This window comes from Microtus pennsylvanicus, chromosome 16 (assembly GCF_037038515.1).
Source record: "Microtus pennsylvanicus isolate mMicPen1 chromosome 16, mMicPen1.hap1, whole genome shotgun sequence".
Lineage (NCBI taxonomy): Eukaryota > Metazoa > Chordata > Mammalia > Rodentia > Cricetidae > Microtus > Microtus pennsylvanicus.
Window position 1 is genome coordinate 33,285,133 of NC_134594.1, and position 144,179 is coordinate 33,429,311.

A 144,179-nucleotide genomic window follows, 5' to 3' on the forward strand; every position below is an offset into this window, starting at 1 on the left:
TTTGTCCCCTATAAAATTAATTATGCTGAAAACTGGGCAAAATCCTTCAGGGAGTAACTCACTGAAGAAGGCCTCCCACTATCCTTTTTATGAAAGCATCCCGAAATCTGACTAACTAAAGGAAGACATTAGGCAACCTGTCTTAGGAACTGCTTGGCAGCATCTATGGACCAAACACATAAATCTCCCAACAATTCAGTTTCTGGGTAAGTTCCCCACAGGAAAGTTTCCATATTCATGTATGATGTACCCAGCATTAACAAACTGGAAAGTGTTCAACTATCTCAGCTCCCAAATGAAATATAAGCTGCAGGAGACTCACAAATGAACAGACTGAGATAGTGAGGATGGATCTCTGCTGCATAACTAGTCCCTCCAAATGAGGCATTCCCTACCAGCCGGAAGAGGGAGTCTCGGTGGACTTAAGAACCTAATGAACACTACCAGTATCCAGAAGCTAAATTACTATGTAAAAATCAAGAAACCTGAAAAGGTTTGAGTCTCACAATGCCCTTCTTAAAGGTTGTACAAGCTATAAACAATTTTTGGTGGACAGGAGACTTTGCAGTGGATATGCTCTAAGTTGGGCAGGGAGTCCAAGGACATAGTTGCTGTAAGATGTCGCCCATGCTGGGTGGACATTTCAATTGAGTGGGCTTGGAATCAATTACCCACTTATAAGAAACCAGTCACTCACTCATGATCTTGTCAAGTGACCTCAGCGAACTCCTTGGTTCACCAAACCAAACTTCTGTTGGGTCTTTTCTTCAGTGTGTCACTGTCCAAAGTAAAAAGGTGTTTGTTCATGTTTTCTGGGGAAAAGCAGGCAACATGATCTGATTTTTAAAAAAAAAAATGCCTCTGGGCAGTGGTGGCACATGCCTTTATTCCCAGCACTTAGGAAGAGGAGGCAGAGGCTGGCAGATCTCTGCGAGTTCAAGGCCAGCCTGGTTTACAAGAGCTACAGTATCCAAAGCTACAGAGAAACCCTGTCTCCAAACACAAAACAAAACAAAATTAAGGCAGATGAAGGAGAGAAGGGATAGAGGAGGAGGGAGGGAGAGAATGAGCATTTATTGCATTATTCATCTAGTTATATGAAGTATAAAACTGAGCAAAACCAATTCACACAATTCATAGTTAACATAATGACTACCCTTAAGATGAGAAAGAATGCCAAGGAGATCTCTGAGAGACGGGCAATACCCTGATTCCTGGTGTGATTATGGATATCATGAGTATCATTCATAACTTTGTGAAAATTATTGAACATATGAAACTAGGATTTATTTTTATGAACATATGTTGCAAGAGGTGAGCTTTTTGCTGTGCCTCTTCTTTACGTTTTTTTTTAAGTTCAGTGCCCTGTTTTATTCCTCCAGATAAGGCCTCATTTGGCTTTTTGTTCATATATACATTTTTACATGAGCTACAGGTGGGATGCAGCCCGTCAATTCCCGTATTATCTTTCTCCAGCTGTCATTCTCAATCTCTCCACCCAGGCTTTTGTAGTATGTCTTCAACTCCAAATCATTGGTTCATGAGGAGTAGCTGAATGCCCCTGCAGTTCTGAATGGTGCTCCTTTGCTGTTCTAGCATACTCTGGATCTTCACAGAGCCGTGCAGATGTGCTTGCGCTCTGTGCAGATGTGTGGTGACTCTGAGTTGATAGCTTTTGTCTAGCTCACTTCCTGCTAAGTAAGCCCTGGCGGACGTGCACGCCTCTGGTACACTGGTAGATAATCCCTAACTGACATGTCTGCTCCTTGGACACTGGTAGGAAATGAATTGTATTTCTTACTCTCAGAATGTCTGCTGTATTTTCCCTGAGCTAACCATATATTTTTATATTAATGTACCTACAAACCACAGGAAGATGAGAGGAAGTGAAGAGTATAGAGTGAATTTCTTAGGTTTTAGTTCATCTTTTCTCATACTGTCTCTGGGTGGAGAAAGAAACCTTTCGAACTCCTGCCATATTCTGTTTTCTGTTGCTTTTGTATTGTCTTAGTGATATATATATATATATGTATATATATATATTTACATATAATATAATGCATTATTATATGTTATTACATTATATTTTATTTATATGTTAGTATATATAACGTATTTTTTGTTTTTGTTTTTTTTTTGGTTTTTATCTGTATTTTCTTGATTCACATTATTAGGGAAAAATGAAAAACCCCTTATTGGTACCTATGACATATCTCAGCATTTTACCAATACTGAATGTAGCTTCCTAGTAAAATGCTCATTTTCTGAACTCCAGTAGGAAGTGGTCAAGGCACTGTCCCTCAGAGGCACTGGTTACAGAAGCTTTCATGGTTGATTAATTTTAAATCCTTGCAGAGTAAGTAATTTACCTCCTCTTACATGCTTCCAGATCGTAGAAAAATAAGTATCTCTCTCAAGTGTATACTGGAAGATGCTTACTACTAGACAAATTTGGCTTGAATATCATTTAAAATAGAAGATGAATATATCCCTCTACCCATCCATATAAAGAGAGAATTTTGTCAAAACCAATTATTGTCAACTTTATAGATTTGTAAACTTTTTGTTTCTCAGAGTACTTTTATATGATTAAATACAATCGCTCTTTCACAGCTGACAAAGCTTAGGCATAGAGAGGGTACTTAATATCTACAAAGTCCAATGAGGAGGAGACCATGGGACCCAGGTACCAGTACTACCTTATTTATAACTGAGACAAACCACCCTCCGGGGTCATTTACTTACATGTCTAATTCAAAAGCCTAAGTAAGAAGAGAGGAAAAAAAATACCACAACCAAAAATTAGATTAATACCTTAAAGTTACTTATCCAATCTTTAAATTTGAGGTAAATTTTTTTAAAAATTAAAAATGCAACAGAAAACTGTTTATAACATCTTATAAGAAATATACAGAGCAAATGGATGATGATTAACAAGAAGTATAAACAAATACAGATAAATTGCAAAGAAACAATGTGGGAATTCAGTATAAGTAGAAGCAAATGCGTTTTGTTGGCCAAGCAATGAGTTCCAGAATCTAGATGTAAACTTTTAACCCTTTATTCTTCTGAGCAGAAAGTATAAGTGTCAAGGGTAGCCACAGCTTTACTTGGTGCTCAGATTAAGGTTGATAGTCTAGGTTCTCAGTTACTGACTTGGCTTGTTCATCTACTACCAGCTTTTTAGAGGCTTGGAGACAAGACCCCAATCTTATAAACTTATAGCAATATGTGTTTTGTGTGTGTGTGTGTGTGTGTGTGTGCGCGCGCGCGCATGTATGAATTCACAAATACCAGACAATTTCATTGATCTGCAAATATCCTTCCTCTGGATTTGCTGAAAGCTCCAACCTCATTATTAAGGATCTTCTTCTTCATTTGGATGCTTCCTTAATGTATGGAGTGAGATATTTATTGCTAAAATGGCTTGTTTACATTCATTGGCTTCTCCCCCTCCCCGTTTACAGGTACTTAAGGCAAGTGCATTGGCCTCTTTGGTCCTTAGCTCTTTCATTCATAATATTATGAGGCTATTCAGATAATCAAGAGTTTTTTCCACATCTGACAATCCGTTATTCTCATACCTTCTGAAGAAGCAATGCCTCTGATGGGTTGAGACAAAAACTGAGATGAAAAATGCATATGATAGTTGTAATGATGGGTATTGGAATGAAATTTCGGGAGGTGCTCCTATCCAGGCTGCTGTAGCGCAGTGCATGGAATGTCAGGTGCCTGAAACAAGAAAGATCTGTTCTGACCATTCTAGAGAATTTCCGGAGCCCAGAGTGTCAGCATGGTTACATTTTAGGGGAGGGCAAAGACTCCTTTTCTCATGGGAACTCTAATCTCATTCTGGGGTCCCACATTCATGGCTTCATCTAAACACAATGACCTCCCAAACACACCATCTTCTAATACCATGTTGTTAGTATTAGAGTCTCAACATACAGATTTTGGAGAGGGCACACAACACAGCATAGGATTAAGCACAACTTCCAAATTCCTCCCAACTTTCTCTATGGCCCCTTAAGGTTTCTCAGGCTGCTAAAGTCTCTGAGCTCTTGTGGCCATTTTGGTTTGGCTTTTAATTTATTATTTCACATTTACTTATTATGTATATATGTATATTTATATGAGCACACACATGCTAGAGTACACATGTGGAGGTCAGACATCTACTTGTGACAGTCAGTTCCCTCCTTCCACCATGTGGATTCTGGGGCTTGAAATCATGTTATAGGCTTGGCAGCAAGCATCTTTAACCACTGAGCTATATTAGACCATTAAAGATTATTTTTTAGGTAACATATGTATAAAAGGTTTGCCAAATTAAAAACAGTCTATGCCAATAAAAGAATTACAAAGCCTCCTTTATCCCTGTGCGTTCGGCAATAAGGACCCATGAAGGAGGTCTCGTGTTATATAAATATGTCTTTGTTACTGATTTATGGGAATAAAAATCGACTTCATATGGGACTTATATATTTCAACTTATTAGAGAAATTTTAGAATTCTAACAATTTTCTTACAGCATATTTTATCTTTTACTAGGAACAAATCGCGCTATTTGCAAGTAATATACGTTTTCTCTTTTCCAAGTTGTATAGAAATTTTGCTACTGCCTTATTGACCTAGCTAGGAGCTCTTGATTAGCACGGCACAGAAATAGTTCTAGCTAGCAATCTCATCTACTAACTCTTTTAATGTGCTTAGTTAAATAGCTTATTTAATTAATGAACTTTAAATTTTTATTATTTTACATTTGTGTGTGTGTGTGTGTGTGTGTGTGTGTGTGTATGGTGGGGGGGGTGTTCTAGTAATTTGCCATGGCACACACGTGGAGATCAGAACACAGCTTGAAGGATTCAGCTCTCTCCTTCTACTGTGTTAGTCTGGAGACAAAAGCTGGGTCCGTGACTGGCATCAGCCTTGCCGAGCAATCTCACCGGCCTGTGAGTCTTTGACTGATAGAGTCAACATTTATTTTTATAAGACACCATTTAATATTACCTTTGAAATAGGTCTGTTGGTAACACATTCTTTTAGGTGTATCTTTGTTCTTGAAACACTCCCAGTTCTCAAGGGATCGGGTCCAGGAATTCAAGGATGATAGGCAGCTACCCCACTACTGGTCTCCACTACTGACCTCACCCACCATACACACTCGGCCCAGAAACATTGATGTTTCTTTCCATTGCCCTTAGGCATGCATTCCTTATAAGAATTTAACTATCAATCATTATTCTTAGATCTTAGAACTTAAGATTGTTATTTCTCATTGTACGCAAGCCAAAGCAATCCTTTATGAAGGAAAATAATTATTTTATAGATAACTTTCTGTACCCAATCACAAACGTAAATAGATACATAAAGAGGAAAGAAGTCAGAAACAAGAGGAAACACAAAGAGCACAGGGAGCGGCCTCTCCAGCACATCCTGCATCTTCCCCTACTCCTAAGTCAGAGATTTTCTCCTACTCTGTCTTTCGACATGGTTACTAAGTTGTATAGAGACGGAATGGGGTTCTGGATATGGCCTCTACCTCACTCTCTCCTCTTTATGGGACTCTTGGGATAAGTATTTAGACAGGCTGGGTGCTGGACTCACTGTTGAAAAACCTTTGCCTGCCCTTCGGACCCTCAGCATTTCATTTTAGCTTCCTGCTTTTCCTGAAAGTCTGTTCTTGTTCAACATGGACTCACTGTTAGCTGTGTATCAATATTTTCAGGCCTTTATTTAATATTTTAATAATGTAGTCAGCATAATTTTTAAAAATCATTTTCTGATCATTCCATCACTTATTGCTTGCTACTTGGTCTGCTTCTATTTTCTTTAATTTCTTTAAAGTTTTGTTTCTGATCTTTTTTTTTTTCCTGTTCAAAGCCCTGGCTGTTTTTGAATAAATGCTAGAAAGTATATGTAAAAATTCTGAAATAGTTCCAAGCCTGATATAATTATATTCCTCCATAGAAAATTTATGTTTTCTCTTGCTAGTATTAGAAGAGTGCTATCTCAGATGATTTTAGCTCAATTTTAGTGATACGTATCTGTTTTCTGTCCTGGATTTGTTTGTTGTTTGTTGCTGTTGGTGGTTTTTTTGGGGGGGAGGGTTGGTTTATCAACTTGATACAAGCTGTGGTTATCTAGAACCTCACTTGAGAAAATGGAATCATCATATTGGTCTGTAAGCAAGCCTATGAAGCAATTTTTTTAAACTCATGATTAATATGGAAAGGTGCAGCCCACCCTGAGAAGGAGGTCCTGAATTGTACTCATAGCAGCCTGAGCAAGCTCTATAGGGCAATCCAATAAGCATCATTTATCCATGGTCTCTGCTTAGTTTCTACCTCCAGCTGCTGTAGAAACCTAAGATAAAATCTAACCTGCAATTCAGTTTCTAGCAGTTAATTTAAGTGTTTTTTTAAGTTGTTGCAAAAAAAAAAATTTCCGCCTCCTCCCCGTTTCCCATTTCCCTCCTCCTCCTCGCACACATCGCTCCCTCCCCCCATTCCCCTACCCCTCTCCCCCTACCCCCCCCCCACTCCATTCCCCCTCCCTCTCGAGAATGAAGAGCAGTCCAGATTCCCTGCCCTGCGGGAAGTCCAAGGTCCTCCCACTTTTATCCAGGACCAAAAAGGTGAGCATCCAAACAGGCTAGGCTCCCACAAAGCCAGTTCATGTAATAGGATCGAAACCTAGTCCCATTGTCCTTGGCTTCTCATCAGCCTTCATTGTCCGCCACGTTCAGAAAGTCCGGTTTCCTCCCATGCTTATTCAGTCCCAGTCCCGCTGGCCTCGGTGAGCTCCCAATAGATCAGCTCCACTGTCACAGTGGGTGGGTGCACCCCTCGTGGTCCTGACTTCCTTGCTCATGTTCTCCCTCCTTCTGCTCCTCATTTGGATCTTAAGAGCTCAGTCCAGTGAGCAGAGAAATATATATCCTAATTAAGGGAGCCATCTTAGGGTTGGCAAGAGACTTGACTCTATAGGGGCTCGCAGGTGTCCAGGGAGATGTCCTCAGCTAGTACCTTGAGCAACTGAGGAGGGGGAACCTGAAATGACTCTATCCTATAGCCACACTGATGAATATCTTGCATATCAGCTTAGAACCTTCATTTGGCGATGGATCGAGATAGAGACAGAGACCCAAATTGGAGCACCGGGCTGAGCTTTTAAGTGTGTTTTTTAACCTTAAAGTGTAGCCCTTTCATCACAAAGGAAAGGCTGGCCCAACCTCCCTTTTGAGGGACTCGCAGCCCCCTGCAACCTCTCCAGCCCCTGCCTCTCTCTCTTTTTTAGCTCCGGAAAGCCGTCAAATGTGCTGCTAAATTTCAGTCTTTCGGACATCTCTTCAAGAATCGGTAGATGTCCCTAAAGAAAAAAACATGCTCAAAGAAGAGTTGTAATCGCCTGGTTTCCCTGCCCTGGTTTTTTGACCCCCTTGCTTTCTGTCATCTCATGCTCACACATATGCTTTGCTCTTCACAGTGGGAGTTTAGTTCTGACTTACGTAGTCTGTCATTATTGATAAACAACTCTCTTTCATCCAGGCTTCTAAGTTCTCTTGGTTGTCGCTATTGTTGACTGCAAGCTCCCCAACATATGTGGTAGGAACTTAATCCAAAGCAACCGTGTTGAGAAGTGGGTCGCGATGTCGCCACTCTTATGAAAGAATTAATGCTGATTATAAAAAGGTTCAAAGTGAAAGTCTGATCTCGGTATTATACACTGCATGAGTGTGTGTGAGTGTGGTTTCTTGCCCTTCTGCCCTTGGAGTGTACCTTAAGAAGACACTTGCCCCTTCAGCCTCAGGCTGCCAGTCTCTCTAACACATTCTCTCATTGTTTATGAATCATCAAGTCTATGACATTCTATTATAGCAATACAAAGTAACCTAAAACAATCATCAACCTATATGTATTTTAAATTTTTCTCAATCATGAGATAGCTGAGTAAGTTACTGACAAAATTGTCAGAGGAAGGTAATTTGTATATTTTTTATTAAAAGAGGTCAAAGCATTTCAAATTGCACTTCTAGCTCTGCAAGGTATAAATCAGACAGAAATGCTTATTTTTTAAATCAGATTAAGGTAATCTTTTTTCCTTATATAACCGATTTTGTTATGCAAATCAATCTTAGCAAATGTTACACCATTTCCCATGTTTCAGGGGATGCAATTATATGTTCAGGCTAAAGAAGCCAAATAAGAAAATAATCTTTACCAGAAAGTTGTTTAGAATCAGATCATGATGACTTTTCCATTTTTGAGAAAGTGAGAAGGTGGTGGCTAACGTACAGCCTCTCTCAACAGTTTCTAATCAAGCACTGGAGTGTGTAAGCTCTCTAACCCGTTATATCCCCGCCATACCATTATAACACAATACCTTTCGAAGGGTGAGAAGGATTTATAAACAACAGAGACATATTCCTCACAGTATGAAGACTCCAAAGTTCATGGTTAAGTTGTTGACAAAATTTGTGTCTGGTGGAGGTCTGCCTTTCATGGATAACACAGTCCATGATCTCACAGAGTACAAACAGGCTTGCCCCCATTGTCTTTATAAAGGAACTAATCCTATTCATAAGGCCAGGCCTTTCATGATCTAATCACGTTGCACAAGCCTCACCTCTTAAGACTACAGTGTGTGCAATCTGGCTCAAATATGAGTGTTGGGAGAAATGCCAACACCGTTTTCCTAGCATTTTAGTTTCATAACGTGCAAAGGGAGAATAATACTTAGAAATATTGTATGTGTAAAGAAAGTATTACTCAGAAATTTTTAGAACTGTAGTCATTATATAGTAAATATTATCACAACAACAACAAAAACATCTCAGCATTAACCACTATGCTAGGCAGGGACTTTCTCCATAGCCCTTAATATCCTGGAACTCACTATGTGTATCAGGGTGGTCTTGAACTCACAGAGATCTGTCTACCACTGCTTCTTGAGTCCTGGGATTGAAGGCATGTACCAGCATGCCCATCTTAAGCTACAAATTCTTAACCTTAGCTCTATTGATGTAAGACTGAACAACTCATTTTTAAAGGAATTTAATTGTACAAGTGTTAGGGTTTTTTTTTTTGCTGTGAAGAGACACCATGACCACAGCAACTCCTAGAAAGAAAAACATACAGTTTCAGAGGTTTAATCCATTATCTTCATGTCAGGAAGCACAGCAGCATGCAAGCAGACAAGGTGCTGGAGAAGTACCATAGAGTTCTACATCTTGGTTGGCAGGCAGCAGGAAGAGATAGTTAGCTATTAGGGCTGGCTTGAGTTTTTGAAACCTCAAAGCCCACCCCCAGTGACACACTTCCTCCAAGAAGGCCACATTTCCTCCAATAAGGTCATACCTCTTAATACTACCACTTCCTATGAGCCTACGGGGACTATTTTCATTTTCATCTCCACAATTAGTAAAATGTGCAAAGGCCTCTTTGCTAGATTCCAGCAGTATCTTCTTAGTGTTGCAACCAAAAATACTCCCAGGATAATCAAACATTGCCAAGGGTTACCAAAGAAGGAAAGCTGCCAATGAGAACCTCCACACTCTACCCCCAAGTAGGTATAGTCACCACACCCACGTGAGAATAATGCTAAAATCAGATTTTTGAAAGCTAAGCTAATATATTGAGATTTTTCATTCTCTCTCCTATCTACTTCAGCAAACAATTTATCTCTATCCAAGTTTTTCCTCCATATGACTACATCAATATAAACATGTGAGCATGCATGCACATGCGCACATACACACTCACACACACACTCACACACACACACCAAATATGTGGTATATTTGGTGGTTTGTTTTGTTTTTGTATTTGAAAGGATCATACATGAATTAAGTGAAAACTTTATTTATAGCCCAAGGAAAAGAGATAATAAAAATTACCACTTAGGCCATGGGAGCATAAAACTGACCATCCATAACCTCTTACAGTGAAGTTCAAACTTACTAATGACTTCACTCCAATCAGTGCCTGGACAGAAATACAACAGAGCCAAAAGTACTCTTTTTTCTTAATTTATTTATTTATTAAGGATTTCTGCCTCCTCCCTGCCACCGCCTCCCATTTCCCTCCCCCTCCCCCAATCAAGTCACCCTCCCTCATCTGCTCGAAGAGCAATCAGAGTTCCCTGACCTGTGGGAAGCCCAAGGATCGCCCACCTCTATCCAGGTCTCATAAGGTGAGCATCCAAACTGCCTAGGCTCCCCCAAAGCCAGTACGTGCAGTAGGATCAAAAACCCACTGCGATTGTTCTTGAGTTCCCATTCTTCCTCATTGTCGGCTATGTTCAGCTAGTCCAAATTTATCCCATGCTTTTTCAGACCCCCGCCCACTGGCCTTGGTGAGTTCCAGATAGAACATCCCCATTGTCTCAGTGTGTGGGTGCAATATTAACCTTCATCAGGCAATGAAAGGAGACAGAGACAGAGACCCACATTGGAGCACCGGACAGAAATCTCAAGGTCCAAATCAGGAGCAGAAGGAGACAAAAGTACTCTTAAACCTTCCTTAGAAAGCTGCTACACTGGAAATCTGCAAAAGACCTCTCAGTGACTAAAACACATCCAGTATTATTTCCCCAAACATCCTATAGTAGAATAGATAGCGCCAGATAATGTGTCTCGCTCATATTTAAGGAATTTACTTGGTCGAAATATTCGTCACTGCAACAGCACAAGTTGCTGGCTACAAGCGACACAAATCTAGTATCTTACCGTTGAGGCTAGTTTTTGATAGGGAACGCCCCTTTTGAGATCCATGCTAGACTTTCTTGACTCTTACAGCTAGCTTATGGTCCTTGTCGGAGACCCTTGGCTTCCCCCCTGGCATGTAGGTGCCTCACTCCGACTGTCTCTGTTGTGTCATGGCCACTTTCTCCCTCCGTGACAGTGTGCCCATGCATCTTAGAAGAATGACAGTCACACTGCCTAAAGGAAACCAACTCCAGTGCAATCTCTTCTTAGCCAATTATATCTACAACAATGCTCATTCAAAGCATCCTTCATGGGATTCCAGGAATAAGACTTTAGGGGGACACAACTCAACAGAAGTTATACTATTTGACAATTCACTTAAATATAAGTCTTGTTTGGGAAGTGCCTGTTGTTTCAAAATCACGAGTTTGGGGCATCACAACCCATGCAAATTCATAGCACCTGTTTCACACGCTTGTGTTCGCTCTTCAAAGGTAAGTCCTGTGTCTTAGTCTTCTATGACAATAGGTAGCACCTGCATGGGCTTAATAAATCTTTGAAAATTGATATGAATTAATTCAACTTCATCTAGATCCTCAGGACAAATTGATATCTAGCCCCTTAAACTCTAAATAAAGAAAAATGAAATAGGGTATAGTCACGCAAAGTTTTTAACAATGACAACAGAAAAATGAGGTTCATGGAATTTTGTTTTTTTAACCTGTGACTGCATAACAACAACAGAAGTGGCACCTCAGAAGCTCATCAGAGCCAGACAGTAAGTTTTATATTGATGATATAAGCAAAATTTACCTTCTGAGGATAGCTAGGCCCTAACAGAGCAGGCAATACTGAAGGACACCGCTTAGCAAAAGAAGCATTCCAGAGTTGGCCTTGGTGATGCATGCCTTTAATCCAAGTACTCTAGAGGCAGAGGAAGGCAGATCTCCATGAGTGGAAGGCCAGTCTGGGCTACAAAGCAACATCCGGGCCAACCAGAGCTCCACGGTGAGACCTTTATTCGTGCTCACAGTGTATTTTGCTATAGAAATTATTTCTGGCTATTGTTATAACTACTGGAAAGGTAATTATAAATCAACTAAGATTAATTGAAATACAAAAGTAGAGCATTTGTATATTTTTGAAATTTGCATAACAAATTTAACTTTCACAACATATTTTCCTTTTAAAATGCTTCTTGTAGAGACGTTTCACAGACAAGACATGTGAAAACAGGCCCATGAAAAGATTTTCAACCTTATTGGTCATTAAGGAAATGTCAATTAAGATAGAATGGTATTGCAACACATCTGTTGTCATGCTAAATTTGAAAGACTAGCCATACCAGGTGTGAGGAATTTGAGGCAGACTCTGCTGCTGAGATCTCAGAATGCTACAAGCTCTTCTGAGCAGAGCTTGACAGTGTGTTAAGAAGGGGATTATCCTGCAATATTACCTAGCCATTGCATTCCTAGCGATATTACTTGGAAGAAATGAAAGCATGCACTCATGTAAGAACTTGAACATGACTTTTGAATTCTCATAGCAGCTTTATTTGTAATGGCTCCCGAACTAAAAAAAAATAATAGGCATCCATCAATATAAATAGAAAATAGTACGCAGAAATGATAGAGTAACTTTTCAACAATGAAAGGCATGAAATGTTTCTACTCCAGAGATGAACACTAACTTAATTATACTGACTGAAAAAATGCAGTTTTAGAAAAGCACATTGGATAACCATATCTATAGAAAACTCTAGAAAATACAGACTAATATATACGCATATAAAAGTAGGGAAGGCCAGGAATATAGGATCATTAAGAGACCCATGAAGACTGGCAGAAGATGATACTGTCTTGATTGTGATGGTTCTTTCCTGGGTTGATAGACCTGCAAAGCTTGTCAAATTGTACACATGAATATGTGAAGTTCTATAATAATATATAAGCTACCGAAAACAAAATCATTCCTCCTGAAGCTTGGATATTGTAGCTTGGTCTGAGAGAATAGCATTGATATTATGACTTAATTACATTTCCTTTGAAGTACCCATTCTAGCTTTCCCTGTTGTAACAGGCCTCATTTAGATAGCATGAGCTTTTCTGAATTTTGTTTAGCAAAAAAAGACATTTGAGAATTCAGAATTTTATAGCAGTAGGGAGCTATTTTTAATGTTTTCTTTGTGTCTAGTTGTGTTTACAGGGAGAGTGGCTTCTGTGGGGAGCCAGCTTGTGTCTGTGTATCCCATGTGGGGGCCAGAGGTTGATGTCAGGCTTCTTCCTCAACTACTCATCTTATTTTGAGACAAAGTCTCCAACTGAACCTAGAGTTTGGTATTTCAGTCTGCCTGGCTGCCAAATCCCTGGGGTCTTCCTGAGTCCACTCTCAATACTGTGTGTGTTGATTAGTTTTGTCAATTTGACACAAACTAGATTTACCTGGGGAGAGGAAGGCCCTGTTGAGGAGTTGCCTCCATTAGACTGACATTTCTTTGAGGGTGTTTTCTTGATTAGTGACTGATGTGGTGTCCACCTCACTTTGGATTGTAACTTTCTGTCTTAGTTTGCTGTGATGGAGCGTTCTGGCCAAGAGCACCATGGGAAAGTTATTTAGTCTGGCGTATACTTCCAGCACTGTCTAACAGAGAGGGAATTTAGAGGAAGGACAGAAGCAGAGGCCATGGAGGAAGGCTGTTTAATGACTTGCTTCCTATCTCACTCAGTTGGCTTTCTCATCCAACCCAGGATAACCCGCCCAAGTGTGGCACCACCCACAATGGGATGTGTGCTCCCACATCAATCATTCATCAAGAAAATGCATGCAAGAGTTACCTACAGGCCAATCTGAAGAAGGAAATGCCTTTTGTTGAAGTCTCCTTTCCCAGATGAGTCTCGTTTGTGTCAGGATGACAAAAGCAAACCAACACCAAGATTTAGAGATGCATGTGCCCAGCATGTATGGGATCTGAACTCAGATTCTTAAGCTTGTATGCTGAGTACTTTATCCAATCAGCCATTCCCCCAGACCTTATTTTGAATTTTTTTTTAACATTTGAGCATGTAACAGTATAAGCAAAGTCTGTGTTTTTGTTTCTTGGCCACCCAGGCTGGAATAATCACAGAAAAACTATATGAATTGCAACACTGGGCAAGAGCTCAAGCTTTTTCCTAGCTAGCTCTTATATCTTAAATTAACCATTTCTATTTTTGTGAGTCTTCAAAGTTTTTAAGACTCCCTTCCAGGGCTCAGTTAAAGGTGCTAGGAACTAAAGAGAGGTCGAAACCTGAGGGTAAAGATCTGAGGGGTAAGAAATTTGCTCACAACAGGAATGTCTGTCTATGTTTATTTTTCTCTCTTCAATCCATCATTGCTCATTGTTCCACCCCTTACTTGTTTTTCTTGTTCTACATTGTTCTTAGTTCTACATTGTTCTAACTTTGTCACAAATGTTACCAGCCATATATATCCCTAAAACCAGCAATTCCCCAACCCTATTAGGTACCAGGGCTGGAATTCTTCTGCCCCACAGAAAATCAGATCAGAGTTTTCACACACACACACACACACACACACAAAGAGAGAGAGAGAGAGAGAGAGAGAAACAGAGAGAGAGAAACAGAGAGAGAGAAAGAGAGACAGAGAGAGAGAGAGAGAGAGAGAGAGAGAGAGAGAGAGAGAGAGAGAGAGAGATCTATGAGAGTGGCTAGTATACCTCAAGTAAACTCCGTAATGGAGAAAGTTAGTTAAGAAAGGAATTAAATCATCAGGGAATTCTTGGCGGGGGGGGGGGGGGGCGTGCACTACATCATTAGGTGATAGATGAAAGAGCTAAAAGGTTTATTTTCAGTAAAATTATGAATAGGGCACAGATTTTATTTTAAATCATTGCTTCACTTCTTTTCTCCCAGTATGCATAGAGGCTGCGAGGTAACTAGGAAACGTCGGGGAAGCTGATGGCTATTGATCAGATAGCACACACACCAGACACCATAGTTTCTACAGGCCCAGGTTTGGATTTAGACTTACTGCTCTAAGCAAAGAAGAGACCCAGGCCTCTAAATTATCAGTTCCAGGCTACGCTGCTATCAACCCTTCTGATCGAGGGTGTTGTGGAGTAAAACCAGAGCAGCTGCTTGGGCAGGGAGTAATCAATGTCCTTGGAGATCTTTGAATATCTTCTTTGCCTGAACCCTAAACTCTGATGAAATACCTGCTGATAAAGATAATTGCAGAAAGGCAGATCTCTGTGCTTACCTAGGAGAGAGGAACAAGGCCTGGCCATGGGAAACTGTTATGAACAATGGTAACAAATACAGGACAGAAAGGGAGTTAGCTACAGTGAAAATCTACAGCAAAGGACAGCCACTCATTTACAAAGCCCTGCCTTTACTTGTGAAAAAATGGCTGGGCAATTACTGTATAATGTTGTGGCTTGTAACATCTATTATTTTATAGTTTACCATGAGGCTTGTGGTTTGTTACCTCACGTCTTGCTTCTTCAGCAGCTACATGGCGTCTCCCTGACTCTGTCTTCTTTCTCCTGCATTCAATTTAGTTTTCCTATCTAGTTATATTCCATCCTGCCATAGACCAAAATAGCTTCTTTATTAACCAATGGTCATAAAACACATCCACAGAGCCGGGCAGTAGTGGCGCACGCCTTTAATCCCAGCACTCGGGAGGCAGGGGCAGGCGGATCTCTGGGAGTTCGAGGCCAGCCTGGTCTACAAGAGCTAGTTCCAGGACAGGCACCAAAGCTATAGAGAAACCCTGTCTCGAAAAATCAAAAAAAAAAAATCCACAGCATACGGAGGGGAATCCCACATCATCAAAAAAATGTAAGTTTCTACAAATTGGTACATTCTGAGATATACAACTAGAAAGTCGACATAAACAGCAAAATGAGATGAATTTAAAATCAAATAATGTCTTCGTAATTATAATGTTTGAAACCCTTATACAATTTTCTTGGAAAATAAGAAAATGGAGTCTGAGATTGCTAATGTAGGCTTTTAGGACCACACAAGTAAAAGGATTTAAGAGGCCCATGAAGGTAAAAATTTAGTCAGAAACATATTTTACTGAAAGTACGAAATTGTCAAGATCACTTGGGTGTTCCCTTCTTAGACAAACTGAGACAATGTTGAGAACAGGCATACAAGCTCATAGAAGCATGGGCATATGAAAGTTTTTCCCAATAGAAGGAAGGTAAGACACTCGATGAACCATTGGTATAGGTTTGAGTCCAACGCTGACATAAAACAATGAGAATTGTTTTATGTCACAATTTGGAAGAAAAGGTAGAAAGAGCAGGGATGTTTTACTTAAGTAGGAAACAGATGCAAAAGAAGAAAGGAAGAATCCACGACAGCACAATATTGTGGAAACAGAGAACTGAAAGACTGAGAAAATGTGTGGATTATATATTAAGAAGGCAAGCAGGGCAATGAAGGGAGGAAGTGAAGAATGGTTTCAGAAGGACAGGTGAGGGAACTAGGTGGTGTTGACAGTGAACAGCTAAGTCTATTGAGTCCCAGAAGGAGGGGAACACAAACAACACATTTGAAGGGTGATGATCACCCGTGGCAGCCGGAGTGAAAACCTGATCCTTCTATTGTCCCCAAAGGTAAGGCCCATCATTTCCTGCTAGACCATAGTGATATCACGGGAGATAACATGAACTTTCTGGAAAGTATTTTGTCTTCACTTTTATTAACAACTGTTTCAATAAGTTATTGGAGAAAATAAAAGGTTCCTCAGCTGAAGGAAGCCCACTGAGTTTTAGAAGAGGCTCCATTACCGTAGGCTGTATTAATTCCCTGGCGCTCCATCAGCTTAACCAGCAGGTGATTGGGCCTAACTTTTATCTTTGTGACACCAGTCAAGCCAGAAGAACAACTTCACTGAAAGTCACCTCTCTACCCAGGACCTGAAGCAACAGAAAATGGGCATAACCAGGAGGCCTGGGAAAGATGGTTTTTCTCTTAGGAATGTATCTTCTGCCTTGACTAAGAACCAGTAGAAAGAGAGTTGGGCCATAGGGATGGTCAACTCCTCTGTAATTGTACTGTAATAGGACAAAAGCAAGGGAGAGCAAAACATTTCATATTTTTGGTACAGACTCTCAATTATACACAATTATGTACAAGTCAAACGGTTCCTGTTAACACTTGTAAATTTTTTTTTCTGGCTTACCTGGTTTGAAAAGTTATATTAGTGTGTACTGGATAAGTCTGTGAGATAGCATCTCTAGATCTGAAAAGACTTTGCATTATAAAACATTTTATCACAGTGAAAGATTTACTCTTCTTAGGACTTTGTGTTCTGTTATTTAGATATCATATAAATATAGCCAACCCTCTGTACCCTCAGATCCTACGTCCATAAATTCAATCAGCAATCACAAAGTCAAAAATGGTTTAACAATAAGAAACAATAAAAATTAGAAGTGCATTACCTAAGTGGGGTTTACACTGTAGCAGGTATCATCAATCACTGATAGATGATTTATGCTACACAAAAGGATTGTATGGGTTACATGCCAATACACCACTTTCTACAGGGACTTGAGCATTTCTGAATTTGGTATCTGAGGTGGGGGTGGGATCCTGGAACCAATTCCCATGGATTTCAAAGGACAGGTGTATGTAGAAAGACATGTGTACTCGCATGTAGGTCAGGTTAATTTCAAAGAATGTTCTCTTCACTTAGACTTGATAGAGATAATAGCAGTGATCTAAACTGGTACAAATGTTCACTGCAGGAAGGAGTCCTGGATAGATTTCAGATGACGAGGTTAAAGATGGGCCCAGAAGGATCAGTAGGTTATAATGCAGAGATAAATAAAGCATGATGCATGAGTCTACAATCCAGATATACCTTTTCACTTGGCCCTTCTCCTGGAAATGCTACGGACCCAAGAGACTCTAGGAATTGATTGCATATAGAATGCAATTATTCTAAGGCAAAGAGCAAATCCTCCAACTCCAGAATTCCTAAGAAGTCGTGTTTCATTTTGTTGATTGTACCGATTATACTTTTTGGGATGAACAGGGGCAAGACCTTCCAAGTGTCTGTATCCAAAGGGTCCACTGAGAGTGAATGAGATGCAGGTGGGCCTTGGTATGCAGTGGCGGGATCCCGAGGCTCGAGATCAGCCTTCCTGCTAAGCTAGAATTGGTTCCAGGTTTGTAATTGCCAAGTGTCTACAGAAATGCGCTAAGATACCAACTTCCACCCGCTTCCCTGTTCATTGCCAGTGAAGGTACTGGAACACATGATCCAACTGAGACGTGGAACCATCCTAGAGACATGAGACAATGTATCACCGGACAACCAGCGGAGCTGAGTTGTCCTCATGTGAGGGGAAGTGCAGCCTGTCCTGTGAGGGACTTTCCTGCCTGACAATGTCAGAGCACATGAAAAGTTTAGCCAGAGAACAGGCACCAGAAAGCCCATGTTTTGAAATGTAATTTTCAGTCGCCTGGCGACAGTCAATTTGAAAATTGCTCAGTGAGCAACTGTTTTTAAAATAGCCATTTGGTGACAATCGTTTTTGTCCTTGCACAGTACGTGAGGCTGTAATGCCAACCAGCCTGATTTCTCCCCCTCATCCTGTTAATCATTACATCCTGGCAGGTAAGGAACACCTAGATGTTTGCTAAGATTATCAGAACAAACCTCTCATTGTCGTTCTGTCAGATGACAGAAACACAATGTCGCTCACTCTAAGTCAGATATCTTAGCCACACCTCATGGCCACCTCCCAATTCCCTGTTTCAGAGAAGTGGCAGAACTAACCGCATGCTCACAACATGAGGAGTTAAACCAGATTCTCTTTCCCTCTTTGCCTTCTACTTAAATACATAAAATAAATAAATAAAATCACTAAGTCCTCCCTCAAAAATATTTCTACAGCTTGCCTTACATCTTTTATTTATGTTTAAAAAATCTTTCATAAGTCTTACTATACTAGCTTTCTATCTTATCCTTGTGTTTTCCCACTTCCATCCACTGTACCAGTCCTCGCCATAGGCATTTAGGTGAATATCTCTCATTTATTTGCTGCTTTGCACAAGATTTCACTGTGACTTTCAATTGCACGCAATAAAATGCAAGCACTTGCTTCATATCCTTGCTCCCTCATTGTGCTGAGCTGCACTCTCCTCTCAAGAGATGGTTCCTATCTCTTCTTCCTTCTGGCATCCTTCACATTCCAGCAATACCTTCCTTGAGGAGTTTACCGGAAGGCAGAAGGCCTTTCTATTGTGCTCTCTATAAGATTCAAAACACAGAATGTTCACTATGTTTTCTGCTGGAGAGATCTGGCAGAGCCTGCCTGTTCTCAGGTCAAAGAAATGTGTTCTAAGACTAGGGTGTGTGTGTGTGTGTGTGTGTGTGTGTGTGTGTGTGTGTGTGTGTGTGTGTGTGTGTGTTGCGGGGGTGGCTCAGTCTGTAGCACGCTAGCCTAGCATTAAGGGGCCTCTGTTTGAAACTCAGCACCACACAAACAGGGCAGGTTGTGCAATCCTGACATCTCAAAACTTTGGAGGTAGAGGAAAAGGGTCAGAACTTCAAGGTCATCATCATTTAGTACACAGTAAGTTCGAGACCATCCTGGGGTATATAAAACCCTGTCTCAGAAAGCATGTGTCATAGGATGAGACTTCCTGATGAAGATGTTAACCTAGCAAATATTTTAAGTGATTTTTTTCATAGCACTCAATTAGAAAGTTACTATTTTCTATTGTTTATGCTTGTTTGCCCTTCTCCGACCCTGGAAACCATGGTGTTTTTAATTGTGCAGTCATTGTATCTTCCTTTGCAATTATATCATCAAATATAGACTTTGCTTATGTTTTCACTCAGCAGCAATTTTCTCAGAATTTCCCACATACCAATGTGTTTGGCTACCACTGGTATTTCACATTCTATGTAGTATTCTATTGTAGGTGTATATACAATATTTTGTCACTTCTACCATAAATAAAAGCTTGTATTCACTTGTTAAAAAGTTACTACAAACACTGTTGCTATGAAATCTTGAAATTATTTCCCCAGAGCTTGTGTGTATCGTAAGGTAAAATGATGGACTCATCAATCACATGCTTTCTAGATAAGGTAAATGTTCCCCAACATGCTTTGCTGAAATGTAACTTTTGATTATTTGATCATGGTTCTAGTCTTGGGGATTGAACCTTGGACCTTCTCCTCCTAAGCAGGGGCCCTACCACTGAGCCCCAGTCCCAGGTCTTCTTACATTTACTTCTAATACTGTCAGCACTTTTTATGAATATAAAGTTTTGGAAGCTGGAGATGGCTTAGCTGTTACAAGCACTGCTTGCTCTTCCAAACGTCTGGGTTTGATTTCCACCATATACAATACAGCTGGCAACTGTCTGGAACTTGAGGACCAGAAGATCTCATATATCTTCTTCTGGCCTCTTCAGGTATCGCATATATACAGGCAGACAAAACATGTAAAATAATAAATAAATTTTATATATATATCACATATGTTTATTGCATTAAATTCAGTAATTTGTATAGAGCTAAATCTTTTTTTTTAATCTTTTCTTTTTAATGATGTAGAATGTAACAATTCTTTTCTACCAAGAGGTCAGAGATTATTTGAGGAGGTTCAAATCTTGATTTCCAAGAAATAATTTATTAACAAAAATTTGCCAGATTGTCAGAAACGATAAGCCTCATTTTCTTAACAACAAGTTGCTATTTAGCATCAATTCTTATATATATATTTGGGTTCATTAAACAGTGCTCTCAAGTGGAAACCTCAGAAAGAGCTTCCAAAGTAAATGTCCCTTCTGATCTCCTGTGTCTTCCTGTCTCTTAATCCACATCGTTCTCTATGGTCAGCCATGAAAACCAGAAGTCCTTTCATTCCAGCCCATTCTGGAAAGGCCTTGCCCCAGATCTTGGAGTGTGGGGAGGAATGTGGAAACTGCTGGCCAGAGACTCTGCACGGACAGGCCGGCTAGCTTTCTGCTCTTAGTCTGTGTCATTACACACTGACTTGTATGTTGGATCGGTTTCCTCAAAACTTCCTATGCTTTGCAAAAACCGAGCATAAAAATATGGTAGTCGTGTGGCTGAGATGGCTCAGCCAATAAGGACGCTTGCTACCAAGCCTGAACAGTTGACTTCAGTCCTCAGGACCCACATAGTCTAAGGAGAGAACTGACTCCCACAAGTTGCCTACTGACAACAATGCACCCACTTTGTGTATGCCCACGCATGCACCCCAAAACATTAAATTTTGAAAATGGATAGGTCACCTTGAGTCTTCGTATTTCTGTACATTCTCAGGCATCCCATGTGTTGTTCGCTGTGACAGTCTGCTTGATTGTGTCTACTTTTGTTGTGGGTGTCTGCCATGACCCCCTTGAATGGGTAATGAAGGGACAACAGGCTTTCTTGTAGTATCTGTCTATTATTTGAATTCTTACTATGTTTTATTAACCCATTCATTTTCCCTGAACCAATAAAGTATTGCTAACTGGTAAATTAAATAATTACTACTACTAATAATGTTTTGAAATAAAACCTTACCGTCACGTAAAGGTTTTCTAACCTTTTCGTTAGGATTTCTCTAGCTATAATTTTCTCTTTGTTCTTCCAACCTTTTCATAATCTTCCTGTTATATTTCTGAGACAATTTTATTGAGCATGTGACTGATACATAATTTAGTTTTTAGATCAATTTGAGGAAAATTTGCATTTTTATTGCATTGAAGTCTTTCGTATTAAATATTCTGTTTCAACTGCCTGGCTTGTCTTTCAATTACATGGTCATCAGTACCTTTCTCAGAAGACTTTCAGCTTGCCAGAAAGTATCCACATTTATGTTTATATCACGACATACAAAGATATTTTTATGATTTTGTCATTATTTAGCTTTGTTACTCTTCTCCCTTCCTTCCTCTGTCCTCTTTTTCTTTTCTCTTTTCTGAGGTACTACCTAGATCCTCTCGCAGAATTCTTAATTATTAATTGCATTTCTAGAGATTTTAGAGTCATTTTTATAAACTAAGGCATTTCACTTGCCTTTTTAGGGTCTATTCTTTTTTCTTAGCATACAATACAAATAATTTTCATTATGGCAGTTTCCAAAAAAGTTTTCTTTTTTACAGTTTCTTTTATCTTTTCATCTTCTCTCCCTCCTGTAGTTTTTTTTCTTACTCTTTGCACACCCCCCAAATAAATACACAGCGACTTATAAATGCCGAACCTTAGCTTGGCTTGTTTCTAGCCAGCTTTTCTAAGTTAAATGAACCTATTTCTCTTTAACTATGTTTTGCCTCTGGACTTTTTACCTTTCTTTATTCTATCTCTTTCTTTCCCTCTTACTCTGTGGCTGGCTGTGTGGCTGGGTGCCTGGCCCCCCATGCCCTCCTCTTTCTCCTTTTCTCTCTCTTCGCTCTCCAGCATAGATTTCTCCTACTTTTTCTCTCTGCCTGCCAGCCCTATCTATCCTTTCTCTGCCCAGCTATTGCCCATTCAGATCTTTATTCGACCAATCAGCTGTCTTAGGCATGCAAAGTAACACAGTTTTGTAGAGTTAAACAAATACAACTTCATGTGCATCATTAAACGAATATTTCGCCGCATAAACTAATGTAACAAACCTTAAACTAATATTGCACAATCCCATCCCATCCTTGTCTCCATCCATACCCTATGCTGCCTCTTTTCCCCTTTCATATCACATGGCCCTTTTGTCCCCACTCACCTTCGTCAGCATCTTTTGTCCCCCTCTCCTATCTTCTCTCATAGCCTATGTCCACTCTGATATCCCCTCTTTAAAATGGTAGAGAACACCTGAATTTTGTCTTTCTGGGTCTAGGTCACTTCATATAATACTGTCAAGAACCTCGCCTTTCCCTGCAAATTTCATTTTTTCCTTTGTAGCTGAGTAAAATTCTTGATGTATATATGTGACATTTTCATTATGTGTTGTTTTGTTGATGAGTGGTAAGATGCTTTTTTCTTTCACGCTGTTGTGAATCATGCGGATATAAACATAGCTATGCATGCATCTATGTGGTAAGATATATGTACGGGGAATGGTAGAACTTGATCATGTGGTAGCTCTATTTTCAAATTTTAGAGTAAATAATGGATATGCTATTTACAACGCTTTCAGAATATTGCCATTTGTTTTGTTTATATTTTGTTTGTCTGTTTTTATTGTTATTATTCTATTTTTGATACAGGGTCTCACTATATAACCCTAGCTGGCCTGGAACTCACTATATAGACCAATCTGGCCCCAAACTCAAAGAGATCTTCTTACCTCTGCCTACCAAGTTTTGGGATTATCGTTTATTTTCTTGGCTATAGCCATTCTGACTGGGAGAAAATGAAATCTCAAAGTTGTTTTAATTTTCATCCTCCTCATAGTTAAGGACGGTGGACACTTTTACAAGTGTCATTAGCCATTTGTGTTTCTTCTGAGAACTGTCCATTTCATTAACCTATTTATTGATTGGCAGCTTTCCTTTATAATATTTAATTTATTTTCATTCTTTATATGTTGTAGACATGAACTTCTTCTCTGGGGTATAACTGGCAAACATTTGCCCCCATTCTGTAGGCTGCTTAGACACTCTGCTAATGAAATGGGGGGGGCTGTTTTGTCCTTCGGTGTACAGAATCATTTTAATTTTATATAGCCCTGTTTATTAGCTCATTGAACTATTTTCTGTCCTGTTCAGAAAGTCTTGCTCATACCAATAACTTAAGTATATTCCCTATGTTTTCCTCTAGCACCTTCAACATTTCAGATTTTAAATTAAAGAGTAAGATTTATCATCCATTTTGAATGGTTTTTGTGTAAAGTTGGAAATGATTTCATTATTCTGCCAAAAAATTCCATTTTTACTAGTACCATTTATTGAACAGGCTTACCTCCAACCCAAGTGTATATTTTTGGCAAAAATTAGGTGGTTATAGCTATGCGTACTTACCCTAAGCCCTCTAGCACATCCTATTGGTCTACATAGCCATCTGTTTTATGGCAGTTCCGTGTTGTCCTGCTCACTCTAATTCTATAGTATAATTTGAGATCAGGAACTGTGGTACTTCAGCAATATTCTTTATGCTTATGAGTACTTTGGTTATTCTTGTCCTTTTGTATCTCCATATAAATTATTGGATTCCTCTCCCTGCCCACTCCAGTCCTATGAAGAATGTCATTGGAATTTTGGTGGAGCTTGCCTCGAATGTATAGCTACCCTTAGTTAATCTAGTCATTTTCTCAATATTAGTTCTGCCAGTCTAGGAGCATGGCAGTTCTCTTCATCACCAGCATTATTTTTAATTCATATTTTCACTGTCTTAAAACGTTCACTGTAATGGCCTCTTACTTCCTTTAGTGGGTTTATTTCTAAGTATTTTATTATGGAGGTGCTAGTGTGACTAGGACATAGTCCCTAAATTTCCCAAGCAAGTGTATTATTGGCATGCCAAACTACTGATTTTTTAGATGCTTGCATAGCATTCTAAACTTTACTGAAAGTATTTATAACATCTAAGACATGTCTGGTAAAGTCTGTAGGACAAGAGACCCTGTAGTATAAGAATTATTCCATTTGAGAATAGGGAATACTTCTTCTTTTCCTATTTTTATCTCTTTCTCTTCTATTATTTTCCCTGTTAGACACCAGGCATTATGTTGAATAAAAATGGGTAGGTAGGAGGTACCCTTTTTGCATTATAGATTTTGGATAAAATATTTTCAGTTTCCCCCATTTAATATAAGGGTTGATATAGGTATGTTTTACATGTATATTCTTTTATTATTTGTAATTTCTCTAGAACTTTTATTATGAACTTTGTCAAACGCTTCTTCCTCATATATCAAGACAACCAACTCCTGTCCATAAGGTTGTTTATATATTGGATCACCTTTATTGATTTATGTATGTTGAATCCACATTTGCATCCATGGGACTTGGCATGGAACCTATTATATCATAATGTATGATCTTCTTACTTTGCTCTTGAACTCTGTCGCAAGTACTTTGTTGTCAATATGTCTTTATCTGGTTTTGTTATCAAGACAAGATTGGCTTCACAGGCTGAATTTGCTTACTCTATTTCTCTTCCTGTTCTGTGGAAAAGATGGGAAGTGTTAGCATTTCCTCCTCCTTGAGCGATTGGTAGAGAGCATGTAGGAAGGGGAGCAGATGAAGAGGAAACCCCGAGGCAGACAAAGGCACATGAGCTGTGGAAGGGGTTATAAAGCTCATTGCTTTTCTAGTTTTAACAATGCTTGTTTGTTTTTTGTCATTTTCTGTGGTGGACAAGTGCATTGAAATGTAGTTGAGTTAAAAGTGGAAAATCCCAACTGAATCTCCATGGCTTCTAATGGTCACTCTAACCCCTTTGCTGCTCACTGCAGTGTATGAAGTTTGGGTCTGGGAAAGGGCTTGCTTCGGGAGCTGGGTAAATCTAGCTACAAAATGGTTTTTTCCAAGTCAGTTACAATAAAGTTATTTTTATAAAAAAAAATTGTTTGATAGAATTCAGTAGTGACTCCATCTGGTCCTGGGTTTTTCTTTGTGGGGAAACTTTTAATTACTGCTTCAATCTCATTGCCCACTACAGGCCTATTTAAATTATTTATATCTTCTGGATTTAATTTAGGTAAGTCATATGTGTTCAGAAATTTATTCATTTGTCTTCTTCATACTAGTCTCTAATGACCATCTGGATTTCATTGGACTCTGTTGTTACTTATGTATTTGGATCTTTTCTCTCTTTATATTCCTGTCTTCTATTCTTAATATCTAATTTTCCAAGTTTATTTATTTACCATGCCATGCATTAAATGGGGAGTACTGATAAAACTAGGCTGGTTTCTATCCCAGCTCCTCATCTTCTTTTCTAATTTCTTAAGTTAAAGACGCATTTAAACCAATTTCAGCCTTTTCCATTAAAGTAAAGGCAGTAAAGATGTTAATACTTTTTGAGATGCCTCACTTGACATATATATTGAAATATAGTTGTTTTATGACAACTTGACGTAAGCTGGAGTCATCTGAGAAGAGGGAGTCTCAGTTGAGAAAATGCCTCCATAAGATCAGGCTGTAGGCAGGACTGTGAAAGGTTTTTTTAATTAGTGACTGATGAGGGCATGCCACAATAGTGGGTGGGGCCACCCCTGAGATAGTGGTCCTGGGTTTTATAAGAAGGCAGACTGAGGAAGTCATGAGGAGCAAGTCAGTAAGCAGCACCCCTCCATGGCCTTGCATTAGCTCCTGCCTCCAGGTTCCTGCCCTGCTTGTGTTCCTGTCCTGACTCCTTTCAATAATGGATTATGATGTGGAAGTGTAAGCCAAAGAAACTCTTTCCTTTGGGGACTCTCTCATGCTATATAACAACTTTGCCTCCTCTGGGTCGCCTTTTCAAGGACCTATCTAAAAATCTAAATGTCTCAAAAAAAATAAAACTGACCTTTCTAAGTCTACATGTAGTTTTGATTTATCTGGTTTTTGTCATTTAAAATCCAATAATATATTATGTATAATGGAAGCCTTAGAAACTCATCGAAGTATCATAGTGTGCCGTAAACATATGATCGATATTTATAAATATTCCTTGGATACTTGAGGAAATGGTCTATATATTTCCACAGGAGAGTCTTTTAATAGTGTTTTTTAAAAAGATATTCTGTACATCTACTACCCTATGAACCTGGTTCATAAAATATTGAGAAAAGTACATTGAAAATATCTATTACCATCATGATTTATTAATGTCTCTGTTCAGTTCTTATGTAATTGTAAAAAATACCTACTTAAAAGGTGTACTGCTGGATATACCCTAGAACTGTGCAATGCTGCTGAAATAAATACCTTTGGGTAAGGATACATTTTGGTTTATTTTTATCTCATTAGAATATCCAAACCAACAATCCTTAGTTATATATATACATATACATATACATATACATATATATATATCCATTCCTGTCATTTTGCATTCAGTCATACTACAGCCTTATTTTAAAGTATATCTTCTTTTAATTTATCTTGTTTTGTTTTTGAACTGGGCTTTTATTGTATAATCCTGGCTAGTTTGGAATTATGTAGATCAGGTTAGCCTTGAGCTCATAGCGATCTGCTTGCCTCTGCCTCCAAAGTACTGAGATTAAAGGTATGAATCATAACTCCTCACAAGGCATATCTTTTAAAAATAAAGCCAGTTAAATTTATTTTAGTCTAGTCCTTGTCTTCCAACTGGAAATGCTTCCAATTACAGTTTCTGCAGTGGATGTGTTTATTTTTACCACTTTTCTTTGTACTTTTCATGTGTTCTTCTCTAATACTAAATCTTTTCTCGCTGTGTTCTTTAAGGTTGGCTTTTCTTTAATTTTATTTTTTCACTTCTGCAAGACATAGCTTTCTTTATGCAGTCATTTTTACCCTTTTCATGCTACATTAATAATCTCTATGGATATAAATATCAAAGTCTAAAATTAGCATCATTCTCTTCCATTCCAACAACATAAGGACTTTAGAGTCCTGTGTTTCAAAACCCATCCCTTTCCTGTCTTGCAGCTGTCCTTTTTGACAGTCATACTTTTTATAGGTAACTTGAAAATGCTTAGACTGACTAACCTCTTTTCTTTTCTCAGCTTTACTCTTCCTTCTCATGGAACAGATCTTTCATCAGCTATTGTTTTGCTTCAGAACGAGCTCACTCAAAGCATTTCCCACAGGAAAAGTCCAGGGGTGTCAATTCAGTCTTTAGTTCCAACAGTCCAGCTGAGAGCAGTGTATTGCAAACTCTTAACTCAGGAGTATTCAGTCCAATACTCAGCCACCTACGGTCTGACCTGGTCATAAAATGCCTCTGAAAAGTTTGTTGTAAAGTACAGTTTTGAAGACACCCTACACTTTGGCAATCATTTAACAAGATTTACATTCTCTGGAAATGTTGAAAAAGTCCGGGACTCACCGCTTAATTCTGTGTCCAGTGGGGGTGAGGCAGGCAACAGAATGAGGATTTGTTGGTAGTTCACCTTTTCATGGAGGATGCTGCTTCTTCTATCCAGCTTTACACAGGAATGCTTATTGTGGGTTGTCACCTTGCTTCTGATGATGCTCTGGACGAGGTCCTGCATAAACCAAAGTCCACGTCATTTAGGTTTACCAAGCCTTTCCAGCCCTTACCTTTCTGAGTTCTGGCTTCCCTTGTTCTTTCAGCTTCTAAAGCTTCCCTTCACTTTCTCATTAGCTCAGTGGTGCCGTTAGAGCATCTTCAAATATTGCTTATGAAACATTTATGCTACAGAGAGGGTTGGTTTCAAGATTTTATACTTCATGTGCCAACTCTGATACACCACACTCCTGATAATTTACAGAAGGCCTCAGGATCAATGCTTTGTCCCTGACTCTGATAATCCACCAAGCTGAGGATCTGGGACATTTCCATCAGCCTTTGGTTTCTGTTTACTTGCTTGAAGCACCTGAGGGCTCCTTTTAGACCCTTAAAAGAGAAATGATTCCAAATTTGCATAACCTCCTCTAGGAAAAGATTTAGCAGTCTTAATAAAATCTTTAAGTTTTTAATGAACTTTAAGAAAATTAGGACTTGTATTAGACTAGGTATCAGCCATACTACTGCATGTAAGCTACAAGTCAAAACCTTACAACTTCTGGGATTTTACTGTCCTTTGACTTGCGTTCTAACTAAATCTATTCTTTTTCTAGCAAAATGTTCTTACCAACAGCGACTATTTGAAGTGATTCCCCCATAGAAATTTCTTTTTCTTGTAACAAAACTGAAATAAAACTATGATATTGTTCTTAACTAGTATGAAAAGTTTTCATTCATGACTCTCTAAGAAAAAAATCAATTGCCTTTCAATTTTCATTTCAAAGCTTATAGCTGCAATAAATAAGCATAACATAGTTCTACTGTCGTGTAAACATTCTCCAATGCTAAGGGTGTTGCTCAATGGCCATTGGAATACTTAGCAAGTTAAAACCCCAGGTTCAAGCACCTCCCATAAGTAAGAGGTTTTCCTGAATCTTGTGGATATACAAGATAACCTTACAAGAGAATATTGTGCTTAACACTTTAATGCAGATTGAAAAGCAGAATCTAACTAGAAATGTTCAAAACTAGGTTATGACCAAGCCTATGAGCTTAACTTTTGTTTCTAGTTGAAACATGATATTTTTTGTAATATTCTAGCCAAACTTCCTTCTCCGCCAAAAATTCATCATTATGCTAATCAGAAATGCATTAAACTTTTAATGTTCATGGATCCATATGAAGAAATTGAGAACTAGTACACTTATTCACTCTCTTTACACACACATATATATATACAAATAGATATATAGAGATAGATGATATATATTTATATACACTCTTCAAATATGTGTATGCACATATTTCCTAACTTGTTTGAATTAAATGTTATGTAAAATTTAGATTTTTTTTTATTTTTTCGAGACAGGGTTTCTTCGTAGCTTTTTTGGTTCCTGTCCTGAAACTAGCTCTTGTAGACCAGGCTGGCCTCGAACTCCCAGAGATCCGCCTGCCTCTGCCTCCCGAGTGCTGGGATTAAAGGCGTGTGCCACCACCGCCCGGCCAAATTTAGATGTTTTGATAATTTAACTGAAATATAATAAAAGCTAAGCACAAGGGTGTTAGAAAAATCTAGATTTCTTCCCACATAACTTTGAGTAAGTCTCACTTCTATGCATCGATCCTCTGCAAAACTAAACAATCCATTTCAAGATGTCCTGGGTTCAAATTCCACTTGAGATGCTTCCCAGTGTGTTAGCCAAGCTGCTGATGCTTATCTCTAGAAATCACACATCAGTGTCAGCTGAGCCGTGAGGACTGAGTTGTGTAACACCCTCAGTCCAAGAGTGATGCTGGAAGACTTCTGTTTAAAGGTCATGCACTGAACCTACCCACATCAATTAATTACTGAAAGACCAGTTCACTTTTTCCTTGAGATGCCTTTTTATGGTATTCCACTTACTATTTCATTAACATGTTCTTAATTTTAGCTTTTTTTTTCCACCATGAAAAAAAAAGCATAAAGTTGGTTAGGGCAAAAGGAGTAAGACATTTTGAAATTAAAAAGATCATTTCAAGTTCAGAAAAAACCCACTTGTGTTTTGGTATGATCACACCTACAGTGCGTGTGTGTTGTTTAAAACTTGTGATTCCAACGTGGCTGCGGAGGCGAGGAATCAGTCTTCCAACTAATAATTGGCGTTGAATAACTAGATTGAAATCTTGGAAAAAGGAGGAGAGAGAGAGAGAGAGAGAGAGAGAGAGAGAGAGAGAGAGAGAGAGAGAGAGAGAGAGAGAGTTTAGCCTCTCTGAGCTGTTTGGTTATAATAACTACTACAGAGAGAGAGAGAGAGAGAGAGAGAGAGAGAGAGAGAGTTTAGCCTCTCTGAGCTGTTTGGTTATAATAACTACTACAGAGAGAGAGAGAGAGAGAGAGAGAGAGAGAGAGAGAGAGAGAGAGAGAGAGAGAGAGTTTAGCCTCTCTGAGCTGTTTGGTTATAATAACTACTACATAGACAGTTTCCATAAATACTTGTTTCTGCGCAAAGTCATTCTTTGATAAATACCCTTCAAAAGAACCTCAACGTCTTAAGTAAAAGAGAAGCACAGAGAGAGAGAATGAGAGACCAAGACACAAATACACACACACACACACACACACACAGAGAGAGAGAGAGAGAGAGACAGAGAGAGAGAGAGAGACAGAGAGACAGAGAGAGACAGAGAGACAGAGAGACAGAGAGAGACAGAGACACAGAGAGAGAGAGACAGAGAGAGAGAAGGGAAGGAAGAGAGAAAATACAATGAAAAGGAAAAAGGAATGAAGAAAGCAGAGAGAAAAAGAGAAGAAGGGAAACATGGAAAGAGCAAGAGAGTGTGAGAGAAAAGCATTGTGGTCTCGGTCGGTTAGAGAATGAGAGTCTGCAGCAGCACTACAGAAACCCAGAGAGACAGCGTATTGTTGTCTTGAAAGCCACAAAGCTAAACAATTCCAAGAATGTCTGGCAAAGACCTTTTGGGAAGGGCAAGGTGGGGGAATGACTGGGAGGGGGAGCCCCCTCCGCTCCTTTACACTGTGTGATAGGATTTGGGAGACCTGGCGGAAACCTTCAGGTCACCCAAGGAACTGCTCTCGCGGCTAGTCCTGTGCGGCGAGGCGGGGGGTGAGCGCGAGGCGCGCGGGGCGCGGAGATGTGCAAGTGGCGAAGCTGGACCGAGTGCAGGCGAAAGCTGCAGAGCGGCCACAGTGAGGGGTGAGTCTCGGGGTGAGGGTCCGAGGGATGCGGGCTTCCCTGGTGCCCTCCCGCCCCGAACCCTAGCGGGGCCTGGAACCTCCCGTGACTCCGGCCTCCGCTCCTCTGAGCGCGCGGCGCTCGGGCGCACCCTGGGGACGCACCGAGTGGTGGGTGCTCTCCCGGGCTGGGGGCCAGTCTGCCCGCCGCCGCCCCGGCCGGCGCGCTCATTGGTCGGGATGTGTCTGCTCAGCAGCCTCCAACTTCTCCCCAATCCCACTGGTGAGTCACCGGGGAGCGAGCGACCGGGCACCGGGGTCCCCGCGGTGTCGGCTGCCGGTGGGACGGGCAACAGGAGGACGGAGCGGGCGGGGGCCGAGACGCGCGGAGCAGGGACAGAGGCCGAGGTCCCGCGCGGAGCCGCCGCGGGCGGAGGAGGCGTGTCCTGGGCGGGAGCCGCCACTGGGACCTGAGAATGTGGGGAGGGGAAGGGACCGAGAGGGTGACCTGGAGGAGGGCCCTGCGAGTGATGTCAGGTCACCTCCAGGTTCATTTTCATAGGTCCCTGCAGCCTCCGCTTGGGAGTTATGTTTGGTGACTGAGAGCAGCGCTACCAAATTGCACCGGGGTTGATTTGGGGGCTGGGAATTGGCCATTCCGCTGTACAGACACTGATTTTTTTAAAAGCAAGGTTTGTTTTCGTTTTAGTTTCTATCGGATTCTCTCCTCGATTAACTCACTTTTCTAGTTTTTCATTTTCTTAACCTAAATGTCTTTTCAGGATCCCATCTCTTCACCGTGCTTTGAACCTTGGCTTCCTATTATATAATTCATGCTTAAATCTCCCGGAGGGTTGGCTGGTTCGGGGTGGGGGGGCTGGGGTGTTCTTTCGTAGATGGAAGTTTTTAAAGACCCTTACGTTTCCCGATCTATTTATAGCCTTTAAAATTAAGAGTAACTGTAACCGGGTATTCCTCTGAGCCTCTCGGCCAAGTCTATTCCTTGTCCATAAGCGGTTCACATGGCTCTTATTAAACTGAAAACTAGTAACTGACTTGCAGCGTCAGCGTTGGGAAGCTGCTGTTGGCGGTAGATGGGCCATGAGGGAATGTAGTTACACTCCCTTGGATTTTTTTCCCCCTTTCGTTCAAGCTCTCAAAATGTTTGGTTGTATTTTGGACTCAATGTTGTGTGCCTTCGGTTGTGCGACTACACTGTACACGAGAGCATTGTAGATGGGACTTTTCATAACTCTTCTTGGAGGCTGGGGAAACACCTACTAGTTAATGTCCTAGGGAACATGCTTGCTTCTGAGTACTACTTTCTTGTTCAGCGTCCACGGGCACCGTCTAAATATGAAACCGGCTTCTTCTTCCTCTGCCTCAGTATCAATTAATGCAGACTGGAATTCCAAAGCACCACCGCAGGGACTAGCAAGCATAAGTATTGTAATTGGTATCATAATTCCGGTCAGCTATGTTTCATGATTTGATGGTCTGCTGATGCTTTGAAATGCATCTCATACTCAAGCAAAAATAATGTCGTATTCTTTAGCTGATGCTGCCACGCTGACATTTATGGGGCTTCTGTTGAGTCCAAACTCCAGATTCGGTTTTGTTACTGTCTGTGTTGGTACTTGCTTTTTTTCTTTAAGTGCTTTAATGTAATTCCAGTTCCGGTGAAATATTTTAGGAACCTAAGTAGGCTTTTGCATTTTCTTAATTGAAAGCCTTGACTTTGTACTGTGTTTTGTGTCCTGGTCTCCTTCCTCCCTATCACCATTTCTTTTAAAGGTGTTTGGGTGTGGTGAGGTTGGCTCTTTCGATAACTGAAGATTTGTGTTGTGTTCCACCTTGAGGTATTCTGGCCCAGATTTTCCTTCAAAAGGATAATGAATCATCAAGAATTAACTGGTAATGAATGACAAAGTTAGTTAGGAGGTTCAAGCTGCAGCATTTCTGCTTTTGACCAATGTTGGAAAGTACTACTAAGAGACAAAAAGGACCACTCTGAAGAATTTGCAAAATATTGACATCAACCTCTCTGGTTGATGAAGAAAGAGATTTGATTTAAAGGTGGTTTTCCCATGATGCAGGTAAAAGAACTACATAGCTAGTTTACATGGCACTATTAACTTCCCAGTAACTATCCCTGCAACCATAGGTCCCTAACTCTAAAGAACACAGCTACCTTTCCCTCCTGCTCAGTGTGATATTACAGGGACCCAGGGAACAGTAACCCAGGACTGAGAAAAAAAATTGCCCGCCTACTTGCTTTTCCGCTCCAGGAAGCTTGGTGGCGCCAGAGAGCACGTTGACTGTAACCGAGTGCCTGAAGGGCTCTGAGCTGACTTGTACAGACTCTCTGGCTCTGGTTGAGGCTTCTAGAAAGAACAAAAACAAAAATAAACAACACCAAAGACAACAGAAAGGCAAAACAAATAAATAAAAATAACTCCGCTCTTTATGGCAACAAGCATTTAAGGGCAGTGGGGACGTGTTTAAAAGACACCCACAAGCAGATGTGATTAATATTCAAATGTTTTAGGGGTTCCGGGGGAAACTTCTCTTTATGTTTACTTCTCTGTTAAGAGTCAAAGTATGAAATCTGTACCTGTCTTTTCTTTGACCAGCCACCACTACCATGAAAACAGCGATACGATCAATGCAATACTATATCCTCACCCCAGGAGCCTGTAGGCTAAGCTAACATGAGTTACATAACCGTTAAATAAGACATTTCAACATGCAGGTACATTACATTCCTCTTTTATTGAACAGACCAGATTTTCATTGTCCAGCAAAGCATTTTTATTTAATAGTCCTTGCTTGTAACATCGTGTAATCAGGAGAACAAACTGCTCAAGACTTTGCATCCAGTCCCCCAATGCCCACGTGTGGTTTATTACTGATGAGTCAATACAAACCCCTGCTTGCCTGCGGAGTCCTCCCAAGGACACTTCAGATTTTGTCATTTTCGACTTGTGTCACTCTGCCTTGCCTGCCTCAGGTTCTACAAAATGCATCCCTGAGGATTTGTATCTATTCAAGTCAAGTCTGTACTGATGAGAAAAAGTCTCGGAGCAATTATTTCATCTAAGAGCCGAATTTTATGGTCAATTTGTATTGAGTCATGAACAGCTAACCTGTTGTTTAAAGCGGTCTTTCCTGAGGTCGTGCAGGAAGGTTGACACTATTGGGAGCTTTGCTCTGCAGTGTTTTGTTTTGTTTTTTTGTTTTTGTTTTTTTTTTTAAGAACCACCAGGCCTCTATAGAAACCATGGAATCTAATACTTGGCCTTATATACCCTTAACTTTTCACCATGAATTTCTCTAACCATGTCTAAAGCAGCTGTTCCTTTAAATGGTACAGTTACGTTAGAAACAGTGGCCAAATGTTTATGCAGGATATTGGTGAGCTCTGTTGGCTTGAGCAAGTTAGCTGACTTCTCTGCCTCCCAGCTTCCCAGGGTGAACTGGAGCACTGACATCCCCTCTGTAGAGATTAGCAAAGGAAATGGATGAGACACGAAGAACTGTACCAAGCACCGAGAGAGAACTCCAGAAACCCCACCTATAGTTAGAAGTGTTGATACTTTTAACCTAATTACAAGTGAGCTATATAGTTAACAAGTGATAGCCTGACCTGCAAAGGAGAATTTGTTTAATCATGTTAGTTTTTTTTCTCTTTCGGTTGCACAAAGAAAAAAAATACTGATAAGGTGATTGGCTTTCATCCTGAAATACAAGCCTCTTTTTGTCCATTGAGTGAGAATTTTCAGAATGCTGTCTAGCCAGCTAATAGATACCCTTATCTGCAGCCGAAGTAATTTTTGAACTTTAAAAACACAAGCTGTTCTCAAAGTAAAATAAAGTACCCCAAGTGTTTATTCCTTTTGTTTTTTAAGCTGTGTTTGCATTTTATATTTCTGCTTAGTCAAAACCTCAAGGAATTAGTCATTCGTTTTTGTTTTCTTTAACTTATGAAAGAAACCACTGGAGCAAGATATGGAGTTAACCTTTGACAGGCTAAAGTTCACAAGGATGAGTTTAAAACTTTCTTAGTTATGGTACAGCAATTGTTTGCTCACAAACCTCAGAAGTAATGTAAGTATTTAATCAACTCTCTTTCTGCAATCTTCAGTTATAGATACATATGTATATTCTTTTTTTTAAAAAAACATGTGAACATGTACGTGTGTGTGTGTGTGTGTGTGTGTGTGTGTGTGTGTGGTTGGGCCTGAGAACAATCAAACTCACATGTATGTATATTCTTTACATTTGTTGCTTTCAGCTTTACTATTTTGACTTTCAACAAAGGTTTTCTTTCTAATTTAAAACAAGTTGACCTTTTACTTTTCTTTAACCACATTAACTATATACATACATAGATATATACATATGCTTTTTTATATCTACTTATGTGCTTTTATATATGTATATTTTACAGATTTTAGGTGATGGGAAGATCAGAAAGTCAGATGGATATAACTGATATCAATACTCCAAAGCCAAAGAAGAAACAGCGATGGACTCCACTGGAGATCAGCCTCTCTGTCCTTGTCTTGCTCCTGACTATCATAGCTGTGACCATGATCGCCCTCTATGCAACCTATGATGGTGAGGGTCCCCCCCACACACACACAGAAACGAATGCAAAAGGGAATAAAGCCTTCCTCATACGCATTTACCATTTACCTGGATGATTCACAGATTCACCTTGAAGATGCAGCCTTCGTGTATCAAACAACGAACTTAGAATACAGTACAGTGTCCTTGTGTGTGAGCTGAGTTATTAATTGCCAAGCACATTCAGTATTTTCATGAGTATGAGACCTGTACAATTTTATTTGATTAAAATGTATAGTATTTTATGTCAAACATTAGTAATAGCCATGGGTCAATTTCTATTGTCATTGAAATTCTAAAAGGCTCCGTAGGAGTCTAAGAAGTCTAATTTGAGTCTTGGAAGTTTTTCCACAATGGGGATTAGTAAAGATTGGCTCTTTAATGGAAAACATGATTACAGAATGATAAATGAAGTGTTCAGCTATTTTAATTTAATATTCCCTGAGTTTAGTTGGTGAATGGGGTATAATAGCACACCTTTTCTTTGTAGCCATCTTTAAATTTAGCATTTCCTTTTTGGTCTTCTGTTAGTTTTTGCCTAGTAAAAATAGAATATAATATTTAATGGTCCATTTATTTAATCGGCAGAATTTTTTACTAACAAAAGGTAAATATAAACTATAAAATTTTATTACCAATATTTATACATCTACTCTCCTCTTTCTAGACGGAATTTGTAAATCATCAGACTGCATAAAATCAGGTAAGAAACTGTTTTTTTCATCTAGTAGCTGGCCGTTAATATGTAACACGTAAAAGCAAATACTAACGGAGATGTCTACTTTTGCTCTGCTCGTACGCATGCTCATTAAACGTAACTCAGCAAACACCAGCACGCCTTTAAATAGCTAAAAAACATGGAGAAAACCATTAGTATTCTGAGATGATGACAAATTATGTTTTATGGAGCTTACTAGGTAGTTAGAGAAAGAGAAGAGCCCCTGAATGGTGAGCTTGTGAGTAAGTTCAAGACATTAGAAGGGTATGAAGAGGAAAGAATGGCAGGTTGTTCGTGAGAAGATTAAGAAAAGAATGACATGGACACACACACACACACACACACACACAGAGAGAGAGAGAGGGGGGGGGGAAGTGAAGATGTGAGAAGGGCCTTGGAGTGAGATAGGATTTGGGAGCAAAAAAAAGTATAGAAGAGAAAAGTATAAACAAGAAGAAAGAAAAAAAGAACAAATCATGTGGGCTAGGGATGCAACCTGGTGGTAGAGCATCTGACATGGACAGCCTTGGTCTTAAGCTATAACCTTAAAAAATGGAAAGAAAGGAAAAATAGTGTTCTTGGAAAGCAGTAAAAAAGCAACTTGATAGATAGGAGCACTTCACGCAAAGCTTTGGAAACCTATCGGTAGGCTTCATGGTGATAAAGGAGAAATACGACCTTCCCTGAATGGTCGAGTGGTTGGGCTACAGCTGAGGGATGATTTTGAGTGGGTTGGGTGAGAAACCATCATGTGAGAGGGGAGAGCAAGCGGAAGCTGCCCCAATAAGGCCGGCATGAGCTGCAGAGCTTGGCCTGGGGTGAAACCCAGTGGGGCTGAGCCAGCAGTGAGTGAATCGGTTGAGGCAACTGAATGAGATGAGGGATATGATGAGCCGAAGTGGTACCGTGTTGTAAAATCCAAAGGACCCCGGAGTTTTTGAGGATGACACCATCCTGGTGCCCACCAGCACAGAAGCAAAAAGGGGAAATTTGAGCTGCGTGTTCTAAGCCAGGCCTAACCTCCAGCTGGGGTGGCAGAAATGGGGCCTGAGGAGCAGGTGTTTGGTTTGGAGCCTCTCCGTTTATAGGTAACAGTAGAAACCTTGGAACTCTCCAAGTTTACAAAAGAAGAAAAGAAGGGGGCAAAGACTGGATTTAAGAAGACATTTGTAATAAGAGGAGAAGGAAAATAAAAGAGGGAGAACAGAAACACGTGCAGCTATTTAAGTTACAATCAGCCCTGTGTTGTCAGAAAAGAAAGGTTCTTGACCCTTCTGCAAGAAGGAAGATGCCTCTGGGTGCAGCACCCTGAGATCTGCTCTTTAACCTTTGGCAGTTGGCTATATTCCTATCTGATTTTCTGTTATTCTTTAAACCGTGTACGATAATGATAGGAAATTACCTTGGAGTTCCAGGCTGTGCTCTAAAGGGCTGAGTGCGTGCCCTTCGGCTATCTGCGTTGCTTTTTAAATAGATATTTTGTTCTAGGCCTCCACTGTGATAGTCGTGCACTCGCCATCACGATGTTTGACACAGGAAGCTTAAGAAAGACCTGGCTGTAGATTGGATTATAGCCATTTGCTGTTCAACTCAACAGCGTGCACTTTACTGTCCAGTGGTTTTAATCTGAAACAAAAATGTCTTTATTCCCCAGGGAAATGACTCTACAGACACACTGCTTGAGAGACGCCTAGGGTCACTGCAGTAAAGTTAACATGAGCTGCAGTTGCTAAAGTTACCATTCCCTCCTTCTCCGGTCCCCCTCTTCTCTCTCTCTCCCTCCTCCCTCCTTCCTTCCCTCTCTTCCTCCATCTCTCTCTCTCTCTCTTAGAAATCATGTCTGTCACCACTGAAAAGACAAGTCTCTTTAGACTTTAGAAGTGGTTGCAAATAAAAAAAAACACTACAGAAAATATTTGTCTGAGGAAAGTAACACAGAAGAATGATGAGGGTAGAATAGGCAAAGAGAAGAAATATGGGGAAAATATGTTGAAAAAGTAGCATATCCTAATTGCGGTTCTATAGCCACTTTAAATGACTGGGAAGATTCCAACCCAAGCACAGAAATTCTCGAGAACTGGAGAAGTAGCTGTGATGCTTACTTTAATTGAAAGTGGGTTCCAACTTTCTCTCCGTGGACAGGAACTTCCTGGCAAGTGTCCTTTAAGGAAAAGAAGGGGCACCACACTGAGGCAAAAACTGCAGTCTATGGGTCTTATATATTTTGGGTCTGAGCATCTGTGATTTTATAATATATATAAAGTAATATTTGCAATGCATTCTTTAATTTGCTTCTATATGAGTTCATGGTGTTGGCCAGACCTCAATAAAATAAACAGCATGCAACAAGTAACAAGTAGAGGCAAAGCTGGGAACTGTAGTATAAAAGTATGTCACTTATCATTTGTGAGACATTTAGCAGGGTCAGAAAGTTAGAGACACAGAGCTTGTATGTGGTTCTTTAGACTTATGTAATTTTAAATTCTGAAACAGACTTTTTTTTTGCACTGTAACCTTCCTAACTCAAAAGATTTCCCCAAATCGTATGCTTCAAATCAAAGTGTCTGAACCTCATCATTGCTGACATTTTTGGGATGGGTAACTCTTCACAGAGGATGCTGGCATTATAAAATGCTTAGCAGCAGCCCCAGTTTCTAGCTACTAGCTTAGAAGCAAGTAGGTTATACCATCCCATTGCAGCAACCAAAAAATGTCTTTGTATGTTATCAAATGTCCTTTAAAGGGAGCATCACTTTGATAGGCTAGCATTGCTTTAAAGAACCTGAGGTACCAGGATTTTCATCTTGTAAGGCAAAATAATGCCCTCCAATGGTGCCCATACCTTATTCCTTAGATATTCCTTATGCATCGCTTTATATGCTCACAGAGACTTTAAAAAAGCAAAGTGGTGTGTGTGTGTGTGTGTGTGTGTGTGTGTGTGTGTGTACTAGGCAGTTTGAAGTGAAAGATGACCCAGTATGATTTGGTTGCTATTGTGCATTTACAAGCATCAGTACCACCACGAAAGCAGCAGAAGCAGAGACCTCAGTGGTACAACCATAATATGCTCCCACTGGAAACTGTAAAGCAGAGTGAGGGGTTGTCCCCAGAGCATACTGGAGAACCTTAACTCCTCAGGTCCTTTATAGAGTTTTGATGTCTAGAGCTCTAAGACAGTAAATCTGAGCTGTTACTATTTTATCTCCTTCTTACAGGCTAACATACTTGGCTAGACTCCAATCTGGGCATTGTTTTTGGAGGTCGCTAGTTTGTTTCCCAATCACCCTGACTCAAAATAATCACACAGAAACTATATTGTTTGCAACACTGTTTGGCCAATAGCTTAAGCATATCGCTGGCTAACTCTATCCATCAGTGCAGTGCAGAAGAGAGAACTGTTCTCTTGTACAGGTTTATACTGCTCAGTTGCTAAGGAACCTTGAGCAAAAGGTCTGGGGAGCAGGAAGACCCAGATAAAACACAAGGGAAGATAGGCTACGATCTGGACCATTCTTTTACTTCATTTCTGTACTTACCATGCAAATGTTGATGAGTATTTAATTACCTCCACTAAGAAGGGGGATGTTCTATCCACTTGAAATATTTAACACAGTGAGATAATGAATAATTCACATTCTGATTTAATTATCATTTTTGTATAACTTGACCTATAACCCTGAAGCAAAATGAATCTTCTAGTGTGTGGTCACTTCTATAATTGCCAGATGGTAATAATGCCCCAGATAAAGTATCTTAGCACCAACGGCTTTCTAGCAGCAACAGGGCATCTCTATTCACTGAAGACTTTCGTCTCTGTCCTCTGCCCATTAACACAGTGAAGACTCTATGAAGAGAAATGGAAGAAGTTTATTAATACCAGAAGGGCAGGCTGACTCTTAGGGTTTTCAAGTCCTGGACCAATCTTTAAGGGCAGATGAAGCTGTTTTATTATGAGTTTGAAAAAATTCTGCAGGCACTAAGAGCACCAAAGGAGGGTATCTTGGAGAAAAAAAAAAGCAAGCCTTTACTGATTTCAATGTAGCATGCAGAAACTTTCAGAGATTTCCTTGATCTAGTACTGAAGGCAATTTTGAGGTTATGCTTCCTTAAAATGTGTCCAGTCAAAACTAGCACCTACCAATTAAATCCTTTCCAAGAAAGGGAGCAAATATTTCCCCTCTCCTCTCCTCCCCCTCTTACACACACACACACACACACACACACACACACACACACACACACACACTTATCTTCTGTGGGAAAAGTCAAACACTAGTGTTCCATAACTGTGTATGTGTAACCAAGGGATGGAAAGTGTAGGTAAGTTAAATTAATCATTTAGTGTGTGAGGGGGAGTGGTGCCCGGTAGGCTTCTTTAGACTTCAAATGTAGGTTTCAAAGCTATAAAAATTGTGTATTTGTACAGTCGCTGAATGGAAACTGTAGTCAATAATATTATGAGAGTCCAGAGAGTCCTGGTTTATAAACACTGATAAAGAGTGAAGAGAGAGACACGGACAGATTCGAGTGCCGTGTAAGGATGGGTCCTGCTTTGTCTTACTCAGCAAAAAGTAGTCTGGTGCTCGTTACCAACCATTGTGTCTGGTGTGCAACTCAAGGTCATCAAATTAGTGCATTATTTGAGAGAAGTTGAAAATATAACATTAAAAAGAATCATAAGAAGAAAACTGCCCAACTCCTTAGGTCCTATAAATTGTCATTCTTTAAGACCATTTAGCAAAGGAGAAGGGAGGAGGTGCTGGTATTTTGATTCTGTTCTTATACTGATTGAAATCGGGAATCTCATAGTCTCTCTCTTTTAAAATGTCTTTTAAAACATCTTTCGCCACACCTGCTAACATTCTCCAGAAAGAGAATAAATGCTTTCTCCAAATGTGAGAGAAATGCACATTTAAGGACTTATTTATTGTGAGAATCGGGCTCACTGCAAAAGATAAGCTAGAAAATACAGTTTAGCGACTCTTACTGCTTGGCTACCTATGTGCAAAACAGTGATGCTTTGATCAATGATGGAGCACCTACACAGCATAAACATGTGTACATGCTATAACATTACATTGCTTTGTAACATCATAGCCATCTTAGTTTGTGTGGATATGCCGTTTGGTGTCTTCAAAATCATCTAAAGATGTGTCCCTTGGAATGAGTTCATTGTTCAGTGTCTGACTACACTAGGTTTGTGCTGATGAGAAGTCTCTGGAAACCCAACCAGGGAGTTAAAATTATTTCAGGATCAGGTACTGGAGGCGTGGTTGCCATCTCCTGAGATCTGATTTATGGATATATGTGACCATCTGTTCCAGTGATCTGATGCACATTAGATTAGTAGGTCTACATAGAGCAGCCAGTCTCCAGTGATCCAGCCACCAAGGATTGTCCTCTGGAGACAGGACCTTGCTAATACATGATGCAAAAGGCCCATTTTCAACTTCATGGCTCGAAGTACGTCAGATTGGTTTTAACCTGTAATTATAGGCTTCTTTGTATTAACTGGTTTCTTTAGTATTTTTCCCATCCCTAACTTTTCTTTCTCATCAAACAAATAGGAATTTATTTCACACATCTCTGAAATGCTACTGCCATAGTTTCTGCCAATTCAATACAAACCCAGATGTTTATAAGAGGAAGGACTCCTAACTGAGGAACTTCCTCCATCAGATTAGCCTGTAAGCATGACTCTGGGGTATTTTCTTGATTGCTGAGTGCTGTAGCAGGGCCAAACCCACTGTGGGCAGGTGGGCCTGAAACCTAACTGAGGAAGGCCAGGGAAACAAGCCAGAAAACAGCACTCTCTACTTGGAGCTCCTACCCTGGCTGGCCTCAATGATGGGCTGTAACTTGTAAGTCAATAATCCCTTTCTTCCCCAAGTTAGTTTTGGCCATGGCGTCTTATTGCAGCGACGGAAATCAAACCAGGACTCCCGCTTTGATTACGAGTTGATGCATAGTTTAGGATCAACACCAATTAAAAATCAGATGAAAAGAATCAATTCCGGGAAGAGATATGTGCAGGAGACGTTGACTTTTTCATTTTAAAAGAGATGGGAGTGTCATGAATAATTAAGGCACATTCATCTGAAAGCTTCCTGCCTTCTTTCTCCACTAAGAAACTTCTAGCAGCAGAGAGCTGGCATGTAAGTTTTGGCCACATCCTGTGTTATTGTGTGCGATCTTAATTAAGTCATTTTAGGCTTGCTGTATTTCATTTCCCTTATCTACAAGACTGAAATTGAAAAAGGCATCCTGTTACAGTGAGAAAGCAAAGACAAACGACAGCCCACTCCATACTGCTCATCTTCCTCAGGGAGAAGCACCGTGGCTATATGCTCAGGTGTATCTCCTTTAATATCTTATTTCAGAAAAATTACAAATGTGGCATTTAAATATTTTTATTGAAAAGCATACACAACAACAAACGCACAAAAAAAACAGAGAAAAACAAGAGAGGCTGATTTTAGATGCTCTAAGATTAAAACCATCCTCTCTTGCCATTGTTTTTTTTTTTTTTATTGTCATGCTCTATCTTACACAGGGAGTGACAGTTTTGGCTTTCGCTAGGTTAAAAATGAGCTCAACCAGAAATGGACAGTTAAATCTACTTCCCGTAAAAGAAAAAAAAAAGCAAAACCTCCCGATAGCCACAGCCTCATTCAACAACCTAGCTACTCTATGCTTGTCCGTCTAACCCTCAAAGCTAGCTCTTCCCTCACCTCTGATTATATTCAATGCAGAAGACAGAGGTGGGAGGAAGTGACCATATTCTTTCTTCAGAGTAGGTGCTTGGACAAGGCACACCACTTCCAAAAATGCTCATTCCCAGGCCATACCCTGTTGAATTCGCAGTTGGGATGTTAGCAAATTCCTAGGGTGCTTGTCTGTGCAGAGAAGTCCAAAAAATGAAAAAAAAATCATTATTTCCAACTGTGGCAGCTTAGTGGAATATTTTGAGAAGCCTTTAAAACATGCTAAGATAGCCATACACACACACACACACACACTCCGGTTTACTATTCTCTAAGTGAGGAGGGAAAGCAACTGAAGTTTGTACATGGATGTTAGTGTGCACAGAAATCGCCTAGACATTTGCATTTTTCCAAGAAAGGGATATCATAATAAGGTGGAGGCAAAGATTTACTCAGAGGAGGGAATAACTTTTCAATGAGCAAGAACTTGGGAAGACCAGCGAACTCAAAGTCTATCTGGAGGGCTATCTCACAGAAGAGAATGAGGGAGAACTTGATGCGACCAAGGCACTGAGAGGATCCATTTAGATCCATTTAGATTTTTGGGTATGTGTAGTAATGGGGCGATATGGAGTCAAACGGGGAAGTGTTGAATGTTGGTATTGGCTAGGGAGGCGAGCATCAGCTGTATCATGTAGTCCGTGTTAAAGTACTGGGGACTCCTGTCTGCCGCAATGGAAAATCAGAGAATTGTAAGTTTTAAATGATGCATGCCACGTGATCCGGGTTGCTGAGGGATCGCGGTATATTTTGTTCTAGCAAAAGACTGGCTAAGGGCAGGAGCTAAGCCTCCTACACTTATCCGGATGAGGATCATGGTTGCCTAGTTATGAGGTTCCAATATTCGAGGTGCATACGGTTGGGTATGTTTGTTGAACGTTTTGTAGAATTCATTACATAGAGTGCTTAGACAAACAAGCAGTACAAAAGAACTAAAGAAGAAAATCATGCAAGCTTTAGACTTGGAAAACTGGTAGGTTAAAAAAAAATGATAGGTAAAGCCATCCACCGAGCCAGGAAGAGCTAATTAAGAGGTGGGACAGATTATAGGCAGGCATTCACCTTGGGGCCATTTAAATTTGAGGTGCTTGTAATTGGTAGTAGAGTTCAAGGAAGCTGGGGCTGAAGAGAAAGTCATCAGCCCATGTCAATACGGTTGAGATTCCCAGAGGAGGGTAGAGAAGAGACCCGGAATGGCATGGTATAAAGTAACACATTTGGAAATGAAAAGAAAAAAAAACCCAAAAAACAAAACTCTTTCAAAAGAGACTGGGAATCGAATAATCAAAAAGATTGACAGACAGCCATCCAAATGAGAGGTCACCCAAGCACGTGAAAAAGCAGATGTCAGAGTTAGAGTGACCATTGGGATTGAACAGAGCTGAGCGCCAGCATGAGATAACACTAAAGCAGAGGGCACAGGACGGGGATTCTGGTGGAAGATGGAGAGATGATCTCCATTGTCTAGTAAAAGATTATGGGGAATGCGGCCAGCAGTTCTCTTAGACAGAGGGCTTGCTCTGCCTTCCTCTGTTCCTGGGCATTGGAATCAGCCATGGTTTGAACGACTGCACCCGCGGAACTCGAAGCGCAGGAGACCGAGCGGTCACTGCGTCACAGTGTTGCACGCAAAGAGGACAAATCTACTCCCAGAAGGGCGGGTGTAGTGGACGTAAAGAGTAGGACCCTGGAAAAGGCCAACAGCCGCATCGCGGTGCTGTGAAAATACACTGATGTAGAATAAAGGTGATAATCAGGAGTGTTCCGAAAATCAAGAACTCCTTAGCCGCATCGAGACAGTTGTTCACACGTCCCCGATGCCAGGTGCAAAGGCAGGTGTGGAAGAGCTGACTGCAGAGAGGGCGCCAAAGCCTTTAATGAGCAGAAATGACTGTCTCGGGACGTGGGATGACAGACAAGTAGGCGAGGCTGGGATGATTGGATGGCGGAAGCCTCAATAAGTGCCGGGGAGAAGCGCGGATCCCGATTTGGCACCGTGATAACAGAAGGCTGGTTTGACCTGTTGACGATGAATACTGTCTCACAGAGAGCGCACGGGAGAGAGGACTACAGGGAAAGCCATTTTGCTGGAGCCAGAGAGCTAGAAGGCGCCTTCTGGGAGCAGGCTTAGGACTTCATACCCTCACACTTTCTTGGAAAAACCCACTTCCAAAATGCTTTTCTGGTTGTATTTTCTGTCCCAAGCCAAGCCCCTCTTCCATTTAGTGGTGAGTTTGTGGGAGACACCTTTCTGAAGGGAGAGAAGCGTCGCTGATTATGACTAAGGGGTGAGGACGTTCGCGCCACATGATCCGTTCATACAGATTAGGGGTTTGGGTCACACGCTGCCACAGGTGATGATGTCACTCAAAAGCATAAACAACATGTCCAGGGGCGATCTGGCAGGCCTCCTGACTGACATATTGTTATGGGACTCTGGGATAGTAGACTTATTAAGGATTCGTTTAAATTTATCTTTCTGTACTCTACACAAAAACTCAAAATTAATTGGAAAGTTATTAAAGTGTTTGCTTAAACATTTCTCGAAGGTGTGATCTTTCTTCAGAATTTCAAAAACAAGTGTTGCAGTTCAGAAGTGGGGTTGCCCTCCTCTCCCCGCCCCCATTCCTCAACCCTGGAGCCTGTTTACAGTATCTTAGCTGTGAGGCTAATGAAGGGCTAAGAGTCACAGTGCCAGCTAGCTGATCAGGAAGCCCAGCTGAAAGGAACTATCAGGTAACTACTAGCAAACACCACCGTTTCCTTCTTCTTTGAGGCTGAATAAAACCCCATTGTGTTTCTTTATCCAGTCCTCTGTTGATGGAAACCTAGGCTGATTCTGTATGGGCTATTGCGAATGGCCCTGCAGCCAGCGCGGGTGTGCAGGTATCAAGACCGAGTGCTGAGTGAGATTCCTCAGGACGCATTTCCAGGGCTGGCATAGCTGTGCCGGGTGGTACTTCTTTTTCGGTATTTGAGGAGCATGCATGATCATTGCCGCTGAGCCTGTGCTGATGTACATCCCACCAGTACTGGATAAGAATTCTCTTTCTTCTACATCTTCGCCAGCATCTGTTGCCATTCGTTTCCTTAATAATAGCCGTCCTGAAGGGAGGAGACGGGATCTCAATGTGCTTTTGAACTGGATCTCCTTGATGGCTATGATATAAGGTTTTTATATGTTTATTGGCCATTTGTACTTTACTTTGTGAGAGCTGTCTGTCTCTTCTATATATCCACTATTTATTAGATTGTTTAATTTTGTTGTCATTTTGTTGAGTTCTTTATATCTTAAGATGTCAATCTCTGTCAAATGTGTATTTGGCAAGGCTTTTCCTCTGTGTTATAAATTGTCTCCACTCAATTGTTTCCTTTGTCAGACAGACGTTTTCTTGATACCATGTAAATCCCATCTGTAGCTTCTTGGAATTCTTTCTTGAGCTACTAAAGTTCTTTCTAGAAAGCCATTGCCTGTGCCTTATTATAGTGTTTTCCCCTAACACCTTGAGAGTTGCAAAAAGGAAGAGAAAGGTGCAGGACAGAGGAGATTATATCCCTAGGTTGCTTTCATTCCCTAGGTCCCATGTGCCGCTGTCAGCAAAGCCTGCACTTGGGTGTCTTGGTCCCTGGCACCTCTAAGCACTTGCTGTCGTTTGTCCACTTTCCAAGGAGATGGTGAGTGTCACTCCTCAGACCAGATTCTCACTGTGTAGAACATCACACAGTTCTCACTGAAAAAACTGCCCTCTGGTTAGAGCAAAAGGAATTCTTACAGATTTCTCAAATTGCCCAAAACGTATACTCAGACTGATGATCAAGTCATTACTTACAAACATTTTCCCTGTTATGGGAGGCTGCTCGTTCATTCCCAGCTGCCCAGACTCGACATAACCACACAGAAACTGTAGTAATTAAATCACTGCTTGGCCTATTAGCTTATGCATATTTCTAGCTAACTCTTACATCTTAAATTAACCCATTTCTATTATTTTATATTTTACCATGAGACTTGTGGCCTACAGGCAAGCCTTTAGCTGATGGCTCGTGTCTTTTTCCTCTGGTAGCTACATGGCTTCTCCCTGACTCTACTGTCTTTCTCCCAGAATTCAGTTTAGTTTTCCTGCCTAGCTCTATTCGGTTTAGCCACTGGCTGAAACAGCTTCTTTATTCATTAACCAATAAAAGCAACACATGTACAAAAGGACTTCCCACATCATTTTCCCCAAGATCTGTTAAGTCCTTTGACTTAATTTTCTGGCATAATGAACTTATTTAGATTAAATTTGGATGCTTTTGGTACCTTTGCTATTCTGAAGCTAAATGAGCTCATTATTCCAAAAACACATGTATAGAGCAAGTAACAATTCTGTTAATTGAAATCCAAGTATCAAAATAGCAACAATATGTGTGACTGAGAGATTTATTTTAGTCATATTTCATTGACGCTAATAATGTAATATACACATAGTCGTGAACACAACTGTAAATTTCTGGAAACAGTGTAAATAATATTCCAGAACAAGGCTCTGATAATGTGCTGAAAAGAAATGACACAAGCTAAATCTTGAAAGCCAGTTTAATAAATTTATCCATTTTCAAAATAACTGTTGTCAAACTTGGAATACTACACACCAGCTAGGGTAATGACACAAAGACATCGAAGAGAAATGGAAAGTTGACATTGTGGCAGTATTCCATCTGGGACCTAAGGGCAGGCTCAGCCTCCCTGTAGCCTGGTACTCACTGGGACCAGGGTCAGTGACTCCGTGGCTCCATGTCCAGTCAGCCCTATACTAGTTGATCTGCCTTTGACCTCTGCTCCCATCCTTGCTCCCAGCCTGGTCCCTTGAGGGCTTCACTCCCTCCTCATTTCCCAGTTCTGGCCAGTGAGTTTCTGCTGCTTCTCTGTCCTGAGCCACTGAGTCTACCCGCTCCTCACCGCATCTTTTCCAGGGTTAAGGAGCTGCTGGTCCTCACTTCTTCCGGCTGCTCTCTGCTCACTCCTAGGCCTGCTTTTTCCTGTTGCTCTCCGTGCAGAGCTTCCTCCACCACTGATCACTTCCAATCTGTCTAAAACAGTATTCCGTGTCACCGGATGGGTCTGATGCAATCTCTCTGAGCCCCATTTATATAAATGGCAAACATTTAACATGGAGAAGTGTTTCTTCATGGGGAGGAACAGTTTCTCTGTACTCCAGCACAGAAAGCCAAGGTCTTGCCAGTCCCTCAGCTAACTGCCAGTCCATCTACAAATTTTAAAATCTTGAAGAAGCCAGGCGATGGTGGCGCACGCCTTTAATTTCAGCACTCGGGAGGCAGAGGCAGGCGGATCTCTGTGAGTTCGAGACCAGCCTGGTCTACAGAGCGAGTTCCAGGACAGGCTCCAAAGCCACAGAGAAACCCTGTCTCGAAAAACCAAAAAAAAAAAAAGAAGAAGAAGAAGAAGAAGAAGAAGAAGAAGAAGAAGAAGAAGAAGAAGAAGAAGAAGAAGAAGAAGAAGAAGAAAAGAAGAATAAAATCTTGAAGAAGGGGAGGAATCAATTTTGCCTTATTTAATAAATAAAAATCTAATTATGTTTAAAAGTTTTCAGATAGTGTCTCTTCAACTAAATGAGCATGTAAAAGTCGTTTTCTATTTGACATTGCTTTATGCATGTGTGGATTTTAGTTTACAAACAAGTGGGGACCATTTGCTATAAGTTAATTGAGAACAAAAGATCTTTTTGGAGTATACACCATGGACTAGTTTTTATTGCACAGGGTTGTGGGACTCACACCTTTGCTCTAGGCGTTCTTACAATTATCAATGCTTTTACATTATTTGGGTCACCTTGAAATACATTTTGAGTTACTTCTTAGATATCATAAATACCATACCAGGCAAGACTTTCTTCAGTCCCAAAGTACCCTACATACTTCTCCCAGAGGTACCAGCTGTACAAACTGTGGTTTGTGTCTTACTAAAACAAATGTAAATTTCATGATTTTGACCTTATTCATCATCATGTTTCCAACAACTAACAAGATCCATACCATACAGTTAATAGAATATACAAATGTGTTCTCTGGTGCTTTAGCTTGACGTCCCAAGCCATTGGACTACACTGGTTGATTCTTCAGGACTCTGGTACACAAAGCCAGGCAGTGAAGAGGTGTTCTCGGTCTCCTATTGGCCTGTTTGTGGAAGTCGGGTTTCTTAGTTCTGCACTAGCTGTGAAGGCTCCAAGGTTTAGCCCATCAGTGGCCAATGCATCTCCTTTGCAAGTAGATGTCTTTCCTCCCTATTATTTCATATGCCTTGTTAATTCTCCCTCCTCAGCTAGACTTGGGTCAATGAAGAATCAATTTCCATGTATTCATGCGTGTCTCTATTCCCCAGTTTTCCAGTCGTGGGGAGAGTTCTCAGCTAACCTTCTACTTGGAGAAGACCTGCCAGTTTCTGGGATCAGGGTCTCAACCAGCCTAGGTTTCCCTCCTCAGCGCTAGGTTGCTCTGCCCATGATTCTCAAGGTTATTTCTGCTCTCTTTTAACTAAGCCCTGAGTTCTGATTTGGGCCACCCTATGTAGTTAAGCTGGCTGCTTTCAACAACCACAGTCCTCTTTCTCTGTCTGCCTCACTCACAAAATGCCAATTCCAGTTCCTCGTTCATATACATCAACCCTTGTTTCCGAGAGCACATTGAAAACATCTAGCCTTAGGTGTCATATAAAGTAGGGATTTTCATGTCACTTGAGTGCTGGCTCAATTAGAGAATTACAAAAAAACAAAAACAAAAACCTTCATAGCTAGATGACAGTGTATTAGAGGAATTCACTTCACAGGCAGTTTGAAGGAAATAGTCTTAATTAAGATGGAAGCGTGCTGTCCTCTGAGCTTGAAGATTGTGACTGTGTCCCCGCCAAGGTTCACTCAGTGCCAACTAGTATTGGGTCAATGGTGGCACTCAAAACTTTTGCTGAAATAAAGTGAAAAGTTTCAGAGTCTGTCCATTATTCCTGAGGAGGAAACCTTTTGGAGAAGGCAAATCATTTAGCATAATCCCCTGGGTTTTCTATAATAGAAAAAGTCTATTTACTTACTAAAAATATGATTGTGTGGAGCTAAACAGTCTTCTGTCACCGGAGTTCTTGGGCTATTAATAGATACGGCGGTTTAATAGCGCTCACTAGGGAAAAGCCCTTTTACCATTTGACAGCATTCCAGAAGCGTCCTGACCTGGCTTGACCTCTTTTTGTACCGCCCCCTAGCAAAAAACTGACGCAAGGGCACACCGCCTTGAGCTCCTCTCAGTCATTGCATGTCATGGAAGTCTGTTGGTCTTCCTTGACCAACACGTGATTCAAAATTACCTGTTTAAACACGAGGAACATCCGTGGGCCTAGGAGCTTGGGTAACACCCCACGTGTTACCAAGGCAACAGTGCAGCCTTTTCATGACCTTTCACGGCTTCAGCTCTTTAAAAAAAGGAACATTATTATTCATTATCGCTACAAGCAACAGCAAACTTGATAACTTATTTTAAGGGGTATATTGTTTAAATCACAGTATTGCCCTTAATAGTATTACCAGCTGTCTTTGAGCACTGAGAATGCCAATTCCACCTGAAGAAGAAAGAGCTGTTTTTAACCTCACCGGTGGCATTGGAGTTAACTGTTGCACCATTGCACCGGTTTCCTTTATTATCAGCACATGTTTTTGGTTGTGAATTTTGAAGGAATCTCTAGGGGGAAATCACTGCTATCCCTCACTTGGCTGCGAGCCCATTCATTGACATGGACTATGAGATAAGCCTGAAGAATCTCACTTATTTGGGGACAACCTACTATAGACTACACTTGCAGAATGGTTAAAATAAAAGATTCTGAAATCGAGGGCCAAGTGAGGCGAAGAGCTACATCTAATGACACGCATATTAGGAGAAATTAAGCTCGCTTGAGTGTCTAAGAAGACAGGGCTTGCTAGGTAGCATAGTTGGGATTTGCTTCCTCTCTTTCTGAGGCTTTTGAGATTCTTTCATGTTATCTGGACTTGGGGCAGAATGGTGGCATATGAAAAACATCAGGTTCAAGTTAGACTAACAATCCATCTAAATTCATCTTAGTAGCCCTCCTTGGGCATATAGTCCTTCTGTGCATGGCTACTTTAAATATCCAATATTTAATTGCAATTAATATTTAACATTAATATGCAATATCCACTATTTGAGTATCGACTGTGGGTCCTGGGTGTGTCTGGTCCACTTTCCCATTTACCAGTGGTGTGATCTGACCTACAACGAATTTATCCAGAATGTTTATAAGTCAAAATGACAGCAAGATATATATACCATAAAAATTTAAGTGAAAACAAACTTCAAAGTATTTACAAATGTGCTTAGCATGAAATTAAGTGCTTGGTGAATGTTGACTTCTGTTTCTATTATGTTGATTACATTTCAATGCCTTTAAAGTCCCTCTAATTTCTGTCTATAAGTCTGACGGTGAATGGAGCCCAGGTTTGCTATATATAAGCTCGTTCCTGTGTGCATGTTCATGTAAGCATGTTTATGTGTTCATATCGTAGTGATATGACCAGTCTTCGCTATCAACTTCACTGCGTTTAGTCATCAGGGAGGTTGAGGCGCACCTCTGGGTATATGTTGCCAGGCGTTTCCAGTGAGGAGAAACTAAAGTAGACTTGCCTAGAATGTGGACTGCTCCATCACATGGGATAGGCTCCTAGATAAAATAAAAAGGTGGAGAAAGAAGGAAGTCAGAATGCCCATCCCCTTCTCTTGGCTTCTGCTGCACCATGGTACACGCTGAGCATCTCCGCCATGCCTTCCACACTGGACTGAGCCCTCGAAAACAGAATCGAAACAAGTCCTATCCCTTCAGTAATTTCTGTCTGGTATTTTGGTCACAGCAATGAATAAGCATCCTATGCACTGGGTGTGAATTAGGCAGTGTGGGCAGAGTAGTTCTAACTTACGACCATTTATTTGATTTACTTTTTTTCTCTTTCCTTGAGGGTGATATAAAAGGATTAAGCATCCTTTGGAAATTATACTTTGAAGTTTGGTCTTTTCTCGGTTAGTGTAGTCTGAATGGCACAGTGAGTTCGCAGTCAGGCATATGATTGTGGTTCTGAGGTCTTAAGTTTGAGTGTTCCTCAGGTATGCTGTTGAGTAGGATGAGCGTATTTAATGTGTTTGCTACTTAATTATATTTTCCACCTCTGATGAGTTTATCAGGATGCACTCCCATTGTAAGTCGGGGAGCCTCTGTATGTGAAATATAGCTACAAACTAATTACTCTGCAAGCCAGGGCACCAAAAATAGACCTGTTTATTGAGAGCCCAGATGTACAGAGTTGTTCTGCTGTGTACAAAGGCTTTCCACGGATCTCCCATGGAGTTGGAAGAGTTGTGTAGCCAGAGTCGGTCTTTCTCGAGTCTTGTGCATCCCAGGCTGTCCTTGAACTTGCTGTGCAACTAATGATGAACTTGAACATCTAGTCCTCATGTTTTGCCTGTGTGTTCTGAGATTACGGGCCTGGAGCAACACACTGGTGCTGGGGATTGAACCCAGGACCTTGGGCATGGTTGGTAAGCACTATACCCACGAATCCACACCATCTCCAACCCCAGTGATGACTTTTCTCACTGCTGACTAATGAAGTCTTAGCTTTAGAGAGTGCTTGGCCTAGAAAGTAAGCATAGGAGAGTTTGAGTTAAGTGATAAAGAAGCAGCACACAGATTAATTTAGTCCACCACACCCCATCTTTCTTCAGTCAAGGCAACACAAGAGAGATTTGGGGGCAGGGATTTTCTTCATTAAAAGTGGAGTGGATTGTGAAGGAATCCAGAATGTTTGTAATAAAAGCTGCTTGGTTTTTATTAACAGTACAGTCGTTTTCTTTTCTGGAATGGTACCCTAGACTCTCGTTTGCATATTGCTGCCTTTGAAAGGTGATCACTTCACATTTCCCTGTGTTCCCTGTGTTCTTTCTAAGGGTTACAGCTATGCCTTTACATTAGTCGAGGGCCAATGACAGAGGGAGGAAGAAGAGGAATGGAGTTGCCAATGTCTTCGGAATGTTGTCAAAGGATATTTTTTTTTTAATTTGCTGAAGATGCCTGAGAGTAACATCAGGCTTAGTGTCTGTTAATATAGGCCATATTTATAACCAAAGGTCTAGTCATAAATGAGCGGCCTAAGGTCTTTACAGGAAGCATCTGCTGCTGGCTGTCCTCACATGTCTCTGACCTCGTTTGGATACTTTTATTCAGTTATTTATGATACTAAAGTCAAAATGTTGTTTGGAACCAGCTATCAGAAGGCTTAGAGCAATTAGGAAAGAACAGACTGAACATTTTTTTTTATTTATTTATTTATTTTTTTTGCTCCTGTGCATTTCCCTAAATCCGTCTTCAATACAGAACAGGAATAGTCAGTGAAAAAAATTGGGGTGCTATAAACAGATACCTGATCTGCTTAATCTAATTCACAATGACAGAAAGATTTTTATTTATTTATTTCATGTGCATTGGTGTTTGTTTATGCAAGTACCATACATGCTATGTCTGTGTGGGGGTGCTGAATCCGCTGGAATTAGAGTTAAAGACAGTTGTGAGCTGCCATATGGGTGTTGGGAATTGAACCAGGGTTCTCTGGAAGAGCAGCCTGTGCTCTTAACCGCTGAACCATCTCTCCAGCCATGACAGAATGTCTTTTAAATGTAATAATGACCATGACAGAATGTTTTTAAATGTAATAGTGATTGAGAAATAAGTGTTGGGGATTCTAATATTTGTTTGTTTTTGTTTCGCTCCTTTTGTTGATTTTCACAGATGTTTCCCAAATTATAAATAACCTCACTATTTGTGGACCCTGTGTTTGATAATTTGCCTTGGCACTAAAATTTACTTTCGACACCCAAATCAACAGCCCAGACTCTTTTGCAGAGTTTCCTGGACATGTGGAAAAGAAAATATCATTTGACTGTCCATTCACGTGTGTATTCACTGAGCCAAACAAATAGACTAAGCTAAGGTTAATTTGTGTGGGCTGTTAGTGCCATGTCAGAGGTCAATAGTATATAGTCAGTGAGGTCCTTAAACAGAAACACAGAGCAAGTTTAGTGGGTTGATGCATTGCCAGAGGCTTGGCTATTTCCTCAAAGTCCTATGATTCACCATACACAAATTTAATATTGGCTTTATACATCAGAAAGCCCATCAATAACAAGAATCACCCATATTTTCTTTGAAATTACCAAGAATTTATTCTTCATTCTTTTGGGAAGCATTGATGACCTGCTAAGTAGGAATCAGGTTTGAAAAATGAAGTCTATGAGGAAGTCCTGCAGTGCCGTGCACTGTGTTCATTTGCTGCTAGGGCACTGGACTGACCTCAGGCTTCCTCTGCCTCTCTGACACTTGCCTCGGGAGCATGTGACAAATGTGGGGGGTTGCTTTTAAAGTTAGTATACATACAAGACAGAAAACTGGCATCTAGGAAATGTTCTCACATAAACATTAAAATATGTATTCTTTGTAGTGCCCCAGATCCTATGTTTAATCGATGCACTATTGGTATTGTTGGACAGCAGGAATGAGGAGATCATGAGACATGGAACTATTGGCACCCATAGGTAGACTAGTGATTGCCCCCTGCTTTTGTATGATATTGGAGTTACAGCCCTGATCTTCACACATACTAGGCAAACACTTGGCCATTGAGCTATATCCCTGCTTGGAACTCAGAACGAGGAGAGATAATGGAGGGCAGGAAAAAGGCATTTTCTTGCTGTACCTTTTGAACACCCAGACAAAAATGTATCATTGGTAGGGTCTGGTCAGGAGGGGGGGGTGGAGACTTAAGTCGGTGGAGTAAGTGTGGGAGGCCGGTGGAAGAGGATTTGGGCATGAGACCGGGGTGAGGTTCCTGGGAACTCAGCAGAAGTTACCGCTCAATGTGTGTTGCTGTATATGAATCGTTTTGCCCTTGCCTAGGAAATATCTGCGTTGAGAAATACAAGACATCTTTAGTTTCTGACATTCGATCTTCTGGCCCCTGTTTCTCTGTTTCTTGCTTATTTTATCTGCTGCATATTAGAGCTAGCAAAGAAACCTTAAAATTCTGGATTCATGCCCAAAATTGATGCAATTGATGGAGAACAGATCCTACACATAAGTGTTTCAAAGTCTTTTTGTCAGGCTTGGAAAGTACTGCTCCCCAAACTCTCTCCTGAGATTTTGGGGTCTCCTTAATCCAGTGTGCTTTAAATATTGGTCAGACATTTCTCTGCTCCAGTGTGTCCCATCGGCCCACATCCCATTTCTGCTTGCCCCCGAGCTGCTTCCATTAAATGCTTCCTCCATCCCCCTGCCCCAGTCCCTGATGCTCTGCCCTGCCTTTCTCCTCCAAGGAGGGAATCTGCGCCTGCAGAGCAGCATGGAAAGCGAAGAGGAGGGCAGAACAAGGACGAACGAAAACATAGATGGGATGCAGTAGAAGAGAAGCACATGGGCGGGGGGTGGCTCTGCTAGTCACGTGACCCTTCCTTCTGGGCCATCCCATGCTGAAAACCTGTCTACAGAACTCATGTACACCAAGAAACAAGTGCGATGCTTCTCACATCCACTAACTTCCACTCTCGTGAAAGCTACTTGATCATGTGCAACTCAACAGCAGCAGAGCTTTGGAATTCAAAGCAGGTCTCTCTGACTTAAAGACCGAAATGTTTCCCCAGCTTATGTTCCATCTCCCCGTCATCCCCACACAATACACCTCGGTAATGAATACGGTAATTAATGACTTCCCCAGATGCTAGCTGAGCTTGTTTTTAAATTCCCAGAGTCAAATAAGTTGGGGAATGTTATGAGAAGATTAGTTAGGGAAAAAAAAAATGGTGCACCATTTATCAGCCCGGAACATTCAGAACTGTCGTTCATAAGAAATAAGCTCATTATTAATGGAAGATTACTTTGCTTGTCTTTATGTGACTATTTTAAAAATTAACTTTCTTCTTTATAGCAAGGGTAATGAATGCATATTCATCTAATACAAATTGGGAAATAAAGATAAGCAAATAATACAAAGTTGAACACACACACACACTCCCTCCCCATGGCTATAATTATAATATGTACCTCAGCATCTATCCTTCTAGACTTTTTAGGCTTTTTTACATAGGGCGTTTTATGTTGTAGCATTTTTTTCTTTGCTTTACACCTGCTGAACAACATTCCATATCAATACATTTGCCTTTTTATGATTACTTGTTGCAATAAATAATCTTGTTTGACTTTAAAACACACTTGTTTATCCAGAAGTCAGAAACTGATGCTTAATGGATCATCTGAAGAGCATGGGGTTGGCTGTGTGCAGACATCCAGAAATTCAAAACACAGTCCAAAGTAGAGAGACAATTACAACCAGTTCACAGCCGTGTGTGTTTCCTGGGGTCCTTCTACCCACATGTCTACTGCTGACTTCAAAGAAAAGTCAGCACAGTGGAGGTCCAGAGGATAAGGTGCAAAATGAGAATCAGCCCATGATAAGGGATTAAAAGAGGGTTCATCAAAGACTCAGCTTTAAAGTGCTGGCCTGTGACTTGCCTTGGCCTATGGCCCCCAAATATTCATCAGAACAGAACTTTCTTTGAAGTGGTGGCAAGCACTGACACTCAGTGCGATCTCTGGTCAGTGGGATTTACCAAGAGGCACTGGAAGTAGCTAGGAAAACTGCTGATTCTGATTCTCTGCTCTCTGCTTGTCTCTGAATGCTGTTTCTCTGGGCTAGTACAGATGCTAGGATCTGGCAAGAAAAGCTGGCCTGAGAACGAATACTAATCCATTTCCTTTATGGTAGGGGAGTATGGGAAGCTCACATACACTCAAGGGACTGATTTTTATCCTCATGAGCACAGAATTTCAACCAGTACCGTTATTTCTATTCAAAGCATTTGATGGGGCGGGGTGTGTGTTATTCCAATAAGGTCCACCTACTATTCCCACTGTTCACTGTGCCAGCTCAGGGCTTCCTTATGACTTTACAGTAGACTGTGCAGTACGACAGTGTTCACATAAACCACCCGCTTACCTGGAGAGAGAATGAATGAATGAATGAATGGACTTGTTCCCCAAATGCCAGTGGCTTTTACAACATCTACCTTTAATTTTTCAAGCAGAAAAGCTCCAAAAAAATGTACAGAGTGTAGTTCTAGAAGGTCTTTAGTTAGTGTGTTCAGGCTCCACGTTTGTGGGATTTCACTTTACATGATAATCTTAATGGGGGGAGGAGTTGATTTCAGTTTTCTTCTGGTATCATATCTCTGTTTCCTTCAAAGTTCAAGGAAAATATTTTCTTTTCTTCCGTTTTTAGGTTTTCTTTCTCTTCTCTCTCTCTCTCTCTCTCTCTCTCTCTCTCTCTCTCTCTCCCTCACTCCCTCCCTTCTTCCCTCCCTTCCTTCCTTCCTTCTTTCTTGTTTTGTTTTGAGATAGTTTCTCTAGATAGCCCTGGCTGTCCTAGAACTTACTCTGTAGACCAGGCAGGTTTTAAACTCACAGAGTTCCACCTGCCTCTGCCTCTGGGGTGCTGGTAGGTTTTCTTATGTTGGCCTATTGTGCTAAGACTAGGATTCTTCCTGCCAGGTCTGGAGCAAGCAGGATTTGACCCTGTGAGACCTGAGGAATGAGTGCTGAAGTTTAGATTGGGGAGAAATCGAACTTGTTTCCATGTGATGAATAGGATATGAGCTGACATGGGCATTGTGGGGATGCTTTTTGGCAAGGTGGAGGATTTAAGCTGGGTTTTAAAAGTGTCTGTAGTTTCCTGGGGAGCAAAAAACGCAGAAGGTGGGGGCTGGGACAACCAGGTCAAAGCTCCAGAAGCAGAAAACTGAGCTGTTTCACAGCAGAAGCTGATTTGACCGGGGCAGGTGTCTCATGTGAGGAGGAAGTAAAGCCAGCAACTTCTTAGCTGCACCGGGTTAAAATATGCTGTGGAATCCCTGGGGTGCTTCTTATTTTACTTTTAATTTTGTTTTGTTTTTGTTTGTTTGGGTTTGATGTTTGTTTATTGTTTGTTTTAAGGAATGTAAAGGACTACATTGGAACTTTAGCTGGAAAGAACCTTCCTGAAATATTGTGAAACCATTAATCTGCTTGGAGAACATAGGGTAAACTAGGGTGGATGGGGCCTGGGGCCAAGGCTTGGGAAAGAGCATGGCCTGACATAAAATAAAGAGTTGGATTGGAACAGATAGAGTGGACTTTGGAGGCAGTAAAAGAGGAACTGAGCTGACTCAGGGGAGGAGAAGGGACTTAGATCAGACTTATAACTGCACCAATTAATAGATGGGCATACAACAAGATTAATACCTTCGGCAAATTGGGGAGGCGTATAGAGAAAGTATTCACAATGAAAAGTACAAAGGGGCTTCATCTGTACACCAAAGGCCGTGAACTCAGCGGGGTCTAGAGAGAGGCATCTTCCTTAGAGCTCAGAGTCACAAAATGTTAGTGAAGAAGTGGCACACGAATGGTAGGAATTGGAAAGACAAGAGAAGGAATCCAAGACGCATTGTGAGGAAGTCAGAAGCAAGGACTCAGGGCTAAGGAGCACGGGAGCATCTCAGAACCCACAGTGGGCCTGTCTCGTGGAAACAGAGATGAATAAAGAATATGAAAGTAGATAGGATCATGGGAAGAGGAAGCCTTCAAGACCAAGTCAAAGACTCTGTCATTTAACCTGGGAAATGGCACACCACTGACATTGTTGAGCAATGTTGTGGCCAGTGCTAAAGGATCTCTAGGGAGTTTAATCCGAAAGATAAGATGAATACGTAAAGGAAAGCTGGAGGGATGAACTGATCAACAGAAGATGAAGGTGTAGATGGGGGTTGATATTGAGAATGAAAAAAGAGGCATCGAAAACAAGCTAAGGAATTAAAATTAACAAAAGGGTGGAAGAAATACAAAGTCTTAACAAAGAACTCAATTTTGAGAGCCTGTACTAACAATGCGCTATATACCATAGCATGGAAGTTGAGAGATGACTGATTTGGGGTTAACTCTGAAGAGGTTTAAGACTTAGGCTTAAGGTGTTCGACAAGCAAACACATTCAAAAGGTCCTTAAAATTAGGGGCTTGAAACTCAGCTGCAAAACTTACCATACCAAGCTGGAAAAAAGAAACCCCACACAGTTCAGCAATTGTTTGAAGTTTTGAATTAATTAATTAATTAATTCAGAAAGTGAAGCGCTTTCAGAAGCTCACTTGAGCATATATACGCTGCTGATACCAATGAATTCTCAATTGCTCCTTTGTGTTCACCGTGAAACAGTTGAACTTCTCGTGAGAAAGAAACCCTGAATGATTGTAGGGAGTGGGTCTGCTCTCCTCCAAGTGGGTATGAGCTCTGTGCCTTATTCTAATCTTCAGAATGTAATAGTTCATATCTTACCAGTTACAGTTCCTAAAAGTACATGTAAATACTCAGGTTTGTGATTTTGCAATTTTCAAAGATGGAAGAGTGAACCTCAGAAAAATCTTGCCAACTTTCAACCAATTTTATGACAGATTCTCCATAAAAAATGCAAATTGGGCCTGAATTTTTATTGCAGAATTTTGCAAGTGGGATCTGAGAGATAGCTCAGTGGATAAAGGCTCCTGCCACCAAATGTGGCCATTTGAATTTGATCCCAGAACCCACACAGATGAAGGAGAGAACCAACTTCCACACGTTGTCCTCTGACTGTACATCCATGCTGCGGCACATGCGTACACACTCATAAAAAAATTAAAATAGAATAAAAATCAAAGAACTGTGATCAAGACAGAAAGACGAGTGTTAGGTTTCAGATCCTTATTGAGCCGCTAAAAATTCATTAGCAGTCGGTCCTGCATCCTCTGGAGTTTCAGAGATAATTTGAAAGACACAACACCCTTGTGTTTCAGACAGCAAGTAAAAGTTACCAGCTTGCAGAATGACACCATGTTAACTACGGGCTAAGATGGCAATAACAAAGTAGTCCTGTAATTCTTTCTCCTTGAAGTAGTAAACAGCAGGAAGTTCAGTTACCGAGAGCCAGGTGCAAGGACACAGAGAAGGGAAAGGTGAGGACTTAGGATGGAGGCCTTGAGTCACTCAGAGGCAAATGAAGATACTATGATAGTAAAGGGACAGGAGGCTACAGACATGTACTAGTCATGATGCCATCAGATGAACTATTCTATAAAGACAAGCAAGGAGCCTCTCTGTGCAGTGATGTGAAGAAGAAAGAGCCTTCCTTTCTCTGCCCAGCCTAGTTAAGCGACGCATCTTTCATTTCACCCGGTCCTTTCTCTGGTCTTGCAGCTGCTCGACTGATCCAGAACATGGACGCCTCCGCTGAGCCGTGTACAGACTTCTTCAAGTACGCCTGCGGAGGCTGGTTGAAACGCAACGTCATACCCGAGACCAGTTCCCGATACAGTAATTTTGACATTTTAAGAGATGAGCTAGAAGTCGTTTTGAAAGGTTAGTGTTGATTGTGTCTGAGAATTGAATTTTTTTCCTCTGACAGCCATTTTTTTATAAGACGTACTTGTCGGCCATGACAGGAAATATTGCAAAAGATTAGAGTTGATGTTTCCTCCAGGATTTGCAGACCTCCATCGCATCACTCTGAGGGTAGTAGACACCAAAACGGATGTGATGACATCTCTTAACGTTCTCTGCTTTAATTTTAGATACACGAGTTCTAAAACTCTTCAACCCTAGTGATGGTATCTTCGTGACATTTTATAGAAGGGAAATGTTTCATAGTTGCTACTGAACCATGTCCACTGACTCCCCGACTGCGTTAAGGTTACCGAAGATATTACCAGGCTTTGTCTACTCTGAAACATAGAGAATGTTTAAACACATCTCTACCATCTCCATCCACCTCATTATCTTCTTAGTAGCTTAGTAGGAAAAATGGGAGTTTTCTATGATTTAATATCTAAGCAGGGAGAACAATTCATTTGGATCATGCTTTGCACATTCACACAAAAATAATTATTTTTCTAATCATCAAGAGGATTAGTGACACTACGTACCAAATTGCTTGGTACTATTGTTTTGTTTTTATTTTACAATTCAAGAAAAGTAACTGGTACCTGAAGCTGAGAAACCACACACACACACACACACACACACACACACACTCACAGCCCTCTCAAAAAGACATACACATAACTTGCTAGAGGAGCAAACCCCACTTCTGTTCTATGAAGTATGGCTTGGTTTTTTGTCAGGATTTGGGAGTGGGGAGAGAGAAATCGTTTATTTTTTAATTAGACCTACGTTGAAAAAATTTTCATAGCAGCCAAAACTCAGCAATTCATTTGATGCTTTTTACTAAATGCCTGATTTCAGATGTCCTTGAAGAACCCAAAACAGAAGACATAGTAGCAGTTCAGAAGGCAAAAACCTTGTACAGGTCTTGTATGAACGAGTGTAAGTGTTCTTTACTTCAAATACGCCCAGATTGCTAACAAGCTATGAGCAGAATACGCATAACCCCACTCTGAACTGACTTTCCTTGTTCCTAAAAGCTGCTATTGATAACAGAGGCGGACAGCCTTTACTCAAACTGTTGCCAGATATATACGGGTGGCCAGTAGCGTCAGAAAACTGGGACCAGACTTACGGTAAGACAGGTTCCCTCTTTCTGAAATTAATAGTTTCCACATGACAGCCCTGCTCGTGAAACCCAGCTTCAGAAAACGTGCTTCGCCTTCTGTTCCTTTAGGTACTTCTTGGACTGCTGAGAAAGCTATTGCACAACTGAATTCTAAATATGGGAAAAAAGTCCTCATTAATTTTTTCGTTGGCACTGACGATAAGAATTCTACCCACCATATAATTCATGTAAGTGTGTGTGTGTCCGGCAGCCAAAGCTCTCTCTATGTTGTAATGACATTCCTATGCGCGTTGTTTTCATTGGTGTTTGAGGAATGCCAATTCTCCCTTTCACTGCATGAACTAGGGGGTAATAAATCCATGCCGTGGCTCTCAGCCCTGGGGCTCCATGTTCAAAGGGTCTTTAGTGATATGCTTTGGACACTCACCTCTCACACAGTTGTCTCTATTTTAGAGGGCTCCCTAGGGCCCTCTTATTATGAAAGTGACTCCCAGTTCCTTTGTACGTTTCATGCTTTGGTTTACATAAAGTAATGTAGGACTGGAAACCAAAAATTCTTCTTTGATTTAAAATAAAAAGCCCTGACGGGGATTTTGAACGCAGTTTTGGTTTCTCACTAAAGAACTACTCACTTTTCATCTCAGGTGAGGTTAAAAAAAAAAACATCCTTTTAAGGGCCTTCATGTGGAGATGCAGGGCAGTTCTTCCTACACATTCCTTGTGTGTATGTTTCCTTCAGATTGCGTTGGGCTCCTCAAACCAGCAGAGATTCCCACCTCCATCTGTCAGTAACTCTCATTTACCAATGCATCCATTCCGTCACACACCGCATAGGAAGCAGCCTTGCTAATCTGTCACTGTGGCCACCTGCCCTTCACGCCAGCGCCCAAGGTGAATCAGAAACACAAGAGTGGCAGAGCTTTCTCTCACATGCCCAGCTACTGTCCGCACCTGCTAAAATCCGTCTGAGCCCAGACCTCTGGGGACGTCTTAGAGGGCCGCTTCTCCCTGCCTCTTTGGTTGACAATCTCAAAATTTTCTGGCGAGACTGACGTTGGCAAATGGGTTGTAGAGTGATTGTAGCAGTTTTACACGCCTCTACTACCACACACTCAAGTAAGACACAGCTTACTTCTCCCAGTTAAAACGTACCCCAGTTAAGGGTGGTGCAGACAAATATGCTCCCCAAGGGACCATATTAGAATGTCCAGAAACTGGGAAGTCCTGTCATTGTGGAATCTGGTAGCTCCCTGGGCCAGGATCCTCATAGTCTTTGGTTTGCTTTTACTTTCTGCTCTGAATTTAAAATCATTCCTAGGATATTTTTAATTCAAGTTTTTTTTTTTGGTTTGTTTTTGTTTTTTAGTTTTCACTCACATATACACAATGAAATCCCTCGGATTGCGTTCCTGCCCATGCACTTACCACTTGCAAGGAGTGTAAAATCCTTTCCCTAGCTGTTTATTTACTCCATTTCTGACTCTTACACTTACAGACAGCAGGGAGAGTGGGCCTAGTTGTCGTTTATCCAAATGTTTTACTGGCTGAATAATTTGTTTTTCTTTGATGTATATTTTTTTATAGTTCGACCAGCCTCGACTTGGCCTCCCTTCCAGAGACTACTACGAGTGTACTGAAATATATAAAGAGGTAAATCAAAGCAGAGAGAGAAAGGAATCAGCCACAGACTGCAGAGCCATCTGTGCAAAGCTTTTATAGTGAAAAGAACGAGAGCCCAATTGAAAACTCCCTACATTCTCTGCTGGGGAAATACCAAAGCCGCACAGTGCTGGAGCTCCTTTGATAGAAGGAACGTGCCCCCTAGACCAATGGAAGTCAATAAGGAAGCTTGGAATTCCTCACGTGAATTTTGATTCTTAGTGTTTAAGTTACATGATAAATTTTTAAAATTCAGTTTTCAATGTTTCCATTCACGTCTAAAATGGATCATTTAAAGAAAAGCAAAAAGTGTTAGATTAACCATAGTCAGTAAGGACGAGGGATGGATTGGTACAGGGGAAGGTACCCTCCCAGGACCTTTCCAGAGAGCTAGGCAGCTAGGAGCCTCTACTCTCTTTCCCATAGCATCGAAGCAATGGACGTTACATCCCACACAGCTGTTAACCTGGATTGTGTTCTTACTAGCTCACAAGCTTTCCTGCCTTAGGCTATTGTGAACGTGTACTTTTTTACTGATGCAAGGAGCCCCAGTAGACAAAACCAGAAATGATGAGTGTGATTAGCTATCAGAAGGAAGATGTTTGTTCTTTAGGCCCTTTTCTCATAACTCTTTGGAAACACAGAAGAGAATTATGGTTGCTCTTCATGATTCTCAAGAGTCACATTGTCGTTGTATGACTGACCCCACTTCTTGGTTAAAATTATTCGCTAAATGTGGTTGTGTCTTGCATTCATCAAATAACATGGAGTAAGCTGTTTGAGTGGAGACACAACACTGAAATCAAGAAAGTCCATACAGGATAGTATCTAAGGTCATAATTAATAACAGATATGTAAATGGCTGTAGAATGTCTGAGTGATCTAGTTTCTGTGTGGGCTGCAGCTGTTGGCTTTAGGAAGGGTCCAACTATTTCCTGTTGCAGAATTAAAAGTGAGAGAAGAACGTCAGCTCATTTCTTATCAATTTCAGCCCAAGCTGTTGTATTTACAATTGTACTCTTATAAACTCTGTTTTTCCCAATCCTTAGTTTTTAATTTATAGTTTAACATTTCTGATATCAAAATAGACCTAATAGTCAAGGTGGTGAATTTCTTCCTTTTTCCCTCTGATAAGATTTTATGAAGATGATAGAATTTTTGCGAATTTCATCTGCAGTGGTAGTTCATAATGTCAGACGGGTGACAAACTAGCCGTTTGGGGTTTGCATCTGATACAGAGGCATTTTTACTTCAGCTGCAAGGCTTATTTTATTTTAAATTTTGAATTGTTGTCCATCCGTTACAGCATTGGGGCCTTCACCTGGTGGCACACGTTTCTGGCTGCGTCTGTAGAATTAGAAAGTCTAGGTTTGTGTTTTCCAAAGGTTGTGCATCCAGAGGTCTTCACCTGGTGGCACACGTTTCTGGCTGCGTCTGTAGAATTAGAAATTCTAGGTTTGTGTTTTCCAAAGGTTGTGCATCCAGAGGTCTTCCAGTCACTCCATGGCGATGGAGCATCATTTTCTGCACCTGCGTAGCCATCATCTAGATAACTCATTGATTGACACTGACTTGCTTTTCTCTTTAGGCAAGTAACTTGGTACTAGATTGGGTTTTGTCTGAGCTAAAGTGAAAAAGATACTCAAAATTATAATACTGAAGTAAAAGACGGTATTTCTTTTTTTAAAAAAAATTAAATTTCATTTTGCATTTCAACCCTTGGTTCTCCCTCCCATCCCTCCTCCACTCTTCCCAAAGGGTAAGGCCTCTCATGGGGAGTCAACAAAGCCAGGTCCCTCCCCTCCCCTCTGCATTAAAGCTGAGACCATAGTTCTATTTCCTTTTCCGATCTCAAAGCGAGCAGTCCAAGTGAAGTAGAACACATGGGACTCCCTGTGACCTCAGCGGCCTTTAATTTTATACTTCTAATATCAGCCTCCTCTGGAATTTACATTAGTCTGCCTGGTCGGAATTGGCTCATTGTGCCTTATGCATGTTTAAGGCCAAAGGGGAATAAAAAAGAAGGGAAGTGCTGGACAATTCTTCTCATTTTTTAACTAGTAGGTTTCTTTGGATCTGAGTAAGGATTTACTCTGTGGTACAGGCTGATGAGGCTGTTCTGTTGCTCCCACTAAGTAGAAAGGAGGTTAGCGAGTATCACATGAATTTACTCCTGTTTTTGATGCTATTGTGAATTGGATTATTTTTCATTTTTACGTCAAGTAATTCAATTTTTGTTTGCATAAGTGCTACTAATCTTTGTGCATATGTTTCATTTAGCTCTTCTCAGTTCTAACTCTATTTTTGGTGGCATCTTCAGCATTTTCTGCGTAGAGATCACGCCATTGGCAAACAGTTTATTCCACTGCTTCCTTTCCTATACAGACACCATTTATTTTTTGTGCTCGCCTTATGCTCTGTCTGGTACTTTTGGTACTATCTTGAACAGACATGCTTGTCAGGCTTCTCACCTTGGAGGGAAAGTGTTCAGCTTTTCACCAGTAAATCTCATGTTAGCCATGGACTTGTCCTTGTGGCCTTGACTATGCTAAAATATATCTCTTTTGAATTTAGGCTTTTGAAAGCTTTTTTTAAATGAATTATGTTGAGTCATACCATCATTAAGATGACCATGTGGTTTTGTATTTCATTTGGTTAACGTAGTGTGTAACATCTATTGTTTATTATTGAATGATACTTGCATATAATTTTATCTTAATCATAGACAAAAGTCTTTTTATATTCTTTCAAATGCTTATCATAAACTCATCAGCATTTTACTGAGGATTCTACTCTGGTCATCATCATGGATATTTGTCCACTGATATTTGTTTCTTTTATCATTGTTACTTTGCCTGACTTTGGGATCAGAGTTGGACTCATAAAATTGTTTGTAACTTTTCTACACTTTTCAGTTTTTGGAAGATTTGAAAAATGTTGATACTAGCTCTCCTTTAAATGTTTAGCAACGTATCAGTGAAGCTATCAAAAGTAACTTTCTTTTCTCAGCATCATTTTTTCTTGAGTATTCTAAAATTTCAGATAGAATAATAATATGGATAAGAAAATTTGGCTTTTATCAGATGGTTTTTTTGTTGCGGGAGGTCCTTCTCCTCCTCCAGCCTATAGCCGCTGAGATACCAGCCCATTGGTGCGTGGTCTCTCTCCCTTTAAAAAGCGGCTACTTCCCTTCTCGCTCTCTTCGCTTCCTGCTCCATTTCAGGCGACTAGACTCCTTCCTGATTGCGCAGAGGGCTGTTGTCTGGGATGGTTATCTGAAAGTTTTTTCCCCTTTAAATAAATATCACCCTATTAATCATAATTCCAAACTGGTGTGGCATTGTTTGCCACTTACGCCTTCAGTTTTTAGTCATTTTCTCTCTGGAATTGGAGGGGAGTTCCAGTCTCCAGAACATAATGGTGAGAGAAAAGAAGACTGATTAACTCGGGCCCATTTGGTCCTCTGGGAAGAGAATGCACTAAGATATTAGGCAGAAATACATCCAACAAGAGTAGATATGCAAAATGAGCAGAAAAGAATTTATCAATGCATGTATCTTCATGAATGGTATTTTGATGATACTTATTGGATTTAAGTTCCATGAACCCAATATGACTTTGCATTCTAATTTTTTTTTTCATTTTTTGAGACAGGGTTTCTCTGTAGCTTTGGAGCTTATCCTGGACCTAGCTCTTGTAGACCATGCTGGTCTTGAACTAATAGAGATCTGCCTGCCTCTGCCTCCTGAGTGCTGGGATTAAAGGTGTGCGCCACCGCCACCCAGCTGACTTTGCATTTTAAAGACTATGCATATCATCAGTTCCCAGATGACTTAATTTCCATCAGTCTGAGAATGATTTTGTTGTACTTTAGTGGCCACTATAGCCTAGACATACCATTTAGGAATACTATAAGGTCAGTTTAATCATAAAATTTGTAATTGTTCTCTTCATTAGCTTTTTGACAATGAGGGTACATATTGAATCTCAAGAAATTGCCAGTAGGAGAACTTCTCAGGAAGGAATGCGTGTACAGCATGTCTTCTTTTAATGACACTGTTCTCAAAGTCAGCTTAGCAAGGAGTCTATAACGCTAGAGTTCCCCTTTGGCAAGAGAATTTATGGCTCCTCTGATGATCTGAGGAGATAGTTAATGATACACTCTTCTCCAAAAGACAGAAGTAATGAGGGACAAAGCAAAAGTGTAAATATCTATTCTGAGAAAACAATGTGAAGGGTATGCCCATAAGTGCTAATCATTCCCAATAATGGAATTCCAGCCAACCATCTCACATGAGAAAGCCCTCTTATATAAAGAAAAATCATCTTAGCTTTTTTTCAGAAATGTCCCTTCTTAAGAAAGCCCCCACAGCTCTGTGCTGGGGGTGAATTAAGGTTGGACTCAAGGCTGCTTTTTATCTACTTTTTTACTTCATTAAGGCTAATTACTTTCTCCTTCTTTGTAAAGAAACCTGTAGACTGGAAACCTAAAATATCTGCCTATGATTGTAGATATTCTTATGTTCTGTGCAAATGTTCATCTGACAAGGCAAAATAGGCGAGGGTAGTAGTCCCATAACTATACTCTACACACCTATGACAGAAGTCAGTTCTCACATTCCACTCTCAAAGAAAAGCCGTCATGATTATTTTACATTTTTATTTAATTATCAACAAAATACTTCACTGAACCACGTATTTAGGGATAAAATAAAATGAGGAAGTCTACTAATAAGAAGTTGAATCTGAGGAGGGACAGAAGTGGGAAATGCTAAGCTATGTGTTGTAGTGATGCAAGGCACGGTTAGAGAGAGAAAGCCAAGAGCTATGCATTGCCTTAGAACTCTTCTAAAACTGGTGGGCTCATAAAACAGGGAGGCATTTTAGGGATGAGGATAAAAAGCTTGAAATATGGCAAGAGTCCATCAAAGCCAGAATGAAATGACGCAAGGCCTGTGTATCTAAATCAGAGAGAAAAAAGACAGATTCCTCCCTTTCCCCAAATTTAATAAACTCCAGGAAAAAGGGAAAACTGAGATTTGTCATCGTAGAGATGAGCATGCTCAAGCAAACTGAGATTAAATGTAGAGATTTTGCTTTCTGGTTTACCCAAAGTGTAAGCTAATAATGAATACTGCTGTGGTCTGGAGATGTTCTGATCAAGCAGAAATGAGTGAAACCTTCTAAATACACTTATATTTTAACTTCAATATTTTCATTTAATAAATATCCATTGAATTTATATCATTATAACAACTCTTGTAGGCAGTGGGAATTTGGAGACATTATTTTTGCTGTCATTGAATTTAAGTCATGCAGGAATAAAAGAGACAGAAGTGAAAAGGACATAATGGGAGGACATACTGTAAGTTGAGGAAATATTAAGATGAAAATAAAATGGTGATGTCCTAACGAATTAGTGAGTAGATGAGCAACTTTGATTTCATTCACCTGGGCTTTGAAAATGATCTCTCTGGCTGGAGTGAGTAGACCATACTGTAATGTAGAAGGGCTCATTTGGTCATTTATGCAGAAGAGGGTGATAGACTTGATGAGGGCAAGTGGATCTAAGATAAGTTGCAAGATGACCCACTTGTCATAGACTAAATGTGTACTTTAAGCTTCTGAGCTAATATATATATATATATATATATATATATATATATATATATATATAGCCAGTAGTTTCTCTGTGTACTAGCGTTGGCATTCATATGGCACAAGGAAAACTGTTGGCCTCATTTTCTTCTTTCTGGGTACCCAGAAAAAGACAACCCTGGTATATCATTTAACAAAATATAATGGGCCATTTTATTTTCAGCTTGGTAAATTTGAGAAGAGGATTTTTAGAGATTGAAAGCAGTTTGCGAAAACTCTGGTTCCCTGCATTGACAATAAACCTTTGAAAATCTTGTACAAACCTCGAGGTTCTTTCTGATAACCTACTAATGGCCCCAGTCTCCTTCCTGGGCCGAGGGACATCCTCCTGGGTCCTGTATTCTTCAAGTTCTGTTGTAGACTTGTTTTTAGGTTCAGCTATGTCTCATCCCTGGTTCCCAGGAGCAGGTATGCAATTCTCCATTCAAAAGCCCTCTGTGGAGAGGAAATTTTTGTGCTAGCAGTTGTATGTTGTTTATAGGAAGTTTCTGAGCCTCTTAGATGGGAGGCATCTTTCTTACTTGGTGTCCTTGGTACACTTTGGGTATTCAGTCAGTAAGCTTCCTGAGTATCGCTTAAATATCCCCAGCATTAATGGCTAACTTAAACATAGTTCTGTGACTTCTCAATTACTTCCTGGTCTACATTTTGTAGATTTTCCTCTGAGGAAGGAAAAGTCAGATAAGAGCTGAGTGTCACAAAAAAAAAAAATATCTAGACATAAAACTCTTGATCTCATGGGTTACCACCAGGGTACCCGGACATCAGCCAATCTGACTGGAGAGCTTTCTTCTCTTTTGTGGCTATTGATGCCATTCATTAGCAATGATATTCAAGACTAAAGTACAGTAGTAAAATGGCCTTACATTGCTGTTGTGTTCCTCTTTAGCAATTCCAATAAATATGAGCTTTTCTCCCAGGCTGGGGGGAGCTAGCGTAGAAACACCATTATCTGCTACTGTAAAATGGAAATCATTTTTATTAAAGCAATAATCCATGATGATAGGATTAGTAAATAATATTTTTGTTAATGTGTGGTTTAAAAGCCTACAAAATTGCCCCTATATGGATGGATTTTATACAGCCTTTTCAAAGCAATTGTTCTTCAGAACTACTGTTGTTGGTGTTAGAATTTATAATCCGCTTTTCTAACAAAGGGCTATTAGATGTTTTCAGGTTATTCTCCACTGAAATGATCCCTGATTTACGGTCTCTTCAGGACACAACTGTTAAAAAATAAGAGCTCATTCTTGTCCTGCATTGTTAACTAAATCTTCTCTAAATCACAAGAAAGGAAAAATAATTTTCACTTTCAAAAATATCTCAGTTCCTCCAAATCTGCATACTTGATGTCATTTGGCATGTTACATGCTTAAAAATGAGAAAAAGTTAAGACCTTCGGTTTAGACTGATAATTCACAAAATCTTAGCAGTGGAAATAGTTTATTGCTTCTGCTTATCTGAGATAAAATTCAAAGATATTGAGCTTATGGAAGAAATGTGGCATCGAATCTATGGTATCTTATATCACAACTTCACAGTAAAATGGGGAAAATAAGAACCTTTGGTTGTTTGTTGAAGAAAGCCCTTAGAGCAGTCTCAAAAAATAGCTTTGCCCAAGATATCAAGATGTCCTGATCATACTATATGAAAAAATACTTTCATTCATTCATATATATATATATATATATATATATATATATATATATATATATATATATATATATGTCAACCTGAGGGGAAAGATTTACTAAGGGAAAAGAAGTAATTGTGTAATTACTTAACAAATGCTTTACAACTGTATTTTTATAAAAGCAAATAACTGTATTGAAAATAACATAGTCTCCATAGACAAATGACCATAAATTAAACCATTCCAAATGATATTTTATTGCTCTGCCTCTGCTCTAATTAAAGGAGCTGTACACGTCATTTCTTTCAGCACTTAGAAACTATTTACATTTTATTGTGCTTTTTCTGCTACCAAAAATTAATGTTTTAAAAACCCTTCTATGCCATGATGAATATCAGAAAGCTCCCCCAACAACTTACTACTTATTTCTTGCAGGCTTGCACAGCCTATGTGGATTTTATGATTTCTGTGGCCAGACTGATTCGTCAGGAAGAAGGATTGTCGATTGACGAAAACCAGCTCTCTTTGGAAATGAATAGAGTTATGGACTTGGAAAAAGAAATTGCCAATGTAAAACGCATTATTTTTCCAGGATTCTGAATAACATCAACCACTTTTTGTTTCATTCCCTCCTCTCTATGCTATTTTAAAGTTAAAAGTCTCGCTCTTTAAGTCAGTGATAAAAATGCATAGGCCAGTAATGGATCATTGACTTCAGGAGAACCTTTGAAACTATAGAATTTCCTGAATCCAAAAAACTCGCTAACTTTGACAAATAGCAAACAGGCTGCGCTTCATCGCCTACCTATATAAAAAGCAGTTGCATCAAAATCTTACACTCAGACTGTGAGATGCTCTCATGACCCAGGAAGGCACATGCAGTATTTTTTTTTTAAAAAAAAGTTTTACTTTGTTATTCTGAAATACAAAGTGTCTTCAAAGATCATCTCTGTCCTTCTGCTAAGAACGTGGTTAGAAGACAGAGTGAGGCCACTGATTTCAGCCGCTGAGATAGCAGAGTTTGGGGAATATAGAAAAACGTTAGCAACAGAGTCAAGGGGGTTTCTGTATTTCCTCTGCTACCAAGCAAGCCCTTGGAGACTGGCACTCTGCTCTGAGTCTTCAGAGGGGCCATGAAGGCATGAGCAAGTGAACTCTGGCCCTAGGCAATAAACAGTGATTGAACCTGGTCTCCGTTCCTAAACAGTACAAGCAAAACCCTGTTCCCTTAGGTTCCCCCATCCGCTCACGATTGCCATCTGGCCTCATCAGAATCTTGAAGACTGAAGATAAGCAGAGAGTGATTTTAGACTTGCTAGGGCAACATGAAACCCCCACCCCTACCCCAACCCTCAACCAGATGCAGACTGCTTGGAGGAGCAACGCAGTGGAGGATAGTTTGATGGGCCACACATGGTGCTCAGAGGGAAACTGACTTGCTAGAATTTCTTGTCCTGGGATTTTATCCCTCCTCTGTTTCAGACCATGTACCCTTGGGCAGCATTGGCTCTGTGGTCGTTACTCCATGATGCCTCCGATGTAGTTGCCAGTGTCCTAGACCTCCCCCTGCCTTAGGCTCTGAGGTTGGCCTAGGGTCATAGTCATCTTTGGGTCACTCATGGGTATCTAACAGCGTACATACTGCCTCGTATGAAGACGTTCAGTACTGATTGTCTTCATCGATGAGTGGATACGTTACCCAAAGGGGACATTGTCACACTCATTCTGCACCTTCCTTTTTTGTGTCTTCCCACCAATCATCCCAAGCGCTAACTTGCTGTCATAACTTAATCTTTAGGCTCAGGGAACAAAATACAGAACACTAATTGGTCAGGAGGAAGGGTGGTCACGACAGTAGAAGAGTGGCCTTTCTTCTTGACCAACTTGTGACCCACCTGCCATGCTCTAAGAGTTTGCTGTGCCAACTGCCATAAATTGTTGTAAAAACGTTTGCATTTCCCCTCCCTGGGGCTTAATTTTAATTAGAATACTGGATTATAAACTGAGAGTAGAAGCCAGTCTTTGGGAGATAAATTGGAGATGACTATATCCAAAGAAAGATATAAAATATGCAATAGCAACGGACCTAACTGAATAGACCATTAGCCACAAATATTAATGAGGGGCTTGGACAGTTAGCAAAGTGTAAAAAGATTTTTGAAAAATTTTAAGTTTGATGCTCTGGGTAAATACCATTAATTATTACTGAATGTACATAAAATGATAAATTTTGAAGAAAGATCAAATTATCTCATACCTACTCTACGCTCTATTTTTCAACATATATATTTTTCTAAGATAACAATCAAATATTAAATCCCTAGGCTACAACTAAACCTGAAGACCGAAATGACCCAATGTTGCTTTATAACAAAATGACTCTGGCTGAGCTCCAAAGAAATTTTTCTCTAGAGATTAACGGGAAGGTAAGTAGAAAGTTTTCTAGTTTTGTGTGCCCTTTTCCTATACCGTTTCCTGAGATCATAGAATTGCATTTTATTTACTGAATTAAATTAGCTTCAAAATGAATTTCAATGACATTCACTATTAAACTTCATGAAAAGTCCCAGGGCAGGGGTACTTTGAAAGTGCTATTTCTGTATGTAAGTAGAATGGGATTCAAAGGCAAAATTCCTTTTAAGGGAAGTGTGCAATATTTTAGACACTGTATCAGAAAAGGGTTAGGAGAAGGTTCGGGTCTTTATGAGAGCCCATTACGTTATCAATAGATGTAGGCTGTCTAGCAAGAAGTCATGAAATTTCTCTTCAGTTCTTAAGACAGCATGATTTACTCATAAAACATCCCATGTTCTCATCCAGGCCACTTATGAAAGTATTCAAAACAATAATTACAAATAGAATCAGGTTGTAAGGAAATCTGTCTCCGTATCCACTAATAAACATGACTCTCTTGGTTTTGTTCAGTTAGTCTCTAACAGTTTCCTTTGTGCCTTTTCCTTGTGTAGTAATTGGGCCACGTGGCTGGGACATGAAGCCACATTTATGGAACTATGTCAAAACCCCCACAGCCAGAATTCTCTTTGTATTAATTCTGTAATACTGATTCTAGTTACTGTGTTAGTGAGTTAGTCATTTCTCACATACATTTCTTGATACAATGTGTAAAATAAATGTGTTTTGGAAAACTGGTCTTAAGCACAAAAGGAAAGCAAGTTTTTAACATAACACTTCCTGCACAGTAAGGGACTTGTGTGTGTGTGTGTGTGTGTGTGTGTGTGTGTATGAATCTAAGATACTGAGATCTTAGGTACTCAACTCCCATGTAAGGAATAATAGGCAAGATTTAGTCTTTTAAAACTTTCAGCTTAGCTACTGAAGTTGGAAACCTGCACACCTAAATATAGAACTAAGATGAAGAGGTCTGCACATGCTCCTTCAGCTCCTTGGCATCTCTGCCATAGCCACATCCTGTCCGGGACTGAGACTCTGCTCAGGTGCATGGCTGTGTTTGAATGAACTATTTATTACTATCCATTGTTAAAAGATGGTCTGTATATACTTGCATGCTCAGAAACTAAAGGAAGCTTTATTTTTAAAATTGTACTTTTCTTTTTAAAAATTATTTTTTCAGTCGAGAGGCAGAGGCAGGTGGATTTCTATGAGTTCGAGGTCAACCTGGTCTACAAAAGCTAGTTCCAGGACAGTTAGAACTGTTACACAGAGAAACCTTGTCTCAAAAAAAAAATTATTTCCTAGAGAAGAGATGACAATGAGCCTAATTTTTAATTATGTGCTCGGTATACATAACAGATTTGTTTTGCTCTTAAATAGTTGATTTAATTCTGCTATCTAAATAATCATATTGGAGAACTAATATTTATTCAAAAGCTGACTCAAACAATTGACCAAAAAAAATCTCAAACACAAACTGGCTATTCTATTAAGTATTTTATGATGCAGCTGATCCCCTTTAGTCTGCGCCCTTCTAACCATAATTCTTGGAGCCAAGAAGGGAAAACCATAATTACTGAATCTTTTATGCCTGCTTTTTTCCCCAGCCATTCAGCTGGTCAAATTTCACAAATGAAATCATGTCAACTGTGAATATTAATATTCAAAATGAGGAAGAAGTGATTGTTTATGCTCCAGAATATTTAACCAAACTTAAGCCTATTCTTACCAAATATTCTCCCAGGTAGGTATGTCAGAGTGTCCCATCCTCAAAGTTTACATTTTATATAAGTCTTTAGAAGCTTTGCAGCCTCATCTTTTCTGTTGCTGGGTGGTGGGTTTTTTTTTTTTTTATACAGAGATCTACAGAATTTAATGTCCTGGAGGTTCATAATGGATCTTGTAAGAAGCCTCAGCCGAAACTACAAGGAGTCCAGAAATGCTTTCCGCAAGGTGAAGACAAAATCTCTCTTTTCTTAAGCCCTAAAGAGATGCATGGTTGTAAATGCTTCCTGTGTACACTGTGCTGGTCCTTCCCAAGAACCCGAACACCCAGATTTGGTTGTTTTGTAGATGTGTAGGGAGAGGTCACTGCTCTGGGCTCTGCCATCCTACGCTGGTCTGCTACGGTATCATGAGCTCATAGCCCTGTAAGGAGTTACCTGTAGTTGTACAAAAGAATACTGTATTGATTTGTTGTTGCCGATGTGTTAAAGTCTGTCTCAGAGGAAATCAGTTTCTCAATTGACTTGATTTTCAGGGGCTCATGGCACACTGGGCATATATAAAGACAGACTTCTTTGTCATTGCATTCCTTAGGAAGAACACTAGCCTGAAACTAGAACCTAAGCTTTTTCTTAGTCTGCATATACATTATCTACACAGTCATTCAGTCCTGATATTAAGAGAGAGGTCAGTAGGAACTAAAGAAGGAAAACTCTAACATACTGGTTGTTGTCCTGGCAAAAGAATAACTGCTTGAAAGTTGATAAATAAATTGATAACTTTGTATACAGGGCTGAGAAGGGACTCAATTGCAAGAATGCTTGAGCATGGCTTTCTAAAAAGACAATAAATATCCAAAACAGCAAGCGTGGTCACTCACACCTGTAATCCCAGCACACAAGAAACGGAGTGAGCCAGAAGGCCAGCATCATTCACGCCAGTGTGAGGCTAGTCTGGACTGATTACATGAGACTTGGTCTTAAATCGATAAATACAAATAAGTAGAGACTGCAAAAAAAGAACGTTATTTCAGTAAATTGCCAATCCCCTTATTGGTACTAAAACTTGGGTATACACAGTTTTCCTAACGTACCTGAAATTCAGCTAAAACATTAAAAGGAGAAATGCGTTTTCTTGTGTATAAGATTTCCTCTCTCCGGCTTTATCGAACATTTCTTCACGTTTATGTTTGTATAGTGGCACAAGGTTGTATTTTCTCTCCCAAAGCTTCCCTGAACGTTATTAACTCGTAATAGCTAAAAGTTCTACTGGGACACGCCTCTGAAAAGAGAACTTGTTTGCCAAGGCCTTTTTTTTTTTAAGTAAACAATCCAGCCGGATTACATTTTATCGTAGCTTAGGGAGAGCTACTCTGAAGAGAAGCATTGAGTACAGCAAGAACTTAAAGCAGACAGGAAGACTAGCCTTGCAGACTGCCTGCTTTTACTGCTCACCATCCCCGACTCCTAGTCAGAGGCCGTTTTCCTTCTCTCTTTTCTAGGCCCTTTATGGCACTACATCAGAAACAGCGACATGGAGACGGTGCGCTAACTATGTCAATGGGAATATGGAGAACGCTGTAGGGAGGCTTTACGTGGAAGCAGCATTTGCTGGAGAGAGCAAACATGTGGTAATGTTCTAACACAGCTCATGGGCATCTGAATAGCATCCTGGCGGTTCGTTTGTTTGATTAACAGTTACAGTTGTTCGCATCTTAGCTCAATTTTTTGTTAATTAGGCAATGAATCTGGGTGTGATAGTATAGCATTGTTCTCAAGAGAGTTAGCCTTCCACCCCTTAATATCTGGTTCTGTCTCTGCCTTCATATTGTCTAATTGAAAGCGCTGATGTGTTTTCTGGAAGCAGTGCTGTTAGTATTCACAGTCATGTATTAGACTTATAAGGTCTTCTATTGCCCAATTGACCATTTCCTTAAACACCAACAAAGTAAACTACAGTTTACTTGAAGTATGAGAAGCATATTCTGTTTTCTAATAGCTCCTGAAATTAAGACAATGGTAATGACATAGTAATATAGTTTATTGAAATGCTACTTCTTGCTTAATTGGACCACTTATGACAGTGACAGCTAATATTCTAACCTTCTAAAAGGGAAGCAAGAACTGGGACATTCTGAAGGTAATTTTAGCTTCGTGTATATAGAAGAACCTCTTTTATTGGGAAAATTCAATAATAGCAGTATTGCTTTAAAGTATAATAGTCCCATATGCTCACCTACATCCATTTGTTTGGGAATCACAATTCATCTGTAAATTTGTATGTGTGAACATACACCTGTGTCCTTAAAGGCAGCGTGTAGCTCTGTTTGAAAACTGTAATGAAGAATGAACTCCTGGGCTGTTTTCTACATTCGACTATTACCAGGCTAATATTTGTTTTGCTTTGAGGTTGAAGATCTGATTGCACAAATCCGGGAAGTTTTTATTCAGACTTTAGATGACCTCACCTGGATGGATGCTGAAACAAAAAAGAAAGCTGAAGAAAAGGTAAGGACAAGTCAGGGCCTTTAAAGAAAATCTACTTACAGGGGGGAAAAAAAACAAAATTTGCACAAAAGCTATAAGCCTAGGAGGAGGGCAATAGCTCCATTGGTAAACACTTGCCTTATAAGCATGAGGATCTGAGGACCTAAAACCCATGTTAAAAACCAAAAGTAGGTGTAGTGGCGTACATCTGAAGTCCCAGTGCCGGGAAGATGGAAGATGGGCATATCCCTAGCTCACTAGCTGGCCAGCCTTCTCGGTGAGTTCCAGGACCATCAGAGACTGTCTCAGAGAGGGTCGGCGAAGCAATAAACAGAAATAAGTAATGGGGCAGTTAAAATAAATGCACTTAAATAATAATACTGTAAAATTAGTAATGAACAGTGGACCAATACAAGGTAGGTAACAAAGAAACCCACTTCCCAGTCATGCAAATAATGCCATTCCTTTAACTTGAAGATCTGCACTGGCTTTGGGGAAGTAAGGGAACAAAGACTGAAGGAGCCAATATTCAGGAGTGTATTAGCACAATGCCTGTGGAGCCCTTATCTGTTTTCTCAGCTGAATCAATGAAGTGGAAAGATAACTATATCCTGCAAGATTGGGAGCACTAAATGTTATTCCTTCAATAAAATTGAAAGGTCTGGAGAGGGAAAAATTTTCATAAAACTACATTACATGTGTAGCAACGGCTTTTGGCAGTTTCCAGGGGAAAGCTGCAGCCCAGAAGACAGAAAGCATGAGGCGCTAAGTTTCAAGCCTTTTTTTATTCATTTTGAACTAAGGGAAAGAGTCATTGCAGAGGCCACTGGTTAAGTGTTGTCAAGTGCTCCTTTCGTAAATGACACACCAGGCTATTTAATTGCTGGTTGTGGACATGTGATGTTTGTATGTGAAGGTTGTGGTTATGGAGATGGCTGTATCCCCACTTCCAATGTTGTCATTTTCACAGGCCTTAGCAATTAAAGAAAGGATTGGTTATCCTGATGACATCATTTCTAACGATAACAAGCTGAATAATGAGTATCTTGAGGTGAGTCTCAGAAGTGGTGTGTGGGGCTGGTGGCAACGTCACTGTAGCTCAGGAATGCCAGACACTATGTAAATCAGCCTAAAACTGTAGAACCCATAGCGCTATCTAAAACCTGTAACGCTAATACCCAAATTATGCTCAATTTAAACTTGGTTGTCCTTGTAGTGGACTGTATTTGGTTTCTATATGTTTCATTTTAACAATGGTGAGAAAAACCTTCTATCCTTTAGAGTACTGATATATTTGCATTATACTTTATAACAGTAGCAAAATTACAGTTATGGAGTAGCAATGAAAAATATATCTGTGGGGTTTATCACAACATGAGAAGCTGTATTAAATGGTCACAGCTAGGAAGCTTGAGGACCACTGCTTTAGAGCATCAGGGGTAGACTGATGGGCTGCCCACAGACCCTTACAGTGGCTTGCAAGGCTATAAAAGTCACAGAGCCTTCTATTTCCTAGTCATCATCCCAGTGGGTATCGCACAGTGTGCCTCCTCTCTTAAAAAGCAGTATAACTGAGAACCATTTTTTTTAATATTCTCTGGTAGTGTAACTGTTAAAAAAGGTGACACTGTTTAATGTCACTCTGTACCTGTGATCAGACTTGCCTGAGATGCTCAGTGTTGTCCTGTGACCACACCTGTGACCACAGGCTTAACACCCTGGTCACAGCAGGTGACACACCCCAGGTCTGAGATGACACTGATGGATGATTCACCAAGTACTAGTAGGAGGTTTACACACCAAAATGCTCATTCCTTCTTTTCCACTCACAAAAGAAATTAGTTTTCTTGCACTTTTTTGTTTGTTCGCTTGTATGTTTGTTTGTTTGGTTGGTTGGCTGGCTGGCTGGCTGGCTGGCTGGCTGGTTGGTTAGTTGGTTGGTTTTGCTACAAGAGAGGATTACCTAAGATCAGAGACAGACTCAAAGCTAAATACCTGGACTCCAAATTCTACTTCTCTTGCTCTTTTAAATCTTAGCCAATGACCTGAAACATCTCCACCTCACAATCTTCAGCTTTAAAACTGATCTCAGCTGTTAGGCTACAAGGTTATCAGAAAGAGCAATTGAGTATAATAAATACTTAAAATACAAAGAACATTGCCAAGGACAGTGGGTGCTAAATAAAGAGGGTGTGGTTATGCACAATGGTAGTTGTGCAGAATGATACCAATATTGTGAGGTTGGCCTGACCTTTGCTTCATGAGTGGTTATAAAAGAATACACTAAAGTTATGGTATAACATATGTAACAAGGCTAATCTATAACATACACAACATATAGCAAGGCTAATTGGGAATAGAGCATCCTTTATTATGTTTTTAATGTCTCTTAACTCTATTAAGTTGTTTTCCAAACTGTGATGAGGCTGGCATTAATATTTCTCCCAAACCTTTTGTCTAATACAGTTGAACTACACGGAAGATGAGTACTTTGAGAACATAATCCAAAATCTGAAATTCAGCCAAAGCAAGCAGCTGAAGAAGCTCCGAGAAAAGGTGGACAAAGATGAGTGCGTACAGTCTGTTTCCTAATTGTTCATTCTGTAGTGAGCCTCTCCTGCTGGCTCTGCTCCCTTGACCATCGCAATGCCCCCTTCCCTCAGGAGGTTCTGAGAACGTCTAATCGGATTGTATTAACAGCACGGGCCAGGAACTTCAAACCAAAGCCTTTCTCCACTAAGGCTCCCTCACACTTAACTTCATCTCTTGATTAAGTGGCTTCTTAACTGTTGCCATCGCTAGCTTTTTGCTGGACAAGTTTTTCAGAAACACCTTAGCTTAATGTGACTTTGCTCTTTAAGCCCGTGCTTGGGCTTTACTTTGCATCCAGAATATTCTTCCGCTATTATAATTGCCTACACTTTCTATTGGCCAGGCATCCCACAAGCCCACTCCCTTTTCTGATTGCTTCATGTGACACTTCCTTTAACCCTGCAAAAGCTACACAGGAGATCCAGGAATCATTAGGAGCAATAGCTTCTGAATAATAATTTCCTCCTCATTTTCATCTCAACATTACTTCATAATGACTGTTACTTTTGACCTTTGCTTTTCCACCTGATAGGTGATATGCGGAGATTGACCAGCATATGTGCTGAGTCCTCAAACCCACTGGGTTTCCTTAGATTGGTCTTCCAAGACTTTTAACCCTGTAATAACCGAAGCTATTCTCGGTGCCTATCACCGAGCTCAGTGGCACCTACAATTAGTGAATTTCCAAGCAACTGAAAATTAAATGCCCCGCCTTAGTTTGTGTATTGACTAACAATGTGTTTCGTTGATTATTTTTTCTGTAACTACTGTTCTAGAGAAATGACTCGCCCAGTTGTCACCGGGTCCTGGGAAATTAGGAGATAAATAACTGCAGACAGTAGATGATCTTTACAGCAGAAGTTGCGTGATGCAATGACCTGTACCACAGGACAGAAATGTGCCGGGAAAAGTCCAGAGCTATTTTAATATTTTAGTGCACAGCCTAAGCGCTTCATTAGTCTTGTTTGAGCCATTCCCAAAGATTCTGAAACAGCTACAATGCGGCTTTCAAGCTCTCTGCCATCCAGTGCCAGCGTTTTCTCTCTCCCTCTTCTTTCACACTGAATGAAAAGGTCCAAACATCTGGCTGCACATTAGAATCACATGAGCAAGATTAAAAAAAAAATAGTGATGCCTCAGCTCAGAGCTCGTATATCAGGATTCATTTGCTCTAAGACTCAGAGCCCCAAAACTGGAACTCTTTGCAAGTACCACCCTCCAAGTACAGACCTCTGAATTGGCCTCCTTTTGTATCATCTTCTTCCATATTTCATTTAAAAAATATTTTCCCAAAGTGATGCCTTTAATTTTGTTAAACTTATTTTTGTGCTTTAAATCACCAGGAATACTCTGGCTATAACTGCATTAAATAGCTAGGACTGAATCCTATGAGGTGTATGGTAATAAAAGTTCCTTTTATTTCATTTGGGTTTCTCCCCATGAAAATTTCTGACTGATGTAGCACCTGTTTAATAGGGGGGAAGTCACCTTTGTTGTCCCTTTCCTTGTTCCATGTGTCCTCAGGTTCAAGTCCTCACTGACCTTCAGAAAGGCAAATCTATAGCTTCCACTTGGTCAAGTGGCTGGAAGTCACATATCATTCTCAGATCCTCATTCCCAATGACTTGTTGGAGGAATATATGTCCACAGACGTACTGAAAAGATAGGGGAGAGTCTGTGAACTATTATTGGGTTGTATTGCAGAGTATTTCAGAGGAATGCTGATTAATGCATTAAAATTCCAGGGAACTAGCAATATAAGTAAATTCAGCTAATTACCTAGTAACTCCTAGATCATCCCACTCCATGTGCCCCCCGTAGGCGCATGCATTTACTTCTCGAAGGTGTATACCATCCTTATTGCATCTGAGTATTTGGATCTGGCCCAGATCCATCTGCTGAGCTTTTCATTTAATATCTAGCTGGTTAGCAAGCATTTCTATGTAGCTATATCATTAACCACACAAGCACAACATTTTGCCACTTAGGCAAAAATTAATCTTAATTCTTTTAGCTGTCTATTTTCTAGAAGCTTCCACCTTATTATTCCCACCCAGATCGACACCAGGGCTTCCTCTTGATCTCTCTGGGCTTCCCTATTTCATCTATAGTGCTCTCTCCAAAGAAAAAGACTGCTTTCCCCCGCTGCTGATTAAATATTACATGGTTGGGTGTTTAAAACCATCTCCACCTGCTTCCTCACCGCATTTTTCTCTGTTGTTTTCATTTTTTTAAAAAAAATTTATTGCCAATTATCTCATGTTTTCACTTCATCCTCACACTGCTATCCCCAGGGTCTCGATGATACAGCTTGACTCATGTTCTTTCTCAACGAAAACCTTGTCTGTCATTCCTGTTGCTTAGCTCAAGAAATATGAACCTTTATAAAGGTCGAAAGTTCCCATAGCTCTCTGGAATTCCTTAACAGTCACCCACACTCCCGGCTCAGTCCAAAACTCTGCTGATATTTAGTGCTTCCAAACCACCCTCTGCCCTCCCTTTGTTGCTTCTGAGTTTGTAGCATCCTATTTTATTTATTTTGTTGAGACAGGGATTCTCTGTGTAGTCTTGAAGCTTGCTATATGGATCAGGCTGGCCTCAAACTTCCTGAGGTTTTCCTGTCTCTGCCTCCCTAGTGCTGGGGTTAAAGGTGTGTGCCATCACATCCAGATGTAGCGTTTTTTATTTCCTTGTTTGTTTAACAGGAACCTCTGCATGGCTTGACTCGAGTGTTGTGTCTTTAGCAATTGTCCGCCAGCAGCTTTTTACTCACCCATACAGAACTGTCACAGTTTGGTGTTGCTCAAGAAGCTAATTTTTGTAGAAGGAAGAAACCACTATGTCAAAAAAAATGGACATCGATTAATAGAATGTGGATACTTCATGCATGGCAATAGGGTGTGCAAATGGCCAATCTGTAATAATGTTGATAAAATTATTTCGGCAGATAACCTAAAAATGCCTCCATCTCCACATTTTACCCCTACATCTGGTGAAGATATACATCCCTGTGACTTTTTTCTGTTAAACAAATTTTAAAACTTAGTCTCAAGGAGTATACATGCAATATGTCCAAGTTAATCGTTTGGCTGAAGGGCCTCCCTTTACCCTTGTGAACAGCTCACACCTGCAAAGAACAGGAATTTTAATAACTTTAAAACTTCATATGGTTACTGAATGACTATGTATAACTTTTTTTTTTACTCTGAATGTGCTGTCTCCTGAGGGTTTGGTGCAATTGCAGAGGAATTTCAAACATGTCCAGTTCAGAGAAAAATAGCCCTGCACTGGGAGTCTAAGCGTTGGCAAGAGTACTTAGTAACACATCTAAAATCATTTACTTGTACTAAAAGGATAACTCGCTGAGAGCTAACAAGACAAAAATAAACCTGCCTGTGTGTTCATGAACAACAAAACATTAAGGCTTCCTTAGGAGGTTTCTAGATTTGGTACTGATTTAAAAAAAAAAAAAGATGTAATTTTTTTTGACTGATCAGGAAAACATTCTCTGAGCATGTCAGCTAGAAGCTGAATTAATGAGTAGAACAGAGCAGTGACTGAAAACAAAACAAGACTCACTAACCCATAGGATGTCTTCCTTACTCTGTGCCTGCTGGGTTTTCTGATCAGTATAATCAGATGATGGCAGACTGCAGTCAGTAGACACCTAGAGACCACAATAGATGGTGGCAGACCACAACAGAGCATCAAAACGTCCCCTATTCCCACTTAACTAGAGAGGACAACTCAGAACTCTGGCACCGTTACTATGTGTAATCTCTTGAGAGGACCATGCTCAGGTGGGGTACCGCCGTAGGTGCCGCAGCTCTCTAGGGCTGCGGAAAGGCAATACCCTTCATCCTCCCCATCACAGGGCAAGCTGGGTCAGTCCTGTGGGGCAGCCATTAATAGGCCTGAATATTTGGTGGGTGCCTATCGTGTTCCCAACAGTGTGCTAAGTCCTCGTGGTTCAAGCTAAAAATAAAACATGGACTGTCATTACCTGTGAAGCTACTTCTAATCAGCTGGGCAGATGGTGCCTGGATGTGGAGTCAGGTAAATACAAAGGGTTGCATGGAATAGAAGAAGTCTGTGTTCCTTACGAGGAGTTCTCAGGATTACCTAGTATCCGGAAAAATGGATTCTCCAGCTCAGTATCAGGAGGGTCTTGGTCTTCAGGCAGATTCAGTCATGAACTGTACATTAGTTGCGGTCACTACTCAAATGCAATGTTCAGAGAAGGTCTTTAGTTCTCCTGCAGTTTTGTTTAGGCCTTAAAGTACTATGTCTGTGGAGGAGGAAAGGAGTGTGAGCTATGGAACTGGAGGGGGTGGTAGGGTAGGGTTTGGGTGAACTAAGATTTTTGTACTTACATATTAGCTTTGTAAACTTAGCCTCTGAGCTTTGATTTTTTGGGGGATGGTGGGTTTTTTTGTTTTTATTTTTGTTTTTGACTTTTCTAAATTTAGTTAATAATATCTATTTTTGCCTTGGAAAGAAAGGGATATGGTAGGCGAGAAAGAGAAAAGGCCCTCTTTATGTTGACAATAGAAAGGCATTAATCACTGCACTGGTATTTGTGCATCGTGTGGATCAGCAGTTTGGTGGTCGGGGTTGGGAGGAAGGCAAGCAGGCCGTCTTTCCCTTTCCCTTAAATATGTTTTCGGCAGTTCCATCACTTAGTGTCTACATGTACTAGGGCAGAGCTTTGTAGTAGGAGCACAGGGCCCTTTGTTCTGCTGCCTGGCTAGCTTAGCCCGATATAACCACACGGAAATCTTTATTAATTTAATTACTCTCTGGCCCATTAGTTCTAGCCTCTTATTGGCTAACTCTCACATCTTGATTCAACTTATTTTTATTAAATCTGTGTATCACCATGAGCTGTGGCTTACTGGGAAAGATTCAGCATGTCTGACCTGGAAGCTGGCTCCATGGCGGCTCTCTGCCTGCCTTCTTCCTCCCAGAATTCTGTTCTGTCTATTCCACCCACCTAAGGGCTGCCCTATTCAAAGGCCAAGGCAGCTTCTTTATTCAACCAATGAAACCTACACAAATACAGAACAACCTCCTACACCAGAGCATAGCGACTACACAGTGACTCAGTTTCCCTACCTACAGATTGTAGGTGCCCTCTATTCTGTCAGGATGATCTGGGAGGTCAGGAAGAGCATGTGAGAAGCGTTTGAGAAGAAAAAAAAATAACAGAAGTGTAAAATGTTATAATGACCAGAGATTTCAACAGGATTCTCCTTTCACCCGGCAATACTTGAGGAGGCACACACAAAAAGCTATTTATCATCTTGCTGATTTCAAAGGAGTTGCTTTTAGCATAGATGCCTAGAATTGAACACTCCCTAGGAGAAAGACCTTAATGGTCTTGTCCTTTATTTTAAGCTTTAAATTCTGTGGCTGAAAAGAGGTTTGTTCTAAGTGCTCTTGCAGTCCATCGGGTTCACTTTGTCTTAAAGCTGCTGAATTTGAATGTTCATATCTGCTCTTCTTACCTGTCATAAAGACTGGGCCCCTTCATTGCATCACTGCCTAGCTTCCTCAGGGTGTAAAGAGATGGATGGCAAACACCTGGCTCCTCTCTCATGGGCATTTTAGTTATGTGTCCTCTTTGAGGATGTCTAGTTGCTGATTCAAGACCAATTAAGCTTACCTGACTAAACTACATTTCAAAAATTAAAATTAAATTATAATAATTATATAAAAATAAATTTCTTGCCTACTTCCTCCATTCCCACTCTACCTCCCCACCACACAGCTCATGCTCACACATGCATAGACCACTAGAGGCGGGAAGAGAACCAGAGAACTCAGAGTTTTGCTTCTTCTCCCTGGTCTAATAATGTACATGAGAGGATGCTCGGGTCTGGCCTGCACACTTGGAAGGTATCTTGGGGAAGCGCACAATAGCCATTATTTTTGACTAATAGCACCCCTATTTGTTTCTTTTCTTTTGTTTCCATTTGTTTTTCACTTTTCTACTTTATGTGCATTTTTCTCTTCCAAGTGTTACTGTCATGGTCAGCATTGTCTGAGTTTTATAAATAAAAGCCTCTCCATTTTCACAGATGAATTGAAATAAAAAAAAACTTAAAATTTTTGTTACATCACTATTACATTTTAAAAACATTTCATTTGCCGCATTAATTTATCTTTTTATTTGGGGTATTTCATAACTGACCACAAGTATCAGACACTCAATATGTCTCTGCTATCACCACCCTACTTAAGATGTAACAATTGATATAATTATAGTACTTCAAGTTCTGATCATGACCTGGGACACAATGCCCTGGTTTTTTGAATTTGTATAATTCTCCAGAGTGGACTAAGGACATACTGTCCTAAAGATTTTTTTTTCTTGGGTTTGCTGGGGACAAATACTACACTCTAGTGCTCAGTAAACCCCACAACCAAAATTCTAATTTTATGGGTGTGATCCATGATCATAGTGGCCTCCTAAGTTTTAGGAGTTATAACTCACAGTAGATATGTTAATATGTAAAACTCTTCCCTGCTGGAGAGTTACAAACATCAGTCAAAATGCAATCTTAAATGCCTCAAAGTAATAAAAGATGGCACTTATTTTTACAAAAGCAGTAAGCCTAAGCCAGCAATATTGTATGATGTCCATCTTTCTATGTCTTTGTCTTCCAGTCATGTCTGAAGTATGCTGTTTGAAGCATTCACTTAGTGTATCTGCCTTTTTTCTCAATATATTTCATCTTTGAATTATGACTTTTTCTACTTTACTATTAGGACATTTGGTTAGTTCAGAGCCAAATAATTTATAACGATTCTTTATAATTACACATAAAATGCACAGCTATTACCACAACTCAGAATTTGCAATTAAGAAATTCACCCCAGAGCCACTAAGACTAGGCTCTAATTCATAATCAATTTTGGCAAAATCTTTAATAACTATAAACTCTTTACTTGTGAGTTTTATTGCCATATTTGCTATGAAAGTGTTGAGAATATATTTTTCTGCTCACGCAACAGTACTTTTTCAGAATTGTCTGAACATATCATCCATACTGAACTTTTCACCAGCTCCAGAGAACTTCACTTCAACCTGAATCATGGTACCTGTATAAACCTATGCAAATACATTCTAAACGCATCGCTTTTCCTCTTCTCCACCTTCGTTTATACAGATGTCTTTTTCTGTTAGTCACAGAAATAAAATCAACTTGTTCCGTGTAGCTCTGATTTCTGCATTTTAATCTAACATCCTGGGTTTACAAATACTTGCCTTGCTTGTGAGTCATTACAAATTGTGTAGTAAGCAAGCGGCATTTAATTAAAACAAAGAAGACGTGTTCTTGTAATCATCAACTTGCAGGAAACATTAAAATATTCATGACTCAGCTCTGCTGGAACTAGGGAGGATTGATATGTGAGCCCCATCCTGCCTAAAGTGCTTTCCTGTGCTAAAATAACAGAGGTAACAAACTAACAGAAAGACAGGTGGAAGCTATTCTTCACCATTTCCAGGCTCCTTGTTTGCCTAAAGAACAGTCGTAAAGTCCAGCACCCTTTTATGTAAAATTTTAGTCATGTTATCAAAAGGATAACGGAAGTTTTCAGATGGTCACTGCATATTTGTCTCCGCCCGTTATTTTTAAGAAACTAAACTAGCGCTTATACCTGACATTCACAATAGTTCCTGACTAAGTTATAAGTCATAAGTCGCAATAGTTATAACCAAGGTGTTGACTTTGTACTGCTCACCTGGCACAGGAAAGACTAGAATGCCTCTGACAGAAAATGAATTTTTGTACTATTTTGATTTGCTACTAGAAGGAGAATAATTGTCACACTGGCCATTGCCCTGAGGCAAAATAACTAGTAAAACCTTAGCACAATACTCCATGATTGTCTTAAGTGTGTGTGGATATGCTAACAAGAAGAGGTCATCCGAAGTCAATGGACATATATGTTAGCTTATTATTATTCTGTTTTCCTTATGTGCTTACTATATGATGATTGACAGGCATCTTCCATAGTGTCTAAGCAGGAAAAGATGAAGGCGATAGCTCCTGTCTTTCAGCCCTCAAATTATCATGTGACCAGTGTTTTATTTTGTTTGTTTTTTAATTTATTTATGTACTCTTATGTAACAATAATTTATGAATTATTCTCACTTCCTAAACTAGCCTTCTATATTTAGGGTCCATGTTTTATAAACTCTATATTCTGTGCAGAGCCTAAGTCTTGGTATGGACTGACAGACAACTCTATTTAAAAAACTATCTGGATTTTACTTTACAACCATAAGAAAATACATCTTTCTTCAACATTGCTGCATCTAAAATAAATGCTCTTAAAGATTTATTTTATTTTTAATCGTGTGTGTGTGTGTGTGTGTGTGTGTGTGTGTGTGTGTGTGTGGTATGTACACACGGGTGAATGTGTCCTTAGAGACCAGAAACATCAAATCTGGAACTGGAGTACAGGCACCCACAGCTGCCTGATGTGGTTGCTGACAGATGAACTCTGGTCCTCTGAAAAAACCATTCCTACTCTTAACTGCTGCACCATCTCTCCCAGTGTTTCATTTTTAAAACAAGATTTAAGGACCAATAATTTGAAGTTCATTGTTCCAAGCTAAGTTATCTGGATGGCCAGAGAGTCTCATTATGAACTAAGAAGTGAAATCTTTAGAGCTACTTGAATCTGAAGTTTTGCTAGCCTTTGTTTCATTCGTTCTCAACTGTTCCAGAATTGTAGGAACAATTTAGTATCAAAGCATAAAGCTATGCCCATTTCACTATAATTTTAGCCTCCTACAGTTTCTGAATGGATGTAGTAGATTTTGTATTATCGGATGCCTCCAAAAAAAAAAAAACAGATTGTAGAGCTAAATATATGTTGAGTTTTTAATAAATAGAAATATTTTCCAATGAGTCTTCATTCTCGTATGCGAATGTCAATTCGTTGATCGTATTTCACACAGAAAGTTGACATTTCTATGGTAAGCGGATTGGATGTGTTATAAAGGATCTTCTGTAACAAGTTCTTGTGTTTCCCTTAGGTGGATAAGTGGAGCGGCTGTAGTCAACGCGTTCTACTCTTCGGGCAGAAATCAGATAGGTAAAGTATAGCCCTAAATAAGTCTTAGTCCACGTACATTTGCTGTATGGCCAACTTTTAATGCCCCTCTAAAAGTAAAGGTGATATGAGTTATTGCTTCACTGCCTGAAGTATCCATGGATTTGTGTACCTCTTTTCACTCTGCTAGGAAAAATAAAATTAGTCCAAATCACAGCAGGTATTTTCTTCTATAGCATCCAATCTATAACATAAATGAATTGTTTTATTCCTATGCGTTCTTTGAAAGGTCCTTTTTAAAATTTTTACTGACTCTTGGCGGTTTGAAGAGCCAACTCTTTTAGACGGGTTCTCTTGGTGATTCAGTGAGCAGTCTGGCTTTAGTGGGGATTCTTCTATTCTTTTCGTCATTCCAAAGCGTCCGAGGAATTCAGAAGGCAGAAAAAAACTCAGTGCCCTAGACAGCTTCAGCTGTCAAATTGACAGAGACTAGAGTTATCCGAGAGGAAAGCCTCCCTCAAATTTAGCCTGGAGATATGTCTGTGGGGAGTTTTTCTTGATTGTTAATTGACGTAGGTGGGGCCAGTGTAATACAGACAGTACCATTCCCCAGGCAGGTGAGCCAGGGCTCTATGAGAAGCAAGTTGAGCATGAGCCCGCATGAGCAAGCCGTCAAGCAGAATTCCTCCTGACTTCACTCAGTGATAGATGATAATTAGGAAGCGTAGGCCAGATAAATCCATTCTCACTGTTAGCTGCTTTTACAGGAGACTGGAACCACTGGATTAGACTCTACCATATAACTTATGCCACCCAGTGACTTTTGCTCAGAATGGACAAAATGACTTCTGTTGCACTGATAGTAATAACATAAACTATGGTGAAAAATCAGCACATGTATGCAAAATATGATGAATAAATTAATAACTTCTTAAGGCAAAGATGTTTTTTTCTCTCTTCCCAGGTATACCTGGGCACATTTGAAATCTATCTTTCTTCTCATATAAATAGGCCCATTTTTTCCAAGAGTTTTTGCTATGTTGACAGACACCCCCCAGACACTGGCAGAAGTGAGCTAAAGTCGTAGAGCAGGCTCTGTACAGGGACTCAATCTAGACCTTTCTATTGGAATGTGGCCAGAATAAAGGGATGATAATCTCAGTCTCATTTCAAACCATTCTTTTTTATATCTCTAAGTCTGTTTTAAGTCTCACCTTTTTGAGATCTGTTACTGATTTGAAATAGAAATTGCTAGAAGCCTTGCAAGATATTTATTATTACAAAACAAATTTTAAAGCCTGCCTTTTTATTTTGAGGTTTAAGTATCTCTTTTCATATGCTTTTAAGCCTAAGAGGAGATATATTAAGAGGTTATCTACATTTTCTTTAAGCATTTTTATGACTTCTATTTTTGAAGCAAAACTTTATCTGTAATTTATTTTGATACATGTTATAAAAATGGATTACATAAGAAATCTAGAAAGGCTATCTTTATATAACCAGGGGGGTGGGTGATTAGTGGGGTGGGAGTGAGAATTCAGACAAAAAGGAAGAAAAATAAATGTGTGTGTGTGTGTGTGTGTGTGTGTGTGTGTGTGTGTGTTCCAGTGACTTGTTTTATTGGCCAGCTTGCTGGCAGTCATGAAGTGATCTGTAGGTGGCTAGCAACATTGCCATGTTTACTAGTCAGTGAGGTTATTGGAGAAGATCCTTCTAAAAAAAATATTGAGCTGACCAAGTTAAGGAAGTTCATAATCTGCCAGGTTGAACTTGAAGACGAGTATTAATATAAGCCATAAAAACCACATCACTTCTTTGAAGACTGGCATCCAGGGCTGTATTAAGTCAGCTGCATCTCTGTGGTTAATGTTTAGCTTTGATGGCGCATTTCATAAGAGCATTTTATATAATGGGTGGAATTTAATCAAGTACATAGTGTGGGAGATAATGCTCTGTTTAAGTTAATAAAATACTGCATATAATTTTTATAACTTTCAGCTAAAAATAATCTCTTGGCACTGTTTAGCTCAGGCAGATATCTGCATGTGAGCGATGACTTTCACCAAGTCTCCCAGGGCAAATGTCAATTTTTATTATTTTGTCATCTGAAAATGAGACAATGGCAACTTTCCAACCTACTGAAAGACCTGAAGAACAGTATTGCTTAGAGTGTTGTGAAGCCACCTCTGTAAATACCCAATATTTATCCCCGAAGCTCATGAAAGTTTAGGTCATATTTACCCTAGAAGGAAAATATTTGCTACTCTGTGTTAATTGAACATTAAATTTCTCTTCTTTTTTTATTACTGAAGGTCAGGGTCTTTCACTTCTATCTTGATGTCCTGTATAGGAAAGGCCCAGAGTTTTGCTTGTAATATGTGCTAACATGACATACAATTCTTTATCGATTCCAGAATATCATGCTGCAGTTACCTAGTGTGTACTAGAATTTTAAAATATGAAAGGTAAAATTAATGAATTATAAGACTATATCTTCATTCACTTCATTCATTTCTAAGGTCAAGGGATAACTTCGTCTAGAAAACATTGGCCCAAAATAATAGTCCCTTTGCGTTGCATGGAGGCAATATACCCCAAGAAAAAAAATAATTGAAACACATTAGTGTATTTAGCAGGTACATTTATTGTCAGAAGTTAAAGCAAAGGACTATACCAGGAAAATATGATATCATGCAGCGTCAGGAGGAGGATGCTGTTTGGCCACAGAACAACCTTCCAAAGTTTCTTAGCAGGAGAGGAATGGTGACCATTATTGCACTTAGACTAAGAGGGTGGGTGGATGATATTAGGAGAAACTGCAAGTGAGGCAGAAAGTGAGAATATCTCTTAGGAAATGCTCACTCTCCACACAAGGAACAGGCATGAGGGAATATGCACTGCCAAACTTTCCAGAAGAAACAGCAGGACGTGCTAGAGCAGGGCAGCACCTGATGTTTGCCCACAAGTGCTGTGCCAACTTTGTAAAGAAAATAAGGCACCTGAGGCCAACAGAAGAGGTTCACTGCTGGGGGCTACACTCTGTTGACACTATCGTTTCTGCTAAGTGCCATTAAAAAAAAAACAGTTAAGAAACTGGTACCTAGGAGAAATAAAGTGTTTGCTGTTTGGTGTACTCACGTGTATATGAGACATAAAAATGGAAAAAGTTTTCAACTCAATACAGGTGTTATGACAACCATAAAAGGTATTATTTATTGACCAAATTTTTTAAATAAAATAATCTTATTCTTGGAGATTTTGATGCCTGCTAAACTTTTTATAAACAACTTAGTCTATTGAAAATACATATCCCTTTCTTTATAACTGATGATTTATTCGGTCAATAAATTTTCTGGGTGCTAATTATATTCCAAGAACTGTCTGGCTATGGGGTCTAGAGACAAAAAGCAAAATGGACCAAAGAGTACATAAATAAATGTGTACGAACACATAAATCTCTGTTCATACAGGGCTGAGATTTGAGGTGCCAGGATGGGAATGAAAAAAAAAATCAGATAAAGAAGAACTCCAATTATAAACAAGGACATAAACAGAATTTAGAGGTGTCATAGGAACCCTGATAAAAAATAAAATATTATTAAGTGATGGAGGGACCCTTATGATTCAATGTCAGTTTATTTTAGCTAGAATTGTGGACAGATACAATTTCAGAGATAGCATTGAAAAGAAATGTGTGTTATTGAGTAGCTCTTCTTTCCAAATATTTACACAAGGGAAAGATCTTCCTGAGTATAACTTATACATTTTCCTTGCCCCAAACTCCTTACAGAAAAAAAAATCTTGAAGATTGGTAGGTGAATTGTGATAAATAAATCATAGGTTGAGCACAACGCTGGCTCAGTCACTTTGCCACCAACAATAATAAATGATTGTGTTGGTGTCTGTCACACAAGACTTTTATTATCTATTATCCTAAGTGAAATGAACTTAGTAGAAACAGGTTAGTAATTATGACGCCGTCATTGACAATGCCATGGATAATCTTCCCAAATCTTCCACTGTCTTCTCTCCTTCAGTCTTCCCTGCTGGCATTTTGCAACCCCCGTTCTTTAGTGCCCGGCAGCCCAACTCACTGAACTATGGGGCCATCGGCATGGTCATCGGACACGAGATCACACATGGCTTTGATGACAATGGTAAAGTATAGGTAACATTTTCCTTTGGCTGAAATTCATCTTGCTAAGTTGAAGAGCTGTCATATGTCAGCACAGAACCCCATGTGTTCATCAGTGTGTTGCTGACCTATGTCTCACCACAGAGTCAGCGTTCTGGTTAAAGTGTTTCCTAAGAAACTCAAAACATTAGTGGGCAGTGAAAAATATGTGCTTTATACTGTGAGATTTGGAAGCAAAAATTCACACTGAGAAAGTGCTACAGTGTCGTGCACCAGAAATGATGCTCAGTCCTATTATATGTGTCTTAGCTTTCCAGGCTCACAGAGAGCAGGGTCCTATCCAAGCACCTGTGTTTGGCACGCTGCTTGCAGCCAGGACCTTTTTTTCTTTTCATCTTTTTGTTTAATACATAATTTAGAACCTTGTAAACAGCAGGCACTTAAATGTTGATATGCGTCCCTAAACAACCAAAAAGATTTACAGTTTTAATTAAGTCAAACAAGATTAAAAACAGAAGATATATAAAAAGGACATAACAAAAATTGTAACAAGTTTTAGTTCACAAAATACTAACTGGACAGAATTCTAGACAAGAAAAATAGCACCTTAAAAAGAAACACGCGAGACATCTGTTAACTCAATTAGTCAGTGCTACAGTCTTAACCAACACTGACTAATAATATTTCCATTTTCCAAATAGAAGCATACAGAGGCATATAACATGTTTGTGTAATGTTATAGAACCTGGAATTGGTAGAATCAGCATATAAGTTCAAATTTTGTTTCATTGCCATTTTCTTATTCACTGTATCCTAAATATTTAAAACATGATAAAATTAAATGTCAAAACATACAGAGTATATAAATGCATTTGGAGATACAAAAAGGAAAATATCGATGTTTAAATCTAGCAAGAAAATTCTGGGAGAGAAAAAGCGTGCTTCTCTTTGTGCTTTAAGTAGAGGAAAACAAGGAGTTAGTTTGCCTAAAGGGTCTGGAAACATGAGATGGGAGCCAGAATAAAGGTGTTGGGCTTTTAAAGTCTCAAAATATCAAATTAAATAGTCCTGGTTTAGATGGAAAGCATCAAGGACAGCCAAGTGTGTTTTCAGAAGTGCTTATTTGGTGGCCTCATCTGCAGTAGCCACAAGCCAAGTAGATGATATAAATACCTATCAATTCCAAGATACATTGGCAGACAAAGTTCAAGCTTTCCTGAAGAAAGCAGAAGTTGGGGGAGTTAGAAGTTTCTCTCATCGTCTGCCCCATTCCATGGACACTCACAGAGCAGTATTTTCATCCTTTCCACCCAAACTAGAGATCTCAAGATGGAAGGGTTGTGTCCATGCCAATATCCTCACTATGATTTTATCGTTTTTCAAAATGGCTCCGAGGAACCGGAACAGCGAGCGGGAGGTCTCTCAATGGTGTTTCTTATAGCTGCATGAGAACCTGCTTCAAGAATTTCGACTATGAAACAATCTTATTCTTATTTTTATTGTAACAAATTTCCTTTTTACCAAATGAATATATTACAGGAAGAAATTTTAACAAAGATGGAGACCTCGTGGACTGGTGGACTCAGCAGTCTGCAAATAATTTTAAAGACCAATCCCAGTGCATGGTGCACCAGTACGGCAACTTCACGTGGGACCTAGCAGGTGGACAGCATGTATGTCATCAGCATCCTCCAGAACAGCTCCAGATGTGCAACCCCAAGTGAAATGTCGGTGCTGTCTCTAAAAATCCTAACAGAAAATCTTTCTTTAAACAGCTCAATGGAATTAATACACTGGGAGAGAACATTGCTGATAATGGAGGTATTGGCCAAGCATACAGAGTGAGTATTCATACTTTCTTCCCACGTCAGCAACGGGAGTGTTCATTTATCATATTCACCCATTTCTTTGAAGTCTTGTAGAAGAGGCTATATAGACAGGAAGTGGAGAGTGGGAAATGGGAATCACGTGAAGAGTAAGAGGCTTGTGTATTTGCTGGTCACAGGGGTCTGTGAGTTGACATGGTGTGAGGAAGTCAGGGTGGAAAAGGAAGCACTCAGTGATACCCCCAAAGGACTCGAGAAGATGCATGAGCTTCTAGAAGACACAGAAATAATCCCTGAAGTAAATTTCTTAGTAAATATGTCCATATAAATGATTGTTTGGGGGTCATTCATCGGTATAAGGGAGACCCGCATCTTCTCAGCATGTGAGGCAGCCTGTGGAGGTGGTATCAGCATAAACTGAGGACATAACATTAAGCCATAGTCTGCTCACTGAGAAACAGTTAGGGACCCAATTGTGATATGGCTCTAGTATATGGCCATGTGGTTGGCCCAACTATTATCCTTCAAGAATTATTATTGTCGGAATATTCATTAGACTCGCTTATTCCACTTATTCTTGCAGGTAACAAGTAGTTTATTTACTTACATTTGAGGATTTCGCTTTTGAGTGCTATGTTTATGTCATTTTCACACATTTCTCTCTCCTCAACCTTTCCTGTGCCCCTCCCCCGAGACTCACAACCTCCTCTCCTTTACTGTTATCCACACATCCATGCAAAAGCTATGGAATCCTTTAGTGCTGCATGCATGCACATGGATTTAGGGTTGACCATTTGGGACTGGATAACTCATCAGGGGACTCATCCTGCCATTGACTGCCTGTAGCTCTTCATTTGAGGTGGGGGGGGGCTCATGAAATATTTTCCATCCATATTGGCATGTCTGCTGGCAATGTCATTAGGCAGGTCTTGTTTAAAGAACCCTACCATGTAGATTTTTTAGATACAGCTTCCCTGCGATGTCTAGAAGGCATTATATTACAGCAAGTGTCCAGGTCCTCCAAGGTCCATATAGTCCTCCCACCTAAGTACTTTCCAGGACTTTGCTTTCTTTGTAGTACCATTTGAGGTGCCAGGGATGCAGCAAAACAGCTTCTGTAAAAGATTTCAGGAATTGAGGATGTGAGGAAGAATTAAAAGATGATCCAATGAATGCCAGTAGGGAAGAAAAAATAGGGACTTCCACAAAAGGGTGGAGGGAGGATGATGCTTTTAGAAGGAACGAAGAGGATTGTAGATGAATTTGAGTGTACCTCTTGACCCAGAAGCAGCCCACACGTGAGAGAATAAGCAGCCTACTTGCGATGACACAAGGAGAAGGTGTCCATGAGAGAGAACCAGGTTTTCATAGATGGGATGGGTAGAATGTTTAAGGACTGAATAGGATTATTTGGTCATCACTGCAATGTTGAGGGTCAAAGGGGAAGAGAACGGTAGTGATTGTCAGAAAAGTAGAAGCATCACTACAAAACAGAGACACAACTGATGGGGTCTACAGTGTGCCCAAAACAAAGCATCATTTCAGTATGAGGCCTGAAAAGTGAAGTCGGATAAATGTCCCAGCCTATCACTGAGAGATGGTACATTGCTACTACCTTGAATGCTGGGTAATTGATATTTATGTTTCTCACTAGGTGGCAAATAGTGGGCATTTTACCTCTTTGGGTGCTGGACAATTTTTAATTTTCTATAAATATTCTTGAGAATTTATATTTCCTGTAAATATATCATAGGATATAGTTAGATACATTAGAAATGGTTTACTCCTTTTTGGACGTGTTTGAACAATGTTAGTTGAGACTGGGATAATGCTTAGTTTAGAGGTAACCGATTCCCCTACTGAAGCCAAGTTCCGCCCTGTGGATCTTAAGTGTCCCCATCCTTATCCTGCTGGGCCCAGGAACTGCTATCTGTAATCCTTTGGGGATGATCTCCAGATTAAATGAAACTGATCTCCAGATTAACATGAAGCTGACTATTCAAGGGCACCCTCCTATGATCTTGGAATCTTCTTTCAGGATTTCCCTTTCTTAGTATCCTGGCCAGTGTAACCCAAAGCACTCAGTTTATTTTCAACACAGAATCCCCCAGACTTAACATTGATTTTCCCCCTCCCTTTACTATGGCATACATGCTCGTGGAGAAATAGTCTAAACCTGTTATAGACCTTGCCTTCGTTATTAACCATCTTTCTGGACAGGCTTCCTTTGTAAGGCGGGATGTTAAAGCCTGGATTTTCAGTGTTGTGCAAGCCATTGTCTCATATGTTTTGCCCATCGCTCTGTTGATTCAGCAGCAGCCCCTGTCACTCCGTGTTGACGGGAAGTAGTTGGTGTTAGTAATTAGCACATTTCGATGAGTCTGCTGTACACTCACCCACACCAGCCTGATAATTATAGTAATAAAGAAAAGTACAATTGCACAAATATTGATGACACCCTATGAGTTCTTTGCATGTGATGATTTGCCCCTCTGTTAGATCACAGACTCCCTAAGTGGGAAGGGCATAAGCCTTCCCTCTCTCTCCAAAATCTTTAGATAGCAAAGGTTCACTCATCTATGTTGATGGTAAAAAGGAAAAAAAAATACATTTTTAACTTACATAACTGATGGATGTTCTTTGTTAGAAATTGGAAAAGGCTGGCAAGATGGCTGAGTGAGTAAAGCCACTTGCCACCAAACGTGGTCACCTGAGTCGAATCCTTTAGATCCGTTCAGTAGAAGGAGAGAGCTCAGTATTGCAAGTTGCCCTCTGATTGCCATACATGCGCCACTGTATACACCCTCTCAAGCATCTGCCAATAAATAAATAAATAAATAAATGTAATTTAAATGTTTTAAGGAAAAAAAAAATAACTTGTCTCAGGAAGTTTAATATTAATCCATTTTAAAATTACATACAGCAGAGCAATCCTACATTTCTCAATAGTGAAAAAAAAATCTTTAAGAACCTTTTCTGTGTTCATGTAGCCAAAGTTCCTTTCTCCTATTTTTACTGGAAATCTGTCTACTTTGTCCTGTATTCCTGTATTGCGGGGACCAGAGTAGTTACCTCTCCTTCACCTCAGGATCACGGACACTAAAACCCCAAGGAATCTCAACAGAATCCCTTAGATTTTGGCAAGAATCACTCAGACTAAATCTGGTGTGTGTCAGTTTTGCCAAGAGTAGTAACTAAGCTAAATATAGCAATTGCAGATGACTCCTTTGGCAACCCATTCCTCCAGCAAGCTGGACTTACCCATCTATCCGTAGACAGTGTGAAGGTAAGATTGTCATCATGTGTTCAAGTCTCATTTCATCCAACTGACATGTAGTGTGATCATCTGACACGCCAGAGTCTTGTCTCGAGCTAATGAGTCTCTTATTCTTTCTGCGCATTTCTAGATGCATTCTAGCCTTCTTGCTAATCCATGAGAGAGTTACTAAATGTTATCTAAATGTATTTTATAGTGATTTGATATAAAAGATGAATTACATGGTCTTTTGCGATCGGTTTTTATGCAAATTTAAAAATTACACACTTTTATTTTACTAATTTAGGCCTACCAGAATTATGTTAAAAAGAATGGTGAAGAAAAATTACTCCCTGGAATTGACCTAAGTCACAAACAACTATTCTTCTTGAACTTTGCCCAGGTAGTATATCTTTCATGACTGATAAATGAGAAAAACCACTTTAAGTTGTAACTTCATAGCAAGTTGGATACTGCGTGATGTTTTCTTCATTTAATTAATTGGGGTGCAGCTTTCGACTTGGCTAGCTTTCATGATCTGCAACAAGATTGCCAGATTATGTTCATTATAAATGATTATGTTTATGTATTGCCTTTCATGGAATATTACTTGAAGAGTAAACGGTTGAATACGAATGCCAAATTAATGTTTGCTTTCCCCCCAACCTACGCACAGTGCTCCATGATTACACCTGAGCATGTTGTTTTCCTTTGTTTATTTATACTTCTAGGTGTGGTGTGGGACCTACAGGCCAGAGTATGCCGTCAATTCCATTAAAACAGACGTACACAGTCCCGGCAACTTCAGGTATGTGGATAGGAATAGCAGTCGGACTGTTCTGGTGTTGACACCATTTCAAATATATTTCAAATTTGCCTTTTTCTGCTTCATATTCTATAATTTAAGAGTACTGTGACCATGTGTATGTATCTATTCATACATGCATGTGTGTTTGTGCATGCCCGTGTGTGTGTGTATGCACGCGCACGCGAGAATGAGCTTTTGTGTGTGCATGTCTGTCTATGTCTGCATATCTGTCAAAGATAGTACTCACCAGACCACACCAGCAATGCGTCCACAAGCCCAGCTCTGGCCATCCTGTCCTTCAGAATACATATATCCTAAGCTTGGTGCCTGCTGGATTGCAACGAACGTGTCACCTCTTAACAGTGGTTTGATGGAACCCCCAGCTGGTAGAACCTATTTCTAAGAGGTTGTGAATAAAAGTCCCAAATGCCAAGGAAATATTTTCATCACATGAAGGAAAGCTTTCACTAGGTGAAGGTTCTCCAGCATTGAAGACGTATCGCCAACCCTCCAGGTGTGAGGGAGTACATTGCCTCAGAGGTCAGAGAGCAGCCCAGCAAGGCTAGTAGGGGAATGCTCTTGGAGGTGGAAGAATGTGAACATGTAAGAGATCAGGTATTAGAAGAGAACCACTCGAAACAGCCTTTGAATGCTGACTTCTAGATCCTCATGTCCCTCAGACTGGCATCCTAATGCAGTTCCTTTCTCTCGCACGGTAGCATTTGATCACCCCTTGCTATTGATAACACCTTCCAAGAAGGAGACTGGAAAAAAAATTTTAACTAAAAAGTTTGTACTTTGAAAATCAGAGTTTGGGAACAAAAAAAGAAGTTATTACCCCAAAACTTTTTAAAACTCTACCTGAAATGAACGTGGATACATTACCTAGAAAATTAACTACCGACAGAAAGACTTAAATGTAAAGTCATAAGCAGCACACTTAAACATCTTATACATCATCAAATACACTTGGTTTGTCCCAGTGTCGTGACCGTCGCTGTCACCAGCCCCAGATCACCTCTGCTTTAGGAATTCCTTAAGAATTCCTTCATGCAGCAATAGCGCATTGCAGCTTGCTCTCCCTGTAATGTGAGTTAAGGTTAGTTCCGTTAATTAACTTATCCAACCAGCTGCTTTGGGTTAATTGCTTTCCACGGGAAGTCATTGTGGATCTATTCCCACTACGGTTTAATCCAAGAGACTTTTAGCTTAATTTCTTAAAGGTATTTTTTTTGTTTGTTTTGTTTTGTTTATTTCTTTGATTACCAGCACAGACAAGTTTTTTTTTTAAAAAAAAAAAAGGGGGGGGGTGTTTTTGTTGCTGCTGTTGTTGTTCTTACTAGTTTTCAAGAGTTAAAAATATAAGCATCTAATTCTGAGGCTAGCAGGGAACTTTTGTAAATGCACATAAAACAGTTTGTCAGACCCTTGCTCTGTATGCTCCTATGAACATAAGCAGATGTCTATAAAGAGCTCGTTTCCTTCAGTTAGTATGGGGCTACTGAATGGTCTGCCTTTCCTGGGAGAATGAGGTGTTTCGCATTAATGTTCTTTTGTTTTGATAAGGCAGTCTACTGTTACTATCCTTAGTTCTGCTTTGGTCTCTTAACCTTGTGAAGTCGTCCGTAGCTTGAGCATGCCCAGGCCTGTTTATCCCTGGCTAGTGATCGCATCATTTAACTCTTAGCTGAGCTTTTTGTTAGAGTTTTTCTGCATGTTTGACTGAGCCTATTTTTTTAATACTCTGGCTTTGATTTCTTGATATATAAGGACTAAATTATCGAGAGAGCTGTTGGAAGATTCACGTTAGTGGATATAAATGCCTATTATTTATATTTCTTTTTTTGTAAATTTTATTTTATTTATTTATTTTTATTGAGAAAAGGAAAAAAAAGTTTCCCCCTCCTCCCAGCCTTCTCCCCCTCCCCCCACTCCTCTCCCCCTCCCTCTCCAGTCCAAAGAGCAGTCAGGGTTCCCTGCCCTGTGAAAAGTCCAAGGTCCTCCCCCCTCCGTCCATGTCTAGGAAGGTGAACATCCAAACTGGCTAGGCTCCCACAAAGCCCGAACATGAAGTAGGATCAAAACCCCGTGCCATTGTCCTTGGCTTCTCATCAGCCCTCATTGTTCACCATGTTCAGAGAGTCCGGTTTTATCCCATGCTTTTTCAGTCTCAGTCCAGCTGGCCTTGGTGAGCTCCCAATAGATCAGCCCCTTGTCTCAGTGGGTGGGTGCGCCCCTCGTGGTCCCGACTTCCTTGCTCATCTTCTCCCTCCTTCTGCTCCTCATTGGGACCTTGGGAGCTCAGTCCAGTGCTCCAGTGTGGGTCTCTGTCTCTATCTCCATCCATCACCAGATGAAGGTTCTATGGTGATATGTCTTTAAAAATAATTACTTTTTTAAAATAAAAGACCTAGATAGATTAAAGTTTTATGTAGAAAGCTATGGACCTTGAGGGCTAGAGAAATTGCTCAGAAGTTAAGAGTATGCACCGTCCTTGAAAAGAACATGGGTCTGGTTCCCAGCACACATGTCAGGAATCTCAGGACCACATTTGACTCTATCTCTGGGAGACCTCATGCTCTATTCCGGCTTCTGCTGATACCCAGCGTGCATATGGCACACATACATGTTTGCAGACAAAACACTCATACACATAAAATAAAAATAAAGAAATTATTTTCAAAAAGGAAATCTGTAACAGGCTTAACACCATTTTCAAGTACGCTAGTACTTGCACACTGATGGTTGCTCATTTCCTCTATTCTGCATAGTAGCAGATATAATGAGTGTTGGCTAAGTAACCCAGCAAGATAAGTGTGACTGCATCCCCCCACCCCAATATTTTCATATGAACATTTGAAGCGATTTATATCTCTAATTTTTTTATTCTAACACCAAAGATATCTCTATTTTCATTCATAATAAGAGAAGTATGTTCACGTTTTAAGAGTAAATGGAAGGCCAGCCCTTTGTCAAAAAGAAAAATGCTATTTGCTCTAGAGCTAAAGGGATTTCCTTGGCAAATGCTGAGATTATGTTTTAGCTTTGGAAACAGGTTGCTTCCTGACAATTCAAAGTGAAATATCTTTTACAAGAACTTTCAAAACTTACAATCCTTGAGTTATTATTCAAAAATTGTGCTTGGTGGTTCATCTGAAAATATTTTCAAGATAGAAGATTGATAAATTCATGCTGAAGCAGCTGTACCATCAAAAACAGAAGAGGAGCTGTTTCAGGGATGAAATCCCAGTATGTTTATATATATAGTACTTTCAGCATTTTATGCAGATATTTTCAACCAGTGTAGATACTTGGTTTCCCTATATAAGGTAGCATGTTTGACTTAACTGCTCTTTGAAATCCTCATGCTTCTTCCATTCACCTTAAATATTAGCATCAACTCCTGATATTTTTCGACTATCAGGATGGGTTTTAATGAATTGTCTAACAATCCAGTTAGTATATATGAACCTACATATTATTCTATGTGGTAAAATATATGCTACTCAACATGGCTTTGTTATAAAGGGATCATAATAGTTAGGAAATTATAAGACTGGTTAGTCTCCTCATAAATGCAACCAGCCAAATTTGATTCTAAGTCATTAATTTTAAGAAACTAATAATAGATTGTCAGAAGACCTATTAATTGAGAACAAATTATTCAATAATTTAAAACGTTCATTTACTATACAGCCATGGTGGTATGTGGCTTTGAGAAGCAGAGGCAGGATGATCTCTGTGAGTTTAAGGCCAGCCTGGTCTACATAGAGAGATCCAGGACAGCTAGAGCTACATAGTGAGATTTTGGCTCAAATAAGTAAATAATTCATTTGCTTTTCGTTAGGAGTAATATGTTAAAGGTCTAAAGTCTTTCCTCAGTCACATAGATGTTTGCCTCCCTAGATTTTTGAAGTTTTTAATACAAATGATTATTTCACAGGGCATACATAGCACCAGCACAATTGACTATTTTACATAATAGGGTAAAATTTTTGAATGAATTCTGTTAAGGAAACAATGAAAGATTTTATCTTCTGTTAATAAAAATGTAAACACACAAGTGCCAGAGTTTTAATGTAGCATGAAATTCATGTAAATATTGTATGCAATCCTAAAAGACTATGACCTCACTCTTAGAGAAGAGATTCATTGTATTCAAAATGTACCCAGTCTTCAAAATGATTATTCACGTCACCTATCCAAATATTTGATGATATAAATATCATCAAACATTAATTACAAGCCTGGGAAAGAAAAGCCCTGGCCCGCTGCTGAGCTGATTATTCAGAATCAAATTATCTAGACGTCTTGCATGGGAAAAGAGGAAATACAACAGAGATGGAGAGCTGAGGGTTCGTATGTTGACTCCACCTGGGTTGTCAACTCCCAGTTGTGCCTTCCCAAAATTAGTCTTTCTTTGGGGTGTTACGTGACTTTAATCTCAACAGAGGCAGATGGATCTATATGCGTTTGAGGCCAGCCTGATCTGATCTACATAGTCAGACCCTGTCTCAAGAAAATAAAAAGGAAAGAAGGAGGACAGGATGGAGGAAAGAAAGCAAAAAAGAGTGAGAGAAAGAAATGTAGAATTGAAGCATAGATTTGGACATTTTCACTGATATGATGTTTCCTCTGTATCCTCTGTATCAGGCTGAGAAAAAAAACTTTATTTAAGTAACAAAACATTGAGGTTCTTCAGTATTCAGGTATTTTGTTTTTGTTTTGTTTTTTGCATATACACACCATCAGTCAGGGAGCTTCTTCCTCAGAATGAGGATGCCTCTAGCACCCATCACTGGCCCCCATATCTAAATGAATGACATTCCTCACCACACTGAAAGGGTAGTTAAGCCTGGACCCTAAAAGAGTCAAGACCATCAAAACAATTAACTTCTAAGATGGTTTTTCTTTTCTCTGAAATGAGGTAGCTGTGTAGCCCAGAGTTCATTCATTCAGCCAGTCCTGAGTCAGAATGCACATATAAATCACTTAGTTGGCTTGGAAGATTCAGCAGAGAATAGGCTACCCGCAGCACTTTTCCCATAGAGACAACAGTCTAGTGATACTGTAACAGCTTTGATCAAAATAAGACAAGAGGAAAGAGGTCACTTAGATAGTAGTCAGATAATGTGGCTATCCTAGTTAGGGTTACCATTGCTGGGATGAAGCATCGTGACCAAAGCAACTTAGGGAGAAAAGGATTTATCTGGCTTATGCTTCCAAAACACTGTTCATCATTAAAGGAAGTCAGACTGGAACTTGGAGACAGGAGCTGAGGCAGAGGCCATGGAGGGGTGCTCTTTCCTGACTCTTCATGCCTTGCTCCGTCTGCTTTCTTACGGAACCCAGGAGGACAATCCGCCTAGGGGTGGCATCACCCACAATGGGCTCCATCAATCATTAATTAAGAAAATGCCTTACAGGCTTGCCTACAGCCAGATCCATGGAGGCGTTTTCTTAATTGAAGTTTCCTCCTCTCAGATAACTTTAGTTTGTGTCAAGATGGCATGAAACTCTAGCACAGCTGTCAAGGAGGTGATGATGAAGGCTGGAAGGTGTTAGCCGTGCCCTGGCTGAGAAGTGATTTCCCCAGGTAGTGGGCATCACAGCATCAGGTTGTGGTTGCTATGGGGAGTGAAAATACATCAGGCTGGCATAGTTAGAGCTCAATGTGGAATTTGAAGGAAAATTTGCTACGTGGACGAAGTCTGGATTTCCTTCAGGTATTTGCTGGAACTAGGTTTGAGAATTATAGATTATGGTTTAATTTTGTTAAGATTACTCAGACTATACATGTGGGATGTCTGGATGGGATACAAGAGCTTCGATGTTTATGTGCTCTTATCCACCACACACAGAGTTCCATAAGCACTGATGTTTATGTGAGCTTAAACACCGCACACAGAGGGTTCAATAAGCACTTGTTCCTTCTCTTCCAACGCTACAAAGCACTTGCAGCCAACCTTCACCTCCCAACCTTAGGAGAGGATGCTCTGGTCCAACAGGAGGAAAAAGGGAAGGAGCTGATTGATGGCTGGTGTTGTAGTGTCACCGCTACCTTGTATTGGCCTGTTCCTCCCTTCAGATGCTGCTTAGTTCAGATACTGGGTTGGATGGCTTTGTTTTGCCCATTGGTGCCAAAACTGATAAGAAATGGGCATTTTTCAGCTCTTTCCAGTTATGGAGACTGAATCCAGTTTCTAATATGGAAGAAGAGCTTTGGAGACAAAAGAAAGAAAGGAAGACGAGAGAGAGAGAGAGAGAGAGAGAGAGAGAGAGAGAGGGAGGGAGGGAGGGAGGGAGGGAGGGAGGGAGGGAGGGAGGGAGGGAGGGAGGGAGGGAGAGACAGAGAGAGACAGAGAGAGAGAAACTTCTCAATCTTCCTGACTAAATCAAGTGAAAAAAAAATCTACTAAGAGAAAGTGGCAGAGAGAGTAGAGAGTAGTTAGGATATAATATTTATGTATACTTACATATATGTATATATGTGTGTGTGATGTGTGTGCGTGAAATTGTCAAACAACAGTTATTCAATTAAAACTTAAAAAGCAACTTAATAAAAACATGGAAATAGTCTTGAAACATGTTGCAAAGTCTGTGCTCTTAACGCCTGCACTGTGGCCTTCCATCCATTTAAGGACTCTGTTAAGGAGAAGGATCTAATTCATCCTGCCAGGTTTGTGTTTCTGAATCCACTCATTTGCGCTGCACAGAGATCGTCTGCAGAGGTGGGGGCTGGAGATATGGCTCAGAAGTTAAAGGCTGGGCTCACAACCGCAAGGACAAGAGGAGTAGGGGGACTCGTATGGCCTCAATTGGGATATGGACAATCAATGTCCAGCGCTGACGATAACTTTTTTGTTTGTTTGTTTCAAAGGATTATTGGGACTTTGCAGAACTCTGTGGAGTTTGCAGATGCCTTTCACTGCCGCAAGAATTCATACATGAATCCAGAAAGGAAATGTCGGGTTTGGTGACCTTCACAAGAAGCAGAGCATCCATGGCGAGACTTGTTAAAACCACAGACACAGGAACTCTCCCTTCAGAGAAATCGGGCCCGGGAAGTTTCTGCAGCTACTTGGGGGCAGTTCACAAAGATGAGCACAAGCTAACATATGTGAAATTAGATTATTAAATCCACTGTGAATGGAAGGGGGTGGTAGCCTAAGGTCTGTCAAATCAATCGCTTCACTGTGTAAATAGTGCTTACTTTCAATGGCAGTATTACTGTTCATTCTGTCTCTCTTACAGACAGCAAGTCCAATGCTGTCCGTAGAGAACAGTGTTAACTCTTGAGGCAGAGGTACAACTTCCGACCCAAAGGAGGAAGATGTTGAATGCAGCTGGGCACCAGGGCACAGCCATGATTTGCCTCGCCAGTCACTTTTGTTTGTATCCATCCTCCTTCAAAGCGCTCCCAAAGAACTCCCACACATACCGTGGCCTTAAGGCTTATGGAGTTTTGAACTCATTTTACCATACATAAGTTATTCATTCGCTCAATATCATTCTCGTTTAAGCACTCTTATGGTAAAAGCGAGTATCTGAAACTCTTCCCCATCTTATCCTCTTTAACAACGTTGAGATTCTTCCACCCCTGAAAAATTTTTGAGCAACCTCTTGCTCACTCTGCCTCTCAAACTTGGTTTGTTTAAAGGATTTGCAGTGCTGTATAAAGAATAATCCTATATTTAATTCTTAACTACATGTATGACTGAATAACCATCACTATAGTTAATCAGTGAACATTGACGTTGTATGGCCAAAGTTGATAGTTACAAAGATCTGTAATGTGATGTGCAGATGAAAATTTGGGACTTTTTAAACCTGTAAATCATTGGTGAGAAGCTTTAAGTACCAACCGTGAGAGCAAAGGTTACCACTGAACCACTGTCTAGAGATACATCATAGCTGTGGTTTACAAACAGCATTTTCAAGATTAAGTCTGTCCCCAAGAGTGGCTTTCAAAGGGCCTAACTGTATCTGTGTTGCTCCATGAGTCCTTATCTCTTCAGGTTTGTCACCTAACGGAAATATTTTGGTAATAAATCCAAGTTGTGAGCCCCCTATGTGCAAGCCATCTAGTTCTAGGAAGCCCGTGTCTGAGTAGAGATGGAGGTCTCCAGCAGACCAGCTACTGGATTTCCACGTTCTAATGATCCTGATCGCGTTCCTCCCGAAACACATTCGCTTCCTCTCTTGTCCTGCCGCTGACTTCTGTGCATTTCGCTGTCCAGTTAAGATTTTACAAAAGAGGTGCACTTCTACAATCCTTATTTTTCTATCGAAGGGTGAAAACGAGAATATTTCTATTCAGTATATTGGTTTTCATGCCTCTTGTAAAAAGCCCATTTGTCTGTAAAAAAAAATGTTACTACAACATGATGTATAAAACTGTATAGAACAGAACTATACAGCTAGTGAATGGTCTCCCTCGGAACACAGCCCTGCAGCTACAACCTATAAGAAACGGGACACTGTCCTAGCTCCCCACCGTCATCACTTTGGTCCTCCATATGCATTATCCAAATCTCCAGCATCGTGTACTAGCTTCGCCCCATTTTGTCTTTTAGCCATCCCTGCATTCTTTCTTTTCTGACTTCTCTCTGCCTTACATTTGTAAGACTTAGCTATAGAGTTGGTTTATGTGTGGATCTGTCAGTATCAAACAGGATTCCATTATGTGACGAGACTACAAATCTTCCATCCTGTTGTTGATGGACTCTTAAGAAGTTTCCGGCTTCGGATTGTTACAAATGATACAACTATGCATTATGAACTGTGCTTATATATTCATCTTTACTTGAATCATCCGTGGAATCACTTTCCCAAGTCTTTTAAAAAGTATCATAAACACTGGAAACAGTTTCAGACTAACCACAAAGACCCCTATTCTTTTCCCTTTTGTCACAAACACTATTGTCACGGATAATTACAGTATACGTAGATCACTATTTCTTTTAAATCAACTTAAACACATGTGAGTATTATTTGTAGTGGTAGCAGTAGATTTCAGCTAAACAGCTATCTCTGGGTTGTTTTTATCCCTGTCTGGGATAACCACTAAAGAAACAAACGAGGAGAGTAACTAGAACCAATTATAAATGGCTGCTAGCATCTCCACTGCTAGCTCATTAATGCATCAAGTCCCATTCCTATAGAAGAGCAACTCCAGTGGCTACTTCCCTACTGTACATACAACAAACCTTTGGGCTAAGGGGCATACAAAATTTAGAATAGCAGCTTCTTCCCTATTCCTCTCACATCCAGACATCACTTGCTGTAGCTGGTACTCAGAACCTTGGTCTCTTAATTCCTACCATTTGTCATGTTACCTAAAACTTTATATATAAACTCACTCCTAAGTCCACACCCATAATCTTTAAGTTCTGATCAGGGAGAGTTTAGAAGCGGAAACACCGAGGCTTGAGAACTGCTGTAACGCAGCAGCAATAAGAGGACAAAGCTCCTAGCAAGATATGTTGGGAAGAAGTCTGCTTCCATACCACAGTGTCTGTGTGCAATACAAAAGGATGCTCCCCAGAAAGGTGAGGGCTTGTCCTGCTTCTCCTCTGCCTCCGCTGCCAAAGTGACCTTGGGCACATGTATATTCTTTGGGGCCTCTGCCTCTCTTACTCAAATAGAAAGCAATTAGATCCCAGCAGTTCATACCAATGCTGCCTTCCCTTTAATCTGTTACCCAGAAAACAAGGACCAAAATTCTAGCAAGCTTGAGGCTGTGATACTGTTACTACTAGGCATGTTGACAGGGCAAAAACTTGCTAATTTCCTCCAAGTATTTATAATTCCTGTAGCAATAGGTGGAGCTCTTGGAGTAGAAGGCATCTGTTCTTTTGAAGGAAAATAAGATATTCTATCGTGTCAGAATTTTTTTTATTAGTTCCTAGTCTCTGGGATAGAAAATAACAACAAATGTTTTCTTAATGTTGTTTCTACACCTAGTCGACTCTGTCGCAATCCTACAATTCGCATGTAAACCCACACACACCATTTATGCCTTGAAAAAAATTTAAGATTAAATGGAGCATTGGTTTCTATGCAGTCTTATACTTTCTTCATAGTTCCAAATTAAATCTTTTTTTAAGAATAATATGAACTTTTTAACTAACATGTTCTTTCAAAGATAACCAGTTTGCTGATTGGATATTTCATCTGGCTACCAAATGTTAACAGGAGTTACAACCATAGTTGGGTGACTTACACTGAAGCCCAGTGTGCACTGTCCCTAAACTGGAGAGCTGAACTGTTCAGGTTATTTAGTGAACAGAGAGCCACATGTGACTGTTGTCCAAATGCCATGTTTATTGCATCTAAACTTTCTGTCAAATTATATTTTCTTAGTGTCAACTCCTTTGTGCTTTGCATTTCCTCTGAAACAATGAAAAACATCCCTGCCATTTTCAACCTCTTAGTCAAAATGTGCTTTTATTTTGTTTGGAAAAGGGATCTTGGTTGTGCAGGGGGGGAAGTTTGTTAGAAAAATAAACATTGACCCTTGCCATGAATAATGATGGGATCTCTCAGCACAGAAAACAAAAGGTCTGGAAAGCCCAGTTGTTCATGCCTGATGTTTATGATCCAGGGTTTTCTTTTTACCCAGAAGTGATCAAATTTTACAGTTACCAGTCATGTTAAAGTTTTATTACACTCATATAAATGCACTTGGTTACATCTCCAATCTGATCATCTGACATTATAATACTAACATAATAATTCTAAGGCTGTTTTTCTTTATCTGGGAAAGCAAATACATGCACGGCCTGGATTGTGACCTTCCTTAGGGAAAAGCTTAGTATGTAATATAAATGTTCTGGGTCCTCTGAAGCCCACCATCAAAGATGTAATTCTGCAGTGTTCATGGAGTGATATAGTACCAGGGAGGAAAGGAGAAAATCTGAAGAGAGAATGTGTAGGTTTGTCCAATGAAAGTGTGGGTACATAATGTTGAATATTCGTTATCATTTCAACTTTAATGTAAAAGTATTGCTGCACAGAAAAAGCATTGGAATGTGTGCCTCAAATTAATCAGAACTGACCCTGATGGTAGCAATGTATGATATCCATTTTTATAAATTGGTGTTTCTGAATTTAGAAGATATGACATTTAAAAAGCAATTTTAAAATATTATTTGGAGAGAGGTGGGGTGATTCATAACTGAAATTCCAGGACTTGGGAGGCAGAGGCAATAGGATTACTGAGAGTTTGAAGCCAAGCTAGAATCCATAGTGTTTTAGGTCTACCTGGGCTACAAAATGAGATACTGCCTCAAGAACAACAGCAAAACAAACAAACAAAAACAAGCCATTGTTTGGAAGATAAAGGGGAATGTAGATGGCAGGGAAATGGGAAGAACAATCACAAATCAAAATATAATTCCCCATAATAAATCACAGTATGCAGCAAAACCTTCAGCTGGGTGTTGCAGGCAGGCTAAGGCTTTGGTCAAGATTGCTTCTCTTGGGACAGACATTCGCACAGTTTCTTAAGTTGCTGCTTAAGCAAAAAGTTGAGAGCTTGGATCTTCCTCTTCACTGTTTCCAGTGGTTCTATGAGAAAGAGGCATGTGCTGTAGAGGGCTCACCCGAGGAAATACTAGAGTTGAATGATTCATATACTTCCTCTTTAGCATTTCCGCAAAGTCAGACCGTCGCAGTGCCAAACCCAGACAAAGGTCAAGACACAGAGTTCAAACTCGACACAGAAGTTAGACTGTCTACTGTCCAATCCAAAGGCTTCACCTGGTAGATACGTTATTTACCCAATGGGCAAGGGCTAAAGTTAGAGGTAAAAAAGGGAAGAAAAGGCAGGACACAATTAACCCAGCTGACTAGTTGCCTTGATGTGTTGATGCTTTAGGATTTTGGTTGCAATTGTGAAAATCAAAGTCATGCTCCTTTAACAAAAACTGGAGATGTTGTCAGTACGCATCACCTGAGTTAGCAGGCATGGCTAACTCAGCCCTTTTCTAAGGCATCTCCTTCCAAATAAAACTGGAGGCAGTCAGCAGGACCCTGCAAGTCAGGGGAAGGACAGACCTCTAACTGCTTCACGCACCCAACACACCTTATGAAAAGCCAACTGTACTGTTCTTGAACACATCTCTGTTATCACAGGGCATGGAGGGTATAGGAGGAGGGATTATAGAAATTGGGATCTTCCAAAATGCTTTACAGAAATTAGGACCTTTGTCTCTTCAAGAGACATTTCCCAAAAACATATTTCTAAAAAGAAAGGAAAAGAGATGTCGCATACTGCCGATACAAAATAACTTCTTAAATAACCTTGCAGGTTTTACTTTGCATATTAAACTTCAAATAAACACCATCTTAATTTGTCTTAGGAAAATAGAGGCATTTTGCCTAGCAGATTAGATACTAAAGGAAATTATAATTAATAAAAGATGATGGGCAATCAGAACAATGTTTAGCTGATCCAGACACACAGTTTCAGTTTAGTATATTACATTGCGAGGTGATATTTGTAACTTCATTATACAAGTGGTGTCTTTAAATGGAAGAGTTAACTGGTTTGTCAAAATCACTGATACTGACATGTCCAAGTTACTCTGAAGCCTAGAATCCACATAAACTTCCATCAAAGTCCTCTACCGAACTATGAAATGAACAAAGTCACTCAAAACAGATTGATTATTTAAAGACAAGCCTTCTGAAGCTATACATCATTTAAGAAATATTAATGAAAAACAGTATACTTTCCAATTTGTATTACATTATGTAATTCTATATTATTTGTAAATAACATTAAAGTAATCAAGAAATTGTTCAATTATCTCCTATTTTAAAAAATAAAATCACTAGCAAAGAAACGAACGGTAAAACATTTGACTAACACTACACTTGCCCAGCACTAGCTTGACTATTTATTGATCAAACATTATGCATTAAAGTACCTACAAATCTATGAAATGTTTTTCTAGGTCTATAGAAGAGAAAACTAAGTGAAAACAGTTTACCTTTTCATATACTACACACTAAAAATATACATAAACGTATAAAGACATACACAGAACTCTCAATTTGGGAATATTCTTTCTAATATATAAAAAATACTTTATAGAAACTTAAGTTGTATGTGGTGATATGAATGGAATTTTTACAAAGTAGATAAGGAGATATTTCCAATTAATGGTACTTTGAAGGCAAAATTAAGCACAAAAAAGTAAGAATTTGCTAAACAAGATAGCAGAGCTTACCAAGAAAGAATGCGGTAGAGGGGTGTACACTCTTTACCCAGCTACTCTTTATTCACTGTTGGATTTTTTTTATGTGTATTGTACTGACGACAAAAATCTTTTTTATTTACTGATTGAATGTCTTATGTTGCTGAAATCGATGTATTTTCTTTCTACTTTGAAAAACCCCTATACATTCCCTGTATTTGCTAGAAGTAGGATGGTAAAGATAAAATCTGCCTTATTTTAGGGATGCGGTACTCTGCCCAACTTTAGATCATGTTGCTAACTTATTACACTGAACAAATAACTAATTCACTTGCATTGTCACTATCTCAGAAAGCAAACCAGGATCAAGGCTTCCTGGAAACCAGAAAGTAGCAGATGACACTACACCAAGCAAACTCCTTAGCATGGGCAAAGGCAGCAGAACACTAGGGTGTGAAGTCAAGGAGAAACCTCAGCCTGGAGAGAGAAACACTGACTTGGGGTTCAAACTTAGGGTTGAAACTAAGATGGGCCAAAGGACAACACAGTAAGCAATAGCTCCTTTCAACCTCCATTTTCTCACCTACAAAATGGCCAGGATCATAGTCCTCTATGGGGAAGGACACTAGACCAGTTGCTAAGAATTTCAACTATACTGAAGCTTAATACTGTGGCCTTACCTCTAGCATTTCCCAGACACTGCTTACATTCTAAGAATCTTGAAAACTGCAAGGGTTTTGTCTAAAAGGTAATTTTTATTATATTATCTTTCATGTTGCTAAAAGAAGTCACTTGCTTGATCTCTTTGAATCATTTTTCTCACCAGGCGCTTTTGAAACAGAAAAGACAAGAAGTGCAATCCTTTAAGTAGGGATTTCTTCAAAGAGAAAAAGAGCAAAAACAAGAGCACACTCAAAAAAAATTGAAGCTTAGAGAAAGATGAAATTTAGGGCATATGGATTACAGTTGGTTATACTAGCATGACTTTTGCTTTGCTGAGAAAATACCGTTTGGCACCAGAAAACCAGGGGAAACGGTCTGATGCCCTGAAGCTTAATTTCCTTAGTAGTAAAGTTTACAGATGTAAAAACGTTTTGGCAGCTGGATATGTGGTGTGTGGAAGAGGACACCTTGCCACCTTTATCCAGCAATGTCCTTGGGATAATTTCCCAAACCTATAAATACGGAGATCAGATGGCAAAGGGACAGTAAAGGCTAGAGGTTGTACTGAACTGGCTCATCAGCAGACATTATGAAAGCAGATGACCCTGAGCTGGCCAGGCAGACCTAATCACAAGAGACGTTAAAAATAGACCAGGGACAGAAGAGAAGGTCAGAGTCATGTGATGTGAGGGCTTGACAGTTCTTATTTTGAAAGTGGGAGAAAAGTGCCATCAGCCTTGAGAAGCTGGATGGAAGAGGTAAAAACATAAAAGATCTCCTAAAGGCCCTAAAAGTCACACAGTCCTGACCAATAGCACACATCGCAAAGGTTTTCTGACGTAAAGAACAAGATGAGTTTCCATTATGCATGCCACTAAGTGTATGACATTTTCTGCAGAACTATACCAAATATGCAAGGGCATGTTCAATGTGTAAAATTCCTAATTATTTAAACATTTTCAAAGTTATACTGCTTAGGTATTGTCTTCTAATGATAAAATATATAAAGCTATGAAACGTAGTCAGGATTATTATTCTCTACTTATCTGTTATTAAATAGATAAGTACACATCACTTTGCGATAACAAATAGGAGTTTATACTATTCTAAATTAAAAATAAACAAATATAAGTGACCCACTTATGCAAAGACTAAAGCCACTGGCCTTTATAAAATAAACATTTTTTATCATTTAGAGGTCAGATATTGGGCAATTAATGGGCTTTGCCTAGCACACAGCTTTTCTTCCCAGCATGCAAACTAATTAACCATTCAGAGGACCTTCCTTGTACAAACACTAGTGTGTTGGGAAAATATTTACAGCATCGTCCACTAAACAGCCAAAACATAAATTGTTTAGCCAGTGCTTGAAGAAAATAGAAACCAAGGGCCATGGGAAAACTGATTACATGACAGTCTTGAGGACTTTTTGTTTTGTTTTGTTTTTTGGTGTTTTGTTTTGTTTTGTTTTTTTGCTTTTTTTTTAAGTTGGCACATTTCATTCTCCTGCAAAGTTATTTATGGTTATTTTTATCATAGGCAAGCTAATAATGAATTTCTATGTTCTTAGGAACTTCTGTACCTCAGCTTTAAGAAGGATGTCATTTAAAAGATATATTGCCCAAATGTTTAAACATCAAAAACAAGGAAGGAACCGCTATACTGGGAAATGTTTTTTGTTCTTATCAGCTGCACAAAGAGTGTTGATGGTTTTTTTTTTAATATGCAACACCTATAAACTATGTATTTACATTACTGAGAGCCCCTTGAACACTTGCTAAGTTCTGTAGATAGCAAAGTAAACAACCTCAGACCATGACAGGCCGGGGCCAGTCTTCAACAGCTCATTAGACCTGATTGTTAAATTTTCAGAAATTAGCTGTTCGATACCATACTGGCAGCTTGAAATCCGCCAACACTACAACACAGCCTTGGCTCGTCTGCCTCTCTCAGGTAATTAGTCATTCCGCATTTGCTAGTCCACGCTGACCCTGACCAAAGGCTGTTCACAGTCTGGAAATTGAAACCAGGGTCAATATCTATGCAAGTTCATCTTCATTGTCGAATTGACTGGATTTGGAATCACCTACAAGACATAATCCTAGTGCATTTGTAAAAGAATTTAACTAAGAAGAGAAGATCCTTGAATGTGCAGGACAACATCCCATAAGTTGGAGTCCCAGACTGAATGAAAAAGGAACGGAGCAAAGTGAACTGAATGCCCACCTTGTCTACTTCCTGATTGTGAAATGTCACGTGATCAACTTCCCCATCCTCCCATTACTATATCTTTCCTCTAAGCTGGCTGTACCCTCCAACCTGAGGGAAAATAGCCCTCCCTTTAAATTGCTCCTTGTCAGAAATTTGGTCACCCAAGAAGAAAAATGCCTTACACACTATTTAAAAACACACACACACACACACACAATTTGGAAGACTTTGGTTTTACATGTTTGTAACTTTTCTACAGATAGCTAAAATTTTCCTATACTAACAGAATCAGCAGAAGAATTCCCTAACAGATAAAGGTGAAATATATTCTTTTTTACCTCACACAATGCAGCATGTGGATTAAAGAGCTTGAAAACATAAAATTCAGTAAGAGCTACAGATCAAAAGTTTGAGTCCCTTCCTCCATTTGTGCCCTGAAGCTTGATAATAATAGGAGATAGAGCCTATAGGATTAGGTCTCAAGTACAGAGCCTCCATGATTGGGGAGGAAAGAGACCAGGAAAGAATCCTTGCCAATGTTGCCTTCTAAGGATATATTGGGAGAATGGCCGACTATCAACCAGGTGATGGGATCTCACAAGACCTGCAACCTGCTGCTGCTGCTGAACTTTGGATGGCCCAGCTTCCAGAATGATTTTGAAAACCTTTTGGGTTATGTATGCTCTAGATGACAAGAGTAGCAAGCAGCCTGTACCATTGTACAGTGAAAGTAACTAGAACACGGCATTTGTGTTTAACAACAAAAAAACAGCTGAGTTCAGTGAGGCCGAGATTGCCCTGTGAACACTTGCAAAGGCTTAAGGAGATGCTCCATTAGGGAAGGTTTGAAAACTGCACAGACTATTCACAGAGAAATGCTAGAATAGGAATCCCAAGAAAGAGTACAACCTGACTCGACGTTGAGAGCCAGAACCATTCTTTAAAGACCCGGTGGTTTTATGCCAAAATAACCTGAAGGAAAATCACTTCTCAAGGGTGTTAGAAGCCAAAAACAAGGGCTGAGGATTCCATAGCTAAGAAGCTATAATTTTGGAAGCTCACTTGAAATTTTAAAGTAAAGTTTTCTGCCACAATCAGAGGATGCTAAGCATGAACTTGGAGACCCAGTAAACAGCCACAAAACAGAATGTTATCTGCATCATCATGCTTTTGAAACTTGTCACAGCACCCAGGATATTGTAACATTTTTTTCGTGTAAAAATTAGGGACTAAATTTATATTATTGTCTTAAACACATTTATCAGAAAACACACCTGTTAAAATATTTTCAGTACATGACAACTAAGCAGACTCCAAGCCATTTCTGGAAACATTGTGTGAAATGGTTTTTGTTTCCTTTCATATGATATCTTGTCAGACTAAAATAAAAATGAATGATAAGTATAAAACAAAATTCATCTTCTGTCTTAACAAAAAAGCAAGGACGGGGAAAGCTAACAAGGAATGAGGTTTCGTTCTGTCCTAGAGTCTTGCTTGAGTCAGGAGTAACAGGTGTTACTCACAGGGAGGCCAAGGCTGTGCTAAAGAAGACACCTACCTGAATGGATAGAAGAGGCTTAGTAGAGCGGCCACTACATGGAGCCCCTCCTTCTGCTGTAAGTCATAACAAATCAGTGACAGTGACTGGCTTGGAGCCCTATCCCATAAGGCCAAAAGAGTTATATAGGTTTTAAATGTTGACTAGGAGAGGCAAGAGGTGGGATGGTGGTAAAGAAAGTATTACAGAAAATAGCATTAGTTACTATCTTAACAAGACTTACACAGAAAGCCTCTCAACTTCTTCCCAAAACATCTGAGTCCTAAGGACCACACATACAGTCCGTATCAAAGCAAGTCTGGGATGCTTGACTACTACAGCATCCTTCCTTTGTGCTTGTTTCCTGCAGACTTTTACTACTACTATTAGTGCCAGTTTCTGGTACAGCAGTGATGCTCCAATGTCCACAAAGGTGCCATTGTTGTCCTCCCCAAGGAACAGCCACCGGCCGCCATCCTTAGTGACTCAGTTCTCCGTGCTCCTTCCAAACATCAAGGTCACCATCATCTGACCCAAAGGCATGATATCTTGTTACTGTCAAAGATTTCAACTCTACACCTACCGTGGTAGAGTTGGAATCTTGTGCTTCCTCATTCCATGGAAATGTCTATAGGGATAGTAAACACAACTTTATCAGTCTATTTTGTAAGTACTCAAGGGTATGGGTTTTTTTTTTTTTGTTTTGTTTTTCGAGACAGGGTTTCTCTATAGCTTTGGTGCCTGACCCGGAACTAACTCTTGTAGACCAGGCTGGCCTCGAACTCCCTGAGGTCCGCCTCCCTCTGCCTCCCAAGTGCTGGGATTAAAGGCATGCGCCACCACCACCCGGCTCAAAGGTATTTTTGTAGACTTTTGTCTTCTATTCCTTTGTTTAGACTTTTTGCCTTACTGTTCTTTTGCTTGTATATTATAGTTTCTAATTTTGTGTTTTTATGGGATATGTGTGTGCTTATTGTGGGTTTTTTTTTTTACTTTATAATTCTGTCTATTTTGGTGAAAGAGAGAAGGATGGATCATGGAGTTGGGTTATGGGGAGAAGGGAAAGATCTGAGCTGAGATGAGGGAAGGGAAACTTCCCTTCATATTCATATAAAACATATTTCATTTTAAAAATTTCAATCAAAAAACATGAATGGCAAGAAGCAACCCTTATATCTTATCTTCTGAACTCTTTATGCATCATACACTTACGTTCATAGTCTCACACACATAAACACACACAAAATAAATAAAAATAACAGATAAAGAAGAAGATTTTCATGTCTTCGTTCTTAATGAAGATAAAAACATGACAATATAATAAAGATATTTATATTCTTTGGGTGTGTGGGCACTGGCATGATTTTCACGCTCTATTGGATGGTCTCACACCCATACACATACGGGCAGCACGAAACAGACTTAGTAGATAATATTTTTAAGAATGAGACATGAATTTAGGAGGTGGACATATAGTAGGGAGATCTGGGAAAAGTTGGAGAGGACAAATGGGCTTGGTTATGATCATAGTTCATATCCTACACAAAAGAAATTTCCACAACAGTTTTAAAAAAAGCATTTACTATTATTTATGAATGTGTCAATGGTTCTCATTTGAAAGTAAATATACTGAAGTTTATATAACAGAATATGACAAAACTGTTCTGCTGTGATATTAGAACATGGACAAAAGATCCTGCGATTGTTGATAATGGCTCTCATAATATTGACCAGTTGTTGATAATGGCTCTCAATATTGACTAGTCCATTAGATTCTGGGGATATCTGTGTGGAATTACTTAAGTTGGGAGAATTGAAGTGGAAAGTTACAACGTGTGTGTGTGTGTGTGTGTGTGTGTGTGTGTGTGTGTGTGTACGCTCACATGAGCAGAGGGTGCTACTTCTGGGACTGGATGGGGTTCTAGACTAAATTTAAAAAAAGGAAAGAAAAGGAAAGATGAGGGCCAGTATTTAGTCTCTCTGCTTCCTGACTGTAGGCAAAATCTAAAGGGCTGCCCCCAGCTCCTTCTGCCATGCCTTCCTCACTAGAATGGACCATATCCTTGAAATATGAAACAAATCAAATCCTTCCTTGAGTTACCCTGGTCAAGTATTTTATTGTAGCAATTAGGAAAAGAACTAATAGAGATCCCAACATGGCTCATCTGGAAGCTGCTAAGCCTGTCTAAATATCCGTTCCTCTCATCCTTTGTTACACAGCTCCAAAGTTTGGTCTCAGCACGTAGTCATCTAGCTAGAGGTTACAGCTTCCCTCCAAGAGTGAACATGTGACTCTGTGTCAGCCAACATGTATAAAACACATTTAGATCGACAACTCTGAGTCACATCGTTTAGAACAAGGATGTTTCTTCTCCAAGGAGCAGACAAGAGCTTCCAATGGTGCTCATGAGCAAACTTCAGGCTGAGATAACAAAGCAACAGCATAGAAAGAACCATATCCCTGGTTAACTTCACCCCAGGTTGTTAAATAAGAAAGAAAAAAACTACGCACACACACATATACACACACAAAAACATTCATATATATATATATATATATATATATTTATATATATATGAGTTTTATATATAGTTATATATATTGCTATACTTACATATATATATATATATATATATACACACACACACACACACATACTTATATATAAACCTCACTGTTAGGAGCAGTGAGACCCCAGATCCTGAATTTCTTGTAATCCCTGATCTGAGTGCCTACAGCTGCTCTGAGCATGAGACCTTCAGGAGTTCCTGATGGCAGGAGAGTGGTTTCTGGTGGGTTTGGCTGGGGTGTGGCTATCTCCTTATAATCAGCCCCTGAACACAATGAAGGAGGCATTCTTGGGGAATTCAAGGATGACCCGTGTCGCTGTCTCTCTGTCTGTATGTGTCTGTGTATTTTAACCTCCTGCCCCTTGACCGAGGCTCGGTAACTGGGTGCCAGCGCACAGAGCGCAGACATGGGGGCGCGGTGCGCAAGGCAGTTTTGGTGGTTTTCCTTGTGGTTTACTTGTTATGGAAGCTTCATAAGTCATTATAAAGTTTTCTATCTCCGGAAAGAAGAAACAGGGTTGGAATATGTGTGTAAGGATGACAAGAGAAACACCTGTAAAACTTCAAGGACTGGGTAGTCAATGTGGGGATAATATGCGCCATGGAAAGAAAACATATTGATAACCCTCACGTGTTATACTTTACAAATTACATATTGGGCTAGGAACAAATTCCATTTAGAGTTTAACATGACAAAGGGAATTATATTTATGTAAGTAAATTCACTGATGATGTCTTTATAACCATTTATCTGCTATAAATTCTCAAATCCATCATAATAAAATAGAAAAATAAATAAAAGTTTAAAAACAATCATGTCAAGGCCCCTGGTAGATACTCAAATCCAAGGGTGTTCATGTCCCTTCTACAAAATGGACAGTATTTGCCTATGTCCCATACACATGCTTATATAAAATTTAAATTACCTCTGGATTACTCACACTATCTAATATAATGCAAACAGTATGCAAATACTTGTTATGTTATTTAAGGAACAATGATAAGAAAAAATGATTCAGTAAAGACAGCCATTGAAGGTTGAACCACATAGCACATACCCTCAATGACATAAGAATTTTCACTTAACTATTTTAAATCTGTAGTTGGTCACATCTCTTTGTGTAGAACTTGCAGATTCAACCACTTCATTGTATTGGTTGTTTTAACAAACACTCAAAAAAATCTAAGGACATGAGAAAAGTTTTGCACTTCCTCCTACAAATTAAGTACATTGGGCAAGTTTCTTGAAATTGTTTTCCTCTAATCTGTGATTCTACTCCCTAAGATTTTCCTAATATTTTTACTGCCAAGTTAAAAATTTTTCATTTCACCCATCTGGATGCAGGCAGGAGTCAATACAATGATATATACCTGGTCAGAATGCAGAGAATGGAAGATTAAGTGTCCATTCTAAAAGGGACAACTTTATCACCAAAAGAACAAATAATACACTAAAAAGTGGGGTACAGACCTAAACAGAGAACTCTCAACAGAAAAATCTAAAATGGCTAAAAAACACTTATGGAAATAGTCAACATTATTAGCCATCAGAGAAATGCAAATCAAAACAACTCCGAGATTCCATCTTACACCTATAAGTATGGCCAAGATAAAAACACTGATGACAACTTATGATGGAGATGGTGTGGGGTGAAGGGAACACTCCTCTGTTGCTGGTGGGAATGTGAGCTGGTACAGCCGCTTTGGATATCAGTACGGCAATTTCTCAGAAAATTAGGAAGCAGCTTTCCTCAAGGTCCAGCAATACCACTTTGGGGTATATATCCAAAGGATGCTCTATCATACCAGCAGGACATGAGCTCAGCTACGTTCACCACAGCATTATTTGTCATAGCCAGAACCTGGAAAAAATCCTAAATGCCCCTCAACCGAAGAATGGATAAAAGAGATGTGGTACATTTACACAACGGAGTACTACACAGTGGGGAAAAAATGACACCTTGAAATGTGCATGATAATGGACAAATCTAGCAAACACCATGTTGAGTGAGGTAACCTAGACCCAGAAAGACAAATACAATATGTGCTCACTCATAAGTGGCTTTTAAGACATAAAGCAAAGAAAAAGCAGCCTATAATTCACAATCCCAGAGAACCTAGACAACAAAGAGGACCCTAAGAGAGACATACATGGTTCTAATCTAGATGGGAAGTAGAAAAAGACAAGATCTCCTGAGTAAATTGGGAGTGTGGGGCTTATAAGAGATAGTAGACAGGGAAGGGGAGAAAGGGAGGGGCAGAGAAAAATATATAGCTCAATAAAAACAACAAAAATATTTAAGGCAAAACAAAACAGTGCAAATAAGTCACTATTCACGACAGTGTAAGCTTCCAAAATGTCTGTGACCTGGGTTGATCTTGTAGCTAAGATGCTCATTCATCATTTGGTATTCAGAAGGAGGAGAGAGACTTCCTCCTCCGGACACTAATAAAGTTGTGTGTTTATATGATGAAAGTCTGTAAGAAACCAGCTTGGTCAAGAAATACAAAACTAATGTAACAGGCCCTGTGCTCCAATGCCTGTGGCTCATGAACCACAGAAAACAAACAGTATTACTTTACAGTTTCACCCTTAAACACTGTGATATAACTCCTCTTTAATCCCAAACTATAAATAAAGTCATCATGTAAGATCAGTTTTGAAAATCTGTGAAAAGTATTTAAAAACCATGGCTCATTCTGAAATCAACTGGGTTTGGCAAACATCTCTCTAATTACAAACCTATTTTGTAATTTGGAATTAAGCCAGGCCATTAAGATAGTCTACACAAAACAGTCCAAGCTAATAAAGAAGAAACCCAGAAAAAAATTCGGATGAACCCAAGATGAGGAGACCAGATGCCTAACACCTGGTGGTTAATGAAGATAGAGTCAGATGGTAAAAATAGCGAGAGGAATGGCTGGGGCGCATAGTAATAAACTCCAAGAAGATTATTTACAGGAAAAGAAAGAACCCTGCAAGAAGGAAAGAACCCAAACTTCCCAAACGAATAAACTCTAAATCAGACAATGCAAAACTCAGTCACAAAGGATCTCAGCTAAAACATTGAATTTGAATGAGACGGGAAGGGGAGAAAGAGGAGGAAATTCACTCCCAAAAGAATGCAGAGAGAAACTGGCCATTACAAACTTCAGTTGTCTTCCCGCTGTTTCTTAACGACTGCCCAAGGAAAGACGCTGGGACCAGACATAAGTACTTGTCCTGAATGGTGACAATGTGACCTTGAGGCAGCCAGTTCATCTCAGTGTGGTTTGAGGGACTCAGACCAAGTCAGGTCTAAAATCTGCCCAAGCTCCAGATGGTAGTTCAAAGAAACATGTTTGAAGTCTCGGTGTGATTAAGTCATAGAAATTGCACATTACTGTGAGTAGTAAAACAAAAACCAAGAGAGGCTTGTTTCTCTTCATTGGACTAGCCTCTGGTATCTAAATACAAACTCCTCATTTCCTTATTAGGACATTATTCTTTGGACATAGAGGACAATGTGATTGCCCACATGACATTGTGCAAGGCTGCTCATGGTTTCTCACTGTGTTTTGTTTTGAGATAGATTCTTATTAGTACAGACATAAGAAAAACATCCCTACTTTATCACCAATGGTCACTGACACATTTTCTCTCCATCAGGACCAGTCCCATGGTAGCTGGTCAGTCCGTGGAGCCTGATACTCTGCATACAAGGCATAACATTCTTTCCTCGGTGTCTTTGTTCCAGCTTCACTTACATATACATAGGAATGCCAATGAGAGATGTCCTCCTATACACTGTAGAGGATTACCTAGGAGGAAGAGGCAAGCTTTTCAAGCAGGTACCTTTCTCTGTTCACACACAGAATAAGAGTTCAAAATACTCTAGGTAAATGCTATGAAGCAAAAACCTAACAAAACTTGCCGTATCATAAGCTGTAGGACCCCACTGAGTCATCAAATACATAGGCCTACCGTCCACTGGTCATCGAATGCTCATGTGACAATCTTCCAGATCAAAACAAAACATGTACTAAGACCAAATGCTGTAAGTCTAAATTCTAGGACTCAGAATGGAAGAAAGAGCAATGCAAGATCCTTTATTTTCCTAGTGCACAGGTAACCCTATTCTTCATCCTTCCTTCATCTATCCTCAAACACTAGAATATGACACTACGTAGTTTTCATTTGCTGCTAGTCATTAGTAAGGGCAATTTTAAAACTTAAGGGATAAAAGAAAAGGAACTGGAGGGAAGGGCATTTCTATTTTTGAGTGCTTCTAACTTACAGGTGCAGCTCCGGGAATGTTGAGTCGAGTGTCTATTGAAGCTACAAGCTGCCACATTTCCATTTACAGACATGGAAACAAGCTTTGCAGATGTCAGATTGCTCAAACATAGCCACTCAGCTGGAAAAATAGCAGAACCAGGATTTAAATCCAGTTTCTATTCATCTCTTTTCAAAAAAAAAAAACGTTCATGGGGCTAGAGAGATGGCTCACTGGTAAGCAGGTAAGCTGCACGAACATTAGGACCTGGGTTCAAGTTCCCCAGAACACATGTAAAAGCTGGGAATGATCACCTGTGCCTATAACCCCAGCATTAAATACAAACAGATCCTGAGCGCTCACTGGCCCATTAGCCCAGCCAAAATGACAGGCTTCAGGTTCAGTGAGAGACTCCATCTCAATGCCAAAGTGCAAGGGCTCCAAATACAGAAAGGACAGCACACACGCCTTCTCTGAGGGCACTCTTCCTTGAAGCTTGTGCCACAGCCTACGTGAGAGATCACGCAGACTCCGCAGGAGGTGGTGTGACAGGTGAATTGTTCAGGTTTTTCACTAGACCCTGTGCTCTGCCCCTTCAGGGCTCAAAACTCCCAAGACTATTCACCCCATGTCCTATCATTTCTTCACAACGCTATGACACTGTTGTCGTTGCATTATATCTCCCACAAAACTGTGGAAGTCCTCACCCCAGCACCCACAAATGTCATTCCATTTGAAAATAAAACTTTTATATACACGCAAGTTAAGATGAGGTCATTAGATCGACCCTAATTTTATACAGTTGGTGTTCCTATAAGAAGGACTTGGAGTGTGTATACAAATGTATCTTGTGTAGCTCAGCCTGGCCTGAAACTCCTGACCTTGCACCTACTTCCTGAGTGCTGGGATTAGCCAGCACATCACTGCTGCTGCTGCTGATAATAACGATGATGACGATGATGATGACAATGATAATGATGATAATGATGATGATGTTGACTCAAAACTGGGGCCCTCTGTCCCATACTGACCTCAAACTCATTGAGGCATTGCACTCCTGATTCTTCTGCCTTTACGTCCCAAGTGCTGAGATTAAGGGTGCACACCTCCTTCTTCAGCAAGATTCACTTTTCAGTAGATTTTATGTTTTATCAATACCACAGGAAGATGAAGGCAGGGAGAGAGGGCGGTGTGACGATAAGCAGAGGAATGCCAGATTGTGAGGAAGCCACTGGAGCAAGGAGGTGAGAGGCATGAAGAAGATGCCACCTCAGAGCCCCTGGAGCATGCAGACACCTTGATCCTGGAAACCTAGGTTCTAGCATGGTGAGCCAATACTTTCCTGTTGTTCAGCCCACTGCAGCTGTGATGCCTTATTCCAACAGCCCTGAGGAACCACGAGAGCTGCTACTCAGTAAAACCTGATAGCACACAGGCAAGGAAAGAAACCATGCAAATTACGCAACCCAAGAGTCCTTAGAAAAATCAAGGAAAGACTCAAAAGGAAAAAGGAATCAAATTTGATCAATATGCATTATTCTGCCATATACAAAACATGAAGGTCACCAGAAGCAACTGAGGACTTTAATTCCATTAATTGCTCATAATATAAAAGGTTTTTGTATGAGAAGTTATGTTAATGACATCTCCACCTGTCTTCTCCAAGATCCATGCATGGGATATTGAAATTTATATTTCCAATTCACGGAGGAAATTGATATTGCTCAGAAATGGAAAGATCCTTAGCTAATGAAAGTTAGCCATAAATCAGCTTAGTGCAGACAGGCTGTGATAGGAATGACACAGGCAATGGACAGGGACATGCAAGGATGAGCCCAATAACTAAGTTTACATTCTAGGAGTGGCTTCCGAAGAGGCCAGCAGGCCATGCGCTTACATGCCTAGACAGATTGTTGAAATATACAACAGGAACAGAATTTCAACAGCATTTTAAAATATTGCATTTGGTGGACTGGAGATAGGGCCGAGTGGGTGAGAGATCTTCTTGTGGAAACAGTAAAACCTGAGAACAATCACTAACATCCATGGACGACCTAGCATGGATGTAAGTGACTGTAACCGCAGTACTAGAAGACAGCCCCTAGAACTCTGGGTAGACAGCCTCACAGAAAGAAAGAATTCAGCTTAAGTAAGAGAAGCTGTCAGACAAAGACTAGGTAGAGAGCAATAGAGGAAGACACCTATGTACTCTTCTGGCCTCTGCAAGGGCATGCACGGTCCAGGAACCCAAATACACATGCAAACATACACATACAAACAGACATATGCACACTTTACAAAATCCAGAAAGGATTGCATCTTAACCAACCCAGTTTAGCTTTGTGATAAGCATTGAAATTCATTGGCAAATTGGTTAAAAAATCTATTAGGATGGAGATAGTCATACTTCCACTGTCTATTCCAAGAAAAGACACCTTAATCATAGTCTACAAATTTAAGAGAGCAGACCTATATTCTGTATTTTTCTGTGTCTGCCTCTCATTAGCTACCAACCAGAACATTTCTTCTAGCACCAGCTCATTGGAATGCATTATTCAAGAAACTATTTAAAAATTTACTAAGCAGTTATTAATTTTTTATTTGTTCAACAAATACTTCCTTTGCTTCCATTGTGGACCAGACACCGTCCCGGTGCATTAATGGTAAGCAGAACAGGTGTAATTTCTGTCCTCATAAAAATCACCTTGAGATTGCATGCACACTTGTTCTGTTGCAAAGAAAATGCCGAGAAGTAAAATGTCCCCATATGTGGTTTATGGCTGTGGCAATGGCCACACCCACACAAGAGCATTTTTGAGTCACAAAAATGCAAGATTCAACAGAGGCTTCAGAATCAACTGTGACCTGACAGTCAGAGCTGAGTGAAGGCAGGAAAACTGTGGTCTGTCATAGACACCCATTGTCTTCTTGCCCAGAACCCTTTCTTCTGAGGATTTTCCCAGGCTCCATGTCACATGCAGAACTGTGGGCTCGGCAGCTGTGCTTCATGGTTTACCTGTCCCCCAGACAGTCACATTGTGGGGAATATCTAAGATCTAGCATGGATTGTATAACTGCCACGATAATTGCAGTAAAAGCCAGCTAGCAGGTAAGATTATTGTCCATGAAACTCTAAACTCTAGAAAATGTAAACGTTAATCCCCAATTTTTTTTGTCCTGTGACTCAAGACTATTTTCAGCTTCAACTTTCTAATCTGTAATTTTAGTTCTCCTTCTGTACCTGTTTTTGCTTGGGGAGGTTGAGGAGAGAATGTGGGTTCATATGTGTGTATCAGTATATGTGTGCATGTTGATGTACATATATGTGGAGGTTTGGATGTATGCGTGTATGCTCACCAGGTACATGTGGAGGAATCAGTATATACATGTGTATTGTAACATGCATACGTGTTGATGCACTTATATGGAGGTGTGGGTAAAGGTCAGAGGTCAACTTCAGGTATTAGCTTTCAGGTGCACATCTGCCTTTTGTTTCTGAGACAGTGCCTGCCACTAGAAGCTGGGGCTCACTGAGCAAGCTCCACTTGCTGGCTTACAAGCCCCAAGAGTCTCCCTGTCCCCTCCTTGCCAGCACTGGAATTGGAAGTACTCACCACCACGCTTGACATAAATTCTGGAGAGCACTTTACTCCTGAGCTCTCTCCCCAGACTGCCTCCTTGTTGTGTGGTGTTCCATCTCCCTTCCACCACATTCATACCAGATATGCATCTCAACAATAAATAAAACAACACCTTCTTGATTCTCTTACATACGAGACATGCTTCACTGAAAGCTTTAGCCATGGATGCTGATGTATATCACCATGACGCAAACACATGAAATTATCAGCTTGCCAATTCTGTCTAACAAGCTCTACTTGCAACTCAACTCTCTCCCTAAGCGCCTTTATACTCACTGCACCTGTGAATTCCCTTCTGTTCCTTCTTCCTGCAAAGAAACCGACACATTTTTCTTACTACCAGAACTTCTGCCGACCTATTTCCTGTTCAGGAGACTATCAAGACCTTTTCCTAAATAAAAGCAATTTCTTTCCAAAGACAATTTTAGTTACTCATTAATGAGATTATCCCTCCCCATCCACAAGACTATTAGTCAAGTTTCTTGGAAAAACATGAAAAGGATATAATCATATTGAAAAGACTTAAGTGAGCAGGCAACATTTGGGAAAATTTTAAAACATTAGTAAGAGTCCTCAGGCTCATTCCAGTGATGGCAAGAGTGTATCACGAACAGAGGAGACGCCATAAGAAAGGATGGAACAATGTAAGAATACAGAATAAGATAGTCCAGGGATAGCCTGAGTAGAGTCCCAGAGCAAGTTAGCAAAGAATCATGGTTGTGAGAGAAAGGAGCAAGGCTTTGAGATGGATAAGCCAAAATTTTGGTCTTTATCTATAAACAGATTGTCTTTTCAGATATTACTCCTACACCAGTCATTATGGCACATGCCTACAATCCCAACAGTCAGGGGGATAATGAATTTGAGGGCAGCCTGGGATATAAAACAAAGTCTTATGGTTAAAAAAAAATCAACTTTAGAAATTTGGACTGATTCAATATGCAATAATAGGAGCTTAGTATGGCAGGCACACTGGTAAGAATTAAGTGTTCAGAACGCTAATATACCTAGAGCAGAGTTTCCTAGCAAGAACATGGAGGGAAAGACACCACATGCGGCTGAGAGTGCATGGAAACACTGGTCCCTTTCAGTCTTTCTGGGAACAAAGAAAGGCTGGGTTAGCTGGAACCTCTGTCTGTCCCTATCCACAGCAGACTTTGCCATTGACATCAGTGCGCAATAACAAATACTTGGTGCCACGGACACGATGCTGGAAGGCTCTCTCAGAGGAGGATGACATTGCACAAGTCCAGATGAGCCTTGTGAGCACAGCTGTGGCAATGGCAAAGAGCACATGGATTCGGGGGCTATTATGAGGTAGAATGAGCAGATGTTAGTAATTGAGTTCTTCAGGGAAGTGAGGATGAAAGAGAGAAAAAAATGTGTTCATCACAAGAGGAAGTTAGAGAGGGAAAACTTACACCATGAACTTATATCATGGAGGAGTAGTGCCAAGGTGGAAAACTGAGAACGATGGAGCCTGGTCCTTGGGGAAGAAATGTTATAGGCAATGCTGGGTTCCAATTTGCAGTTTATTTTCTGCTCTGCCTCTATATAGCACAGAACTCTCCCTGTTGTTCCCCCTCAAAACATGAAGTTGACAATCTCAGCGCTCTCGAAAGGGAGGGTATTGAGATAACATAGAGCTTGCAGTTCTGCCGTCACATAGCCTAAATATGAGCAGAGAAAAATGTAGAGCTTACTAAAAATCAATAAAACATAATTAAATTAAAAAATGTGTCTCTTATGGCAGAGGACAGGAATTTAGCAGTTTGTGACATCATAGTTAAGGACTGATGGGTCCAACAAAGGAAAAGTCTCCATACAAGTCTTGATGCTCCAGCTATTTAAGGAGCAAGCATTTTCCCAGGACAGCAGTCTCTGTCTCTAAGTAATTGATGTGCACAAATTCTGTAGAACAAATTGCAAAGCTGTTGTTGGTTTTCAATACTTCTTCCCAAAGCAGAGTTCTTCTGGAGGGAACAAAAGCTATCAACCTGGCTTATTTATATTCCTGCTGCTACAGATGATCTCAACAGTCACTCTCAACTAGGATGAAACTTAGCTATTATACATCAAGTTGTATATTTGTATATATATTTATAGGTTTCATATATAGAAATGAATATATATATGTAATTTCTAACATTCTTGATTGATTTGAATGAGAATGGCACATATCAGCTCATATATTTGAGTTCTTGTTCACTAGGAAGTGAAATTTTTAGGAAAGATTAGAAACTGTAGCTTTGTTGAAGAAAGTGTGTCACTTGGGGATGGGTTTTGATGCTTAGAAAACACCTGGCAGACCCAATGTCTCTCCACTCTCTGCCTGATGCCTGTGGATCAAGATATAAAGCTCCCAGCTACCCAGTGCACTGCCTGTCTGCCTGTCTGCTTCCTGCATTGATAGTGGATTAACCCTCTAAAACTGTAAGCAAGTCCCCAATCAAATGCCTTAAAAAAAAAAAAAAGAGTTGCCTTAGTCTTGGTGCCAGCTAAAAGAGAGTGGAGCCATGCCTTTTAGTTCATAGCAATAGAACAGTAATTAGACACTATTAAAGAAAAGGGGCTATCTTAATATTAATGAGATTGATGTACTTGTTTATTAATACATAAAGAATAGAGTATAAGCTTAGTATTCGTTCTAAGACATCAAGCATCACCATTTTCCAGAATTTATCAGCATTGTGGTTTCATAATTATCAATTCTGAGAATTCTGCTTTGCATAAGTACAAGATGGCAGAACGAACAATGTTTAGAGTTATTAAAAAAATATATTGGGAATTCTGTTCTAATCCCATGTCAAAATTCATTCAGCAATATCTTACGAAGTTCAAGTCAGCAACTGAAACGATTTTTAAAAAAACAATTATAATGATACAATCTAAAGATACAATAACTTGATACTTAAGTGCTCAGGAACGATAGTAAGAAAATATTATGTCATTGTTTCCATAATAAAAACCTTATGTTTCCCTAAGAACAGAAAACATTGCCTATACAACACAGTAAAACGCTGCAGTTCCTAACGCACAATTGTCTTGAGATTGCTGTGGTTTCAGCAGCACACGCTGACATGACATGGTGTCATGGTGTGCACGGTGGAAAATGGGAAGGTTGTGCTTAGCGCCAAGCCTGCAGGAGGTCACATGGTGTCACAAGGTTGGGCACTGCCAAAAAGACCCTGACTTATTTTGCATTTAATTTTGAAACAGTGTTTGGTCATTGTTCATTGCAAAACCTTTGACTGATGCTAAAATTTTCACAACCTCCACATTCATTCAATGATCCCACGTAGACTCTGACCCACACTTTCAAGAAGACATAGTCTAAAACCCCACTTCAGTCTTACTGTAGCTGGGTTTTACTAATTCTAAGCAAATTCTTGTGAATCGCATCCCATTCTCATTGTAGACCACTTTCCCAAAAGTAGATCTCTCTGCCATGGAGACTCCCTGCTTGTCTCCCCAGTATTTACCCTGCTGACACCTAAAAGTCATCTGAGAGTTTCAGAAACTCTGGAGGCCCCTGCTTCATCCCAGACCATTTAACTCAAACATCTCGTAGTGTTCCTGTGCCGACGAGCAGCTGAGGGTGAGAACCATAGCCTGCCCATGCTCTTGTGGTTTGCTTCAGTCTTGGTGATTGCCTTCCCAAAAAGCTTCAAGAACTCAAGCATAAGAAAGAAGAGTCTTGCATGTTGCATCTCTGAGTGAGACTCTGTACTTGCTATTTTTCCTAGAACTTTCCAAGTGCAGACTTCAAACTGAGAAATCTTCTGTTTTCTCCAAATTTTCGAAGGCGCTGTTCCACTGTCTTTTAGCTGAGTGTTGCTTTAGAGACACTTGAGGCCGTTCTGTTCCATGATGCTTGCTGTGAACTGTTATCCTCGAGAGAATCTTCCATTTCCTTCTATATTCTGAAACTTTTTCATAGCTGTCCTGGCCCAGAACTATCTTTATCCACTTTCTAATCTTATAAACTGAGTCTTTTATTTCAGAGAGACTTTCTTAAATGACCTCCCTAATGACTTCCTTCATTTGTGTATTTATTTTGTTCTGAAACACATTTAAATAACAGGCGCTCTTTACCCTACTACATCACTCTTTTTCTAGTCTACATTCAATTGTTCTGGTTCAGAGAATGCGCTGAATGTCCACCTCCCTCCCCGTTTATATACTGCAATGCAATTCTGACCCTGGATGCCTCAGAATGGGGCTATTTTTGAAGACAGGGTTATTACAAAGGTAACAAGCAAAATAGGGTCATTAAGGATGCACACTGGCTCAATATGTCAAGTGTTTTGATAAAAATAATTGATTCAGGAGCAGAAACACGTAGAGGAGGATGGCATGTGACCTAGAGGATGGCCACCCACAGGCCTCCAAATATGTCAGTTGTATTGATGCCTTAAAAACAGATTTCCAGGCTCCAGGCCGGTAAAAAAATTGTGTTTCTTGGGCCACCCAGACTGTGATATTTGATTCTGGCTCCCTGGTGAAGGAACACAGTCTGCTTTACAGGAGATTTTTCTCACTGTATTTTCCAACAACTGTCTTAGATTTATATATATTTGCTATCACATTTGATATTTCTAAGACTCCTTTTTTGTGCTCTGAACATTCCCTTTACAATAACATCTTGCACATGCTTCAAGGACGCAGTATCTTTTCCTCTCCCCCTGAGGACATTAACTGGTAGTTTTCAACTCCCTGTTTTCATGTTCCTGCAGTTTCTTTATTTACAGGCGTCTTTATCTTTCAGACTGGAGGTTTTCTTAGGTATCTGCTTGTTCATATTTAGGAGTAAGTTAAGAAAAAGGGAGATTTGAAGTTAGGGAGTGCTCAATGGGTTTGTTGACTGATCTCAGCCCTTTGATCCTTAACTCGAGGGTTCAAAACTGCCAGCTTACAGGCAGAGTCTGCAATGAATGTGTCTGTGTTTTGTTTTGCATTTGGATCTGGGATGCCTTTAAATTGGTATGTTGTTTTTAATTACCCACAAATCTCACTGCTTCTTTTTGATTTAAGCGAGGCTTTTAAGTCTGAAATTCCTACCTACCTCTTTGTTTAAACCTTTTTCCTTGACCATGAGTTTGAAGTCACTCCCTCTGGGACATGGTTTCTAACATAGCTGGGATCCAACTCCGCCTCCTCGGATATCAAGTTTAACAATCCCTTCAGTGTCTCCGCCCATCTTACCATAGTAGCAAACTTTTGGTGTGTAGGTGGACGCTCCCATGAAGACACACACCCCTGAGGAGGTAGGAAGGGAGGCACATTGCTATCTCATGTGGTAGCCTTGGTAAAAGATCAAAAAATGCATATTGAAATCCTCAACATTTACAGGGACAGGACATCAAACAAGGAGGAAAGTCGTAATTTAATCTTCTTCATAGATCTCAAATTTTGAGTATTTGATTGTTAAAAATCATTAACTATAGCTCTTCCCCTTTAGGGAAGCATCATGTCATGCAATGTGGCTTTGATGGACTTGTGGATGATTACAGAGACCGTCATCTGTTTCTCATGATGGAACATTTCTCAAGCAGGGACAAAAAGAAGAGAGAAAAGAAAAACCATGGCATATCCAAGGGAAAGAGGAGGTATCCGTGCACTTGCATTCGTTTGGATCACATGTTCTTTTCAAACTCAAGCCTGACAAAGCATTCGTCTTGACATTTCCGCTAAGGTGCCCACAAACAATAAGTCATTTAGGGCATAAACTGTGAGGACAGTTTTCAAGGGTCTGAGCCCTCGGGATTTCTGCCACATTTAGTTCACTACGGCTGCCATTACAAAGTACCCCTCATGTTCTGGGGTACGCAGATTCCTCTCCATCGGGAGCACAATTCGAGGTGCTAGTCATGTAGCACCCCATCCAGGAGGGAACTTATTCAGCTACTCATGCTGGCCCAATTAAACACGATTAGCTAACTCTTTGTTCCTATTAATCTTTCCCTCCCGGGATGATTTGAGCATTGTGGGTTTTTAATTATTGAGAGAGCCCTGGGAGTTGCCAAATATAGACTCATTCATGTGAACAGTAAACAAACTATGTTTGGATTCTCACAAATTTACGAGGCTGGGAAGACCTTGAAGAGCCAGATGGATTTTAAGAGCTCTGTCTCCAACTTCTCCAAGCTGATATGAAGGTTGAGGGGCAGACAGTGGTTTAGACAGCCATCTAACCACTGTTCCGTACAAAATGGGGCCCTCGGGGGTATTTAGTTTTTTATAAAGCCCCATCTGTGAAATGGGCAAAATAATTGCATCTACCTCAGAAGGCTTTTGCAAAGGCCAGTTGAAATAATCCGTTTGGCACACCTTAACAAGAGCAGCACCGGTTTAAAGCCTGTTATCATATGAACTCATGAAAGAACAGAGCTCATTATTTAAGAGACTTGTTAGACTTTGACAACTGCCAAGTATGCTGCCGAAATAAACCGTTCGAATTAAGCCAGAAGTACTCAAAATTCGTAACTGAGTAAATGGTTTTACTAAGACACTTGGAAGCAAGAATTATAAAGGAATTGGAAACTTAGAGATCCTCATAGTTATTGCAGAGGCAGCTTTCAAAATAAAGTCATGAAGTCTTGTGTTCAAACCAGTTTTTCAAGTTTTAGGGGCCAGAGGGATGGCCCTTTAGGCAGCCGCACCTGCTGCCCACTCCTAACAAGCCGAGTTAGGGATCTTTGGGACCCACATAGTTGGACGGAGAGGATCACCTGACCTCCACATGTGTGTTATGCCACATGTGAACCCACCGACATACATACATTTACACTATAGTTACATAAAATGTCATTTTAAGAAAGAACCTTTGGGTTGAAAGAGAAACTTTAATGTGATAGGTTCCGAGTTAAATCCTCTTTCCTTACCAGGTGCTTCAAGTCTGCATGCAGAAGCCAGAATTTTCTTCCAAGAAGGGCAAAGGCCCCAGGTAAAAGTAACCACCCAGAATATCAGCCCACAGGAGGATTAGCTCAAACACTGTTATTTTTCCTTTCTGGGTCAAAACAAACAAACTGTGTTTTCTGGCAGGAGTACATATAAAATGTACTTTGATTTACTGTCCACAGGGTCATTTTCTTTTATCCAAATCAGTGGTGTGTTGATATAATCAACATATCAAAGTTATTGCTGTTTTTCCTAAGTCACTGGATAAACTGGCTGATTTAAAATTAATCTAAGGTTGAAGGTTCCTGCTAGCAAGTCTGTCAATCCAGGTTCCTCCAGATGGAGGAAGGAGAGCGCTGACTACTGAAATTTGTCCTCTGACCTCACCCCCCCACACACAAACACACTCATACGTACAAACACACAATGCAACACACATACACACACTCAGATATACAAACACTAATACACCCCACACAACTCATTCATACAAACACACACTATATAGAGAAATTATTTTATTTCATTTTATTTTGAGAAACTGGGCTAGGAGAGATGGCTTAGTAGTTAAGAGGATTAAAAGTATTGGCTGCTCTTCCAGGAGACCCAGGCTCAGTTTTGGACACCACATGACAGCACACAATCATCTGTAACTCCAGTTTTAAAAGGCCTCTAGGGATTCCGCATACATATGGTACACAGATATATTCAGGCAAAACCAATCACACACATAAAATAAGAATAAATAACTTTTAAAAAAATTGACCTACATCTTTCTGCAATGGCTATCCACAGAGCATTGTTATGGTTATTAATTAATATATCAAGAGAAAGTATAAGAACAAAAATAAATTTGAAACACGGGGCTCATTACACATACTTATTATCTTACCAAATGAATACTAGTGTATAAAAACTACACCATCTTATAATATAATGAGGAAAGTCATGTTGATTTCTTTGACCCAGACATTACCAAAATTCTTTGGGCCTGGAATCCATTTTTTTTCCAGTACCATTTTGCTATCTTAAGAAGTTCAGGGCATGGAACTGCAGTCTGGGGACACATGATTTACATGTGGGCAGGGTCCATCTGGCACGTTTGAACTAGCAGAGTGAAAACTACCATGGCGTGTAAACCAATGAATGGAGCAGAGTGGAGGACACAAGAATAGACCTCCAGAATGCTGCAAGACACAGGCAGGAGCAGGCCTTTCTGAACAGAGCTCTGGCCGGGCAAGCACTAATCCTAAGAATTGGCAAGAGGGATTAGATAAAATCAAAAACTTCTGAGCAACAAGGAAACAATCACTAAAAAGGAGAGAGAGCACAAAATAGGAAGAAGCTATCTTCATCAGCTATGTAGCAGACAGAGTATCAATATCTAGGATCAATCAAGAGCTGCAAAACTTGAGCAGCCCCATAACGTCAACCAGTCAATCAAGGAGCTAACAAATTGAACATATAGATCTCCAAGGAAGAGATACAAATGGTCAATAAACACTTGAAAATGTGGCCAGAAGTTTATAGCCAACAGGGAGATGTAAATTAAAAGTGCATTGAGTTGCAACTTCACTTCTCTCGCCGTGGCTAGCAACAAGACACAAGCAACAAGTCCTAATAAAGATGTGCCCTTACCAGAAAGCAGACTGGTTCAGACACGATAAAGATGATATAGCTATTCCTCAAAGAATTAAATATAGAACTGCTCCATTCACTAGCTATTGCACTCATGGTATATGCCCAGAGGACTCTAAGTCACCACACCACAGAGATACCTGTGCTTCCACGGTCATCAATGAACTATTCAGGGTATCAAAAAGTGGGAACAGCCTATCCACCCAGCAACAGAAGAATAGGTAAAGAAATGTGATACATATACAAAATGGAAATTTTTCAGCCATACAGAATGAAATAAACTATAATATTTTCATGAAAATTGATAGACTGGAGAACATTGTATTTAAACAACATAAACCAGATTCAGTAAAACAAATACATGTTTTCTTTTATACGTAGATTGTGTGCGATATAAAAGCAGAAGGGAGGGATCCTTGAGAAGAGGAATGGGCCAGCAAGACAGAGAAGGCAGTATAGGAAAGAGATGGGTCAGAACAAAGTACAGAGGCATATTCGTATAGAAATGCCCAATGTCTCTCTCTCTTAAGGTCATCATTGTTGTCTATGTTCTCTGGGATTGTGATTTGCCGGCTGTTTTGCTTTGTGTTTAAAAAGAGACATACATAGATCTAATCTTCATGGGAAGTAGGAAAAACACAAGATCTCCTGAGTAAATTGGGAGCATAGGAACTTTGGGAGAGGGTTGAAGGGGAGGGGAGAGACAGGGAAGGGAGCAGAGAAAAATGTAGAGTTCAATAAATATCAATTTTAAAAAAATGCCCCAATGGAACCCATTGCTTGATGACTTAAAATAAGCTTTAAAAAGAAACTTTATAATAACAGTAATAGGTATCATTTAGTGAGCGGTTATAACTTGTTAAGGGAAAGTCAGCTGGTGGTGCCTGTCTGTAATTTCCAGCACCAGGGAAGTGGAAACAGGAGAATCAGGAGCTCAAGTGAAAAGGCTTCTTTCCCTCCTCTGCACCCTCCCCTTGGTCTAGCATTTTTACTGGTTCACAGACATCACTGGTGATGTCTCTCAGTAAAATAGAAGTAAGAGCCAGTATCAAAAGTAAAAGGGACCAAAGACTCCACGAGTTGTCTCTTTCTTTCGCTAACCAGAGTTGAAAGTTTGTGTCTCCGTTTCCCTCAGAAAATTATCCCAAGGCTAAAAACAGGTATAGGCAGATAGCGAGATGATTTTTCTGGTCAAACTAAACCTTGTTAAAACCCAGCCCTTAACATCGATAGCCAGTATTGTAGTTCCCCATGAAATATCTTTATTATATTTAACAGGTTGAGAGCTTAAGAAATAAATAATGTAAATTTGTGTCTCCCCACAAAATATGAATAACATGTATGATTATTCTAGATGTTTTACATGTCTTATCTAATTTAACCATCAGCTCCCCCTTCAAAGACAGATCTTGATATCTTCATTTACATATGAGAAAACTGAAATAATAAAAGCATAAGCAACTTATCAGAGGTGACAGGCAGTGTGCACGCTCACTGCTAATGAGCCTGTGTGTAGAGCAATGTTCACTGTAAACCAGGAACTGATACAGCATGAACATAATTCTACTGAACAATTTTCATAACCATTCGTTCTCACAGGATATTTGTGTTTGGATACTTTACTCATTTACCTTTCAATTCATCTCTTAGTGTGTATATCAATCTATAAGACCAGACTTACTAGTGCAAAGTGAAGAACTTTAACAAACCTTGACAATGAGTGAGACACTCTTGGAGAGAAGAAATCAGATATTTCAATCTAACAGTCAGGCCACAGGTATATTTCACTTGACTCCCCAAGTTTGCAGAATTTGCGTGGAGTTTTATTAGCATGTAGCTTCTGGCTTCTCTTGGAAAACGGAAAGATCTTTGCAACAATGAAAAAAGGGTGTGAGTAATTCAGTAATTCCATGACAGGTGCTTCCCCCCTTGTTAAGCCCAAGCGTTAGAAACTTCGGTCGGATATTCTCCCTTGTAATAAACCTGTTGCAAAACAAACAAACAAACAAAAAAAGCATCCCAAGCGCACCCTTTGCAGAATCCAACTTGCTTCTCTTCCTTGTCTAGTTCCTTATCTTAGATTTTCAATTAAAATGCAAGATAATAGTGAACAGTCTTTCTCCCCCTTCTCACAACAACGTTAACCTACATACACTGCTCTGCTCCTTGCTTCCTCGGTGTAACTGTATACCCTCCATATCCATGCATGGCGTCCACATGTTTATAGTGGCAAAGTGTTCAATTGCTTAAATATGCATGAGCTCTTTAGTCAGTCCTCCTGTGGCACATGTTTGGACTGTTAACGAGGAAGCAATACCATGACAAATATCCTCATACAAATATCATTTTGCAAAGGAAAGGGATAAATACACAATGGTGGCTTGCTTATTAGAAGGTAAATGCAGCTGTAATTTTGAAAGTTAATATCAAATTTCTTTCTATAGGGCATGTACCAATTTATATTCGAACTAGTACATTATTTTTGTCCCTCTCATTTGTAATATTATCTGGATATCTTCTACCTACTTTTTTATATGCATAAATACATACACACACACACACACATATATATATATATGTATACATATTCTAATGGGATGTTTTTGCCACGTGAGCATTCTTGGGCTTTATTAAGTTTTACTTTTATAATATCTGAGTTTCTAGAGCCATTTTGCCTATATGTTTTAAATTATTTGAGCTTTCATGATTTTGCATCTGACCATTTGCTCCCTTGAGAGTCTGTATTGGTAGACAGTGGGAGAGATCCAACTTACTGTTTCTAGTTAACTACCTCATTGTGACGACACTGAAAAGGTCATCTTTTAATGGATTCTTAAAAATAACTTTCAATGGCTGGCTGAATAAAGTGGGGTTTTGAGTTTGTTTGTTTGTTTTTACTTAAAATTCCTAAAAAGGAAAGAGCTTAGGAATTACCTACTTGTTTGTTCACAGCTCACTTGTATGAGCTTCTTCCTCTATTCTTGAGATAAAATACCCTGACCAAAAAACAATGTAAGGAAGAAGGGATTTATTTTTTGGCTTGTGTTTCCAGAGAGATACTCTTCATCGTGGTGGGGAAGACATGCGAGAAGGCAGGGAAGGCATACAGCAAGATCAGAAAGCTGGCCGATCATGCTGAAAGAAATCTCACTCTCAAAGCAGGGAGAGGATGCCAAGTGCCCAGGCTATAAAACCCTAAGGCCCACCCTCCAGTGACATATTTCCTCCAGTAAGGCCCTGCATCCTAAAGATTCTCTAACCTTCCCAAACAGTGCCACCAGCTGGGGCCAAGTTTTCAAAGATGTGGGCCTGTGGGGGACATTTCATATTTGAACAACTGCACTTGAAGATGAAAACAAAAAAATCGTTTTATTAATTCCGACTTTGAATAATCATCTATAGGCTGAAATGAATATATAAAGTTAATAACGATATTAAAATATGGTAGAGAAACATGACCTGTTTCTTTTTTATTTCTTTTCTTTTACAATTGTAAAGTATTGTTTTAAAAATATATGGCACCCAAAAGAGAGGAACTTGTTTCCATTCTAAATGAAATAAGCATCTCCAGTGGAATTTGATACAGTTCTGACTTGGTGGCATTTACCAGGCTTACCCTCATCTGAGAAATCAGAATATCTAGAATGGGAGGATAGAATCTATTTTTCTAACAAGTTCTCTGATTATTGAAATGTAGGTATGCCTGCAAAAGTCAGTGCACTCATATCCAGGAACCTCTGACTTTTAGCCTGAAAAATGAAAGAGGATCAGCCAAGTGCAGAACCACAGTTGTGGTTGGGCCCAACCTAGTGTTCTCATTGTAATTAAAGGGAATAAATGTGCCCAGTGTCTGGGAAGTCAAAGTAACCCAAGCATGTCATCAGCTGCTCAGTTCCTCAACCATCAGGATTGTTTCTCCACAATGAGTTTGAATACATCTTTTCCCTCAATGTTACCCCCCAAAAAAGTGAAAACTGTACTCCTTGAATGCTGAAAATCGTGCCAGTAAACTTCACATATCTTAATCTTGTTCCTGTGTGTTTGTTTTCATTATGTTTGTTTTTAGATGGCTCTAACTATGTAGCCCAGGCTGGTTTTGAGAAACTCCTACATCAGCTTCTTGAGAGTTGGATTACAGGAGTGTAGTACAACTTGATCATTGAGCATAGTCCGCCCATAGACCAGGAGATTGGGTATAATGCATCCATCTTGACAGCTAAGATATCGATGATTATGGATTGTAGAACCAGTCCAAGGGCACTCAGTAAGTACTAGGAAAGCACTCTGAGTTCATTAAGTCAAATCTTTCTATATAGAAAATAAAGATGTGTTACTTTCTTCTCTGTGGTGCTTAGAAAAAGTCTATGATTGTTTAAAGATTAAATCATCAAACAATTTTAATCTGTCTACTTTTAATTTACATCATATGAAATATTATTTTAGACATATATGAAGAAGCTATACTTCATAGCCAAAATCCCTGTCTTTTCATCTCTCATATCTACTCTGAAATCTATACCATTTTACAAATGGAGACTCCGCTTTTATTTCCTGGCCACCCAAACCTGAATAATCACACAGAAACTACATTAATTACAACACTATTTGGCCAGTGGCTCAGGCATATTCCTATCTAGCTCTTACATCTTAAATTAACATATTTCCATTAATCTATGTGTCACCACAAGGCTATGGCTTACCAGTAATGTTCTGGCATCTTTCTCCTTCGGCAGCTACATGGTGTCTCCTTGACTCTGCCTACTCTCTATCTCTGTCTCTGTACAGATTTCCTACCTGGCTTTACTCTGCTAAGCCATTGGACAAAACAACTTTTTTCGTTAACCAATAAAAGCAATACATATATAGAAGGGCATCCCACATTACCATATTTTCTATCTCCCTCATGGTGCCTGTTTCTACCACTAGAATGAGATATGGCTGTCTTGTTCTTGACCATATCTCCAAAGCTGGCAACACTGTAAGTGTTCAGCAAGTGTTTGCTGAATGAATAATTGAGTTCACGATTTCTTCATTCTTACTAACCTGTTTCCTTCATGACTGCCTCAGTCTGACATGTTCTTATTGAAGATCCTAAGTATGTTTAGTGTAACTGCTAGATGAGTATAGATCAGTAGTATGGTATCTTCAGGGGTTGGAGAGATGGCTCTATGGTTTAAAGCATTTGCTCCAGCAGAGGACTCAGGTTCCATTCCCAGGACTTACGTGGTAGCTCACTACCATCCATAGCTCCAGTCCAAAGGGATTTGAGACCTTCTTCTGGCCTTCATGGATGCCAGGCACACATGAGGTGTATATACGTACATGCAGACAAAACATTCAAACATATAAAATAAAACTTTAAAATTTTAAAATATAGTATCTTCTTGGAATGTGGTTTTAGCTCAGTAGTAGAGTGGTTATCTAGTAAACACCAAGCCTGTGTGTCACTTCCAGCATTACAAACAGCCAGACAAACAAACAAACAGCAATAACAATGTTCTCTTGTTCTGCTGCTTCGCAGATAAAGAACTGTCAAAATCAAAGCTTTGGAAATCATTATCACAAAGTTTCAGCCTTCTCTCCTTGGAGTCCACTGGCTTCTGCTATTATTTTCCTTTTCTATGTGATTCTCCTTTATTCCCATTGCACATGATTCAGAACACTGTGGTTTCAGCAGGGAGTATAAATGATAAACTACCCATGAAATCCTGTTCCAAGTCACTGAGGTATTATCATTCCTGTTCCTTGACATAAGAATACTGAGACATAGCGAAAATGTCACCTATCAAAGGGGGGGAAAAAGGCTGCAATTCAAGCTCATGTTTACATCCATTAAAGCAGAAACTGCCTCAGCATGTTTTCAACATAAAGTGTCACCTCCTTGGCCGTAATAGTCTTGTGCACACTTGTGCTGCCGTTTGCCAAAGACCTGTTCCTAAATGCTTTGCTTTTAGGTATACACATAGGGAGCGAAAACACCTGATTTCTTTACTAAATCATGGCTGCCTTCATTACTATTCTATTGCTGTGACAAAACATAATGACCAAGGCAACTTATGAAATGAAGCATTTAAGTGGGGATTTGATTGCCGATTCAGAGGGTTGGGCCATTATCACCATGGACGAGAGCATGTGGTAGGCAGGAAGGCATAGTGCCGGATAAGTAGCTGAGAGTTCAGATCTGATCCACAAGTGGCAGGCAGAGAGAGAGAGAGGGACGCTGGGACTGGTGTGCAGCTTTTAAACTGCAAAACCCATCCCCCATGGCACACCTCCTCCAATAAGGCCAAATCTCCTAATCTTTCCTAAACTGTTTCACAAACTAGAAATAAAATACGCAAGTATATAAGCTTATATGGGGGCCAGTCTCATTGAAGCTAGTCCAATAATTTATTCCACAGTTTACTAAGGTCTGTGAGAGGCACTATTTCAGTTATTTGTGAAATATTTATTAGAAAATGCCTGAAGTTTTGTGCAAATGAAGATTAAAGTACGTTAAGGTAAAAATTATCCCAACAAATGAAAGAAGAAGTTTGGAAGGGAGGAGTCCAGGACCACAGCTCTCCAAAGTTGTCAGCTTTTCAGAATCCTTCCAACTTCTTATTCTGCTGTGCGCATGCTCGTGTGTGCATGTGTGCGTGTGTGTGTGTGTGTGTGTGTGTGTATCTTTGAATTGTGTAGCAACTGTTTGTGTCTGTGTCTGTGTGTATATCTGCATATCTCTATATGTGTGTGTCTGTGTGCATCTGTATGTATCTGTGTCTGTGTATCTATGTGTGTGTGTGTGTGTGCCTGTGCGTGTGCATGTGTGTCTTCATCCACAAAATTATTCCATGGTTCCCCATGACTCTTAGAGCTACACTCATGATTTATCAATTCCAGACAGACAGGAAGAAGGAGGAATGAATGGACATGCCTGACTAAGGAGATTTCCTAAAGTCTAACTCATTTAATTCCTCCAGCCCCGTGTCCAATGCAGCCATGGAAACCTTTCTCCACAGCCCACACTGACGTATCCCCCCTGCTCAGCCACCCATCAGGCTTGCAAAACTCCCCAATACGAATGCTCACATTTCTAGAATGAAAATGTGTGTGACTGGCATCCAACAAAATCCGGGATGCTGTCAATCGCCATTCCTTTAGTCCCAATCCCCAGAAGTCTTCCTGCTTCACTTATCTTCTGCAGAAAATAGTTTCCAACTTACTAACTTAAGTGCAATCGTTAGTCTTCAATTAGGCAGATCTTGATGGCAAAGGCCCAGTGTCCCACGAGGTATCCACGAGGAAGGCTCACTCGTCAGGTCTCCACTGGGAGTGTGACTGAGGGGAGAAAGTCATAATAAGGCGTCTCTTCTGCAGACTCCCTGTGCATGTGGCAGCTCATCACTCTGCTGTCCAGCCCAATCTTTCCCCCACAGTGTCTGGGTCCTAACAGGGGTGTTCCAAGGAGTAAGGGAAGATGGCCATCTGCAAATGAGCTGGCATGAATTATATTCCACTATATTCTGAGGTGAAAGCAAGCCCTAAAACCAGACTAGATATAAGAGGAAGAGAAACAAACAGTCCATCTGCAAAGGGTCTATGACTGTTGTTATCTACTAAATGGTTAAATAACCCTTCTTCTGAGGTTGGGCACTCTCCTTTTTAAACCTTAACCTCCATGATTGCAGAACAGTCTCATGATGATTTCATAAAAGATGACCAGGTCTAAAAGAAGAGAAGTTGTAAACCCAATCACTTAATTCTAAGCGAGGAAGTCTAAAATTATGAACCTAAATTTCTCTTTAAAAATACATCTTTTATTTTTATGTGTTTATGGGTATTTCACCTACTTGGATGTCTGTGTACCTTGTGAGGCCATTGCCTGGAGATTCCAGATAAGGCGTCAGCTCTGCTGGAACTGAAGCTATAGAGATGGCTGTCAGCTACTGTCTGAGGGCTGGAAACTGAACCGAGGTTCTCTGAAGGAGGAGCAAGTACTCTGAACCCCTGAGTCATCTCTTCATCACTCCTTTTAAAAGATTTATATATATATTTGTGTGTGTGTGTGCTTGTATAAGTTTATGAGCAACATATGCATTCAAACACCTGTGGAAACCAAAAGGGGGCTTCAGAGTCCCTGAAACTGGAGTTTCAGACTGTTGTGATGCTTCATGTGGATGCTGGGAATCAAAATTACGCCCTATGGAAAAATGGTAAATGTTCATAACTTTTGAACCATCTGTTCAATCCCAGATATTGGCTTCTTATAAAAGAGAAAAAAAGGAGGAGGAGGAAAAGAAAAAGGAGGAGGAGAAGAAGAAGCATGTCCTTTTTTCCCCTTTCCCTCTAGAAGTGATAAAACTCAAGGAAAAAGTCAAAAAATCCATTATCTCAAAATTTTCCCTCCTTAGTAACACTTATTTTTAATATAGCTAGCTTTAGTTATTTGTTACAATTTTTAGTGTGTGTGTGTGTGTGTGTGTGTGTGTGTGTGTGTGTGTGTGTGGTATAAAGAGCATGACATAAGAAAATAAA

At 40.0% G+C, this 144,179-nt stretch overlaps 1 protein-coding gene across 3 annotated transcripts; it reads left to right on the top strand.

Moving 5' to 3' along the window:
- The first annotated feature begins 30,498 nt into the window (after window positions 1–30,498).
- Window positions 30,499–109,472, top strand: Mme (membrane metalloendopeptidase). Of its 3 annotated transcripts, none has more exons than XM_075950381.1 (23): window positions 30,499–31,029; window positions 35,458–35,627; window positions 36,304–36,339; window positions 60,467–60,628; window positions 61,511–61,591; window positions 61,690–61,785; window positions 61,887–62,005; window positions 63,363–63,428; window positions 71,164–71,298; window positions 73,053–73,154; window positions 74,748–74,884; window positions 75,000–75,093; window positions 76,367–76,495; window positions 77,274–77,372; window positions 78,322–78,402; window positions 79,818–79,921; window positions 88,996–89,054; window positions 93,050–93,169; window positions 94,687–94,820; window positions 94,923–94,988; window positions 98,537–98,632; window positions 98,961–99,037; window positions 105,918–109,472. In XM_075950381.1, the coding sequence occupies exons 2-23, from the start codon at window positions 35,468–35,470 to the stop codon at window positions 106,015–106,017; spliced, it is 2,253 nt and encodes a 750-aa protein (XP_075806496.1). In that variant the 5' UTR covers window positions 30,499–31,029; window positions 35,458–35,467; the 3' UTR covers window positions 106,018–109,472. The 3 variants fall into 3 exon arrangements, with proteins under 3 accessions (XP_075806496.1, XP_075806498.1, XP_075806497.1); XM_075950383.1 differs by lacking the exon at window positions 30,499–31,029 and adding an exon at window positions 31,201–31,290 and having other exon boundaries at window positions 105,918–109,408; XM_075950382.1 differs by lacking the exon at window positions 30,499–31,029 and adding an exon at window positions 31,475–31,699 and having other exon boundaries at window positions 105,918–109,408.
- Window positions 109,473–144,179: the final 34,707 nt, after the last annotated feature.

What these genes read in the sequence shown, in the direction of transcription:
- Mme (XM_075950381.1), top strand. Translation starts at nt 35,468, where the DNA reads ATGGGAAGATCAGAAAGTCAGATGGATATAACTGATATCAATACTCCA. An exon ending in ACATGGCTTTGATGACAATG is followed by an intron (nt 93,170 to 94,686) that starts GTAAAGTATAGG and finishes AATATATTACAG; the next exon opens with GAAGAAATTTTAACAAAGAT. An exon ending in TCTTCTTGAACTTTGCCCAG is followed by an intron (nt 98,633 to 98,960) that starts GTAGTATATCTT and finishes TTATACTTCTAG; the next exon opens with GTGTGGTGTGGGACCTACAG.